Consider the following 144179-nt stretch of genomic DNA (forward strand, 5'->3'; position numbering starts at 1 on the left):
ATTGTATAAAAATCTGCAGTCTGCTCTCATTAAGTCATAGTATTTTTTTTTTTTTTAATGAGAGAAGGGAAAGCAGAGGACAAGGGGCAAGTGAGGAAGATGGAGTAAAACCTGGTCCTGATGCTTTTCAACGTTGCTCTACTTGATGATTCTGAATTTTGTTGTAGTTGCTTTAAATTCAAAGAAAGCAGTGACAACAATTCACCTACAAGTTTTTAAATTTAGCTTTACAAACATTGTTTCCATAGGCCATCTTTCTGGAAATGAGAATAACTCTATAATGCAGATTAAGCAGAAGTATTTTGCAGTCTCTCCCAGTGACCATTCCTTGGCTAGCTAACAGACCAGCCATTCAGAAGCAATTTTCTTCAGGCTGAAATTATGTGCTGACCGTAGCAGATCACTTCCCATAATAACCCTTCCCCCACCCAATGCTAAATACAATCTGTCTCCTACTCACTGTAATAACGTGCAAATGACTGTAATTTTGCAGACAAGAAACAGCCCAAAGTGAAACGTGTCTAAACAGAGGTCGATTTGAAAAATCAGGGCTATTACCTAAATCTGTAAAATACATATTGTAATAAAACCAGCAACAGCAATCTTCAATAAGTAGTTTTTTCTTTTTCTTTTTTTAATGTAGCTTGTGTTTTGATCTTCTTTATGCACCCGGTTTCCAATGGCATAAAAGAAAAATCCTTTTTCAGAAATGGTTTTATTACATTCGATGTAAATTGCCTTACTTTGCTAAGGGATCCTCAGACCTTGCTAGGGCATCAGTTCAGATGTAGCAACACACACCGCACCACAAGAGTCGGGGCCACGCAGGGGTACGATTTCAGACACTTAACACTGACCTACATTACAGTCCTCTCAATGCAAGCCGTGTACAAATGTTTTCCTTTAAAAGGCTGTGCTGTTTTGCAATGTTTTGCTAGGTTCTCTAGAATTGAAAGGCATGAAAGGGACACAATCTGTTGCTTTCCTTTTGATTATTTTAAGGTGTAAGATTGAGAGAAGGAATAAGAAGCACCACCTTCTTTGACTCCTTCAAGCTCCCTCCCTCCCTTCTTCTTTTCTTTCTTTTTCTCTCTCCCTTTCTTCCTTCCTTCCTCCTCTCCTCCCCATCCCTCCTTCCCTCCCTCCCTCCTTTCTTTCTTCCTTTCTTCCTTTCTTTCTTTCGCTGGGGATAAAACCCAAAACCTTGCGCTCTACCAATGAGCCATTCCCATTCCTATATTTCTCTAGTATTAAAATTAGTCATAGCCGGGCATGGTGGCTGATGGTTGTAATCCCAGTGCTTGGGAAACTGAGACAGGAGGATCCTACAGGTTCGAAACCAGCCTCAGCTACTTAGTGAGGCTTTCAGCAACTTAGTGAGACCCTGTTTCCAAATAAAGTAAAAAATAGGTCTGCGAGTATAGCTCAGAGGTAGAAAAGCCTCTGGGTTCCACCCCCAGTACGAGACACACAGAAAATTAGTCATAATCTTAAGTTTATTCAAGCAATATTTGTTTTATATCATTTCAACATTTTTTTGTTGTTTTTGTTGTTACTGGGGATGGAATCCAGAGACATTTGACTTCTGAGCTACATCTCTAGCTCTATTTTTATTATTTATTTTTATGTGGATCATATTGAAAATGACACACATTCAGACTGTGCTTGGTGCCTTCTCCCCACCACTTTCCCCCCCCCCAAACAATGAGTGTCCAGGTTGACCATGCTACATTCATACTTTTACATATATTTGGATGTAGCTCCTCCATTAATCAACCTCAGCCTTCTTTGTCTCCTACCCTTCCATTTCAGCTTTGCTGAGGTTATTTTTTTATTTTGAAACAAGATCTCACTAGTTTTGGAGGGCCTTACTAAATAGCTGAGGCTGTCTGTGAACCTGTGATTCTTCTGTTTCGGCCTCCCAAGTACTGGGTTCACAAGTGTGTGCCACCATAACTGGCTGTCTTCTCAACTTGTTAAAGCCAAATATATTATAAAGATCTATTAGCTGGGGATGGTGGTGCATGCTTATAATCTGTGTACTTGGAAGGCTGAGATAGGAGGATCACAGGTCAAGGTCAGACTCAGCAACTTAGTGAGACCCTGTTTCCAAAAAATAAATAAATAAATAAATAAAAATAGGGGTGTGGATGGAGCATGGAGGTAGAATTCCCTTGAGTTCAATCCCCAGTAACTCCCCATAAAGCTATTAATATAGTCAATATTCTTACTCTTTCTCTAAGATTGTGGGTCCCTTTGTTATAGTCTGGAATTTAAATTGAAGGTAAATTAGCAAGGCATAAAAATGGCCTGAAAAGTTAATAAAGCAGTGTTACATAGTGTATGTAAATACCTATATTCACAAGATGTATATAAGAAATGTCTAAGTCTTTTATGGCAAGTACACCTTTAGCTTCTTTCTTCTCTTACACCCTTATCACAATAAGGACCCATAATGGCGTAGAAGGCAGGATCCTCTCTCTCACCTGCACACTATTTGTTTGTTTGTTTGTTTTTGCAGTACCGGGTATGGAATCCAGGGCCATTCTACCTCTGAGCTACACCCCCAGCCCTATTTTTTTATTCTTTATTTTGAAACAGGCTCTCGCTGAGTTGCAAAGGGCCTTACTAAGTAGTAGCTGAGGCTGTTCATGAACTGCGATCCTCCTGTCTCAACCTTCCAAATGCTGGGATTAAAGGATGTACCGCCACGCCCAGCTTGTACACTGTTTTTTGATGATTTTTCTTGGTGTAGTGATATTTCAGAATAATGCACAACATTAAATGTTTGACTAAAAACACTATTCCTCAGCCGGGCATGGTGGTACATACTTGCAATCCCAGCATTTGAGAGGCAGAGACCAGAGGATTGTGGTTCCTAGACAGCCTTACCTATTTAGCAAGGCCCTCTGCAAATTAGTGAGACCCTGTTTCAAAATAAAGAACAAAAAATAGGAGTGGGGAATGGGGGTATAGCTCAGAGTAAAATGCCCCTGGGTTCCAACGCCAGTACTGCAAAAACAAAAATACAAAAACACTACTCCTTTCTTAATTTTTTCCATTGCTGAGTATTGAGCCCAGGGGCATTCTACCTCCATGCTACACTCCTTACCCTCTGGTCTCTCTGAATTGCAGAGGGTCTAAGTTGCTGAGGCTAGGAGTGAACCTGCAATCCTTCTGTTTCATCTCCCAAGTACTGGGATTACAAGTTTGTGCCACCAAGCCCGGTTTACTCATTTTTTCGATGACAGTTATCCAGAGGTGAATATTGCTAAGGTAAGTAAGCCACAGAAAGTTAAATTGGATTTACTATGCAGGTGTGAAGGCCAGAGTTTTTCTAAAAGCTCTTTAGTAAACAGGAAGCTAAGGTATTACACCGTAGGGGGGGGTGGGAATGTAACTCAGAGGTGGAGTGCTTGCCTACCCTGTGGGAGGCTGTGGTTTAATTCCTAGTATTGCAGAAGGAAAGGGAGAGAGGAAGGAAGGAGAGAGAGAAGGAAGGAAGGAAGGGAGGGAGGGAGGAAGAAAAGGAGAAAGGAAAGGTATGACTTGTCGGTTAAAAAAAAAAAAAGACCTGTTAATGTTTGTGTGGTGTTTAATAAATCACCAACTCTATTCCCTGTAAAGGAGGACAGGTCACCTGCCCACTGCCTCAGGCAGACCAGTGCTTAACAACTCCAGACAGATAAAGATCTTTCTTTATAATCTTCTTGAGTAGCCTGTACATTTTTCATTATGTCTAAATTAAGTTCCATTTCCTAAAAATAAAACTCATTTCCACATAGAATTTATTTTTAAAAATTTTTTTCTATTTGTTCCTCCTTGATCTTAAGTACATCCCAAGTGTCGATGACGTTGGCATAGATTTAGAAAGTTCAGGTCCAGGTATAGGCTTGCATTTACATAAACAAAAACTCCTTGGACATGGTGGTGCACACAGCAATCTCAGTGCCTAAGGAGGCAGGAGGATCATACGTTGAAGGCCAGTTTGGGCTATTTAGTGAGACCCTGTTTAAAAAAAAAAAAAAAAAAGCCAAAGTGCTGGGAATGTAGCTCACTGGTACTGCATCTGAGTTTGATCCCCTTTATGGGAAAAAATAATCTTAAATAATTTCTGATCTTTAATAACATTCCCCAAACTAGGTGTGGAAGCTCACAGCTGTAATCCTAGCACTTGGGAGGCTGAGTCAGGTGGAACACAGGTTTAAGGACAGTCTCAGCAAGTAGTAAAATCCTCAGCAATTTAGAGACACTCTGTTTCAAACTTAAAAAAAAATGGGTTGGGGTGTAGCTTGAAAATTTTTGTCTTTATAAATGAAGTTGAACTTCCCAATTGTGTGAAGGGAGAGACTATGATTTTCAAAGCTGGTAGTTAATTGTCTTGGTTTCCGGTGTAGAATAGCTGATAGTTCTTTGCCTGCCTCTTGATTGGCCCCTTTTGTCAAACAAATAACAGTACCAACAAAAACACACAAAGCCAGCATGACAACACTGATCTATTCAAAAGTTCTCTGGAAGAATTTGGGAAGCGGGTGGTGGGATAGGGTATAAAAGTCGTGTGGTGATGTTGGAATGGACAGAAATGCTTTATAAAAATGGTTTGTGTTAAATGTGGGTCAACTTGGGCATAAACCTTCATCTTTGGCAAGTGGTGTTTATCAAAAAGGCCTAAGATTGCCAGGCGTGGTGGCCCATGTTTGTAATCCCAGCATTCGGGCAGCTGAGACAGGAGGACCACAGTTCGAGGATAGCCTCAGCTACTTAGTGTGGCCCTTTGCAACTCAGTGAGACCCTATTTCAAAATAAACATTAAAAACTGGGGCTGGGGGTTAGGATGCCCCTGGGCTTCATCTCCAGTACAAAAAACAAAAAAACTTAAGGTTTAGGGTTAGGTGTTATAGTTAAGATTAGTTTATATTATTAAGAATCGACCAACTGACCTTTTTCAATCTCTCTCTCTCCTCTCTCTCTCTCTCTCTCTCTCTCTCTCTCTCTCTCTCTCTCTCTCTCTCTCTCTCTCCCTCCCTCCCTCCCTCCCTCCCTCCCTCCCTCCCTCTCTCTGCTAGGTATTGAACCCAGGGGCATTCTGCCTCTGAGCTATACATACCTCCAGCCCTATTTTTATTGATTTATTTATTTTGCTTTGGAAACAGCATCTCCCTGAGTTGCTGAGCTCCTTGCTAAATTGATGAGGCTGGCTTTGGACTTGCAATCCTCCTGTCTCAAGTACTGAGATTACAGAAGTGCCCTACCATGCCCTGCTAGGTCTCAGTTTTAAAGTCCTCTTTGTAGTCCTGCTCTTTTGAAGATTAAACATTGATTTTTTTTTTTTCAAACTAATGTAACATGTGGGGCAACCAACCTTCAGACTTCCAAAAGTCAAAATGGAGTAGCCCAGAAACACAGGAAGTACTTGGCACCAAGTGTATGGTTTGCAAGAGTTCCACAGACACGCGAGATCGGCCATGCAGGCGGCATAAGTCTTTATTAGATCAGCCCATTAGTCCCAGGCAGCTCCCTCCCCCACCCCCGTGTCGCGGGTGCGGGGTGGGGGTGAGGGGGGATGTGTGGAAGAGAGCCTTCCACGAGTGCAGAAATCTCTGTCCCACTCGCTTCTTTTTCGAGCTCGCTGCGTTCCCCTTTTTATCAAAGGGGAGTGGCTTTCCGTGGGAACATCCTGGGTCTCGCAGGATAGGTGGGTCAGCCCCGCCCCTGTCCAATATGGGGAGGGTCCAGAACCTAACAGTACTCAAGAGTCATCTGGTCCTCTGAGAAACCACTCTGCTAAAAGATGAAAAATTGAGAATCATCATATGATAATATGGGCCAATACACAAATGTAAAATTCATACATGAAAAAATATAAAACAAGCTGGGTGTGGTGGCACATGCCTGTAAACTCAGTATTTGGGAGGCTGAGACAGGAGTATTGCAGGCTCAAGGACAGCCTCAGCAATTAATGAGTCTCTTATCAACCTGGGAAAACCCTGTTTCAAATAAAAAATAAACATAAATAAAATAGTTTGGAGCCAGGCGTGGTGGCGCACGCTTGTAATCCCAGCATTCCGGAAGCTGAGACAGGAGGATCGCTGTTCGGGAACAGCCTAAGCTACTTAGTGAGGCCCTCTGCAACTCACCGTGAGACCCGGTTTCAAAATAAAGAATAAAAAATAGGGCAGGGGCTGTAGCTCAGAGGTAGCCTGTCCCTGGGTTCCATTCCCAGACCCATTAAATAAATAAATAAATAAATGAATAAAATAGTTTGGGTGTGGTGGAGCATGCTTGAAATCCCAGTACTTGGGAATCTGAGACAGGAGGATCACTGTTTGTGGACAGCCTTAGCTCCACAACTTAGTAAGGACCTCACACAACTTAATGAGGCCCTCCTCTGCACTTAGTGACACCCTGTTTCAAAATAAAGAATAAAAAATAGGGCTCTGGGGTAGCTTGGAGGTAGAATATCCCTGGGTTCAATCCCTAGTACCACCCAAAGTAAAATAAAATAATATAATATACGGCTGGCAATGTAGCTCAATGATAGAATGCCCCTGTGTTCAATTTCTAGTAACACAAACACACACACACACACACACACACACACACACACACACACTATATTATGTGTAATAAACCTCAAAGCTAAAAATGGAGGATAAGTAGTGGTTATTATTTATTTTGTAGTACTAGGGATTGAACTCAGCATTGTACCTCTGGGGTACATTCCTGTCCTTCTCATTTTTTATTTTGAAACAGGGTCTCGCTAAATTGCTGTGGCTGTCCTGGAACCTGCAATCCTTCTGCCTAGGTAACAGGCATGTGCCACCACACTTAGCTATAAGTGATATTAGACATCTAATTTGTCCCATGTTGTTTGTTAATGCACTGCTTTGATTTGAGTAAAAATGGATTTAGGGAGATCTGAAGACTATTATAGATTGCATTCCTCTGGTTTATACACCCCAATAAAGGGTGGAAAGTGCTTGTTTATTACTCTTTGTACCATCAAATCTAGTTTATCTAGGCTAGTGAAACAACGAATTGGCAATTTTTTTTATGGACTAAATATATTAAAAGCTCAAACATGAGTCAATAGCCATTACTTAAAACATGTGACATAAATATATGTATTGATCCACAAAGTCATCACTGAATATTTACATCGTATGCAATCTTCTCCTGCTACTAATTCATTTTATGTGTCCATTCGTCTCAGTTCAGACACCTTCTTAGAGTGGAAAGCCAATAGTTCTGGATCCTCAAACCTTGGGACCATGATGCTCTCCATTAAATTCACAGCACCCATTGGCCTTAAAGTTTTCAAATGTTAGTTCTTGAGTGCTATAATGGAAAATAACAATAAAAATAAAAGTAAAAGATGCTGTAAAGGCTACATGTATATACATACATACGTATACATTAGTTTAAGTATTTAGCAGTTAGTTCATATTAACCTCTCCTGCTGTGACACGAAAGTTCTCTTAATTTGGTTGCGTGTGTTCTACAATAATTCCTAAAATTCTTGTTCTTGTGGTTTGCAGATGTAGCATTCAGAGAATTAACACACTTCCTCCTAAGTTAGGGTTAACGATTTGGGAGAAGAGGAATTCTGATAATCCCAACAGTTTAAAAATGCGGACTGGGACTGTTTCAGGGGTTAATCTTTCCGGTATATTTTATCTCCCACAAATCGATAAAAAAAAAAGATGAGGCTGGCCTGAGGTGTTAATATGGTCGGCGGTGGCCTTGTCGTATTTCTTATTTTTATTTTTTTGAGCTGCATCAAGCCAGGCGGAAGGGCTTGTATCCTAATTTAAGCGAAGAACCGTTCTCTTAGCGTTGGCTAAATGGTTGCCGGCCTTCACACTTCCATGGTTGTAAACCAGAACACTGGAAACAAAAGGGTTACCCCCCACCTCCCCAGCCTTTACCCCCAGATCGATTTTTCTTATTTAATCAGCGAGCAAAAAGAGTCACAGGATTTTTTTTTTTTTTTCCAGGAAGAGCAAAGTGGTGGGGGAGGGTGGAAAGCCTGAAGCTGCAATACAGAAAAATCGTTCCCGGGTGTCGGGCTGCGGAGTCCTCGGAGCACGCAGAGGAAGCCAGCACTAGCAGAACGCAGTCAATTTCCACGCAGCCAGCCTCCCCTTTCTCCTCGCTCGGCGCTGGCGGCTCCTTCGGCTTCCCTCTGCCACCGAGCGATCACATACATTATTTCCCCCAAGATAACACAATCAAACTTGTATTTACCGACATCCGCTCTTCGCAGCCTGTTTGAGATTTGTTTTAATAAATAAGTGTTTTATGTGAATGATGTAGTAATTGAAACGGGCGCACCATTTTTCCCCCCTTCTTACTGCAGGAGGTTCCTCAACCCCAATCTGGTTGGAAAATAAAACGCTTTGTCTCCACAACCACCCCCCACCGCACCCCCACCCGGGCTCAGTGTGTGTTTTATACGTGTGTATATCTCAACCCCCTACTGTAGCCAAGAGAAAGCAGCTAGCCAATGAGAGGGCCCAGTTTCATAAAAGCTGCTCTCTGATTGGCCCGATGCGAAAGGGCATTGGGAACAAAGAAAAGTCCCTTTCAGGTACCGAGGCTGAGAGCTTCTTTTGCCTCACTCCCCCCGTGCGTGCGTTGTGTTTCAGTCCTGATTTCAGTGTTGCAGAACAAGCTTGTGGTGTGTGTGCACCAGGGGGATTTTTCTTTTCTTTTTTAATCTTAATTTTTGCTTTGAGAAAAAAATACACAGGACGGTCTGTGACATTTGATGGTCCATCTTCTTTAATAAAAAAAAAATTGTTGAAGAGATACAATTTCCAAAATAAAGCGGCTGCAACCAAACACATTCAATGCAGTTAGAAGGAAAAGGTCAACTCGATCCAATACAGACCGTAAGTACGGTTGCGTGGTGTGTCTCTCTAGAGCACTGAGCGGGGACTTCATGCAGGGGAATGTACGAGTTTTATGCATTGAAAATGAGGAACTAGTTACAGGGTTTGGCTTTTGCGTTTAGTACGACCCAAGAAGGGTGAGTTCTATTCAGTGGAGGGTGAAGCATTGTAACTCCTTCACACAAATCGAGCTTGACTGGGCGCTCGGGGTAACTTAAGAGTAAATTACCTTTTGGGCTCTAACCCAAAGGAGAATAAAAGTGTCACAGCTACAGATCCCGGTCCGCAGTGTCAGGACTCCAGCGCACCTTACCTCCTCTTCTCTCCTCGCCTCTCCTCGCCGGGCAGACCCCCTCCCAAGCCGAGCCTGGGAATTGGGGCAGGGGAAGATCTTTGTCGCCTGTCACATCCAGTGTCTAACAATTTAATATTAAGCAAGGGGATACTCACCCATTACATATAATGGTTATAGCTACTATTTTCCACCCTTTTGGAAAAGCAAGCAGCAAAACCACCATTGGGGGGGGGGGAAGCCCCACCCAACCCAAACAAATCCACACGTAATAACAATGGTGCGCTTATTACAGGACCCAGTTTAGGAGGCAGCAAAATGTTTTTCTTTGTGCAATCCGTGACTTGGGGGGGGGTCCCTAAAATCCAAATAGTTCGGAGGTGCTCTTCCCCTCCCCCAGACGCGCGCGTCCTCGGCCCCTTGGGAGAGCCGACAAATTGGAGTTAAGTTGAGGAAAGGTTTATAAGGTGTTTCTTTAAAACATCTGCTTTGCTCTTGTGCTCAGTACATTTCACTCCTTCCGAACTTCCGAGAGCCTAGATCTCCGAGAAATGTTTCACATTCATAACTTATAGCTTCGCCCACTGCGGGTGGGGCGGCGGCGGGGCAGCGGGTGCGGGGGGAGGGGAGAGACCTTCAGCTTTTTTTTTTTAAAGACCAGATCAGTATTTTCTTGATACGCTTGTCACCATTTTTGTTCTCACGACAACCAATTGAGCCCTTGATCCTCACGTGATGTGAAAGGCTCGCTCTGTAACCAAATCGCTGCTTTTAGATGGTTGGTTCTTGGTGGCTCGCCCTTCCCCCTCTCCGGGCCCCGACATTTCCAGCAAAGCGACTCTCCACTTCCAATCCATCAACAATTCATTACTGCTTTTAGCTTCCAAACGCCAGCTAATTAAAAATACTAAGCCAAGCTCCGAGGCCATCTGACTAAACACAGGAGGGGGTGGGCGAGAGGTGGAGGAGGAGGAGAGAAAAAAAAAATAAATAGAAAGGAGACGCACCGTTTGCTGCGTGTCTAAGAGGGGAAAATTGTCCGGAAAAAGGTCGTCCTTTTTTTTTTTTTTAAATCTTTTTGTTCTTTACTCTAATTATCGAATTACCACATGACTGATTGGCTTGAAGGACACAGGATTTACTCCCCTCCTCCCTTTCGGGGTCTGTACTAGGAACTCAGTTCCTTTTTCTTAAAACAACATAAAACAGGAAAACATCACATCCTTCAGGCTTCCCAGTCTGAGCCCATTTTGAACGCCGTTATTCTCCCCACTCCACCGCCCCCCCGCCCGCCCCGAGCGAATGCTGTTATAACTGGTTTATCAGCTCACTGCATCGTCTGCTCCCTCCTCCTCCACACCTTTCCTTTTCTCCTCTGGCCAGGCTTCTCATCCCACCCTTCCTTCCTCCTCCTCTTCCTCCTCCCATCGTCCTTCTCCCCCCTCCTGGTCTCTTAAGTTAGTTGGAGCAATCAAATCTGTCAGGACGGGCGGAAAAATGCCACTTCCCGACTAACAGGCGGAATCCAGCCCAGATTTTCAGTCCTTTCTTCTTATTCTTTCTTCCCTTTCACTAATTTATCCCGATGTTAGCACATTCTGTCTTGTTACTAGCGGACGCCTGTAGGTTTGCTACACGGGATCATTACTTACCGATCACGGTGACTCTGAAGTCTGGAACTGAAGGCGGAATGAGAAGTTGGAAAAACTTTTTTCTCTAAGCTAGCTCTCTGTCTCTCTTTTAAAACCCTATTATTCTCGATGCTTGTTAAGAGGAAAAAAAACCTTTGGTGCTTCTGTTGTGAATGTGAAACATTATCTTCCAGCTGTACAGTGACACATTTTTTTAAGGAGAAAAGGACTCCTGATCCGTTTGCCAAAAGGGGGGCGGGGAGGTGGAATAATGTTATCGGGTGATTATTCTGGCTGAGATGTGTTATTTGGTTTCTTCCTTCTTGATCATTTGGTGTTTAAGTAAAATGAGACACAGGCCGGTTTGCCGAGTGGAGTGGGAAATGCATTTTGATTTGCTGGCCTAATTAAAAATGATAAAGGATTAAAGGTAAGCAATGTCTGCGTGTGCGTGTGTGTGTGTGTGTGTGAATGTATATTTTTTTTTTCTTGGCAATCAACTGTTAAAAAGGGGCCGATCCCTTTAAAAACCGTTTTAACTGCTCTTTGTCAAACACACACTCATTTGCGGTCATCGAGGCCACCTTGGCGCAGATCACTTAAAGTGTATGTCTTAATCAGTTTCCCTGTACAGTCAGTAGCACCATATTTAACAGGCTGAGCAATTCTGTGACCTAGGGAAATGGTAGAATTGTTTAGGTGCATTTTTTTTCTCTGAAAAGGCAGATTATTAACCTTTTATATAACACTGTCTTTTATAGAGATAGATGATCTTAAAGATGTGTGTGCATATTTTTTTAAAAAAACTGTATGAACTGGTGGGAAAGAGAGGATTGGAGGGTGGTATGTATGTGTGTGGGGGGGATTGTTCGTTGTTTTTCCTGTTCCTTACTGGGAACAAAAACCAGATTGCCCAGACAATTTGTAAAAAGAAGTACTAAAAATAGAAATAAGGAAAATGTAGCAACATCCTCAGAAAACTTGTCTCAGAGAACTTCTAGGGTCTGGTCTTTTAAATTGCAAGAGCGAGGGCATGTTCAGGGCTGTTTAATGCCATTTCCTCTTGTCTGAGTGTTCAAGCTTGTATTTCTGGGGCTTGAGATATCACATGTGCCAGACAAAAATCCTAAACTTAAAAGAAACCCACAAAAAAACCTTTCTGGACTTGAATCAGATCCTGAAGATATTTTAATGCTTTTAAAAAAAGTGATTATCCTTGTGTTGTGGATAAAGGGATTTTCCTTTTAGCTACTGTAAAATGCTTACTGTCATGGGTATGTTTTTGGGGTTGGTTATTTTCCTTTAAGTCTGATATTGGACTGTGGAGACAATACACGAGGCACTTTACTCTCTACCCTTCCCCGAGCCCCTTACTGATTCCCCAGTATTAATCGTATTTTTTATTCTGGTAACACCCAGACAAGAAATATTCGACTTTTCCCCCTTCACAGGAAAAGGTGGACCTGGACTGAAGGGTGTAAAATCCCTGGACACATTCGTGGGGCAGGAAAAGAAGAGGAAGACTGGAGGATTTTTTTTTTTCTTTTTCTTTTAAGAGAAAGCCCAGCGGAGCTAAACGAATGTCCCCCCATCTCCAAAGGAAAGTTCATCGGATTTTTATTCTAGAGAGCCCATCTTCAGGATGTCAGTGAACATTTCTACTGCAGGAAAAGGTGTGGATCCAAATACAGTTGATACTTATGACAGTGGCGATGATTGGGAAATCGGGGTTGGAAATTTAATAATCGACTTGGACGCTGATTTGGAGAAGGACAGACAGAAATTTGAGATGAATAATTCCACCAACAGTGCGAGTGGCTGCAACTCTAAGGATTGTGGAGGTCCGGCCTCCAGCGGGGCCGGTGCGACGGCAGCCTTAGCCGAGGGCCTAAAATTTGCTTCTGTTCAGCCCCCTGCTTCCCAGGGGAATTCACACAAAGAGACCAGCAAATCAAAAGTGAAAAGGACTAAAACTTCTAAGGATGCTAATAAATCCCTGCCTTCTGCCGCCTTGTATGGGATTCCCGAGATCAGCAGCACGGGCAAGAGGCAGGAAGTCCAAGGGCGCCCTGGAGAGGCAACTGGCATGAATTCAGCGCTGGGTCAAAGTGTGAGCGGCGGCGGCGGCGGCGGCCCGGGCAGCCACGGCGCGGGCCCCGGCTCCTCGGCGGCCGCGGGGGCCGGCGCCTGCGGGAAGAGCAAAGACGAGAAGCCAGGTAAAAGCCAGAGCAGCCGCGGCGCCAAGCGGGAGAAGGATGCGGGGAAGTCCAGGAAGGACAAGCACGACCTGCTGCAGGGCCACCAGAACGGCGGTGGCGGCCAGGCGCCCCCCGGGGGGCACCTCTATGGCTTTGGGGCCAAGAGCAATGGGGGCGGCGCGAGCCCCTTCCACTGCGGGGGCGCTGGGAGTGGCAGCGTCGCCGCTGCGGGGGAAGTTAGCAAAAGTGCCCCGGATTCAGGGCTCATGGGAAACTCTATGTTGGTAAAGAAGGAAGAGGAGGAGGAGGAGAGCCACAGGCGAATCAAGAAACTGAAAACCGAGAAGGTAGGATAAAGTCGCCTTCCTGCAGTCACTCCCCTCTGTGTGCGTTTGTGTGGGGGGCGTGTGGGGGGCCTCTGTGTGCCTCGCACTTCGTGCTTTCTGGTTCTTTGTGACACTTCTGTGATACAGTCCTTCACGTTAAATTCTGATGAGGGGGCGCTTGCGGGGTGCAGCGTGGGGCTCTGCTGCTGCTGCTGCGGCTGCTGCTCTGTGCTGGTGTGTGGGTGCCGGTGGGAGGGTCCGAGCGTTCCCAGAGCCCTTCGCCCTGCGCGTGGGCTCCGGGCCAGTCAGCTAGTTGTGGTGTGCTTTTCATGGAAAACCTTCTTCATGCACCCGCTTGCCTTTGCCCCGGTCTGTCTCCTCCGCTCTCATTTACAGGGTCCCTATCATTGGCGTTACTGTGTCCTTAGATGCAGGTCAAGTTCTCTTCCGTGGAGAGGAAGATAGAGGGTTCCAGTTCCCACTCCCACTCACTGTTGTGTTACTTTCTCCAAGATAGTCCCATTAAAGGACATCCCTGGATAGGTTCCCGCTATTGGTCCTGGATGGAACTCCAGGTTTGATGCAGTGGGACCTTGGCTTCATCAAAGTGATGATGGACAAATCGGGATGGTTTTGGTGGCTGCCTTTCCCCCTTGTTCAGTTTTCAGCTAGAGATCTTAATGTTATCACCTGGGTACCTGGAGTCAGTGGGGAGCTGGAAAGTGGTTAGCAGAGTTGAATAGACCTGGACAGATGTTCCTGAAACGTGAAAGCCTGTGAGGTAGTCAGGAAGGGTGATCCTGCATGAGGGAATGGCGTGTCGCACTTGAACCATGTGGAAAGTTGGTTTAGACCATGTGGACCCTTCCTCCCATCTCTGACACTGTCTCAAGGCCTGTAGCTAGACACTGCCTGGGAATAACTGCCCCCAGCAGTTTTGCTGCTTAGGGATGCAGGCCGGTGTCTTGCTGGTCTGGGATATGATGGTTGTACATTGAGTGATGTCTACCCGTGTCCACAGGGCAGGTTGGGAGCTAATTGGGGCGTGAGTGATCTTTCTATAAAATTAATCTTCGGATTAATTCTACAGGTTGTGTCTTGTAGAGGCAATGTTTCATCATGTGGCTCATGGCATGGCTGTTTGAAAATATGCTTATTAAATGATTTGATTTTTGCTCTTTTTTTTACTTGCTCTGAAATTTGGAGTATATGCCTTTGGATAATTCCTTCTTTGTAAGATTATTCATGATTCTCTCTCCAACACTTTTTATTTGTGTGTGTTCAAGATTTCAACGGGAGCATGGGAGTAGAGTTTTTGATTTTAGAAGTTGACGAAAATATATTAAGGTGTAGATAAAAATGCCAAGCTTGCAAAGGACCCCGAACGCTTCTTTTATTCATATTCTCTTGGTTAGACAGTATTTTTCTATTGATGAATTTAAATTAACTTTAAAAAATCCCAGCTTTTGATTCTTCTGATGAAATGTGTAGTTTCCCATAATGTCCACTCCAGGCGTTTTGCAATGTTCTTACTACTTAGTACAGTAGGGCATTTACTTTTGTTGCCAATCGTCTTCAAATTGCAGTTCTAATCTGCTTTAACTATCTAGATGAATTGCCCTAATCCCGTGCTCACAATGGCTGTGGTTAAGGCGTTCGAGGCATTTGATTGGATTCACTGGCTGCTTGGAATGTGGGAGGTACTGCCCTTTTGCATTCCCCTTAGCCTTTTAATCTTCCAGCCAAATGTTCACATTCAACAATTTTGTTTAGCTGGCAATCGGAACATTTCAGGATCTCAAAGGCTGCTGTCATGGCAACTGAGATTAGAGCCCTGGTGTAGGTTCTTCAGTTTTTGTGTTCTTTTCACTTTCCAGTCACAGAGGAAACTGGATGAAGGTCGGAAGAATTAAATTACCCATATACATCTTCAGTCTGAGCAATAGAAATGTGGCCATATGAATTACATAAATGAATAGCAAACAAGTCCTGGTGTGCCTGGGTGGGGGAGGGGAGCGAGCACATTGCCTGTGGAGCCTCTCCTGGCCCTGGATGGGGAGGGAGCTGCACCGCCAAGCTTAGCCACTGGAGTTGGCACCGAGGGCACCTGCGATGGCCTGGCGGGGCTTGGATCCTGCAGCCTTGGGCATTCTAGTCTGTCTAGCTGGGGTGTTGGCTCAGGGTATCAAGATTCCTTAAGCCGTTTTATTTCCACCCCCTCCTGCCTCACCTTCTCAGAATGACTGGAGGAAGCATCCGTCCTTGGCACACAGAGGTGGCACCCCACAGCATGGATGCCACCCAGGGAAGCAACTCTAATTTCACTAACTCATGGTTGTGTCAAATTTGGAAAATGCTTCCTAATGAAATGATACCTATTTAGGAAGGAGGCTGAGTAGGGCAGGGTCTCACAAAATGTTGCAACTCAGGCATCTTGGAGGAAAGTGGTTTCTTTTGGTTTTTACATCTGTACAATGTTTTAATTTTAGCATGATTTGATTATCTGGGTTTGGATAGAGTAAGAGCCTTAAGAATGAAGATGATAATTAGCTTTCAGCCATCAGATGAGGGGCCACTTGTGAAGGCCAAAGGAAGAGCCTAGGTGTGTGTGTGTGTGTGTGTGTTTTATTTTTATTTTTTCCTGTTTGGAAGGTTCCCAGGAATTTCATAAGACTTGCTATCACTGGTTAATTTTCACAGCATGCTTAAATGTCTATTTTTGGTGTGTTTATTCAGTTTCTTCACCATACAGAGTCATGTAAAACATGATAAATTGGACCTGGGAAACCTAATTAAATCAATGAGTGTTCTACTCCTTTATGTGAAAACCACAAGAATGTTGTAAAAGTCGCCACTCCCTTAATACGTGAACAAAATCAAAACATGCCATAATTCTAAGATGTTTGAGCGAGACTTCTATAGCCCATTTTGTGGTTAAGCCACCAGTGACAAGTCTGAAGATGTAGATTTGACGGGTTGGCTGCTGGTTGTTAAAACCTGCCTTGCCCCTCCCCCTCCGTTGTCTTCTTTATGTTGAAGCTCTTCTTTTTGTATCCTCTTTAATGGTCTTATAGTTTGGCTTATCAGAGAGAGAGAGAGAGGCATTCGCTAGGTTAAATAGTTATAGAGAGTACTCGATGGATATGGGTCTATCTGATTGCTAGAAAATTTGAAAATATATAGGAAAAATTTTAAAAGCAGCTGATACTTTAATAGAAATGGAAGACACAGGAGGTCACGTAGTTGGGTCTTAGGGTTCTATATGGTACATATTTCGAGAAGAGAATTATTTCTGTAATACCATCTTGCTTCCATTAAGATGATCCTTGTCATCTTAAAGGTGGTGTCTACAAATGGACCTGTCTATAAAAGAAATCATTCATTTTATTTTATCCTCCTGCAGAAGCCTTTTTACACCTCACTCGGGAATTCTGGCACATTTTCTAAGTGAGTGTGAGCAGTTTAAGAACATATTTTGATTAATGAGTTTTGTGGATGATGTGCTTTTTTTCTTCTTCTTCAAATATAGTGCCCCCTATGAATTCTGCTTAGAGAGTGTACTTTATGTGTGGTGAAACAAAAGGGCAGGAAGGTTAGTTGCTATAATTAAAGAACAAAGTCCATTGTTGTTGGACAGCAAACTGTTTTGAAAACTACATAAGGTATTTGGCTGTTAAAAAACGTTGGTAACTAGAGTTGGTTCCCCGTCACCTTTGACCCAGCCTCTTACTTTTCTATAGGCTTCCTCAGAGGGTGACAGGACTTTCTGAGGTGGGTGCAGAGGGGCTGCCCCTTTCCCAAGGAAGACTCTGAAAACCTATGTAGATTTGAGTATTTGTGTGATCAGGCCCATCACCGAATTCCGAGTTTAGTATTTGAAATCTGTTGGGGTTCTTGGAGAAATATGCACAACCGCTCAAGATTGAGCTAAAAGAGATAATGTTTAGCAACTTCTAATAACTTTGCTAACAGTCTGTAAAACAAAAGGGAGGGGGAATTGATTGTCCAAATGTCATGAGGTTAAGAATACTCTTCAAGTGCAATTGCTTGGCTGCAAGATGGTTTTAATTAGAGTGTTATAAGGACTTATTTTTCCTAAGCAGCATTTTATAGTTAGTAAATGAAATATATGCCGAAAGTGCTAAGCAGAAATCTCCCTAACCACAGAGGTGTTCAATAACCAGATTCAAACAACATGGAAAGTACCATCTGTTCTTCGTTTCCAGCATGAAAAACAGGGATTGAATGGCTGAGATTTGCTCCACTTTTGACAGTGTGTGTCTGTGGTGTGTGTGTGTGTGTGTGTGTGTGTGTGTGTGTGTGTGTGTGTGTTTTAATTTTAAAAAGTTCACCTGGTACTTCATAGAAACTTGAAATTGCAGTAATATGAGCAACACTATGAAAACACATGTTCCTACATTTATTTTAACCAGTTCCACTTTTATTTAAAAGATTTCCAGAAGCTCAGCCATTGAGCACTTTATAGTGGTTATTCAATTCCTGCAGGCACTCACAATGAGGGGGTCAGTTCTTCAAAGATCTGACTAGTTAGTACCTGAATTATTCTGTCAAATTTCTCCGGGGAAAAAAAGGGAGGGCTCCCACGGGCTAACCCTGGTCAGCATTTATCCTTAATCTAATTGTATGATGGTGCTCTGGACTGGTATTTATGACAGACAGACTGTGCTCTTGTTCCGAGTTGTAGCTTAGGATTGTTGATAGCGAGGAAAATATACTTTAAGGATAACTTTTGAGTTCTTGACTTTTAAAAAAGGGGCTCAGATTCTTGATTCTGGGTTTAGTAAGAGCCCTGGGTAAAACATTATCCGGCCTTTGTTTGAGGTCTTTTATTGAAGCTAATGACTGGGCTTGTGCCTCCCTGAGATAAATGACATTATCTCTGAGTGGGCTGACAGGAAACAGACATGTTAATGGTGAAGCTGCGGGGAGGATCTGCTCGGGTTCCGACAAAAGAGTGGAGAAGGGACCCCTGGTTGTGGTCATTAACACGTAATGCATTCTTGCTCTTCCTAAGAGGCCCTTGATAATTGGAAAGCTATTTTAGCCACAAGCACTTAAATAATAAATCTACGACTCCTAGTTCCTTTGCATTCTGAAAAGTAGCAAAGTAATGCGTTTTCGTTAACAAGTGTGTGATATGGTTTTTTTTTTTTTTTTTTTTAGCATGGTGGTGGTTCTAGGCTGTGTGGTAATGATATTTGGAAGAGCTGCAGGTTGAACTGTTCTTATCAGACAGGCTCTTTTAACATTGCGCAGCCATCCCTCTGGTTTAATAGAGTGAAAAAGTGTCTTCAAATCTTAAGGCATTTTTATACTTGAGGATATCTTTTGGGAGGGGGATAAAAATCTTTTTTTTTTTTTTTTTACAAGCTGGGAAAAAGATTTTGCTCAGTGATTTGAATGTGATGAAACCTGCCTTTTGAAGTGTATGTTTAAAAAAAAAAGTCATGGGTATAATTGAGTTTCAATGCAGTTTAAACTCTGCTTCGTGAACGAAGATAATTGCCATGTTGAACACACTCTAGAGGTGTAGGAGAGGTGGAAGGATCATGTTATTCTATTCTTTAATATTAAGCACGGGAAGTTTTTCATAGTAATTATTGTAGCACAACATAGTTTTGATTGCCAGCACTCTGAACCTGCCAGCGATCTGAACATCAAGGGTTTTGCTTGAATACTAAATAGTTTATTCCTTACTTGTACAGCATTCTTGTGTAATGTGGAAGCCAGAACTAAGGAAATACTGGGCTATTCTTGTTTGCCGTATCATGGTGGAAATTAACCTTCTTCCCCAGGATTGTTTTCAATAAATGATAATAATACCCACCTAAGAGTATAGCACAAGAGAACAGGTGAGATTTCATCTCAGTAATGACGTAGGTTGGCATTACAGAGTAAGAAGGAGTCATATTGGTGCCCTGAAATTGGCATTCCATAGGTACGTACACGTACAATATTCACATGTACGTACCTATGAAATAAGTAGTTGGATATAAACATATTGAATTATGGTGGCCTCCTCCTCCTCCTTCTGATTGAACCCAGGGCATTCTACCTCTGAGCTATAACCCCACCCCTTTTTATTCTTTATTTTGTAAGAGGGTCTCACTAAATTCCCGAGGCTGTCCTTGAACCTGTGGTCCTACTGTCTTAGCCTTGGATTAAGGCGCGCACCAGCTCAGTCAGCTATGACTTCATTCTTAAAACAAAAACAAAATGAGAGGCCATGGTTGACTTTACTTTTTACTTAGCAGCACGGGTGTAATTCAGGGGCCTTTCCTCCCAAGCCCAGGGCTCCTCCCTGCTGAAGTTTGACTCCTATCTACTTACTTCTTGTTGCAAATTTTTAAATTTAAGCTGGTTTGTACACCTGAAACAAAACCATTGCAACTAATTTAGAGATGGTTAAACTGTTCAATCTTGGTTTTGACTTCGAATATTCAAGATGGTGAGGCTGACACTTCCTAAGACCTCATGCTGAGTATTTGCTGTATATTGCTTAGAAACACCTTTGGGGATGGAGTAGAAGAGATTATGGGTTTTGCCTGAAAAACTGAAATGATCATAAAACAAATACATTTTGGTAGCTTGGTGGGACCTTCTGTGATACGTAGGATATTGTTGTTGTTTTTACCCCCAGCATAGCTAAGTGAAATTTGAAAGTACACATTACAGTGTAACAGAGAACTCAAAGGGGAGGATGTTTCAGTCCAAACAACTAGGCTTGAAATGATGAGCAAATGCTACTACTGCTGAGTTTCCAAAGCCACTGCCCTCCCCCACACCCTCCCCCACACCCTCCCCCACAGCCCCCACACCCTCCTTTTGATTATTATTCACTATCCCACTCAGGCACTGAGCTTTTTCCCTCCTGGGAAACCTCTTTGTCAGCTAACACCTTGAGAAGACTGTGCCTACAGGGACATTTAGTCATATTCCAATAATGCCATATGGATGCAGCTTTTACAGTTTAAGAGTAAATAAAAATACATTGATTATATTTTGTGTTGTACGTAATGATTTTAGAAAGCAGATATTTAGGTTGTGGAATTGGCTCATTATGTTAACCAGAGAGCAGATGGCATGGTGCCACAGACGTATAATTTTACTTAAAGGGACTTTTAAGGTTTTGATGTGTTTTCTTTCTCCCTTATTTCCCTGATGGCTTCTTTTTTATTGAAGGGTAACTTAAGGAGACCTGGTAGCAATTTTACTGCTTTCCCCTGACAGTTTGAAATAATAGCTCCGTCTTTGGTTGCAGTGATCTTCTACCAGTCAGCTTGATTCTGGTTTTTGTCATGTGGCAGTGAATTTAAAAAAAAGTGTTTGTAGTGTGTTTTAAGAAATGGACTCTTTTATATGCTTCAATTAGCAACAGACGACAAAGTTCCAGTTGGTCACACTTTCATAAACTCCTAGAAGTCACTGTTCATCCTTTTGATTAAAGCCAACTCCTGGTTTGGCTTCTCAGGCAAGCACATCTGGCCCCTGGCTGAGGACACCTTTTTGTGTCCTTAGCCACTGGAGGTTCAGAGGTCATGACTGAGTTGTTCCTAGTTAGGTCAGCAAGCTTTCCCTGTGTCAGAAGGCTGTATTTTTTTTTTTTTTTTATTACAACACTCACCATAGCCTTTGAATTCAGTTGGCAGTTGGTGTTAAGGTACCAATCAATGGTTTCTGTGCCTAGATTTTTAGTTTAACCCATTTTCCACCTAAAACATCACCAGAATGAGTTGGAAAGCATCTTTTAAAACTTTTCTTTTTTTTTCAAAACGTGCATAGCCAGACCAGATTACTTTTGGATTTCCTGTCACCTCCTTGGCTGATTTTATGGGTGGCTCATGTTAAAAACAATAATGTTTGAATTGGAAGGATGGAGACCTCGGGTTTTCTTTCTTCAGAGAGAACTGTTTATTTGTGTGTGGTTTACCACAGTACATGGATAATGCTATCAAATCTGTGCTTTATTATAGGCTTATGACTAGCACAGCAGCATTTGGTTATGTGTTCCTGAGTTTTATTTCTTTGCCAATTCTTTTGTGATGGAAATAAAATCAGAATTGAATCTGTAGCAAAAGAGAAAATAGGTACAACAAATATAAGCTGTCCTCAGAGCCTATTCAAAAGTAAGCGGTGGTGATTCTTAAAAAATCCAAATAAGTGAAATATAGAGAAAAGTAGTTTAATTTTAAGTTTCGTGAAGCTGTGTGGGGGCTGAGAACACTTTGACCAACAACCTACTTGTTGCCCCAACAAGTAGGCTTTATCCCGTCGTATTGTTCAGGGTCTTAAAGGAGCGATTGAAAAGCGAATCGCATCCCCAAATCTTGAAGCCGCTCTGAAGGTGGGATCCGGGTGAAGTAACCGCGTTCGCCTCTGCGTCCCAACGGGGGCCGCTCGATAAAAGGGCGCTGGCGCCTTCCCGCATCCTGCTCCGTTTGGGCAATTGTCTCCATTTACATCCCTCGCCCAAACCCTTCACCAGCCTTTCCCATGATGCCGCAGCAGATGCCACACACTGAAGTTGAAAGCGAGCAGCTGTTTCCATTACTCCATTGCTGTATTAGCCTCCACAATCTGCCTGCCTTCCCTCCCCTCCCCCGCCTTGCAGATAAAGGCGCTTCCTCCGGCTTGGACCTCGGCCTCCCCCAGCTCATCGGCGCGCGGGTCGGCCGGCGGCCGCAGCGGGCTTTCTGGGGAGGGCGCGCGTATTGTTTTGGCTGCTGCAGATGGAGGGCGGGCGGGGGCGTGGCCGCGGGCGGCGGGGCCGGCTGCGCGCTCCCGCGGCCGGGGGCGCGCCCCGCTCCGCCCGGGACCCGTTTACGGCCCCGTGCGCTGTAAATCTGCCAGCTATTCACGACGCCTTCACCTCTTTCTTCATTTGCTCCAGCTTCTAGTTTGACAACGTTCCCCTGAGGCGGAATTCTAATCTGCTTCCAATTAGTTGCAAAATGTGACTGAAATTTCCACATTATGACTGCTGTTTTACTTGCACGCACACATCTAGAAACAAATTAATGCTCTTGAATATTTATTTTTTGAGCCCTTGAATTTACTTTAAGAGGAAGAGTTTCCAACTGTTTGGAATTTGACTTCCAGGATTTGCATCCCCCCCCCCTTGCGAGTCTCATACATATATTAAAACAAAACAGAACAACGATGGTTGTTGGGGTCCCCCTCATCCCTTAATGAGCCTTTGCCATCTTTTCAAGACTTCCTCAAATGCACTGCATATGTTTAAGTTTTGCAAATAAATTTTGTCGTATTTCTAAAATAAACCAAACAAGGATGTTTGGCTAAGGAGGGGCCCCTGCAGTGTTTTTACTAGAACAGAAATACATACAAATTTACTTCTAAATATAGCCCAAGTGTGTTTGGCCATAACACAGAGACTTTTGTTCTACACTTTCAAGTTCTTTTGTTTGATATCCCAAAGCTGTAGATCCAAAGAGATGAACTGGCTGATTAGCTGGTTTGACAAATACAAGACTTGTCACTATAGACACAAAAGGTGTACTGTGAGTCTGCCGTAGGTCCTAGAGGGCACCCTCTGTTGCAGCTCTTGGAGGCTTGGATTGCAGGGGGTAGTCAGTCCTGAGACTTTAGTCCCCTCTTCCCTTTCATGATCCACGGTGTTGAGAGTGGGCTAGGCTCTGCGTTTTGGGGTGGTCTTAACTTTGAAGATCATTGCTCTAGCTCTACTTTTTTCCTTTTCATTGATTAAAGAAATATTTTTACAAAGATGTTCATTCACCTGGTTATATACAGATCTTACAGTTGTTAAAATTTAGGTTGTTGAAAAAGTCAGGTTAAGACAACCGTTTCCTTATTTGCCTTGAAAACTACTTTTCCAAGTACTGTACTTAAGAATTTTAGGACAGGACGGTGGATCTCTAGCTTGGTATTTGAGGGAAGGTAATGCTCTTAAGTTAAAGAATGCAGTGAAATTTACTGGTGCGTTTTATAGTAGAGTTCAGTCCTCAAGCATCTTGGCAGATTGATATCAACAGTAATAATGGACTTTAAAGAGGTGTGAAGGATTTTATTGAATGTAAAGTGGTTGTGTTGGCCACCTCCCTCTGTTACTTAGTTTCTGAGTAACACTCTCACATGTAAATGAATGCGTTCATTGTTTTTTCCAACATCCATGTCACAATCATAAAAACCCTATATGGATTCATTCTTTTTTTACTGCATTTGAATATGCTATTTTCAATCTCTGTAATCTTGAGGTGGGGCATTTATTTCACTGTGTTCAAACAAAACTCATTTTACGTTAAATTTTTATATGTAGAAAATATACATTAAATGATTTTATAAGACCTTATTTTTAGTTGTTTTTGTGCAGAATTGCACACAAGAAGTAGAAATCTCTTCCTTTCTTCTTACTCAATGACTGGTAGTAGAAAGAAACAAAACAAAACAAAAACAAAACCCCAGCCAGATTGAAATCCTAAAAAATTTTTAAATGTAGGCCTTTCAGATTGTACAGACCTCCTAGGTTTAAAAAAAAAAAAAATCCCATAGTGGCCCCATAGTGAAATACTCACAATGGGCATGATTGTGGTAGCCTCTCAAGTCCTGAGGTTCACTAATTACCCTTTAATGAGGTCAGTCTGCCCCAGCTTTTTCCCTACCTTGGGAGGAAAAGCACACAAGACAGTTGGAGTTCAAGTGGATCTTGCTATATTTGCAACTTAGCATAACTGCTTTGAAGGCCCCCAGGGCGCTTAATTGGGGCCTGGCATTTCTGTTTGGGGGGAGACTACACACAGCTCTTCATTGTGCATGAGGAAGCCACTGTACATCTTGGAAGCATTACATGCTTTTGTTGATGGTGCATAGTTTTATAAACTCCAAATGAGCTTATTGCCTTTTAACCATTGGGAGAGCTAAATAATGGGAGAACCTAGAAGTCTCTGGGTTGGGCAGCCGCCAAGCCGTTAAGAAGAAGAAAAAGAAAAAAAAAAAAAGACGAATGAATGGTTTAATTGTAGAGCAAACCATTTGTTTACAGATTACGACTTACCCGGTCACTAAATCCTATGGTCTAAGAGGTCAAAGAATGAGGCTGTAAGGTGCAGCAATTGAATGCTCAGTGTTATGTTTTGTGATCACGCTCAGCTGTTTTTACTCTCTCTCTCTTTTTTTCCCCTGACAAAGGAGGCAAAAAAAAGGATGAATTGTTTAATGGTGAGAACTGCCTGGCCAAGTGCATTTTTAAAGCTGTAAAGAATAATAAAGGGAGAGACCAGGAGGCACGTTGTTACTTTTTAGCTTCCTGCTCAGCAAGCTGAAGTCTTTGGTTCTTCTAGCTGAGAGGGACTAGATTGTTGGCTGAATCTTCCTGTTTGTTGGAATAAGGGGGAAATGGTGGTGGTGCCTGCCATGGAGGTCTAAAGAGTAGAAGAAAGGTGTGTGGGAAAGCGGGTGGTCGGGGAGGGCCTTCGTTGCAGCAACCCTGGACAGTGCCTTCTCCTCAATAGTAGGGACCTTTCGCAGAAAGTCCCCCTATTAGTGGCCCTGTGTCTGAATAGAAGGGGACTCTCCAGCAGTGGCAGTGAAGTGGTCTAGCAATTTGGGAGGGGAGAGACGGTTGCCTGGCAGCCGAATTTCTGCAAGAGCTTTTTAAAGAATCCTTTTTCTTTTCTTTTTTTTTTTTAGGACTAGATTATCTTTAACAGTAAAAGACCAAAAATCATGGCATCTGTCCCGCAGTAGCTGTGGTTCACCTTATGAATAAATGGGTTTATGGAAATCCAGTAAGGTGTTTCTCTGCAAGTGTCATTCCAAACATTCCTCAGCTCGCAGCTTTTATTCTTACATTAATCTTGGGAGTGGCACCCCTTTTCTCAAATGCTTTTACCATTTCTGGTAACCCAGAATACCATTATTGTTACATGAAGTCTGTGTGTTATTTGACCATGAACAACAAGCCCACTGCTTCACTAAGTCATTTGTTGATTACTTGATGTATATTTGATCAGTTGAACTTTTAATGTCTTTTGGCTCCAGGTGAACTTGTTTTTTTTTTTTTTTCCTTGAATTTCTGCTATTACGTTAGTATAGTGATCCTTTAAAAATGGAACATTATTGAGTCCAAGTGATGGCTGCTAGCTTCATTTTACAGATCTATTTCTTGTGGGTTTTTTGTTTGGCAGGGTGGTGAGCAATAGAGCAAAGAAGGTGTAAAAGATTAGGTCGAAGTGGTTTCAGTCCTGTCAAACTATTAGTGCCTTTTTAATGTGCCATCATTCACTTCTGACACTTTTCTGTTACTATTTTCTGTATTAAGGAGGAGTCCGGGTTTTACTTTTGTAAGCATCCAGTATAATTTTTAAAAACTTGGCACTGCCATCATTGCTTAGTAGGCTAAATTTTGTGTAAACAGGTTTTTCATGGCAAAAAAATATTTTTACCACTTAGTGGTAAAACTCTACAAGTGCTCACCTAAATTTAATTTCTTTTTCTTTTTTTTTCTTTGTTTTTTTTTTTTTTGCAGTACTGGGGATGGAACCCAGGGGCATTCTGCCTTTGAGCTTCACCCCCAGCCCTAATTTTTATTCTTTATCTTGAAGCAGGGTCTCATTGAGTTGCAAAGAGCCTACCTAGCTAAGTAGCTGAAGCTGGCTGTGAACCTGGATCCTCCTGTCTCAGTCTCCCAAATGCTGGGATTACAAGAGTGAGCCACCACGCCCAGCTAAATTTAATTTCTCTGCTGGTTTGGTTGGTTTTCTTAGCAAAACATAAGTGCAAGAATGAAAATTATGGCTCTGGTGAATATTAATGGCAGCCTAGAGGCTGTGTGAGCTTGAGATCTCTATGGTCTTAATTCTTCCTGGAAAGAAAGCTTTTACCAAATGGTCAGGGCCTCCACAATATGATGCTTTTGAGGATTTAAAAAAAGCACCACCTCAACTTAACTATCTATTTTGGGAAGCTTCATTTAGTGTACACATGCAGTATAAGAATGGAGAATAGGTGCTCAGCTTTCTGCCTTTCAAAACTTAAGAGTTTCCTCCTATCTCTTGCTTTTTAATGTTTTTAATATACTAATTTAAGTGCTTCTTTTTCTTTACCATATAAAATGTGAACGGAAAAATGCTACCTAAGATGCGCCAGAAAATGATTTTTTTTTTTTTCCTGCGGGTCTGGGGATGGAACCCAGGGGCATTTGACCTCCGAGCTACACCCCCTGCCCTATTTTCTTATTCTTTATTTTGAAACTGGGTCTCACTGAGCTGCAGAGGGCCTAAGTAGCTGAGGCTGTCCGCAAACCACAATCCTCCGGTCTCAGCCTCCTGAATGCTGGGATTACAAGTGTGCGCCACCACACCTGGCAAAAAATGGTTTTTATAAACCTAATTACACCAAAGTCTGATACTTTCAATTTTAGTTCAGGTTAAAGGCTCAAAGCCTCCTTTGAAAAACTGGTCCATGCATCCATAAGCCTGCCATAAATTCACGCACATTATTTCCTTGTAAAAACCAGTGTTTCCCATCTACCTGGAGTTGGTACAGCTGCAGAGTTACTTCCAGCAGATAATCCTGTCTGGTTTTGGAATAATGGAAGTTTTGATTGGATGACAACACAAGATCCCTTGCCTTGTTGGATTTCAGCTGATTATATGATATTTTTAAGAAGTCAAATTTTCTTTTTCTAACACTAACAGTAAACTCTGAAGACTTTTGAACTTGAAAGAATCTAGGAAATGCCCAGTGTCTTCATATTTTTACCAGCGTTCAGTACCTGAATACAGATTGCTTTAAACTGCTTTGGAATTCACCGAGCAACTTGCCAGCATGTACCAGTGGTAGGAAAAAGTTAAATGGTGACGAGAAAATAGGTTCTATCTTTCTTCTGTAACGTAAGTTTTAAAAGGGCTTTGGAGAATTTCTGTGTGAACTTGCTGCCATTCACTTCTGTTTCGAAGGCACAGTACCAACAGGACCAATAACTCCGTGCAGTGAGGTAGGGTTGTCACCGCGTTATCTGAGCCTCGATGTGCGTGCATAATTGGAGAGAGAGTGTTTTGCTGTGGTAGATGTGGTTTAAATCCTAGCGCTGAGCATAGCATTTAGTTTCTCAGCTTACCCACAAAATCTGTGACTAATTTAGTGAATGTGAAGATTTTTGTCCAGATGGTTAGGTTTAATTGTAAAAACTGGAAAGATTTCAAAGTACCCTTTGGGGGAGTGCGGGAAACAAGTAAACAACAAAAAGGATTGAAAAGTAACCATAAATCACTAAATATAGCATGTATGTATATTTTATATTTATAAACACACATAGTCGTGTACATTTAAACACACACACACACACACACACACACACACACACACGCTGAAGGAAAAGCTTAAAAGAATTGATTTTAGCAGCCTGAAAATATAGGATCTAGGAGTGATTTACTCTGATTCCTAGTAAGTGTTTGGCTTTTCCTGGACTCAGAGCAAGCTTCCCCTCGAGGGTGGTAAGGTCCCACTTTCTGCTCATGGGCCATTTTTGGTTAAGGGCATTGGTAGTTACCTTACCAAGCATTAGGGCAAATCCTGCTCTGTAGTGCTGAACTAAGTCCAGAGTCCATAAATTAGCTTTGAAGTTGGTTGATTAATAGGGTTCTATAGTGAACATTATTTGTGTAACCTGGAATTATAAAAAGAGAAAGAATCTGGGTGTGGTGGCACACACCTGTAATCCCAGTCTTAAGAGGATGAGAAAGAAAGATCACAGGTTCAAGGAGAGCTTTAACAAGTAGTGAGACTCTCATCAACCTAGTGGGACCCTGTTTTCAAATAAAAATAAAATTGGGCTAGGGGTTCAATCTCGAATACCCAAACAAATAATAATAATAAAAAAAGAAGAGTAATATGTCTTTGGGAAGTAGTAGGACAGAGGTGAGACGGGGCTCTTGATAATGTCTGCTCTGTTTGAGTGAAGTAGAGGGGGGTGATGGCATTGTGCTTTACAGTGGATACACAGGAACAGAAATGTACTACCCAAATGTGTCTAAATCAACAAATATTATCATATTTAGAAAGCCTAGAGAAGTGAGCTGAATTTACGTGTTCTGCTTACACCAGTTGCTTTACTATTTCATTATAGAATCCTTAGCACTGAAATGGTCCAAGGAACAAGCTAGAGGTTGTCTTGCCTGGTAAGGAAGATGAGCAGAAGGCCAGAGGTGTTGGGATGGTGATTTTCAGGTTATGAAAAGCCTGTGTCAGAGAGGCCAAGAAAAGTTGCTTCCTGTTGGAGGAGTGAGGATGGGTCTCCCCATCCTTTCCAGCAGTGAGGGAGAGCTAGGTAAACAAAAAGTTAGCCACCCCAGAGCAGAAGCCATCTGGGCTTTGGTCCCCTGATAAAGTTCCTTTTTCAGATAACTTTCTATGTACTTTCTCTTGTGTTCTTATTTGATTAGAGCCTAATTTTTCTCTGCTTATCAATAACTTTGCCCTCTTTGCAATCCATTGAGTGACTGTGAAGATGGTTTAATGGTGGTGCCACTACCAAATGTAGGGACTGTTTGATAGGAAGAGGCGGGGTGGGGGCTTCCCTGAGGTCTGGGTCACACTTCAGAGCAGTCATCATTTCTACGAACTTAGAAAGCTGCTTTGGAGACAGCTTCTGTAGAGGTTTCTGTTTTCTTTCTTTTTTCCCTTTTCTTTTTTCTTTTCTTTCTTTCCTCTTTTTCTTCTTTTTTTTTTGGGGGGGGGGTTAGAAGATTGAACCAAGAAGTCAGTCTACCATTGAGCTGAATACTCTGAGCCCATTTAATTTTTTTTGTTTTGAAACAAAGTCTTCCCAAGTTGCTGAGTACACCAACATGCCTGGCTGTAGGGGTTTCTTAAGAAACTTGGAGCTGTCAATAAGGGTGTACATAATGAAGTTGAAGCAGGATCTGACATAGTTGTTTTTTTTTTTTTCCTTTTTCTGAAATTTTTAAGGTACTTTTATAACTGATATAAGGAGTAAGATTCATGTAGGGACCTAATGAACAAATGAGAGCCTGAGGATTGATACTGATAAGTTTTGCTATGAGTCAGACTTGTCCGGATAAATATTACATATATTTAATTTTTCATACCTGTGAATACATTTTTTAAATGATTTTTGGTACATTATAATCATATACACAAAGTGAGCTTCATTGTTACAAATATGTACATGCACAAAACATAATTTAGTCAATTTTATTTCCCAGGACCTCCCCTCTGCTAATATACTTTTGCATATATGTCCATCTGTAAATCAGAGTGACTAGCTGGGTGTGGTGGTGTACACCTGTAAGCCCAGTTCTTAGGAGGCTGAGAGAGAAAGATCTCGTGTTTGAGGCTAGCCTCAGTAAATTAGACCCTATTTAAAAAAATAGAGCTGGGGGTGTGTGTAGATAGGAGGTAGAATGCCTCTAGTTCAACCTCAAGCACCCCAAAAAAGAAAAAAATGAAAAGACAAAAAGTTGTATTGTCTAGGAATTTCTGCTCTACCTGATGAAATTGATTTGAGCAATAGAAATAATGCACAGTTATGCACACTTATGAAGTCACAAAGTTAGGAAAAAGATGCTGTGAGGGCAGCTGTATAAGATTAAGGCTGCTGGAGCCCGGGGTGGTGGCACAGGCTTGTAATCCCTGCACTTGGGAGGCGGAGACAGGAGGATCTCGCGGGTTTGAAGCCAGCCCTGCTGGCTTAAGAGACCCTGTTTCCAAATGGGGAAAAAAAAAATTATATATATATATAATAGGTCTGGGAGTGTAGCCTGGAGGTAGAAGGGCTTCCAGGAACCCCAGTACCACCAAAAAAAAAAAAAAAAAAATTAAGGCTGCTGGAACCCAAGGACCCAAACAAATCAGACAGATTATGAGTGTGATAAACTCACTACCATTTGTGTAAGCAGTGGTACTTTTAATTTCTTCTGAAGGCTTAATTTGGGGAAGGAGAAGGTTTTAGGGTTGACATAGTGTATATAGGCACTGTTGTGTATTTTTCTGTTACACATCCTGAAACATCTTAGGACAGAGGGAGAAGGTGGCTCATTGGAAAAATGGAGTAGATTTGCCTACTGTTGTGAGCCTCTTCTGTCGATAGTGTTTCTTTAAGATTTTTAATGCTAGGAACTGCATCTAAGGGACGAGGATGAAGCATAGGGGCTGATGTAGCGAGGGTTTTGAAGCTCTATTACAGGGTAGAGGGCTGTGTCAAGTATACGCTTGAGATGGGAGAGAAAGCGCAAACTCAGCAGAAAGAGCCGCGTCAGCAGATTCTGCAACTGATGCTGAATGGAGATGGGAACCAAAGCCTGGAATTCTGATTGATTGGACGTTTGCACATTTTTTCTGGACCTGCTTCCTGGTCTTTTTCTTGGCTGACTGCACATGCTGTTAAATCCACTCAGATAACACACATGGAATGTGTTTTGCACAGACCGTGTCCAGACTAGATTGGGAGTTGGGCACAGGCCTGCTCATGCAAGGCCTTGTAGGCCATGGTAAAGGAGTTTGGATTTTAGTTTGAAAACGAGAAAGCTTTTCAGAATTTTGGGCAAGGGAATAACATAATTTACTTGCCCTACCCCCCAAAAAAGGCTCAGTGTATGTGTGTGTGTGTGTGTGTGTGTGTGTGTTTACTGGGGACTGAACCCAGGTGCATTCTACCCCTGAGGTACATCCCCAGCCTTTTTTATCTCACTAATTTGCTGAGACCTGTGATCCTCCAGTTTTAGCCTCTCAAGTACAGGGATTACAGATGCGGTGAGTGACTGAAGAGCTGAAGGCAGCATCTGGAGAGTTGACTATAGAGACAAAAAGAAGAACAATAGTGTCAGTTGCAAAACTTCTTCATTGAGCCCCACAGGAGACAACAGACCTCTTTCATAGTCATGGAGGTGGTAGGGGTAGGACGCAGATATGGAATCATGAAGGAATGAGAGTTAAGGATAGCACCTGGATTTGAGGGAGGGGTTGGTGGAATCAAGAGGTCTGATTCAGCTGGGTGTGATGGTGCACACCTGTAATTCCCACTGCTCAGGAGGCTGAGGCAGAGGTACCACTTCGAGGCCATCCTGGGCAATTTAGTGGGAACCTGTTTTCAAAATAAAATCTTAAAAAGACTGGAGATGTAGCTCAGTGGTGGAGTGCTCCTGGGTTGGATCCCCATTACCCCCCCAATAAAAATTTATCATCACTTTTGATATAGGCAGTGACCACCAAGTGATGTTCATTCAGGTGGATGGCTGGGAACGGAGGCACTGAAGAGAAGAAATGGGCATTATAGCTTAGCTTTAAAGTTGTTTGGCTGGAGGGGCTGGAGGGGCTGGAGGGGCTGGAGGAGAAATATACATTTCTTCATTCCTTGCCTTCTTCTCCAACAGTTTAGAGAACTTTTGACTTTTTTTTGGTTTCTTCAGAAATATTAGAAAAGGGAAGGTTTCAATGCAATTCTGAATGTATTTTTCTATTTATTTTTAAAATTTCTTCCTTCAGACAGTAAGTCATTTTTGAAATGTCTATTATATGTGAAGCACAGTCTGGGTCCTGGGAGTACGATAGTGAACAAACCAAGTGTCTGCTCTTGGGAACCTTGTATTTTAGTTTATTCTGGTCAAATAAATGCATTTTGGCTGGTGATGTGTGCCCTAGGGGAGAATCAAGTCTGAGAAGGCGGTGGAGTGAAGGGGGGAGAGGAGAGTTTACCTTTGTTTATACTTCATTAGGGACCTAAGTACAGTGAGGAGGAGCCGGTTGGCCCCCTGTGGTGGGAACTTTCTAGACTTAGAGAACAGCCCGGCTGTGTGAACCTCCAGCTAGGGGTGTGTTTGGTGTGCTTGGATGGAGAAGACTGTGAGGAGATGAAGTTCCAGAAGGAAGTGAAGGCCAGGACCGACCTAGTAAGCCCTGGCAGGGAGGGAGGGGCTGGCTGTGGCCTCCCCCAGGAACCAGCCCTGAGCGGACACTCCATTCCTTATGTCTGGTTCATTCTCCTGGTTTCTGAGCTGCTAAGAGAGATGAGGGGTTATCTTGTGTGAATTTTATCAGTTGATTTCATATGCAGGATTGTAAATATTGAGATTTTTCTCCTTTTTTTCTTTAAATAGTGGGCAAAATAGTTCCTTTCTCAGAAGACATTAATTAGAAGAGATTATTAAATTTTCCAGGGGAATTTTTTCTGGGTCACAGTAGTTGTATGTGCCCCCCGCCCCGAATCATTACCAAATTTACAAACAACAGAAACAGAAAACGATTAAGTAATAATATAAATAGAAAGGCCAGTGTTTTTTGTCTTGCTTTTTTTGGTGTTTTTTTTTTTTTTTTTTTTTGGTGGTACTAGGGGTGGAACCCAGAGGCTTTCTACCTCTGGGCTATACTCCCAGACCTTTTTTTAAAAAAATATTTTATTTGGAAACAGGGTCTCACTAAGTTGCTGAGAGCCTCACTAAGTAGCAGAGGCTGGCTTTGAACCTGTACAATCCTCCTGCCTGCCAAGCACGGGGATTACAAGCATGCGCTACCAAGCCTGGCCTCCCAGACCTTTTTTATATTTTATTTGGAAACAGGGTCTCACTAAGTTGCTGAAGCTGGCTTCCAACCCATGGGATCCTCCTGTCTCAGCCTCCCAAGCGCGGGGATTACAAGCGTGGGCCACCACGCCCGGCACTTGTCTTGCTTTCTGAAAGGACTCCTTTCTTACTCTCTGAGGGTCCCCCCCCCCTCCCGGGTCTGGATATGGAACCCAGGAGCATTCGACCTCCGAGCTACACCCTCTGCCCTATTTTTTACTCTTTATTTTGAAACTGGGTCTCACTGAGTTGCAGAGGCCCTCACTAAGTAGCTGAGGCTGTCCCAGAACCGCGATGCTCCGATCTTAAACTCTTGAATACTGGGATTACAAGCGTGCGCCACCACGCCCGGCTGTCTGAGGGTTTAATAATAGTCCGCACTTTACAGACTGGTCTAGTGCACTGAGAAACCAGCTGCACTTATTAAAATACTTTTTAAAATTCCCCTCCCCTCTTTTTGGAACTAGGGATTGAACCCAGGGGCACTCTACCTCTGAGCTACACCCCCAGCTTTTTTTTTTTTTTGAAACAGGGTCTTGCTAAAGTGATGAGGCAAATTGATGAGGCTGCTCTCAAGCCTGTGATCTTTCTTTCTGACTCAATCTCTCAAGCACTGGGATTACAGGCACACCATGCCTGGCTTTAAAAATACTTTTTAACTGGCTTTTTTTTTAAATTAAAAAACAGTAAATGGATCTGTAAAAGTTTAAGCTTGGGGATGGAACCCAGAGGCTTTCTACCTTTGGGCTACACTCCCAGACCTATTTTGTATTTTATTTGGAAACAGGGTGTCACTGAGTTGCTGAGAGCCTCACTAAGTAGCTGAGGCTGGCTTTTAACCTGCGATGTGATCCTCCTGTCTCAGTCTCCCAAGTACTGGGATTACAAGCGTGCGCCACCACGCCCAGCGAAGTTTAAGCTATTTTAAAATGTTAAATAATGAGTAGAAGGTTTTACTTCCTGTTAGATGCCCTCTCCCCCAGCCTGCTTCTTGAGCCAATTTTAACATTTTTCTGTGTCCTTCCTGAAAGAGTCTCCACCTGGTCAAACGTGTGTATATATATATATATATATATATATATATATATATATATATATATATTCTCTCCTATACAAAATAGGGCACATTAATACATTTTGCTCCACTTTGCTCTTTTCACTTAACTCTATATCCTGATATATTCTTTTTTTTTTTTACCTTTGATTTCACAGTTTATCTTTACATTGTTTCCAGTATTTTTCAGTTATAAAAAAAATCCTAGTAAACATCTTTGCACTTGTGCATTTCAGAGTTTCATCTTTGACTTGATTGCATCGGTTTGCATACTCACTGACACTAGGGTATGAAATGGCTTCATTTCTATAATTACAACACTGGATTATAATTTTCTAGCTTTGAATATAATCTGATAATTTATTTATTTATTTATATTTTTGTGGTAATGGGGATGGAACCCAGAAGCATTCTATGTCTGAACTACATCCCCAGCTCTATTTTTTTTTTTTTTTTTTGGTGGTACTGGGGGTGGAACCCAGAGGCTTTCTACCTCCAGGCTACACTCCCAGACCTTTTTTATATTTTATTTGGAAAAAGGGTCTCACTAGGTTGCTGAGAGCCTCACTAAGTAGCTGAGGCTGGCTTCAAACCCGTGTGATCCTCATTTCTCCGGCTCTCAAGAGCTGGGATTACAAGTGTGCGTCACCACGCCTGGCCCCAGCTCTATTTTTTATTCTTTATTTTGAAACAGGTTTTCACTGAGCTGTAAAGGGCCTCACTAAGTAGCTGAGGCTGTCCTTGAAACACTATCCTCCTGTGTCAGCCTCCTCAGTGCTGGGATTACATGTATGCACCACTGCACCCGGCTTAATTTATTATTTTGATTTGTACTTTGCATGTACACAAGTCTTTTATCTCTTTATCATTCGATATATTGGTAATCTATAAACTGACCACTTTTCTATCAAGTTGTTAGCTATTTCTTGCTGATTTGAAAGTATTTTAGTGTATATTATTTAAATACTTTAATGCTTTGCAAACATTTTCATGTACTTTTCAATTTCTGTTTTTCTTTTTTTTTTTTTCTTTTGTGGTACTGAGGATTGAACTCAGGGGCATTCTACCTCTGAGCTACACTCTCAGTCCTTTTTATTTTTGTATTTTATTTTTGTATTATTTGTTTATTTATTTATTTTGGTGGTACTGGGGTTCCTGGGAAACCCTTCTACCTCTGGGCTACACTCCCAGATATCTATTTTCTTAATGTTTTTATTTGGAAACAGGGTCTCTTAAGCCAGCGAGGCTGGCTTCGAACCTGTGCGATCCTCCTGTCTCTGCCTCCCAAGTGCTGGGATTACAAGCGTGCACCACCATGCCCACCTTTATTTATTTATTTATTATTTTTTATTTTTGGTGGTACTGGGGTTCCTGGAAGCCCTTCTACCTCTGGGCTACACTCCCAGACCTATTTTATATTTTGAAACAGGGTTTCATAAGCCAGCGTGGGTAGCTTCGAACCTGTGCGATCCTCCCGTCTCTGCCTCCCAAGTGCGGGGATTACAAGCGTGCGCCACCATGCCCGGATATTTTTGTATTTTAAAGCAGGACTTTGCTGAATTGCTGAGGCAGGTCTTGAACCTGTGATCCTCCTGTCTCAGCCTCCAAGTTACTGGGATAACAGAATGCACTACCCCACCTGTCTGGAAATCCTTTATCCCACTCTTTATTTGTCTCTTGTTTCTGTTTATGCTAGTCCCCTTCCTTCTCTAGGGAAACATCCTAAATTGTATAGTAAGGTTTATAATTCAGGTCGTTTTATGGCTGCTAGGTTTGTACTGATTTAGGGAGACTTTTTCTAAGTCTGAGATTATTGAACATTTTTTCTTCTGCTTTTTATGATACTTAAACTCCCTCTTAGGTCTTTTAGCTAGAAGGTATAATATACCTCATTGGCTTTAAGGGCCATATTCTCATCTGTATAATTTTTGATCCAGGATCCAAAATTCTTGATACCTTAATATTGTTTTTTGATCAGAGCTGTGATTCTGAATTATCTAAAGAGGGCTTAACTTTTTTCATTTCTTCAAATACCTTGTCCCAGGTCCCCAGCCCTTTTCTCATATTCTTGCTTTCTCCTGTGTATTTAGAAAAAGCTTCAGACATCTCGTATAAAGATCCTCTCCTTTCTCATAGGATACATGTTAGGAATGGTTATTAGATTTTTTAAAAGGTGGTTCGATGTAGAAAAATCACCATAATATCGCTTTAAAGATGACTTCATTAAGGTGCTTTACAGGTGGTTAATTAGTGTCCTTGGTCAAATGGGAGGCAGAGCAGGAGCGACTAATGATTTGCAGCTCCAGCCACAGGAATATTTATGCCCAGTAAATACACTTCCTAGTGTTTTCTAGAATCCTAGGGCAGAACTATCCCTGCACAAATGAACTACTTAAGTAGTAAAGATGAGCAATGGCTTTGCTTAGTTGGCCATTTTGGTTGGGTAGCGTGGAGATAATTGCTGTGGAGGCAGGAGGGAATGTTTGGGGAGACATAAAACGTGCAGCTCTCAGTGTCGTGCTGTAGGTCTGATCTGTGGAGGTCGTCTCTTCGGGTCAGCTGGGCTTTGACTTATTTTATGATCCTGGGCAACAGCCACTGTTTATGGGCCTTGTGTTCTTCTTGGACTGTGTTTTTTGAGTGTCCTCCCAGTTCTAAAAGAGTTTCAATTTCCCCTATTCTTACATATTACACAGAAGACAGCTGTCTTTTATCTGCACCTTTCCCTTTTTTGTGAATGTGTGTTTCCTCTTCCAGCTGGAGACCCCTGAGGACCTAGATACCATCTTACTTATTTTTATTTCAGTCAATATTTGTTGAACTGCATGCTTTTTTAGTGAGGTTACAGAGTAGAGGGGGTCTTAAGGCTGCTTTCACTGGGTGCACATCTTTTGTCTGTCTTCAGGTAGAGGTAGCAATCAAAAACACTGCTGGAAATTCTATGGATTTCCTTCCGTCTCACACTTATGTGGCATTTTAAGAAGTATCATCATCTGGCTAATTACATCATGCATGCCTTCTCTGGTTTGGTAGAGCATGCCTGTTGAATTTTAAAGAATAAGTATAAAGCCAGCTGTGGTTGCTCATGCCTTTAATCACAGTCCTTGGGAGGCCTAGACAGAAGACTCTGAGGGTTGAGTCCAGCTTCAGCAATTTCGTGAGACCCTCAGCAATTTAGCCAAACCCTGTTCTAGCAAAAAGCAAAAAATAAACAAATAAAAAAAGAAGTGAGCTCGGGGTATAGCTTGGAGGTAGTAGAATGTTTCTGGGCTCAGTCTTCAGTACCAAGGGAAGGAAGAGAAAGAGAGAGAGAGAGAGAGAGAGATGATTTCCCCAGAAGGGTTATGTGGTGTCAGAATAACAGATTGCAGTGGCATCCAGTGTGTTGGGCAAAGTTTTGTCTGATGATTTTTTTGTTACCCACAAAACCCTCTAGGCTAAACTGAAAAGCTACCTTCAAAAAAGGGGAAAAAATGTCATAATTGAAAAGTAAGAAAGAAGTGTTTAGAGGGAGGAAGGTTTATACCAAGTCAACAATTTAATTTGCAAATAAAAACATTTAAAAAAGCCAGCCCAGAAATCTTGGAGTATTGATAAGATCTTAGAAGCTCAGGCATGAATTTGGCCCCTTTCTCTTTGTTGAAATTCATTTGAGACCTCAAAGCACAGCCCATTTGTGTGTGTGTGTGTGTGTGTGTGTGTGTGTGTGTGTGTGTGTTGGGGACACTGGGGACTGAACCCAGGGGCATTCTACCTCTGGCCCACACCCCTAGCCCTTTATTTTTATTTTTTTATTTGAGACAGGAGCTCACTGGATTGCTGAAAGTCTCACAAAGTTGCTGAGGTTGTCCTCGAATCTGTGATCTTCCTCTTTCAGCCTCCCAAGTCCTGGGATTACAGGTGTGCACCACCACGCCCAGCTAAGCACAGCACATTCTGAAGACTTTAGTGTATAATCATCGATTATGGTCATATCATTAATAGCCGCAACTGTTCTTAAAGAGCAATGCTTGGAGTTTTACCCTGAAGTTGTCCATTTAATTCAACATATTATTAAAGTCTGCTTTTTTGAAAAAAAAAATACACTTGTCACTATGCATTCAGTAGATGGAAAGTCTGTGTGTTTATTGTGAAAGGTTCTTACTTGACTGCGTGCTGGTGCTGTTGTGTTAGATAACCATGGCACGATTGTGGTTTTTATGGGGCCTCTACTGAGTTGTATGTCTTTCTTAACATTAAGAGAAAAATTTTTTTCTGGAGTAGTGGTAGAGAGAAGAAACCTCTTAATCAAATACATTATAAAAGATGATGGATGATGTCCATTAATGAGAAATCTAACATCTTTTGGAATGAGCTCTAATACAGCATCAGCAAAGCCTGGGAATAGTTTCTTATTTGACATCTCTTTCCCATCTAAGCTCCCCAGATAAATTATTTACTTAGAAGGCTATTTCCTTTCTAATATAAAAAATACAATCAATAATGTCTAATCTTGGTACAACATTTAGCTGACCATGGGATGTTGTTTTAATTCAATAGCACCTTAAGTTATGTGTGAATACTTCCTGTTGGTTTTTATGACAGCCTTCAAAGGGCATACCAGACCATATTATTGCCCTGGTTTACAGGCAGAGAAACTGAGGGCTAGAATGAGTGCCAGGGCCTTCAGTTCAGCAAATGTTTATTGGGATGCACTGTAATAAAAAAAAAACAAAAAACAAAAACTTAACTCTTGCCCTTGAATTTACACTGGATCAGTTCTTTCCTGATTTTTGTAGGTTAGGATTTTACTGAGCACCTATGGGCCCTTTCTCTGGGAATTAAAAAAGGAAAGATTAAAAAAAAAAAAAGCAGCAGAAGAGAGGAAAAGTGCACAAACACATGAACCTTTGCTTCTGTAATTACAGGGCTTCTCGAGCTCCATAGTCTTTGAACTCCAGGTACAAAAATCTTTGATTTAACAATCGCTTGTCAACAAGCTCTTGAATTAAGTGACTTGCTCAGGGGCCAAACAGCCTCACTACTGAGAAGCAACAGGAATCCCATGCTTCTTCTTTCTCTCCTAATGTTTTCCCAGCACCCATGCCTATTTGGAAATGATGAACAACGAGCGAAATAATAGGAAAACACTCTGTAAATATGGAATGTTTTACAAACATAAATGCAAACAAATCTGTAAGTGGCGGGGAAACCCAGGCCACACATTTTGTAGCGGCTTATGTGCGTTTATTAGGGATTCCGCTAGAACCCCACTGAACGCTTAGTTGCCAGCTGTTTGCTTTAATCTGATCGTTTACAAAAATATAGCAATCGTCACTGGTCTATATGTTAAGTACTATTGTAATTGAAACTAATGCTGTGCCTGTGGCCTCTGTTTTCGCAAATGCTCCCTGGAATGGGATGTGGGAACTGGCTTAATTCTAATTGTAGAAATACCAGTGGAATTGATATCTGTCTTCTGGATATAGAAGAAACTTAAGTACTTAGCACACATTTTGAATTTTGTTCTACAATGGAAAGAACTATGTTCGTTTGAAGAAACTCATTAATATGCAGGTTAGTACTATTTCTCTTAATTAAATTTCGGTGGATGTGGAAGTATTAGAAATGGAATACCTATGAGATTTTTTTTAACAAATTTTCTGATTTTGAGAGTAGAGAAAAAGTCAGTGGTTATTTCTACTGTGCATGCTAATTCAAAAATAATTCAGTAATGACTTCATTTGTGTCATTTGGTATTACAAAAAAAAAAAGGACATGGAGAAGGCTTGCCTGTCTTTATTCACCAAATAACAGTTTTGCAGACCCTTACAAGTTCCCATATGTTAGTGAAAAACATTTTCCAAGGAATTGGCAGCATTGCACTTTGTAGCTGATGCCAGCTCCTTCCTTGGGCCAATTCAACAAGGAAGAGAGAGAGAAAAAAGCCTTGTTTTAGTGGCTGAATTACTCTGACAAGCTTTCACATTGCCCCTCCTCTTATTAATATTCTTTTTGATGTGCGCTTGTAAAACAGAGGATTGGCTGTTAATCTCCAAGATCTCAAGGGCTTTTGGCAGTGGCCCATAATTGATGTGTTCACATGACTGTTGTCTGACTACTAATGATTAGACAGCAGTGTTATCTACCAGCTAAATCAGTGTTGCTTATAAATCACACTTGATAAACTGCAGTTTCATTTCTTCAAAGAGTCCGTATATGTCTACATACTTTGATAGAACTGCCAGAGGCATTTCATGATTCTATGACAGCTTAGATTAGGTTTATTTTTTATTTCTCTTTGACAAAATATTAGACTCTCCAACGCATGTGAAGGAGAATTTGTTCTGTTCCCCTAACAAGGCGCTTGGGACCATAGGCAGGGAAAGATTACCTGTTCTCAGTGGGAGCATGGGGTGGGATGGCGGTTCTAGCTTTGCCTTCGCTAGGTACCCCAAGGTGAATGCAGTGGAATGGTCGTACTGGGGCCATTCCACTCTGAAAGGAGAAGAGCAGATCCACCAGGGAGAAAGTTCTCAGAATGCGGGCCTGTGCTCGGATTGTGACATGGCCGGGAGGGCCACCTAGAACTGTGAGCTTGCACTGACTGTCCAGTCAGTGTCGCTGAGCCCTTGCCTCAAGGTATGCCTTCCTTTTGTAGAGGGGCAAGAGAAAGCAAGAAGGTTTTTCAAGAAGAGGTAACAGCCCCAGAAATAGTATCTGTTGTCTTCCTTCATTGCTCGTATGGGGATACTTGGCTGGTCGCAGATAGCTACACCCAGGGTTCCACATCTGTCCAGAACTCTGCACACTGCACACCTTAAACCATGTTGCCTATTGCATAGACACAGAATGCCCTGACTGGGAACTTCTGCTAAATCTTAGGTCTTATGGATTTAAAAGCCATAAATTCCTCTGCCTCTGAGTTAATCTGCACTGTCTATCAAAGTAAAAAACAAAAGGACTAAATTTTACACACACACACACACACACACACACACACACACACACACACACACACAACACACACGATTGAACCCAGAGGTGCTCCGCTACTGAGCTGTACTCCTGGCCCTTCTTATTTTTTATTATTTTTATTTTATTTATTTATTTATTGGTGGTACTGGGGGTGGAACCCAGAGGTTTTCTACCTCTGAGCTATACTCTCAGCCCTATTTTATATTTTATTTGGAAACAGGGTCTCAGTAAGTTGCTGAGAGCCTCACTAAGTAGCTGAGGCTGGCTTTGAACCTGTGCGATCCTCCTGTCTCAGCCTCCTAAGTGCTGGGATTACAAGCGTGCGCCACCACGCCTGGCTACTTTTATTTTTAGATAGGATCTGCTAAGTTGCCCGGGCTGGCCTGGAACTTGGGCTCCTCCTGCCTCAGACCCATGAGTGGTTGGAATTACAGGCATGCACCACTTTTCTTGGCAAAAGCACTAAATTTCTAAGGTCATTTTTTCTTGCTTTGTAATTTTGCATATCATTAGGCCTATCATTAGGCTCTGTTCTAAAGCTCCTCAGAGCCTTTTTGCTAAGGATAGTTAATCCTCTCTTAAATTTTGAGACCAAATGTCTTTAGATTTCAAAAAAAATAGTTAATTGAGAACTATTTTTAAAAACTAATTTTTACTGGCTTTAAAAAATTGTATTTCTAGCCAGGCATGGTGGTGAACAGTAGTAATCTCAATACTTGGGAGGCTGAGACAGGAGTATCACAGGTTCAAGGCTAGCCTCAGCTACTTAGTGAGGCTCTCAGAAACTTAGTGAGACCCTGTTTCAAAATAAAGAATAACAAGGCTGGGCGTGGTGGTGCACGCTTGTAATCCCAGCGCTTGGGAGGCGGAGACAGGAGGATCGCGCTGGCTTAGGAGACCCTGTTTCCAAATAAAAAAGTATAAAAAATAGGTCTGGGAGTGTAGCCCGGAGGTAGAAGGGCTTCCAGGAACCCCAGTACCACCAAAATAAAAAAAAAATTAAAAAAAAAAGAATAACAAAATAGGGCTGAGGTGAATTTCTTTCCTCCCTCCCTCCCTCCCTCCCTCCCTCCCTCCCTCCCTCCCTCCCCCCCTCCCTTCCTTTCTTCTTTCTTTCTTGTACTGGGGATGAAACCTAGGGGCATTCTATCTCCAAACTATACCCTCCAGCCTTATTTTTTGTTTTTTTTTTGAAACAGGGTTTCATTAAGTTGTGGAGGGCCTCACTAGCTGAGGTTGTCTGCGAACTGTGATCTTCCTCTCTCAGCCTCCCAAATGCTGGAACTGCAAGTGTGTGCCACCACGCTCGGCTCCCAATTTTATTTCTTATTTGGAAACAAGATCTCATTAGTTTGCTTAAAGCTTCACTAAGTTACAGAGGCTGTGATCCTCTTGTCCCAGCCTCCCAAGTACTGGGATTATAGGTGTGCACTTTCCTTCCTTCCTTCCTTCCTTCCTTCCTTCCTTCCTTCCTTCCTTCCTCTCTCTCTCTTTCATTCTTTTTCTTTCTTTCTTTTTTTTTTTTTTTTTTTTTTTGCAGTACTGAGGATGTAACCCAGGAGCATTTTACCTCCAAGCTACACCCCCAGTCCTAATTTTTATTCTTTATTTTGAAACAGGGTCTTACAAAGTTGCAGAGGGCCTCACTAAGTAGCTGAGGCTGGCTATGAACCATGATCCTCCTATCTCAGCCAAAAATAAAAAATTGTATTTCTTTAAAGAAAGCTTTGTATAATTTTAAGTTATGTCAGAGGCTAAATGTTTTTATCAAAATTCACAAATTTTTATTCAAAGTTATGTTCTGTGACAAAATTTGGGAGAGGAGTTTTTGCTAATAAATTGGGACAGTTAATAGAGCTCTTGAATATAAAAATATGGGAAAAGGCACTCCAGGCCAAAGCCGCTTGAAATAAATTTTATGCACCCCCCCCTCTCACTGCACCCAAACAAAAAACCACAGAGGAGTTCTTTTGTCTTCTAGGTGCTAGGTTAACTCCTTAGCTGTTTGAGAGTGGCTTTGGCATGAACTCTCCTTTTCCCTAGTAAATCTTAGGGCATTAAATAAAATAAGAATTAACATCAAGGAATAAATGTTTATTGATAAGTATAAACATTGATTAACAAAGGTGCTTAGCCAAGCTGCTTATGTCACAATGACTTGTGGTTGAAGTTAATACATTTTTATTATGCAAAAACAGTTTAAAAATAAGTTACTTTGGTTATGGTTGTTAGATTTTAATATACTGGAAAAATACCCATGATTAACTTACAGAAGATAGTCCTTCAGTTATTTAAATAGATGCTTCATTTAGTTTTGATACATAAAGCAACTATATTAGAGTTTCTAATGTAGCCATAAAGTAAAAAATACATAAAAAGGGTTGGAGTATGGTTTTCATTACATAAAATATGTATGCATATGTAAGGGCTGGATGGTAATATTAAAATAATAGTAATGTTTTAAAAGATTTTATACTATTTTAAAATAATTGTTTTTTTTATAAAGTAGTATATGTATTATACATCTGTGAATTTTATGAAACCCATTACCATTATGGTAAAAATAAACCTGCATTTTTTAATTTTAAAAGATACAAGTTCTTGACTGATTATTTAAATCATGACTTAAATCAAGTTGATTTAAATTTAGCTTAGTCTAATGCTAGAATCATTTGCAGGTGTCTATTGATTAACTGAAAATTATTGTAACATTAAGGGAAAGTATAATAGAAAATACATTTTAATGTAGATATAGGAAGCTCTGTTGCCTACTGGGTGTTAATAGTTTGATATTAACATAAAATATCTTCTCCATCACCTGCATTTTTGGGATTATGTTATGTGAAAGGTCTTATTCGTTGGATAAGAAATTGTGGAGAGGAGGAAGGAGAAGCAGGGTGGGATACTGGGGGAAATACACCAAGTGATGTGTGCATGTAAGAACGTATCGCTAGGACGTATCATTGCAGTGTACCAATGAAAGTATATAAAGAAAAGAAATCTTGGAGAATTTATAGTATGCTCTATAAAAGTTGTGGCTATGTATTCATCTGGGGGCTTTTTTTTTTTTTTTTTTTTGTATGAGGGATTAAACACAGAGGCACTCTACCTCTGAGCTATATCCCCAAGCCCTTTCTTAGTTTTTATTTTGACAGGGTCTCCCTAAATTTCAGAAGCTGGCCTCAAACCTGTCATCCTTCTGTCTCCGCCTCCCAAGTACCGGGATTCCAGGCCCTTGCCACCAATGCCCCGCTATAGCTAACCTCCTATGGTTCTGTGTGAGCGAGATTTAGGGCAGGCGTTTTTGCTAAGTGTGAGAAACTGGGTGTATCGCCCTCCCCCATTAGTCTTAATCATTTCCTATACCAACCAAAATCTGTTCTGAACTAAAATACGTATGTAAAAATACATAAATATTTTTAAATATGGATGCTAAGAACATGTGATCCTGCCTGCCCCCTGTACTGGCCTTTATTCCTTTGCAGCTCTATAAAAAGTAGCCTAGTAACTGCGCAAGAATGGGTGGATAGGAACGTGCATTTTTATTTACATATGTGCATTCTTTCGAGACTATTTTCATAGAGTTCATTTCACTCGAGTCTTATGGTGCTCTTATAAAACTGCTGAGGCAAGCATTTTTAATGTCATTTTATGGATGATGAGACTGGAGGAGCCTGATCTCATTCTTAGATTAGGATTCCTCCTTGAACATAGTTTCTGGAAGAAAAAAAGCAAACAAAGTAACAAGCAAAGTAATCCTAGTACTTGGGAGACTGAGACTGGAGGATCCTAGGGGGCCAGGCTCAGCTACTTCTTGAGGCCCTCTGCAACTTAGTGAGACCTTGTTTCAAAATAAAGAATAAAAAAATAGGGTTGGGGTGTATTTCAGAGGCAGAATGCCCCTGGGTTCCATCCCCCAGTACTGCAAAAACAAACAAAACAAAAACCCCAAATAGATCCTATCTCAATATAAAATAGGGCTGGAGGCGAAGTTCTAAAATATCTGGGGATGAATTTTTAATTGAGTATTTACAGTTATTTAGAATCAACTTTATATTAACATAATGATAATTATGTCAACATAATAAGCCTTCTGTTCTTGTGTGTGCGTGTGTGTGACTGAGGATTAAACTCAGGAGCCTTCTATCTTCAAGTTACATCCCCAGCCCTATTTTATTCTTTTATTTTTTGAAATGGGTCTCACTAAGTTGCAGAGGGCCTCATAAGTTTCTGGGGCTGGCAGTGAATCTGAACCTCCTTGTCTCAGCCTCCCAAGTACTGGGATTAAAGCATGTTCCACTGCACCTGGCTTTATGTATAACTCTCACTAAGTTGAGGAGTCTCACTACTTGCTGAGGCTGGCTTCGAACCTGTGGTCCTCCTATGTCAGCCTCCCAAGTACTGTGTGTGCCACTGTGTCCTATTTATTCTTTAAGGTAGGGTCTCACTAAGTTGCTGAGACTGACTGTGAACCTTTAATACTCCTTTGTCAGCCTGCCCATTTTGGGATTGTAGCCATGGGTACCATGCTTGGCCAGGTTTTTTGTTTGGTTTTTGTTTTTGTTTTTGCGGTACTGGGGTTGGAACCCAGAGGCATTCTACCTCTGAGCTATGCCCCCAGCTCTATTTTTTATTTTTTTATTTTGAAACAGGATCTCACTGAGTTGCAAAGGGCCTCACTAAGTAGCTGAGGCTGTCCATGAACCGCGATCCTCCCATCTCAGCCTCCCAAATGCTGGGATTACAAGTGTGTGCCACCACACCTGGCTTGGCCAGGTGGTTTTTATATGTTGGTTTCGCTGTACAGCAACTTAAGTCTTGTAAATGTGTGCTCTTGAGAGCCGGGCGTGGTGGCGCACACTTGTAATCCCAGCATTCGGGAGGCTGAGACGGGAGGATCCTGGTTTGCAGACAGCCTCAGCTACTTAGTGAGGTCTTCTACAACTTAGTGAGACCCTGTTACAAAATAAAGAATAAAAACAGGGTAGAGGTTGAATGCCCCTGGGTTCTTTCCTTGGTACTGTAGGGGGGGAAACTGTGCTATTGAGATTGGTGCCTTAGCTGTTCCTGGGAAGAAGGGCAGGACCAGGTGGGGTAATTTGGAAAAGCTTTTTCACCATACCCACTGGTCTTGATTCAGCCCCCTGAGGTGAAGCCCCCAGCCCCATCTTAGAGCCCCACTCCTTTGGCTCTGGTTACTCCACTCTCCTCCTCCTCCCTTTCTCTCCATCAGGGTCTACAGGCTTCTGTGCCCTTCCCTTAACATTTTCCTTTTCCTTAAAAGCACCACTGCATCCACTCCACTGGCTTCATTACTTATTCTATGAAAGAGACTCTACTCTAGATCATTCCCTGGAGTTCTAGATAGTTCTTTTTATCTGCCTGGTAGATATTGCCCCACAGGATCCCAGGGGATATCACTGCCCAAGAAATGGAGACCCGGGACTCCTCTGAGAGTTTACTTCCCCATCTACTTCCTGAGTCCCACCTCCTGTCCCATCCCCACCATGGCTGCCATATTTTCCTTGAAGTTCTGTCATGGCTTCCCTAACTGTCTCCCTCCCTCTAGTCTTGCCTTTCCTCATCTGCTTTCCAGCAGGTTCCAGTGAGCTTTTTACCAGAGGAACAGCCCCTGCTTTGGAATCCTCAGTGCTGTCTTCTAATTTCACAGTAACCCCCACATTCTTAGCTTGGCCCGGGCTCTTTATGAGCTGGTCCTTCCTCCTCAGCTCTCCTGTTCCTCCTGGCCCCAAAGCTGCCAGTTCCTAACTCAGTATGGCATCCAGAGTGGCCTCTGGGAGGCCGGCACCTCCCAGGCCTTCACCAGGCCAAGGTCTCCCCTCCCTGTGATCCACTTGCTGCCCCCCAACCCCCGCTGTCCCACAATGCCCTGGGCCTAACTGACCAAACCAGCCCTGGCCGCACTCTGCTCTGCTCTGCAGTCACCATGCGCCTCCCTCGCCAGACCCGGGCTCCCAGAGGGCACCTGGGGCAGTGCTGGGCACAGAGAGGCATCGGAGGAAGTTTGTTGGATGAGAGAATGACTTCTCCAAGAGTGAGGCGGCTCTAAGCAGCTCCCTTCTGAAGGGGAGGGCACGGACAGGGTCAATACATGGCCCCTCACACAAGCTAGGCCCTGAGGCCACCTTTGGCCTGTGCATGAGGGGGTGAAACAATAGTTTAAAATGTGCCTTCTTCCACAGCATTGGTGTTTGGTTACTTTTAGTCTAAAGTGGAATGGCTTAGCATGTTTTTATTTAAAAGATTAACACTGAATCTGGGCGTGGTGGCGCACGCTTGTAATCCCAACACTTGGGAGGCTGAGACAGGAGAATCGCACAGGTTCGAAGCCAGCCTCAGCTACTTAGTGAGGCTCTCAGCAACTTAGTGAGACCGTTTCCAAATAAAATATAAAAAATAGGTCTGGAAGTATAGCCCAGAGGTAGAAACCCCCTGAGTTTCACCTCCAGTACCACCAGAAAGAAAGAAAAAAAAAGATTAACATTGAGGTAACAGAAGGCTAAAGGAAAAGTGATTCCCTTCTCCCTGTTTTTATATGGATACAATATCTGAAAGGCCACAAGGTACCTTTGGAGAGAGGTTCTCTCAGGACAGTAATATACTGGCTTTAAATATCTGCTCTGAAGCAGTGTGTGTGTGTATGTATGTATGTATGTATGTATGTATGTATGTGTAGAGCTATTCTGTTTTTTGTAGTGCTGGGGATCAAACCCAGGGCCTCTTGTATGCTAGGCAACCACTGCACTGTGCTCCCTCCCCAGCACCAAGAAGAAATTTTAAGTTTTGGTTATGGCATAGAACTTGGTGGAGGGCATGGCCGGCTGTGCTGGGTTAGCCCTTGGCATTTTGTTTTTGCTCCTGACCTTGGGCGGTAACTCCAATTTTCGTTTCCTTCGTTCAGAAAATCAGATGAGAAAAACCCACCTCTGCTTTTTCTACAAAGCTTAGTAAGGATTAAAGTAGCTCTAAAGTCTACTTGATAATAAATATTATGTATGTATGAAAATACTGACTATATATGTGTATGGAGGTGTGTATGAAAATAGGGATGTAGAGGCTTTATGACTTTATCTAAACAGTGGAAAGCTTTACCCACTTTTATTCAGTAGTTAAAATTTCAAAACATTTCCTAATTTATTGGAACGGATCAGTATTTTGGATCGGCATTTGGGAGGTAGGAAAAGAAGAAGGTCACGACATACATGCTGAGCTGTTTGATGAATGCGTGTTGAAATTTTGTGAGCAGTGGTAACATTTTTCTGGGAGCAAGCTGAATGATATAAGGATAGTATCCTGGGCAGGGAGTCAAAATCTTGCCTTCTGTGGTGCTTTGGAAAAACAGGTTCTGACACTTTCCAAGACACCACCTACACAGTGTGACTCAGACAAGCTCTCGTCGTTCAATTTGTTATGAGCAGCATGTCTTATGTTTATAATTCAGAGGTCTAAAGTTCTAGCTGCAATCTCAAGTGATATTCCCTTGTAATAAGATAAAAGATTTGCTGCTGGTTGAGAAGAATAGGAAGAGGTGATTCTTCTTTGACAGCCCCCCACTCCGTTCTCACTTCCCTCCTTTAAGTCATGGCTGCATCCAGAAAGGTGAGGGTAAGACAACTCCAGTCCTTCCCTGATTTTATTCTGACTTCAAGGAGAAATTAGGAACCCCACAAAGATAGGCAGTATACTTATCAATATTCATATCTACTAAGGCACATTCATTGTTCACATGATTTGAAATTGATTTGTTGGCTACTATGGGTGCACTCCTATTAAACACCATTTGGAGTTAACCACTCAGCTCTCTTTTAAAAGTCTCCCTCTTTTCTGGGTGTGGTGGCACAATCTTGTAATACCAGTACTTGGGAGGCCGAGACAGGAGAATTGCAGGTTCACAGACAGCTTCAGCAACCTACTGAGACTCTACTTCAAAATGAAAAATAAAATAGGGATGGGGGTATAGCTATGAGGTAGAAAGCCCCTAGGTTCAATCCCCAGCATCACACACACACACACACACACACACACAAAGTGTCCCACTCTAAGGGACTGGGAACAAGATCTAATAGACAGAAATGGAACTTGTGTGGAACTTTTTAGGAAATCAGCTCTGTACAAACAAAGCAACCAGTGAAAAAGATTAATCTAAGAACATGGGCTTTTCTAGTACCTGCATGAGGCTCTCTTTTCTTTGTGGCTTATTTTTATGTTTTAATGTCTTTGGAAATAAGAGGAAATCAGAGAGCTCTTTTGGACAAGATACAAAAACACCGATCATTTACCGCTACTATTTAAAGCACACAGAGTTCTCTGAGCAGTGGAAGGTGTCAGCGGCACTTTTAGACAGATTAAGTATCTGTGGATCAGCAGTGGGACAGGATCCTTTCAGAGAACACGGAGGAGGAGGCCAAGTGGGTGACACCTCGTGTTCTCTGGTGGGAGAGTTTGCCAGGCCCCGTCCCTGTGTCTGTGTCACTTCCACCAGCACCACTTTGTACATGAGCCCTGCCCGGTGAGGGCCTTCCAGGGGAGATGCAGTTTGGCTTCAAAACAAAAAATATGAGGCAGTGAGGGGAGTAGTTTTAACTATACTGTGTCCTTGTGTTCCTGGCACCTTCTATTGTGCTTTGTGAACTGTCAAGGCTAGAGGATGAAGTTAAAAAATAACCACTACTTGTTGAAAGCATATTTTACACATGCGGCTGGCCATATGTGCTTGTGCTTTGTGACCTGGGCATAGGGGTGACCAGTAATGATCAGTGACACCCTTTCCCCCACACAGCACTGTGGAGATCCTGGATTGTTGGCATTCTGTGATTTTGGTGTGTCCAGAGTTCAGACTAGACATGGAAGCCTCCATCTTGGCTCTGTGGGTCCAGAGCCCTGGTCATGCCCTTCAGGTCAGTTACAGATTCTGATTAACACAGTAACGGCTAAGCCTTGGTGACTTTTTATTTAGGGCAACGTTGGTCTTCACACTTGGTAATTTAAAAAAATAGAAGTGGTGATGTAATTTCCAGTTAGTGTATGTAATTGTAACTTTTAGAATTGGATGAGTTTGAAATGACAGCAACAACAAAACAACCCTGAGCTTTGGTTTCAGTAGGGTATTTACTGGAGGTTTCTGAAGGGATTGCAGTATTTGCTTGGAAGCTTTGAGATGCATTGTTTCAAACTGTGGACAATAAAAGTGTGTCCAGATATGTGGCTTCTGAAATATAGAAGAGGATCAAGAAATACTCTTAGAGAAAGTTTTCTTTTCATCTTGAGTCTGAGTTTACATTTAGAAGAATTTACTTTTGATGTCAGACCAGCGTGAGTTCCAGGTCTGGCTTGGCCACCATCCTAAGTCGCCTTTCAAGCTTCTTAACTTTTCCCAAGTTTCCTTTTCCTCATCTGTCAGATACTTCTCTCCGCAATCCTGTGAAGACAGAGAGAGAATGCACAGTATAATCCCACGTACACTATGATGCATGTTCAGTTATAATCCCCCCATGTGATTTGTATTCGATAGCAGCCATTGATGTTGTAACACAGACCTTGGAATCAGAAGGCTTTGGCTTTGAATTTCAGTCCCTTAGATAAGTTACCCATACTCTTAGATCAGTTTTTGCCCGTGCAAAGTGGGGATAGTGGAGAGGTAAAGAAAATAGTCTGGTGCCTTAGGCCAATAATTTGACCCTATTGCATGCTCATTAAAGTTGGGCATAAATCACTCTCATAGAATTCTGAGAAATCTCTCATTTTCAAATATAGGGATGACCAGTTCTAAGATTTAATATCAATAGCTGTTTTAGCTTTATTAGGGATGGAAATTTAGACTTGATTAATTTTGGAGTAAGGATCAGTGCCTAATTTAAGCAGACTTTTCCACAACCTCTGGGATTATAAAGTGGTGACATCAGGCTGATGCTGAGTGGGAGTCTTCAGCAATTGTTCACCTGTAAGGAGTGGCGATCCCCTGACGGTAGTGTACTGTCTAGTGCTTTTTATATTGAGGTGACTGTGGGCAGTTGCATGAAATAGCCAAATACCAGGATTCGGAGAATACATGAGCATTAAGTAGTTGTGCCCCAGCGTGCTCATAGACTGTAAAAATACTGGCTCTGAGCAAAATAAAACATCATTTTCCCCTCTAGTTGTTGGCAATGTGAGAATCCCAAGACTGAGGGGTTAATAGCAGGGTGGGTGTGGAGATTTGTGTCACCAGATGGAAGAATCCCAGGGCAAGCTCTTCCCTGCAGGGCTCAGCCCTGGCCCAGGCCAAAGGAGGGAATCCATGTTTCCTTGGAGGCTGGCTGGCCACAGTGCCAGGCCCCCTTCTCCCTCTACCTTGAGGCACTGGCCCTGTGCAGTGGAGCACCCATGAGTTGCCACTGGGTGCAGCAGGAGTGTCCACTCCCCAGCCTGAAGACCCCCACCTCACTTGCTGTCAGTCTCCTGGTACTGAAAACCACCTCTGGCTGTCACAGTCAAATGAAACACTGCCACCGCCAACACTCCAGCTTTGGAGCCTGCCTTGCTCATCAGCACTCAGGAAGCTCTTGAAATAGGTGAACTGGGAAAATATTGCCAGGACCTCTGCAGATTTCCCCCTAGCCCTCTGATTGCACACACTGAGTGCCACTCTCTGTATAAATAACCTTCTCTCCCCACCTCCCTCCACCCTCCCTTCTCCCCCTCCCATGCTCTTAGGCTCTCTGGCGTGATAAATAGCCAGGCTACTGCTCAGCGTGCGCCAACACCTGGGAATAATCATGCAAAAATAACAGTGAGAGACTGCCGCGCGTCTGTTCTTGACATTAACTTTCCTCGGTTTGACAGGCTGCCACCACCAGCTGTTAGACTTATGGGTCTTTTTTTATTTTTTTATTTTTTTGCCCTATTGGAGGAAGCTGCTTTCCTCTTTTGGGCTGTAATAGGTTATAGCAGTGTCCCATCAAGAGGACAGAAAATAGGTTTGATGAAGGAACCATTGCTAAAAATGACCAGTTCTTTATTCTGACCTTTTGGTCTAGTTATAACTAATATTATGCCGATAATCTCCCAATGATTTTTAAATAAGGAATATCTGATCAAGAACTATATCAGGGTCTCTCTCCCCTTCCCCATAATCGCCTCTCTTGAATTGCTTTCCAGTGTAGCAGATCCTAACATTTGGCCCTATGGGACCAAACCACCTATTGATTTCTTTTTAGTTCAGTTCTCAAATATGTTTGTAATAATGATATAATATTTACAATAGCAATAGTTTCTACTTATCCCCTGCTGCTGTGTACAGGCCCTGAGCTGAGGTTATTTGTATGATCTCATGTAGTCGTCGCATTAGCTAGTTGCTATTTTCCATTTTATAGATGAAGACAGAGTCCCAGAGAGCTCAACTGTCCTGCCTGAGGTTATGTAGCTAACGGTCAGGGTGGGATTCTAACTCCAGAGACCAATGTCTGCACCTCTTGGACTTTACCAATTCCTCGCTTTTTGCACTCAGGCTACTGTGGACAGTCCCTTTGATGTGATCTCACAATGACAATTGTAGTTATGATCTGTTTCTATGGTTATTTGCTCAGTGTGACAGTCTTGCCCACTAAGCAGTCAGGGCAGGGGACCCGGTCAGTTCTAGCAGATTGTGTAGCGCCTGGCACCCAGGCAGGTGTGCAGTAATTATTTATTAGGTGAATGTGTGATTGAGCTTAGGTATGCAGGAGTAGACTTTTGGGGTGGCAGTATGGAAGAGAGGTGCAATTAAAGATTAGTAGAAGGAGATTTTATAGTAGTTTAGGACTCATCAGGACCTCCGTGGAGATCCCATCATTGCTATAAAACTATAAAATGGGGGTGGATTAAGCTGGTTGACTGCTGCCAGATGCCAGTATATGAAAGAAGCAGTATTTCCCCAGGCTGAGCTTCTCTGGGTTAAGCCCCTTTTTCTTATACTTTTAACACACTTTAACCACACTTAACCATGCATTTGGAGGGGATTATAGATTTATGTGAAATATAGAAGGATATAAAAAGGAGCTTTGTAAGGTTGTATGCAGGACTAGGGAAATGTAATATCAGACCCGGGACCTGTTTTTTGTTTTTTTTTTTAAAAAAAAAAAAAACCAGTGTTTACTGAGCTATGTACTGTGCTGAGCATTCTCTTTGCATGAATTAACTTACTGAGTCTTTGCTGTAACCCGGTGAGGGGAACTGTTGTTATTACTTCCATTTCTGAGATCCATACAGTGAACCTTCTGTAACTTGTACACAGAGTAAGCACTGGTTAGGGCCAGGATTTGAACCTCTGCCTTCCCTCTCAGAGAACACTAGGTTGACCACTCGGTAGGCTGCTTTATCACCAGGAAGAGCCCGGTGAAAAATTGCTACCACTCTGTTGTAATGAGCTTCATGGGTTGAAGACATTATGATTCAGTGTATGGATCAGTGACCTGAGAAATTGGAGTGATCTTTGTGTAAAGTAAAAATAACTATTGAATGTCCTTTAAAATCTTGCTTTACATTATATGGTACACCTGGCTTCACAGGCTCTGGTGGCACCGTGAGATGCACACAAGCACTGAGCCCTTTTGGGGGCATATCTTCTATTGGAGGTATTACCTGGCAGAAAGAACTGGCCGTATTGCTGGGCATGGTACCCTGTTTCAAACTAAAAAATAGGGCTAGGGGTGTAGCTCGGAGGCACAGTACCCCTGGGCTCCATCCCTGGTACCGCAAAAAAAAAAAAAAAAAAAAAAAAAAAAAAAGAATTGGCTGTATTCCTTGATTTTTTTCCCCCTTCCTCTCTCTTTTGTCTCCTAGTGTTGAACTCTTATAAATTTTCTACTTGTGGTTTGCTATTCTTCTATGCTCACCTGGGCTTCCATTAACGATGGCTTATTGCCCTTGCACAAATATGGGCTGCAGTTTTCTTTAGAATGAATAGGTTGGGCTAGGTGGCCTTCTACGCAGAAGTAGAACTAGATCAGGGAAACTCAAGTGGCCTGCCCTGGGAAGGCCAACGTGAGGAATCTGGGCCAGTGTAGCACATATCCAATTTATTTTAAGAAAAAATGGAAATTCAGATTCTTCTCGAATGTGTTAACAATTGGTTAAAAAACAAAACAAAACACCCCTCCCCCCCAAAAAAACCTGGAATTTTTAAAAAGCATCAGACCTGCCAAATGAAACACCTCCAGGAGTAGCTCACCCCTCCCCCTCCCGTCTGGTGACCACTGGGGAGGAGAAAGCTGCCCAGGACCACGGGTGGTCTCTGCACCACTCTCTCCCCAGGTCTTGACTCTGTGGGAGAAGGTGATGGGAGGAGAGGGCAGGGTTCGCTTCTTCCACTCACTCAGTGCCAGTGGAAAGAGCAGTTTTGAGCTACCATGAGGCGGTAAAGAGAGCTCTTAGTGTAGAAAAAACCAAAGAGAAATTTGCTATGTATATCAAGGTGTGAACCTTCAAACTATATTACGTATCAATTTTAAGAATTTTAGACTGTTAACACACTGAGATGCATTCTGTCTCTGAGCTCTACCCCCAGGCCTATTTTTTTATCCTTTATTTTTGAAACAGGGTCTCACTAAGTTGTGGAGGGCTTCACCAACTAGCTGAGGCTGGCCGTGATTCTGTAGTTTTCCTGTCTCAGCCTCCCCATTCCTAGTTGAGCTTTCTCATTTTAAAACATGCTGGATGCCGGGCGTGGTGGCACACCAGGCTTGTAATCCCAGCCCTTGGGAGGCTGAGACGGGAGGATCGCACAGGTTCAAAGCCAGTCTCAGCTACTCAGTGAGGCTCTCAGCAACTTGGTGAGACCCTGTTTCCGAATAAATTATAAAGTAGGTCTGGGAGTATAGCCTGGAGGTAGAAAGCCCCCGGGTTCCACCAAAAAAAACAAAACAAAACAAAAAACAAAAACAAAAAACATGCCAGACAGGGTTTCAATTTCCTGTCTATAATATCATTAACTAAAATTTTATTAGTACATTTAAATTGTGTTAATGAAAATAAGCACTGTTAACTTGTTTGCATGCTTACCTCTGGCTTTTTTCTCAAACTACCCAGATTCTTAAGAAATTTGACCTGCTGGGGATGTGGTTCATTGGTACAGTGTATACTTAGCATTGAGGGGGGGGGGCTGGGTTTAATCCCAGCACCACCAACAAATCACCCCCTCAAAAAAAAAAAAAAAAAAGAAAATTTGATCCTTGGAATTAGACAAATATCACAAATAGTATGAGGTTGTATATTTGTATGCACATATAGGTAGAGTAATATTGAAATAGGGATTTGGTCTGGAAACTGTTGTGATAAGATTTATCATCAATATTAGAAGGCTGAAATATATATTTTTCAGTTGAGGCTAATGGGCCTCAGAGGACTTAAGTGACTCCAAGGCCACAAACTAATTAGTGTCAGAGCCGGGGCCCAAATTCTAGTGTCGGCATGTTCTGCTCCTCCCCGTGTCCTCATCTTCAAAACCGAGAACAGATGCTTTCACACATTCTTCACCTCTTCAAATTTATTCCATTTTTTTGGCATCCCACTGAAACTATATTTATTCTCTTGGTATTAATGCAGGGTGTTGAACTAGCCATATAAAGGATATTCTAAGAATATTACTTCATTTTGTCCATTTTACGTATGTGTATAAATATATATAAAACATCAGTTGCAGTCAATTTACAACTAAGTGTACAAATTAAGTTGTTGGGAAACATGAAAAAAAGTGCAGCCGAACCTGGCATAATTTCTTTTGTTGTTGTTGTTGTTGTTCTGAAGTGATTCTAATTTCACACAACTTTTTCCATTGTAACAAAGACTAGAAGGTAGCATTGGATTTTCCCCCTGCTTACATCTTCTCCCTCCCGTTCTTCATTTGTCATGCTCTTTTTAAAACAGGAGCTATCAATGTGAACTTTGATCCACATTAAGCTGCATCTACACAAAAGCATAAATCACTGTGTCTGGGGTTTGGGGCTACTAAATGCTTTTCTCTCTTGGACTCCATGATCAAGAATGCAGAACAATAAAAAAGCATGGGGCAAAAGAAGTTTTATGGCAGCTCTGAGAGCAGGAAATTAAGTTTCTTTAACATGCAGATGGGTTGAAGGACTGTTCTGTTGCTTCTTGGATCACTCAGGCAAGTGAAAGTCAGTTTATCATTTTAGTAAATGCAAATGGTAGACGTGATTCCTACAGGCCTTTGAACTAGGAGCCCACACAGCTGACCGCTTCAGCTGTTTAACTAGTAGAGCACTTCATTCCGACTCTTTTGGAATATACTCTTTGTTTTGTTTTATTACTTTCTTCAAACAACAAAGACTGTATAGTATTATATCTGTAGCCAGCCAGCTACAAAAGGACAGCTAGGGATATATGAACAACAGATCAGATGGGATTTTACTGCAATAACCTTCTGTGTGTTCTCTTAACATTTACGATTTGTAGTGTACCTGATAATACATACATGCAAGGTGTCATCTTTTATATGCAGGCTCTGTCGCCGTGCAGCCATAGGATGTAGGTGATCTGGAGTCCTCTACAGATGTGCTTTGTGTGCTTTTCTACAACTGGCAACCTGTCAGCAAGGTCAAAGCTATTCTGTAGTGGCCCTAAACAGTTGTTAAGCAGGCCAGATGAATCAGTAGGTTGGTTGGGGATCTGCCTATTTAGTACATGCATAGGCTTTGCTTTCATCCTGGCCAGACTTCTAAACTTGTGAAGAAGTCCTTTGCAGCCCCCTTGTACTTGGCCGTCATTTCTATTTCCTGTATTCAGAGAGAGGGCTGCTGAGCCTTGGTCACACTCATCAGGGATTTTGACAAGTTGGATTACTAAAGGATTTGTGTTATAGAGAAACTCATGCTCTGTTGAGGTTGGGCAAACACTTTTATTTCTCCTCTTATATGAATTCTGCTAAAGTTTGCAGTAGAACACTTAATTAGGAGTTGATACTTAATACATGCTAATAATGTCCAATTTATGTGTTTCAGAGTATATAATCAAGTTTATATATTTTATATATTCAGAGCGAGTTAATATATTTAGTAGTGACTTAATTCATTATGGTTTGTAAAGTACTTTGAAGACAATTTAGTCCACCTCCTGTGCTTAAATGTCTAATGATGTAGATATTATTATTTATTGGTATTTATTGGAATAGGTTATAATTTAGAAAACAAGATATCAGTACAAGTGGGAAATAGTCTTAATTTTGCAGAGCATTTTTCATTCACATCTACGGAGACTATTAAGGTTGTCCATTGATGAATTTAGAAGAACGTTGAAAGCCTGCCTGTAATTCAGGAAGCTAATACTCTTATATTTACCTTGTTTGGCATGGAAAAATAAAATGCTCATTTCTATTCTGCTTTATATTTCGGCATCATTAAGGCACTCAAAGCATATTATAATTGCAAATGGAACTTGGAATGATGATGTATTCTAGAAGCGATGTAAACAGATTGCATTAAAAAGAACTCGCGGATTGCAGCACCACTGCAGTAAGCCTGTCTGTCTTTCAGGTTGACCCCCTGTTTACAGTGCCAGCGCCACCACCACCGATTTCCAGCAGTCTCACGCCTCAGATTCTACCTTCCTACTTTCCCCCATCTTCATCCAATATTGCAGCACCAGTTGAACAGCTTTTGGTTCGGACTCGTTCCGTGGGTGTCAATACCTGTGAAGTTGGAGTAGTGACAGAGCCAGAGTGTCTTGGGCCCTGTGAACCTGGGACCAGTGTGAATTTGGAAGGGATCGTGTGGCATGAAACTGAAGAAGGTAAATACAATTTATTTTTATTTATTTTCCTATGCCCTCTCCCCTGCAGTGTATTTCCGTGCCTCTGTGAGGGGAATTTGTTTTGCGGTATTCAGAGAGGAAAGAAGGGTTTTGAGGCTCTCTGAACTTTGTTGAAATAAGAACTGTGTCTGTCTTCTTGTTTGTGGATTCTCTTACATTTAGGACGAGTTGGGTTCCTAAAAGTAGCTCTCCACTTTAGGTGCTAAGATGGAAGGACAGTGAGAAGCAAGGTCAGGATTAACTTTCTCCTAAAGGGCACCGTGGAAATGAGGAAGGCAGATAGATGTCAAGTTCACCTGATTCTTGGTGTGCCAACCAGTCTGTCTTATTAACATGGTGGTTTTTGTGTTGTGGAGTCTTATGTTTTTCTTCTGAATGAAGCAAAGGCTTGCACATAGCAGGGACCATTGTCATAATGAGGTCGTAGCTGGTTGCTGCTCCGAGCTAATGGAGCCCAGGTCACACAGGCTGAAGCCTTAGCTGAGCCATCATCTCGTCCATGGCCAGGGACATAGGACCTTTCCTGCCCGTGAACTCAGCAAGCCATTTGGCAACTGCAGCCCATTAGTCATGAGGGAAACAAGGTGCAAAGAGAAATAGATCAATCTATCATCACTATTGGGAATATAAATCAGAGCGTGTGCCACACTGGGATCCACATCAGGGCTGGCCACGTCTCACAGCACATGGTCCGCAGGTATAGGGTGTTTCAGGTGGCCTGTGCTATTACCAAGCCAACAGACACTGAAAACCAGCGACTGAGGGTTGAGAGCTGCCTGGCTCCCTTCTGAATGAGCAAGGCAGGAGAGCTTAAGAAAGAAGCATGCCCCAGGGTACAGTGAGGGAAAGGAAAGTGGAAAACTAGAGAAGGAAAATGAAAAGCTTTGGGGGGGGGGATTTCTTCTCTCCTCTTACTAGACTGGTTAAGGAGAAAGGAGATGATAGTTGCTAAGCATCATTGTCATTTGTGAGAAGTGTAAAGACAAGAATGAGAGTATCAGGAAGGGTGGGCGTGAGAGTCACAATCACTGGTTCTGAGCCAAGGAGGCAGTGAGGACAGAAGGTAAAATACATGCAGAGCTGAGTGCATGGGAATGAATGGGAGGTGGGCAGGTAACTGCTGGCCATGAAGTAGCTCAAGCTGTTTCAAGTCAGAAAAACAAAATAGATAAATCGTTGAATTTTGCTTATTCCTTTTTGTATGCCATTGTATAGTATGTTTCTTAATTAGGTAAAAAAAATTTGTAGGTAATGCAAGTAAAAGAGAAAAAGGCTTAATTATACCAGAAAAGGAAATGAAAATAGTAGCTGTGGTATGCTCTCTTGTTTGCTTAAATGGATATGAGCGTTCAAATTTACTTTTGGCTTTAGAATTTTTTTAAAAGAGATTTTCATTTTCTCCCTCTTTGTATTTTTAGTTGGGGTTTTTTAGACATTCTGGGAAGCAATTTAAAACAATGCTGTGAAACCAAATTAGGAGGTTGATGTAAGAGTAACCAGAATTAAAGTTTTTTAAAAAATTTCTTACTGCTTGTCTATTTAAGGCACCCCACCCCCAGTGCAAGAATAAGCTTTTATCTTGTTGCCTCTCTTCGGGTGTGCACAGCTTTCCTTCCCTTACATTCTCCTTAAAGCAAATGTGCTGGAGAACAGTTTCAGACTGAATAACCTCAGTGAGGAAGGTTTAGATGCAGATTTTCAGAACAGAAAAAAAAATTGAAACAAAAAGGAGTTAACTTCATAAACTTGAAATCAGATTTCTCATGCCTGGATCATGTGCTCATCAGAGTGAAATGCTGCCTTCCTGTTTCTCAGCTGTGACTTAGCACTGGTCAGTTCTTTGCTTGGTATGATTTTGTGTACTTAAGTTGGGGCAGGACTGAGTTTCTGCCCAGTGTGAGCTCACTGGGCGGTAGATGTAAAATTAGCTTCAGATTTTTGGGGGGACAGTTTGGATTAGTTTTCAGTTTGCTTAAAAGCCTGCTTAATTTTGGCTGTTAAACTTAGCTTTTAATAAAAGATAGGATTATTTAGGAAAACAAACTCACAAATAACCTGTGTTTAAATTGAAACTATAGCAGTACACGAGTTGAAGTGGGATTCTGATACTCTGGTCATATGCTTAGAGTGTTAAGCTATTATTATTATTGCCTGATAATTATATAAAGCTTCACCATTTCCACCCTGGCCTCAGAAAAGTCAGTCTCCTGATTCTGAAGCACCTGCTTTTACATGATGTCATCCATCTGTCTCTGTGGATGTCTCTGTTCATTCATAGGCCAGACGCGGAGCTTCAGAGGGCTGTCAGGCACAGTGGTAGAAGCCTGAGCAGCTTCACATTTTCTAGGAGTGGGGATGTATGGATGTTCCCTGCAGTGACACGAAGGAGCTGTTGATGTTAATAAGTTACCTTGCTGAATGAAACCAAACTGACCGCCACAGAATTTAAAAACTTGTCTTCGTAAAGGGCCAGGTTATTGTTTAACGTGCAGCCACTTTCAGGAGCATTCCATGTTTATTTTTTCTCAGCACAGTGTGTTTAAAGCCTTTGTACCAGTTTAAAAACAAAACACATTTGGCCACTAATTTTTCCCATTTGGGAAAAGCAAAGAGACAAGCACAAACACATTTGAAGCCATCATTTGACAGAGTCAAAAGAGATGGTTTTGGGGAAAGGTAGGGGGAATAAGATGCAATAGTTTTGTGTTTTGTAAACAAAGAGCTTGGAGTGGAGCTTTTAAAACTGTCAGGTGTCTTTGACTAATGTTCTGTAGACTGAGTTAAATCTGTTTACCGGTATTTTTATATTGAGGGTATTGTATAGCTGGTAGTGTTTTTCACAAGCCCAATTTGTTATGTATATTCACGTATATGTGCACATAATTTTAAGAGCCTAGACTTTTAAGAGTTCATATAAAGTCTTAGGGAGAATATTGAATATTCTTGTGGTTTCTCTGGGTGGTGATGGTGAAAAATAAAAGAAGAATTTGAAATACCCATTTAATACTTAAATGTTTCTTGTGATTGGAGTTCTTCATTCGAGGAGGGTTATTTTCGACACAGTATTTCTGCCAGTACATGAAGTCCTAGTTGTCTAAGAACTGAGTCCTGCTCAGATATAAAGTGTTAACAGTGAAATTCCCTCTAGGAAAAAGTTAGTGGTTCCAGAGCATGCTTAATAGGGGAAGAAGCCATTACTGCATTGGGCATTTGGTTATTCAGCTCCAGCCTTTCTTCTTCAAGACGCATCCGTGGGAGCAGTGATGTATTGTACCAAATTACTCACAGATGTGGGAAAGAATTTCCTCAGCATTTCATTCCTCACATTTGGGACACACATGCCTATGTAAAATTATTTGTTTGACAATCTTTCTCTTTTTTGAGAAAGAGAAAAAAGGAAAAAAAAAAAAAAACCCAACATAGTATATACAACACTATGTATAAATACACGTGTTGAACTTGGCTTTTTAGCTCTCATGAATGTGTTTTCTTTTTGCATTTTATTCAATCTTTTTACTAAATCTTTTTTTTTTTTGCCAGACCGAAGAACATACTTGGTTTCTTGTGTCCACGGTCTATCGTATGACTGTCATTTATTACTGCTCTAAGGCTCTGTCATGCCTGTCCCCAATAGTCTCTAAATGATTAAGCAAAGCCACTGCAGAAAAGGAAGTGAGAGAAAGAAAACCGGTGTCTGCCACTGGTGGCTTCTCAGAGCTTTATGGGTCATGGGATGCTAGTTCTCAAGGCTGTGCCTTGTAATCACTGGGGAGCTTTTAAAACGTGCCCATGTCCAGGTGCCATCCCCAGCATCTGACTGGGTAGGCGGTTAGGTCTGGTTTGGTTACCTGGCCTTGGTATTTTACCCCAGCTTCCCAAAGTGATTCTAATGTGCAGATGAGGTGGAGAGCTATTATCTCAGCTCTAATCTGAGCCCTCTGCAAGTTCCTCAACCTTTTCCCTTTTAAAAAGGTCACATGTATTGTTTCCTCACATTTCCAAGTATAAAATGGACAGCGGTACCTGCTTTGTGTACTTCATAGAGGAGTTAGTGCCTGTTAAGATGCTGACATGTGGCAGGAGAGCATAATTGTTTAGTCACTAATCAGAGAGACAGCCTCACCTTGAACCTCTGTGATGTTCAAGGTCATCACAAAGGATTTGAACAACAGTTGGTACCACTCTTCCCAGATTACCAATATGATGGGGTTGGACCTTACTGTGGATTTCTCAAATGAGCCAGACATAATAGCTTTTTTTTTTTCCCCCTGTGTGGTCTGTACTGAATTATTTTTTAAATAGTTTGGAAATCCATTGTAGTAAGGAAAGTGATTAATGTCACCAATAAAGAATCATATTCAGAAAATTAGAGGGAGTTTTTAGAGGGGGCATTCATTGGTCAATTCAAATGGCAGCTTAGGACAGTGAATGTGATATTAATTTGAAGATTCAACACCAGGCGTGAGATTCTTTAAAAGAGCTTTTCAGGGCCCAAAGTGGTGGTACACGCCTTAATCCCAGTACTTGAAAGACTGAGGCAGGAGAATTACATGTTCAAAGCCAGCCTGCGCAATCTAGTGAGACCATAGTAACTTAGCAAGACCCTGTTTCTAAAAAAATAAAATAAAATAAGGCTTGGAAGTAGAATACCACTGAGTTCAATCCCTAGTACCACTACTAGGGAAAAAAAAAGTTCTTCACCTGATGTTTGTGTTTTTCTTCCAAATAAAGAAAAGTGATTTGGGGATTAATGTTTTAAAGGTAATTAACTGGAGAAATAAGCAATTCTTTTCTGAACTACTAAAGATGTTATTAAAATTTTCTGCTTCACTTGTGTCTGCAAAGTCATAAATGTGCGGAATAAGGGGTTACAAGGTGATTCATTAAAAGGCAGGCACTCCTATGTAATTGAGAATAAAATCTAACACATGGTGTTGTTATTCCTCTTCTGTAGTATTTATTCACAGTCTATTTCTTCAAATAGGGCATTTCTTTTATAATTCTGATTACTTCGATCAGAGATTAAACAATCCAGGCTGATTTTGTATTTTCAGTAACTGTGAAGTTGATGCAATCATACTTATTATTGTTTATTGAGGCGTATTTCTGTGAGTTTTATAAATTCATCTTTGACTTTACAAGTGGAGTAAGATGAACACTTAAATATCGCGTATTTCACTACCCCTTGCTCAGTGGTAATTATAACAGCACAATCACTCTAAGGTGACTAATGGTTGATACTCTTGGTCATTGTTAACTAGAGGTGAATTAGCCTCCTCCACACGTGCTAGTTTGTTCAGATGAGTATAGTTTAATCACTGGTAATAAGAAGGGTCCAGCCTTGGCCATTCTCACCAGAACCCCATGGAGGTTTGTCTTTTTGTGCTTTGTTTTTGGTTCTGAGGATTGAACTTGGGAGTATTGTACCTCTGAACTATACTTCAGCCCTATTTTATTTTTTTAAATTTGAAACAAGGGCTCACACTAAGTTGTGTAGGTTCTCAGTACCTTGCTGAGGCTGGCCTTATTAAACCTGTGATCCTCCTGTCTCAACCTTCCAAGTACTGGGATTACAAATGTGTGCCACCAAACCTGGCTTCCACAGAAGTTTTGCGGGCTCAAAAGTTCTACTGGTTAGTGCCATTCTGAGCATCAGCCATGAACTTTTCCCTTACCTTCCTGGGCCATCTGGCAGTGGAGGTTGCTAAGGAGAGAGTGAATGATTTCTTGAGCTCCACTGACACTGCCGGCAGAGCAGCCCAGAGGTGGCTGTGTTTTTTGCAAGGGCACACGTGCTGCCCAGTTCCCCAGCAGAAAAAATAGGCCAAGTTGAAGATGGAATCTGTGTGCTTGCTGGACTAGACACCATCTTAGTTATCTCTGATTATTCTGACTACAGTGGTGATTTTTTTTTTTTTTTGGTCTTACGATAGGGTATCTGCTGTTGCCCAGGATGGCCTTAAACTCCTGCTGCCTCAGCCTTTTTGAGAGTGTAGGCTCCTGACAGTGCCAGCTAAAAATTTTTAAGTAAAAAATGCAATCGGTTTCAGATTATCTAATAAATAGCAACTAAACTCATTGAAAGTATTTTCTTTTTAAGATTAATGAAACTAATGTAACCAGCTTCACAGAAATTAAAACTGGAGGGTAGGTCTTCACATGGGTGTGCAGTGCACACTTAAAGATTTATTGAATGTAGGGAAGAAAAAGGAACAGAGGGGCTTCCTGGGTTTGTGACATTCCCCTGGTTTGTTTTGCTTTACTCCTGGCCCTAGTTGTTTTATGTTTTCCTGATGAGGTAATGTGACCCCAATGTGGATATGATGAGTGATGGTGTGCTTCGCTGGAAATCAGCAGCATGCACAGCCAGTCGCTTTAGCTCTCGCCAGTGTGAAAAATGAACTGCTATTAAAAGGGATTCAGCTTACTGTTTTTAGGCCAAACATCTAGCTTCTACTTCACTCGTATGTGTATTTTGGCGGTGACATTAGGTGTTAAGTAATGGAGCAGTAAGATTTAAATTCACCTCATGAAGGTATTTTGTTACCCTCTTTTATTGGTTGATATTGTAGCTAAACTTATTTATTCAGTTAGTTATTTTTGTGGTACGGATATTGAACCCAGGGCTTTGTGTATGCTAAGAAGTGCTGTATCGCCGAGCTATCTGTGTGTGTGTGTGTATTACGGATTGAACCCAGGGGCATTCTACCTCCAAGCTGCACTCCCAGCCTTATTTTATTTTTTATTTTGAAGATCTTGCTAAGTTACTGACCCTCTCACTACGTTGCTAAGGTGGCCTTCAACCTAAAATCCTCCTGTCTCAGCCTCTCAAGTACTGCAGTTATAGGCATGTACTACCCCTGGTTTCTGAACCCTTTTTTTTAAAAAAAAAACAAATTATTTTGAGGCAAATTCTCACCAGGTTTCCCAGATTGGCCTTGAATTTGTGATCCTCCTGTCTCAGCCTTCCAAGTCACTGGGATTACAGGCATGTGCCATGACACTTGACAATAAACTTATATATAAACATAAACTATAAAACATTAAAAAGTTAAGCTTTTTGTAGGACTTGGTTATGGTAAGAGATTAAAATGGTATAAGATGTATATGAGTGTGTGTATGTGTGTGTGTGTGTGTGTGTGTGTGTTATTATCCTGTTTATTTATTTTTTCCTTATACAGAGGAATTATGTAAGGAACTCTTGAATCTTAATATTATAGGAACTTTGAACTAAAGATATATTTCTAATTACAAAATAGAAATGGTCTCATTCATTGCAATATCTGTTGGCTCATCTAGGCATATTGATCAAAGTATTTAATTGATTTTTACACAATTCTTATAGCAGCATTATTGAGATATAATTCACATAGCATACAATCTGCCCATTTAAAGCACACAATTCATTGGTTCTCAGTACATTCGGAGCTATGCGACCATCATTGCAATTAATTTCAGACCATTTTCATAATGCTGAAAGAAACCCTGTCCTTGCCACTTATGACACTCCTCCCTTTCATTGACTTTTGCATCTTTCTGCTGGGTTCTTTGTTGTTTTTAATGTGCAAACACATATATTTTATGAATAAGACAGAGAGTTGGTTTACTGAGCTCTTCTTACTCTGGGCCAGACATTGTGCTGGGCATGCTTAAGAGGTAATGGTTTCCTTTAGCCTCAAAACAAAGTCCTTATCCATATTTTAGTAAGGGAGACTTAGGAAGAGTCCCCTGTGCTAGGCAGCACTACTGGCCACTGGGGAGTCTGAATGTGAACTCCCTGCAGGTGGCCTTGCAGAGCTCTGGTTCCTCGCATTATGCTGTGCTCTGGATTTCTGTATACCATTGATTGGAACTTCTCGCATATTTCTCAAAGTGTTCTGGAAAGAGGAAGTAAAATGTGATGTAATAACTAGAGTTTTTATTTGAAGCATGGAATGACAAGAATTTCTGTGTAGCTGAAGCATCTGGACTTGAATCAGCCTCAGCTGGGTTGCTGTATACAAACCATCCTTTCAGCCCACTGTGCCTTGAGCTTCTCCAGTGCTCGGTCCCATCTGTTCTGTTGACTGTTGGGCGCCCGGTGCCCGGCACAGAGTAAGCGCACTGTATGCACTTGCTGGCTGGTGAATAAATTCATGGCATGAAGTGATAAGGCTTCATACCTTTTAAGGTTTGAGTAGTGTAGCTTTCTAGTCAGGGATATGTTACTTGTAGGTTAAGTTTGGCATAGACAATTGAAAATAGTTCCCAAGATCTAGTTTGTCACTGATTTTTTTTATTTATACATTATAAAATTGGATTATATTTTATTATATTTCAGTTTTCAACCATCTTTATGTTACACTAATCAGAACAAAAAGAGAGAAATAAACTATTTGTCATACCTTTTTTGTTGTCATTTGTATCCTCAATATGATTTTTCTTTTCTAATTATAAAAGGAACAAATGACCATTTTAGAGCAAAGAAAAAATGTACAGGAAAAATTTATAATTTAGGCGACCAATTAATATGTTAGTTCACTTTATTAGTTTATTTACTTACTTATTTATTTATTTATTTATTTATTTATTTATTTATTTTTGGGATACGGGGATGGAATCCAGGGGCATTGTACCTCTGAGCTACACCCTCAAGTCCTATTTTTTTAGTATTTTTTTTATTTTGAAACAAGGTCACACTGAATTGCGAAGGGCCTTGCTAAGTAGCTGAGGCTGTCTGCAAACCATGATCCTCTGGTCTCCGCCTCCTGAATGCTGGGATTACAAGCGTGCGCCACCACGCCCAGCCATAGGTTTTTAAATAATTTTAACTATAGGTACAGTATTGTACAGCAGGTAACTAGAACACAATAATTGTGCATAACTGACGGTATCTAGCATACTGTCCTCAAGTTTCACACATGGCAGCTTTAACTTCTTTTCTAATGTCTGGATGTATCACAGTTTACTCATTCCCCTACTGAAGGACATCATGGTAGCTTCCACATTTGGCAGTTATGAACAAAGCTGATAGGAGCATCCATGTGCAGGTTTGTGTGTGGATATAAGTTTTCAATTCCTTTGACTAAATGCCAGCAAGTGTAATTGTTGGATCATATGGTAAGAGTTTTGTTTTCTTAAAAAAAAAAAAAAAAAAAAAAGCCAAACTGTTTTCTGAAGGGCCTGTAGCATTTTGCATTCCCAACCAGTAATGCATGAGAGTTCCTTTTCCACTTTCTCCACAGTCTTTGGTGTTAACAGTGTTCTGGATTTTGACTATATGTAGCGTTGTCTTGTTATTGTTTTAATGTGAATTTTCTGATGACATGATGTGTTACCTCTTCTTATATACTATTTGCCATGTATACCTTCTTTGGTGAATTGTCTGTTAAAAACTTTGGCCCGTTTTTAATAGGGTTGTTTATTTTCTTGTTGTTGAGTTTTAAGAGGTCTTCGTGTGTTTTAGGTAAGTGTTTCATGGGTTAGTCCTTCACATGTTTTCTTGAAGTCCATGACTTGTCTGCTTGTCTGGGTTCTCTTGACAGTGGTGTTTTTTGTCCTCCTCCTCCCCTCCCCCTGTTCCTTCTTCCTCCCCTCCTCCCTTCTTCTCCTCCCATCAGTTGTGCCTTTGGTGTTGTATCTAAACTCATCCTCAGGACGAAGTTCATCTAGATGTTCTTAAATGCACCTTCTAGTTTTAAAGTTTTATATTTTACATTTTGGGCTGATTCATCTTTAATTAACTTTATGAAGGCTGTAAGGTTTGTGCCTAAATTATTTTTTTTAATATGTGCATGTACAGTTGTTCTAGCTTATTAGTTAAAGACTCTTTCCATTCTATCGCCTTTACTCCTTTGTCCAAGGTCAGTTAACTGTATTTATGAGTTTGTCTATAAGCTCCATATGTTTCCCTTGATCTCCTTGTCTCTTTTGTGAGTCCCATACCGCTTTGATTACTGTACCTTTAAAGCAAGCCTTGAAGTCAAGTAGTGTTAACCCTCTAACTCTATTCTTCAATATTGTGTTGGCTGTTTTGCCTCTTTTGCATATTCATATAATCTTTAGAATCAGCTTGCCAATATCTATTAAGTAACTTCCTGGGAATTTGATTAAGAGTGCCTTGAATCGATAGGTCAAATTGGGGAAAACTGACATCTTGGCAGTAGTCTTGCTATGAACATGCAATATTTCTGCTGCTTTTTAGTTCTTTGATTTCTTTTTTCTTTTTTTTGTTTTGGCAGTACTGGGGTTGGAACCCAGGGGCATTCTATCTCCGAGCTTCACACCCTGCCCTGTTTTTTATTTTTTTATTTTGAAACAGGGTCTCACTGAGTTGCAAAGGGCCTAAGTAGCTGAGACTGTTTGTGAACCACGATCCTCCTGTCTCAGCCTCCCAGATGCTGGGATGACAAGCGTGCGCCACCACACTCGGCTCCTAGTTCTTTTATTTCTTTCATGAGAGTTTTGTGGTCTTCCTTGTATAAATATTGTACATATTTTTGTTACACTTTTTCCTAAGTAATTCAAGTTTTGGGGTGCTAATGTAAAATGGTAATTGTGTTTTTTAATTTTAAATTCACTTATTCATTACCAGTATCTAGGAAAGTAACTGACTTTTGTATATTAATGTTATATCTTGTACTTTACCATAAATCACTTATTTATCCTAAGTAGTTCCTTCCTTCCCACCCCCATCTCCATACTTGCGATCAAACCCAGAACCCAGGGCCTTTCACCTGATAGACAAGTGCTCTACCACTGAGCCACATCCCTAGCCCTTTTTATGTTTTAGAGACAGGGTCTTGCTAAATTACCCACGTTGGCCTCATATTTATGATCTTCCATAGCCTCCCAGGTAGCTAAGATTAAAGGTCTGAGCCATCATGCCTAGGTCATTTCTGATATTATTAAAACACTTTCTAAAAAGCCTTTTTTGATGTGATATATTCCATGGAATGGATACACCAAAGCTTAATTTAAATTTCTCTAATTATGGGTATTTACACTGCTTTCAACTTCTCAGATAAATGTAAGTAGTATTGCTTATTAAATCTTTGTGCATGAAGATTGTTTTATGAATTTGGAATTATAATGCTGATATCAGTTTTCAAAAAGTTGAATTGCTGAGTCAGTGGAAACAAACATTTTTAATGTACCAGAACATGTATTGCTTGACTATTTTCCCAAAGAGTTGTCTTGGATGAGAGTGCTTGTCTCCCTCTAACTTTAGACCCACCGACATTTTGATGAAAAAGGAGATACGGTTTTAAGTCATATTCATAGCAATTTAGTGAGACCCTGTTTCAAATTAAGAATAAAAAGAAAAAATAGAGCAGGAGGTGTAGCTCAGAGGTCGAATGCTTCTGGGTTCCATCCCCAGACCTGCAAAAAAAAGGGAATGAGACTTCCCCTCTGATGACACATACCACAATTGTTCAGCAAGAGAAAGCCAGTGTACGCAAGATGGTCTACTTCTCCTTGTGTCTAGAATAGTATTTGCAGCCTCCCTACTTCTCAAATGAAGGAATTAAAAGAAAATTTTGAATGTGAGGAATTCATACACCCAGGGGAGAAAATGAATCTGTCAAGCATCTATTCTGAAGTAGGCAGAATCGGAGCCACTTATTTTTGTCTCTGCAAACATCTTTCTTTGGGGTTTTGCTCTGTCAGATTAAGGCAGGATGCCAGGGCAGATTTTTTTTATAAAAACCCTGTTGTGCTGGGCGTGGTGGCACATGCTTGTAATCCCAGTATTTGGGAGGCTGAGACCTGGAGGATCACGGTTCGCGGACAGCCTCAGCTACTTAGTGAGGCCCTCTGCAACTCAGTTGTGAGACCTGGTTTCAAAATAAAGAATAAAAAACAGGGCAGGGGTTGTAGCTCTGAAGTCAAATGCCCCTGGGTTCCATCCCCAGACCCACATAAATAAATAAATAAATAAATAAATAAATAAATAAAATAATAAAAACCCTGTTGCACCTCCTGCTTGATATATGCAAGCAGTGTGTCTTATTTGTCCCTGGAGCACCCAAGCCCTGCCTTGTCACCCTGCTTTCATTGTTTCTTCTCACGTTCTCTCTTCCCTGGCCAGGAGGAAGAACTATGGAGGTAGTTTTTTCAATTACTGTCCCCCAAAGCATTCCTGTATGCCCTTCTCCGGCCTTTTTACTCTCAAATAAGTTTGGCTGATACTTTCTGGGAAAGTATAGTATTTCCATGGAAAATATTCCATGGACTGGATGCACCAAAGCCCAATTTAAATTCCTTTAATTATGGATATTTACATTGCTTTCAACTTCTTAGATAAATGTAAGTAATATTGCATATAAAAGTTGCTTTCAGCAAGGAAAGTTGGGGGAATTGGGCTCCTGGGCATAGTGGCAGTGTAGCAGCAAGGTGTGACATAATCCAGTCCGGAGACTCGAGAGGAGCAGGTAAAAGTACAGTGAGGTAGGCAAGATCCTTATTACTCATTTGGTAATTTCTTAAAATTCAACAGTAAATGGAGCAATTATATGCATAGCACACTCTTACGTGTTTCATGATTAAGCCTTCTGACTCAGGATGTATCGAGACCCCTTCCTAATATTTCAGTCCCTGCTCTATGTGACACATGACACACTTGGCCTGTGTCTGAACCATTAAAACACTTTTGTTTGAGGAACTTTATGTGTTGCTCTGTCAACACCTTCTACTTAAGGTTTTCTCATTTATGTGGGAGACTTCCATAATTAAACCTGCTATTCTTACAGAAAACTTTAGGTACAATCTGAACCAAGTAACTGTAGGCAGGGTGATTTTTTTCTGAATTTCTAATTCTTATCTAAAGCGATTAGGCTTTCCTAGTTTTGAGTATGTGGCTATATATGTGGATGAATATAACTAGTTATTTAAAATATGCTAAAAAGCAAATAAACATTTGTCTGTCAGTGTGAGGTTTTGACTGAAATGTGGGAACTCAATCCGCTTACAGAGTGCAATTTTTTAAAATTTAATATTCAGCAAATATTTTTTACAAAAATACTCCATATGTTTTCAGCTGTGTATTTTATAGCAAGCAAGTTAAAAAAAAAAAAAAAAGGCCTACTTCCTGAGCCTCAGGGACATTGCCACAGGGTCTCCTGGCCCAGTGGTCAGCCATGAATCCCTCTAGCTCTTCAGGTACTCACGTGTACATCTGCACAGTTTGTATGTTGTCATGTAGATTTAGTTTTTCTGCTCACACTGACAGACAACTCTTGAAGTAACTCAAGTTACAAGACTGGACTAGGAACATTGAATATGCCTTACTTCTCTTGGCAGTGATGGCATAGGCCGCTCATTCCTAGACCCAACAAAGGCTGCTTTCCACCTCTTTCCTTAGCTTCCATGAGGAGACCTTGTTGCTTTTATCAGTATGAAAAGCCAGCCAGTTCCAAACAGCTCTTTCTTACCAATATCTCTCATGCTCACATGTATGTACAATTATTTCTTGTTCAAGCATCTGGAGGTGAAGACTGCAAGCAGGGCAGAACTGTAATTGGGATTGGGCATCTTGATTTGTTACTACTCTCTGTGCCTGAAACAGAGCTGGCTGCATGTGAGAGGTGCATTGTCTTCAATGAATCTTTGAATCCTCAAGGGCAGACAAGTTAAGAGGACATAGCCTGGAACTGGGGTCATCTTCATTACAAAGTTCTAGAGCCTTGTTGAGCTGGTCTCTTCTGTAGATCCCTGTCTGGCAGGGTGACTGAAAAACCTTCACCAGGTTTTTTTTTTTTTTTTTTAAGCTAAGGTCTGAGTTGATAGTTGGACAAATAACCTAATGGGATTCAGGGAATATATGATAGGTTTTCAAAGAGGCAGAATGCAGTGAGCCACTTAACATTATATTGAGTGCACATTAATCTTCAATGATTCAGGAGGGGAGTGTATTACCTCAGAATCCCCAGTCAGTTACTAGAGAATCCCTGAAGTGTACACCTTCTAGGATATCTCACTTTATATCTGGCTTTTGAATTAAATGTCTTCTTAAAATAAATATCGTCAGCTGTAGAGTCCCCCTGAGCTTGCAGTTTCTTGCAAGTAGCACATTTTCAAGTATGGAACTTCAACAAAGCACATCATATGTTGAATGTAACTCTTAAATATTTGAGGCTGCGATTTAGCATCCTTATTTTCTTATAGTAAGGAAAGTAAGGTATGGGGAATTTATGACTGTGAAGCAGTCATAATGACAGAGTCCAAAGGAGAATTAAAAGCCACTGAGTTCCATAATATTAATGACAGCTGGGAGGGGATTTTTGTCTTGCCCACATATACCTACCTTAGAGTTTCAGTGTCAGGCAGGCTGGACCAGGCTGGTCTCCTCCTCCAGAGAATCAGGCCTGGCAGCGAAGCCATATCCCCTGGAGTTTTCCAGGACATGGGCCTCCTTTTCCCCACTGTGTAAAGTAGGAGAGGGGTGGTGGGAGTACATGATCGTTTGAAGGTACCTGAAGTTTAGGTAGCAAAGGAGTATAAGATCATAAATTCTTCATGGCAGGATCGTTTTCAGACTTAAAGGATCCTGAACAAAATTCTTAGCAAATAGCTGTGCTGGTTTTATTCATAACAACTCACTGGGTTAGTGCCAAGTCCTGTGGAACAAGAAGATGCAACTTGAATCTCCAAAAGGAGACTGACTTCTAGGACTCTGTTTACTCAAGTTTCCTTATGGAGCTTTTAGCACTTGTGCAAGTAGAGGGGGTTCCATCTTATTTTAGGCTCCGGTTCCCTCCAAGGAAGAATGAGCCCATTAACCACATTATCTGATAAGAGAGGAGAGTCATAGTTTCCTTACATGTCTTCCATCCCCTGGTTTAATGCACCAGCACAGGTGCCAGCTGCTCCTTGTGTGACTTGTGTATACTCTGGACTCCTTAAAATGCCCCCAAACCACTGTGAAATAGAGGACTTACTGTATGTGTGAACGTTAACACATAAGTGCAGTTTAATTTTCTTTTTAACTTCTATTCAAATTACAAATGTATACAGTTTAAAAGGCCACAGAGTTCTACAAGGTCTATACTAAAAATGTAGTAGTTTTATATTCCACCTTTCTCTCGATTTCTACTCCCAAGGCACTTAACTATAAACTCTTTTAGCTGTCATTTTCCTCTCTTTTTAAATGCATCTTTATATGAATATTTATTTATTTATTTATTTATTTATTTATTTATTTTAGTGTTAGGTATTTTGCAGTACTTCTTATTTTGGCAGAAAGTGATTTAGTTCTCTTACCTCCCACCACACAAATATATTTTATTGCCACCCAGACTCTTAAAGTTATGAGTTACAGGCTCTCTCTTACTGCGTAACAAATTATTCTAAAATATAGTGCCTTGCCTTAAAACAACAAACGCTTCTCATGTCCCAGTTTCATTGATGGGGGATCTGGAAGCAACTTCCCTGATGCATCTGGCTCAGGTTGTCTTGTGAGGTTCCAGTCAAGCTGTGGGCGGTGCTGCTTTCCACAAGAGGGCTTGGCTGGAGCTCATGGACTCACTTCTAAGCCCACTCCCATGGCTGTCGCAGGCTTAATTTCTCACGGGCTGCTTGGCTGAGGGCCTTGACTCCTAGCGAGGCCAACCTGGGCCTCTTCATAGAACTGTGCACAACACGGCAGCCTGCTTCTCCAGCAAGATCCAAAAGAGAGAACCCAAATGGAATCCATTGTTTCTGTATAACTTAATGTGAAGAATGATAGCCCTTTAGCTGAGCCTATTTGAAGTAAGTCCAGTCCAGGGACATTGGGCACCAATCTTTGATGCTGCCTACCATGAATATTTTTTCCTTAGGTAAAATTTCAGTTTTTATATTTTTATGACCGATTAGATTATTAACAGCATAGCCCTGTAGTATGATTGATTACCTTTCTTTTCTCATCCAACTTTCTCCCTGGAGTTAATATTTGACTTATTTTTTTGTTTGCTTAGTATTCTTTGTGCCCATTACTAATTTGCTCTGAACTATGAAGCCAGAATTATAAATTGCATTTTAGTAAGTTGAAATACATCAAGCATTCTATATATTTTATCTATTGGAGTAGCTGCTCAGAGTCTTCAGACATCTTCCAATCTGGGCTGATTACTTAGTCATTATTCATAGGTATAAAAATTTGAGATCCTAGCCGAGCATGGTGGCGCACGCTTGTAATCCCTGTGCTTGGGAGGCAGAGACAGGAGGATCGCGCAAGTTCGAAGCCAGCCTCGCTGGCTTAAGAGACCCTGTTTCCAAATAAAATATAAAATAGGTCTGGGAGTGTAGCCCGGAGGTAGAAGGGTTCCATCCCCAGTACCAGCAAAAAAAAAAAAAAAAAAAAAAAAAAAAAAATTGAGATCTTGCATCTGATATTGAGTACACTACTTCTTGATACATGTATTCTTTTATCTTGGTCTCGCCCTTCATTCTGGTGGACCACCTCTTCCAGTAGCTTCCTAAGAAAGAGCTCATGGGAAGTAAAATTTTTGAAATCATAAGTGCCTCGGAATGTTTTTCTTCTACCTCACACTTGATTCATAACATGGTTAGATGAGGAATTGCTTGAAAATAATTTCTTCAGGCCTTTGAAGGTGATGTCTTCCTGCTTTGAGATCCCCAGTGTTGTCATTGAGAAGTTCAATCATGTCCTCCGATTTGAGATCTTGTGTTTGATGCTTGTTGCCCTCTCCTCTGAGCTATCATCTCTTCTTTGTCTCCAGCATCCTGACATATCTCAGTGACATTTTTGGCATGAATCTTTTTAAAATCGGCTGTGCTAAGCTTAGCCCTGTCATTGGAAACTGAAGTCCTTCAGCTTTAGACATTTTGTAGATTTCTTTGGAAATGATTTGATTTATATTCTATGTACTCTCTTTTTAGAATTCCCTTTATTTAGAACCCCTAGTATCGCCAGGTGCTGTAGTGCAAGCCTGTAATCCCAGCTATCAGGAGGTTGAGGCAGGAAAATCTCAAGTTTAAGGCTGTCTTGGTAACTTAGTGAGACCCTACTGTGTCTTCCTAATAAAAAAAGGCTGGGGGTGTAGCTCAGTGGCAGAGCACCCCTGGATTCAATTCTCAGAACCTCAAAAAAAGAAAAAGAAAAAAAATTCTTCTGCACCAACATTTTTTTCTGATCTTTTCTCTTTTAAAACTCTGGTTTATAGATATTTATATGTTTTCTGGCTTCAGGAAACTTTTTTTAGGGGGGTGACTGGGGATGGAACCCCAGTAACTGTCTCAATAGATGAAGAGAAAGGAGGTCAACACAACCTATGACTTTGTCCTTCAACCCAGAGAGCCATGATCTCAGAAATATAGTTCTTAGCCAGGCATGGGCGTGCATGCCTATAATCCCCACACTTGGGAGACTGAAACAGGAGGATTGCAAGTTTGAGGCTAGCCTTAGAAACCTAGCGATGTCTTCAGCAACTTAGACCTGGTTTAAAAATAAAAAGGGCTAGGGTTCTAGCTCAGAAGTAGAACATCCCTGGGTTCAATTCCCTGCACCACAAAAACAAAACAAAAACACAACGTCCTCCTTGTGCCTCCCCTCACCCCCATTTCACTCACGCCAGGGCAGGCGATGGTGCTGAGAGGGTGCTTGTGCAGGGTCAGTAAGGTGACAGGCACGAAGCTGAAGGAAATGTTTTTATATCCTTAAAAGTGTTATTTTGGAGGCGCAGAGTTTGTAATGTTGTAGTGAAAAGAAGCTGCCTTTCAGAAGGCCAGCTCAGTGCAGGCAAAGCTGCTAATTTGTTTTCAGCTTCAGGGAGATGAAAAGTGTCTGCCTCCTTGGCAGCAGCTCACAGTGGAATTGTTTTCTTGCTCCTTCGTCTGTGTCTGCTGCTCAGCAATGGGACAGGCTGGGGTGTTTACTCAACTGGCAGCACCAAGTTCTTCCTTTGCAGACAGACTTGGAGATGTGTTGCTTGGGACTTTTCTGACTTAATGGTGTACTCCTGGGGAAACACACCCAGCTGAGGCAACCACAGACCTGCCCCCGGGGAAGGAGGTCACCTACCTGCCAGGAAGGGAAGCCACAGAGGGAAAGTTGTTGGCCCTCAGCCCCTGCAGAGCTGTCATCAGCTCTCCCAGACGTAGATAGCAAACAAAGCAAACACGCACCGGCTAAGTCCACCTGCACAAAATACTAGTCAGGCGCAAATGCTTGGCAGGTCAGTCCAGCCAGGCACAGGGAACAGCCATGGCAGCCAGGGGGAGGGGGAGAGGGGGAGAGGGGTGGGGGATGGCAGTTCAAAAGGTCCCTTCCTGGCCTCCAGTTAAGTCCCAAGCCTGTGTTGACTACACCTTCAGAAACCCACCAGTGGCACTTAGAGACTCTAATAGGTTAGTAATGTTTGTTGCATTCTTGGTCCGACTTTCGTTATTATGTAGATTTTCATAGTTAATTAAATTTATTTTAGGCTATTACAGTTCACTGGGATTTTTTCCTCCCAAAGTGACGGCCTTTGGGTACTAAGAGTTGAAGTTTAAAAATTTCTTGGTAATGCTCAGTCAACATCTAGGAATTGCTTCATTTTGCCAGCTTTCCTTTTTTGGCAATGGAAAATGCATGAATAATGCCTCCTTTGAAGGTCTGAAGCACACAATAAGCTAAGAACTCTCTAATTGAACTTTACAGGCTGAAGGGGTTGACTTATGGGCAGCATTTGAACAAACTTCTAGTCACTATAATTTAGGAATGGTTGACTGCCAAAAGTCATGTAAGGCTTTATTTGATCCATTTATGAATTAAAAGCCTGCAGTAAATTAATTACCACATATTGGGGCTAATAAAATTGAGCAGGAAGAGAATGCCTTTGGGTTCATGCAGGAGAAATCAGGACGTGGTGCCGCTTCCTGGTCTCTGAGTGCTTCCTGGCCCGGGGCCTGCCTTCCGCGGTGCCGGCAAGGATGCTGCTCGTGCTCCGTGTCCACGGAAGAGGTATTGGAGCCAGCTCTTGGCTCTGCGACTGCTGGAAGCCTTTGCTTTATTGATCATAATAAGCTGTTCTGTCTTATTAAAGTTGCATCATGGAGTCTGGTTTTTAGGAGCCCTATTGAGAATTAGTTGCAGAAGAAGTGATTTGCTTGTATTTTCCGACAGTTAACAGGCCAAGCAGATGGGATAGCAGACCTGAAATAGTTGAGTTGGCTGCCTGCCACTGTTCTATGAATTTTGATTTGCACGGATATATAATAGTTTTATTTTCCCTTTTTTGGAAGTACTTGTCTATGAGCTTTGGGAAAATTAATCCCTGGTTTCCTGTCAAATACACCCTTGTAAGTGAATGTTACTGCATGCCCCTCCAGGACCCTGCACTGTGTCATGTGTCAATTAGCGCAGGCCACCGTGGATGCCCTGTCCTGTCAAAGAGGGAGCATGTACTTCAGTTTCTCATGGCCTTTCAGGGAAAACTGTTTCCATTCACAGTTTACTCTGCATTTTAGCGGGGGTTTCCCTTTCAAAGGTGGGATTACTTTTCTTCACACTATGCTCACCAAAACATTGAATGCAAGAAAAAATGTAAAACAAGCTTAAAAAAGGAATTATATGCAATTGTGAAATAAACAGGAATGGCATTTAGGTGACAGTCTGATTTTTTTTTTTTCCTAAGTAATTTTCAAAACTTGTTCTGTTAAACACTGAATATAGCTGAGTATGGTGGTGTACACTTGTAACCCCAGTACTTGGGAGGCTGGGATAGGAGAATGGCAGGTTCAAGGATGGCCAGCAAATACTGAGGCTCTCATCAACCTAGCGAGACCCTGTTTTCAAATAAAAATAAAATAGGGCTGGAGATGTAGCTCAGAGATAAAATGCCTCTGAGTTCAATTGCCAGCACCAAACACACACACACACACACACACACACACACACACACACACTGAATATGTACAAAATAATATTTTAAAACACATGCATAAGGTGTAAAAAACAACATGAAGACAAACATATATTTTTTTTACCACCAAGATTAAAGAATAGATAATTTCACTTTCAGGACCGTGGAGGTTCTTTGGTGACCCTTCTTCAACTCTGCTCTACTTCTTGTTCTCCCTGTGTAACCGACTATCATGGGTTTTGTACTTTAAAGTCCTAAATGATGTATTGCTCAGTATTTCTTTTTTCCTTTTTTCTTTTTGGTATTGGGGATTGAACCTACCAGGGGCATTCTACCTCAGAGCTACAACCCTGGCCCTACTCTTTACTTTGCAACAGGGTTTTATTAGTTGCCGAGGCTGGCCTAGAACCTGTGAGTCTCCTATCCCAGCCTTCCAAGTACTAGGACTCTCAAGTGCTGGAATTATAAGCATTTGCCACCACATCCAGTTGATTTTTCACATTTTTGAACTTTACGTAAATAGGCTCGTACACAGTGTCTTTTTTTTTTTTTTTCAACTTGTGTTTTTTACTCAGCATTAAGTTGGAGTTCATTGTCACAATGGTATGAGATTGTTTGAATCGTCATTATTATTTATCCAATCTTATGCCCGTGGGTTTTGAGATTGTTGGCAGTCTTCTGGTTTCTAAGCCAGTTTTTCCCCAAATCAATCTACTTTAAACAGGGCACTGATTTTTTTCCTCAGGGTTGGTTGTGCTTAGAGAATATATCACAAAATATTTCAAGTATTAGAGATTGTGAAATGACCATTTATTACACACTTCAAAGAAAAAGCCCACATTTACACAGCACTAGAAAGGAATAGTAGCTTTGTTTTTAGCCCTTAAGAGCCCTTCAGATAAAAGTTATTGTTGCTGCAAAAATGCATTTCATTAATATTTGTTAAAACCACAGCTTGAAATTCAAGTCAAGTGGAATTTTATGATCCAAAAGATTAAAAAGAAGAAGACAACCTCTAGCAGGAAGGGCCTCTTCCTCTTTTTCTCTGTCCTGCTTCTTCCTCTTTTTCTTGGGTTCACGGAACCATGGAACATTGATTGTCTCTGGAGTTCTGGTTTCTTCTCTTCAGTGGCATTCACTAAAGGCCTTTGATGGCATCTATTTGACTTTTTTATACAGTTGAGAGCACACTAGCTTCTCAGTAAATATGTGCCACTTTTCAAGTGTGTCTTCTAAGACTAGCCGTGCTGACTGAGTAGAGGGCTGTGTCTGGACTTCTGTGGCCTCATCCCTCAGTGGCCGTGGTCCTCCGCATGGCCCACTGTCTCTCAGGTCTTTGCTCAGATACTACCTCCCCAGAAAGGCATTCCTCGACTGCCATTCCCAGATTCAGTTCTGTCCTGTAACTCCCTAAACCCTTATTTTGCTTTATGTTTTCAAGGACTTAGTACCTACAGTTACAGCTGCTCTCTGAGTTAGTACTGTTTTGTCTCACGGGGACATGGAGTCAGTTTTGTTCATTATTGTATTTCTTGACCTTTCAGGGAGCAGTGCATGAATGTGGGTTTAGGAAATTAATTTTTCCTAAATAACAGATAGATGTAGGGTATTTCTAAGTAAATGATGGCTGTAGTCTTACGGAATGAATTTTGGTAGAAACGAGACTTCTAAGCAAGGCCTCATTTTTCTCATTGGTAAAATGAAGTTAAAAATGTGGCGAGTGCAAAATGTTAAAAGATTAAAAATGGATTTGGAAAAAAATATGGAAAGGTTGTTACTATTACATATGCTACTGGCATGTGAACTGCCAGTAGCAATACTAGGCCTAAGGCTGTTGAAGGGAACTTGGATTGAAGTGTTTTAGATTTTCCTGTAGGAAAACAAGTCTTCAAAGATGAAAGCGGTGGTCAGATTGGAAGGCTCTCAAGAGTCTTTTTTTTTTTCCTTTTATTCTTTCAAACCCTTTACTGTAAGTCAGCTTCATAAATTTTCATTGAGAACCTGCACTATTGAAGATGATTTGTACATCTAGCCCACATGAACTAGAAATGTTAAGAACATGGTAGTTTTCTTCACAACACTGCAGATATTCAGAATTCCATAAATTCCATTATGTTTGCTGATATAATGATTTGTAATATTCTGCTTTCTTTCATCTAAGCATATATATGATTTATCTGACCAGACGAGTATATAGTCTATTTTAGAGGAAGGACCATTTTAGCTTTTTAATTTATTATATTTGACAGACACGAGTTATGTGCTTTGCAGAGAAAGGGTGTTTGGATAAAAGCTTATTGCTTAAATACTTTTATTAGCCTTAGACCCCACTAGACCCATTCTTCTCAATCCAGACTGTGCATTAAAGTCATTTTAGGAATTGAGAAGATGATGCCATGAGTCCAGCTTCAAGGCTAATATTTTCATTTAGTTAGTTTAAGATGGAGTCTAGGTATCTTTAGTCTGTAACTCCTACATGTTATTCTGATGAGCAGCTGGGGCTGAGAACTGCTAACCCAGAATAGGGCATTAGTTCATAAACATGGCTGTCCACTGGGCAGAATCATCTAGAAAATTAAAACATACCGTTACCTGAGTCTCATTCTCACAGGTGAGTTGAGTTGGGCACCAGGATCTTCCAAAGACCGCCCAGGTGATCCCAATGTGTAGCAGTTTCACGAGGCACTGCACTCAGCCGTGGCCTCCATGGACCCAGTGCCAGATGCAGGTAGTTAGCTTTTACCTAATGTGGTGATAGCCTTCACCTGTGATGCTTGCTCAGAGAATTGGGCCCTGCTGCTCAGACTCCTGGGCCCTGCTGCTGGAGGGCTCCGCATCTACAGAGGAATGAAATGGTTAGGGACTGCCAGGCTCCACAGGGTGGTGGTGTTTTGGTAATGAAAGTTGGGGGAAATCTTACCCAGTAAATATTCTGCTTACTATATTATGGTTGTAAGCAAATTTTCTATAATTTATCTGGCTTGCCTCGGAGTAGAGAAACCTGCTTTGCAGGCACATGCTACCTTTTGAATAATTAAAACAAGAGACTTTCATATTAGGAAAAATGAATAAAGGCAGCAAAAGGTGTCAATTATGCCATTTCAGGGAACAATTATAATTGCTTTCTTTCTGTAGTTAAATGATCATAAACTACATGCTGTGTAAATCCTTGAAATAAACAGCCCATTTAGAGATAAGCATTTGATCATAGGAATATGGCAGATTCTTAACTGTATTACAAAGAATAAAGACATCACAGGTAATTAAAAGCCAGAACTGATGAAACGACTCTTGTCGTACTTGAGGGTTGTCTCTCCCTCCTTCCCTCTTTCTCTTGAGTCTCTGAATTTGGAGCTGTTGTCTGGCTTGTGTCCCACCCTCTTTCATGTTCATTATTTGTGTATTGTGGCTATACCCACGTATTAGCATTATAGTAAAGAAGAAACAGCCGGGCGTGGTGGCGCACGCTTGTAATCCCCGCGCTTGGGAGGAGGAGACAGGAGGATCGCGCAGGTTCGAAGCCAGCCGCGCACGCTGGCTTAGGAGACCCTGTTTCCAAATAAAAATGTAAAAATAGGTCTGGGAGTGTAGCCCGGAGGTAGAAGGCCTTCCAGGAACCCCAGTACCACCACCAAAAAAAAAAAAAAAAAGAAACAAACAAAAACCAGAGTGAAAAGCAAGAGCATTCACTAGAACTGATCAGATTCTATGATGTTCCTAGCATTGTGTATGAAAGAAAGAGAACATCCAAGAGATCTTTTGTGGTCAAAGGACATATATATACATATATATATATATATATATATATATATATATATATATATTTACTGTGTCTTAAGAACATATACCAATTGGTTAATTAATTACACAGTGAGATTGCAAAATTTATTTTCATCTCTGGGTATCATACTGTCTAGTGTTTCTAATAAATTTTAAGAGATTTCCAATCATTTATAGAAGAAAGTTCTTTGGTGTGAGTTAAGAGATTGAGTTTAATAATAACAAGCATTCCAGGCTTAGTGACAAATCTATTTAGAAGAGGCACAAACTAGGCTCAGATTGATGATGAGGGTACAGGGTGTTGGGACTTGTAGATACCCTAGTCAGCCAGGTCCCCTTCATTGGAGTTTGAAGGCTCCAGGAATTTATTAATTGTTTGGATTCAGCTCTGAGGTCCCCTTCTCCCACCTGGTCCTAGGAATGGAACCCAAGGGTGCGCTACCCCTAAGCTCCCATACCCAGCCCATTTTATTTTGAAACAGTCTCACTAAATTGCCCAGGCTGGACTCCAAATTGTGATCACAAGTAGCTGGAAATACAGGAGTGCCCAGCTTAGGCCATGGGGTGATGTGTTGGTTTTTTTCTTGCTGTCAGAGAGTAGCCAGTCCATTGCCAGTCCCTTTTCTTGACTATTTTTCTCGTAGAGACTCACCTTAATTTAGTGGGACCTTACTGTTGTCACCACACACAGACTACAAGACTATGATAAATGACTTGGGTTCACACTTCTTTCCAGGGAGAGAATTTTTATAGACATATTTGTTTTCTCTAGTCTTCCTCTGAACAATGTTAAGATCGGAGATTTTTGCCTTTCAGCATTGGAGACCTAACATCAAAAGGCTGTTTCTTCAAAGAACTCCATGTTGCTATTTAAATGGTAATTGCCTTCCCCCCTGGTTTAGCTCTGGGCTTGGTAAATATAATAGGAGCAATACTTTTTTTTTATTGTTGATACCATTAGATGAGTATCTGAGCCCAAAACACCTAAATTTGGATTAGGAGAATAGTTGAACCCCCAGACTGAAGACCTGGTCCAGTGTTACTTGGGAAACATTTTAAACTATGTTCCAGTGATATAAAGTGAATGGCCCTTTTGCTTTTTGTAGTTGGTCATTAACTTTGCACACATTTTTCATTTTGGGTCTGGAGGCAGTTTTCCCAGTCAACATAGCCTACTGATTAAACTGAGGACATAGATTGTTAGTTCTTTAGAGATTTATCATTTTCATGGAGGAAAGAAGTGGGTTCACACTTCTTTCCAGTGAGAGAAGTTTTAGGAGACATTGGTTTTCTCTAGTCTTCTTCTGAACAATGTTAAGATCTGAGATTTTTCAGATGAAAACCAGTAGGCTTCACATTGGAATCACATTTTTTCTTTTTTTTAAGTGGCCTGGATCCCAGATCAACTGAGAATCACAATGATTAGGGATAAAGTCATAACAAAGGTACTGAAAAAATTTTTGCTTATAACCATAGTATGCAACAGGATTGGGAACCACTGACTTTCAAACCAATTCTGCATTTTATTTTCCAAGAAAGAGTTAGATCACGTTATTTAACTAGGTGCCTATGAATATTTTATGTTGTATTTCTCAGTAGAGTTTTTAGGGGAAAGAACGTGTCTTTTGGTTTTTTAATGATTTTTACCTCATTTCATTACATGATGCTTTCTTTGTAGAATTGGATTTCTAAGAGAACCATCAGCTCTCCTGCGTACTGCATGGTAGAAAGCCCAAGGACAGTACGATATGATACGCTATTTCTTATCCACAAAAATGAACTCAACTTCTATATCCACATAAGATATTTTTGGTTCATATAAATTTGACTTTTGAGGTAGTGTGTGGGTGGAGACATTTAAAAGAGAAGGTTGGAAATGGAATCTCTCGTACTCGCACTGTGCTGTAGGAGTTATTAGGAACTTAATGTGGAATAGGATTTGTTTTTGTGGTTTTACATGACCTTCTGGATATGGCAAGTTATTTAAAACCCCAGGTGGCGAGGTGAGTATTGGCACGTCACCTATCTTGGAGTTAGACATACAGATAGAAAGAAGACCTTTCTGGTTTTTTTTTTTTTTTTACATTGTACATCTCTATTTCCTGACCATTCTGTTAGAGCTTTCTTTGAATATTTTATTATCTCCTTGGTTTATAATCAAGACCACCCACCTGATTTTAGCCTGCTGACTTTTTTTCTGCCTTTTTATTCCCTCAAGCCCACAGTGCATGTGTATTCATGTTTTTGCTTTCCATTCACGGAGATCTCCAGCTGGGAAAATATAGTGTGTACAATACTCTCTGCCTTCAGCTGACATTGCTCATAAATTGCAACAGAAACACTGCTATCAGCAGCTTAATAGCAGGTAGAATACAGCTCTACATATCAAGTCTCAGCAGGATACAGAAACTATGGTTACCAAATTTCCAAAGGAGCATGGGAGGGGGTAGAAAGTTTTCTATCTAAGAATAACTGAAACAACATTGAAAATTGATTCACTGAAAGCAACCTCTTGAAAAGGCCTCACAAGGGCTGACTCAGTGGTGGCTCTGCTGTCACTTTTTGCTGAATTGTCATTTTTGAAGATCTCACAAGAGGTTTTTGTGGTGGATCTGGGTAGAAAAAGCAAGGTGCGGCTCACACCAGTAATCCCAGTACTTGGGAGGCTGAGACAGGAGGATCACAGGTTCACGGCCAGCCTCAGCAAGTTAGGCCCTGCTTCTAAATAAAAAGGGCTCTGGGCTACGGACTAGGACTACGGACTACGGGGTGGAGCTCAGAGGTAGATGGTCCCTGGGTTCAATCCCTAGTGCCCCCCCCCAAAAAAAAAAGAAAGAAAGAAAGAAAAGAAAAAAAGAAAAGGCATGCTCCTTCACTTTTCCTTTTCCTCTTTCTCTTTTTTCATCTATTCTTTTATTTTTTTAATTAATTTGTGGGGAGGGTACTGGGAGTTTAACCCAGGGGCTTTCTACCTCCATTTATACCCCCAGCCTATTTTAATTTTTATTTTGAAACAAGGTCTTGCTAAGTCGTGGAGGGCCTTACTAAATTGCCAAGGCTGGCTTTAAACCCAAAAGGTTTAAAAAGGTCTCAGCCTCCCAAGAGTTGCAACCACATTCCTCTTCTATCCTTTTAGAAAAAAAGAAAGAAAGAAAGAAAGAAAGAAAGAAAGAAAGAAAGAAAGAAAGGCCTTTGATAAACTTAATGATTACCTGATTATCCAGAGGGTGACTAGGTGGAGTTAGAAGTGACTGCTGGGCACTTACCTTCACCCGCGGCACCCACAGAGTTATGGTTAGGACGGGGAGGAGCTGGCCTTGACCCTAGTTTTGTCTCTGAGTTACATTTTCTTTATGTTGCAGCATGACCTGTCCAGTTATTTGTATTCTGGTAAAAGAACACTCAATTACATAGCCTATCAAGTTGTATTTTAGGCTCTAATGTAAGAATACTCTGTAATTCCTTTCTATAAAGGGGGAGGGGGCTGATAGCCACTGTAGTATGAGAATTTTTAGCACAGCACATCGTTTTATCTTAATAAGCAAGATTATATTAATATTTTGAAACGTCCCAAATTCCCCTCCATGGAGAAAGAATTGCCAGGCTCCATCATCCTTGAGTAGCCTCAGCAGAATTCTGCCTCTTGCCAGAAGAGATTAGTGTGGATGGTGAAATAATTCTTTCTTTAAACCAAGTAAAGCTGTGTATTAATACTCCTGTCAAAAGGCTCAGGCAGATAAAGAGTTCTCAGCCTCATTCCAGGTTCCTCAGTGACTTTTTTCAAAGGAATAGCAAACTATATCCTATCCCCACCTGCAGCCTTGTCCCCCGGAAAATTGGAAGTAATTCATCAAAATCATGACTCCCTGTTTCTTTCCTGGAAAAAATTTAACATAGATTATGAATATCTTATTTTATATGTTGTGCAAAGTCTGTCGGCTTAGTGGCTCTGATAAGAGTCACCTTAGATCTTTGTGGTCGAGCTAGTAGTAGTTAGGGTTTTTTGTTTTGTTTTGGTGTGGTACTGGAGATTGAACTAGGAGGTGTCTCCCTCCGAGCTCTGATCCCAGAAAATCTTCATTTTTGTTCTGAAACAAGGACTCACTATGTTTCCGAGGCTGGTCTGAAACCTGTGATCCTCCTGCCCCAGCCTCCCAAATTACTACAATCACAGGTGTGTACCGCCATGCTCGGTTCTGAAATGGAGATAAGATGTTACCCTGTCACTGGTGGTTATGAGGATTGAGTTCATGTATGTAAGACACCTCGAATCGGGCCCAACACAGAGTGAGCACTCTGTGTTCTTGTTATGTTAAACAAAGGTGTATTTCCCAGCGTTGTGCTATTAGTTCTCGTCAGAATGAAAGGTGCTTTCATTAGCCTGCCAGCATGCTGGCTATGATTTGGGATTTCAACCTAGAAGAATCCTGGACTAGTAGGTCTCATTACAGTGATTAACATTGGCGCTAATACTGCCACGGATGTTCTTCCAGCAAAGGTGACCCTGGGGATGGATATCGCCAGCACTGCAGGGAACCTGGGCCGTTCCCAGGAGCCCAGTTTCACTGATTGTCTGATGCTGCTTTCCTCTGGGGTCAGACGGAATCTAAACTACAAGAAAACGTGTAGTTGGGAACAGCGCTTTATGTGCAATTGCTTTGTGAAACATATTTATTGCTTCTCCCATCCTTCCTGCCGCCCCAACTTTCAAACCCATACCAATAAATTTCTTTTATTTATTTATTTGTGTGTGTGTGTGTGTGTGTGTGTGTGTGTGTGTGTGATGACTGGAGTTGTGAGTACAGACTAAATAGAAGTTATCCCAAATATCTCGTGAGCTCAGCGATCAGGCAGTTTATTTACTTTGGATTGGATTGCTAATTTGCATTAAGTCAGTGAGAATTGTGCATCTCTGTTCTCTCCTGCACCAAAGGAAAACCTTTGTGTCTATTCTGACCACATTTACCCCATATACTGATTATTAGCATTTACACTGTTGCTGTTACTATAGCCATGATTTTTTTTATTAGAGTGCTAATTTTTATTAATTTGGTTAATATTTTCTGTTTTATTTTGTAGAATACATGCCTGCATGCTAGGGTTTTTGTATATTTACCGTTTCTATTTTAAAATATGTCTCTATAGCTGGGCGTGGTGGCGCATGCTTGTAATCCCCGTCCTTGGGAGGCGGAGACAGGAGGATCACGCAGGTTCGAAGCCAGCCACACTGGCTTACGAGACTCTGTTTCAAACACACACACACACACACACACACACACACACACACACACACATATGTATATGTATATATATATCTGGGAGTGTAGCCCAGAGGTAGAAGGGTTTCCAGGAACCCCAGTAACACACACACACACACACACACACACACACACACACACACACTATAAACCTAACTTGCATTTTGATCATTTGAGTTATGAAGAGACTAGTCAAAGTGAGTTACCAATCTATCTTCTGGGGGGAAAAAAAAAGTTTAATGTGCCTTTATTATATAGGATGAAGGCAAGAATATTAGTTATTTTCTTTTCTTGTTCTTCCCTTGTTATTTAGACCCAGGTATGTTAAAAAAAAAAAAGGCTAGATATGTGATTCCTAATAGCTTACTGACTTGAGATTAAAAGGAACAAAAACTACTGTATTTATACTGTTTGGAAAGTAGGAGATATCCTAAAGCATATTATTGGAAAAGAAAGTTATCATTCTGCATTTCAGTTGGCACCAAGAAAGTGCCTATTAGAGTTCACAGCCGCTTGCTGAGGACAAGCGATGCGATGCGTGTACCACAAGGGCCACACAGGAAAGCTTCACCTGGAGTTCCCTACTGTGAAAGATCATGAATGTGTGACCTGGGATTTACACTGCCAGCAATAAGTTAAATAACATTGTCTCTCCCTGAAACCCTCTTCTGATGATCACACATGCAGATTGAAAACCACTGTTTTAAGATTTACATTTAGCAAATAAAATTTACGTTCCCTGAAAGGCAAAGAAGCTGTCGTTTATGCTTCCTACCCTTCACTGTCCGTTTCCCTTTGGTACACACAAGCAGCCTAGTACGCACAAATGTACATGTGCATTATGGAGAGAGAGCTTTCTGCTCTGTCGACTTTGTTTTATAAAGGCTCTGTTTTCTTTATTGCCTTTATCTATTACATCTGTAAAATTTATTTAAGCAATGACAAATCTCTCTTTGGGGCCCAGAGTCTGGGAGAATAACCACTGGCAGGCTATTGGGAGGAGATTTGTTGGATATGACTGTTCATTAAATTGCAAGGAGCAGTGGAGGAGGCCAACGGTCTGGATCTGCCGTGGCTGGGTGGGTTATGGTCTGTGTTTAGAGCTTCTGCATCAGGTGAGTGACAAATGTACCTCATCAATTGCTTTTCTAATAGTTCAATAAAAGTGGATGGCTTTTCAAATCCCAGAGGAAGGTTCCCAGTTTGGTTATTACTTATTCTACAAAAATTTCTGTTTAAAAAAAGGGAAGATACATAGAGCCATACTCTTTATGCCTACATTGTTATCTGATTTTTTTTGTTGTTGTTGTTGTTTAACTCAGGACATTCTGCCTATTTATTTATTTATTTATTTATTTATTTTGCGGTACTGGAGGTGGAAGCTAGGGGCATTCTACCTCTGAGCTACAACCCCAGCTCTATATTTTATTCTTTATTTTGAAACAGGGTCTCACTGAGTTGCAAAGGGCCTCACTAAGTAGCTGAGGCTGTCTGTGAACTGTGATCCTCGTGTCTCAGCCTCCCAAATGTTGGGATTACAAGCATGTGCCACCATGCCCGGCTCTGTCTGTCTGTCTGTCTGTCTGTCTGTCTGTCTATCTATCTATCTGTCATCTATCTATTTATATTGAAACAGACCCTTCCTAAATTATTGACTCCCTAAGTTGCCAAGACAGGCCCCAAACTTGTAATCCTCCTCTCTCAGCCTTCCAAGTACTGGATTGCAGGGGTGGGCCACCATGGCCTGTTAATCCTCTCAGTTTGTTACCCAATTCCTTAAGTGGAACAAATCAACTGAAATGGGCTCCTTCACTTAGGAGATGTCACAATGAGCTGACAGTTTTCAGGTCTGCAGTTCTCACTTTCATCTTTTAGTGTGAGTACATCTTTATAATACAGGACTCTTTCATACTTTCTTTCATTTTAGTATTTTATTTCTCTTTGTTGTTGCTGCTGGTCACCTAATCTTTGCCAAACATTTGAAAAGACATGGTGCCCAGTCAACCATCTTGAAGTGTGTGGCCGTGGAAAGCTAAGCGGTCACTGTGGAGCCTCACCCGAATCTTGATTCAGGATAGTGCTGTGAGTAAAAGATGGGTTGGAGCTGGGATTTATGAGTCAAAATGGGAACCTCTGATGACCAGTGAGTTGGGAGTGAATAAGGAGAAGGAACAGCTTGGGGCTGTGAATTGTGACTCCTTTGAAACAATAAGGTCACAAGAAGTTAGAATTCTAGTCTCCAGTGAGTTCTAGAATCATTCATTAGTTTTACATTATAGATGTCCTCTAAGCAGTTAAACATAAATATGGAAGGATTTCAAGGTTCCCTGTTTTTCCCAGAGTATGGTTTTCTACGACAAGATACATTATGTGAGAGAAGAGTGGCAGCTCAGTAAAGTAACATCACAACTAACCATTTTCTTGCTGATGGATATTTAACAACTGGCTCTGGGACCAGAGCTTTGGAGGGAGAACCCTCAGCTGTAGTGTTTTCTGTTTGCTGTGTGTACATCTCCACTGTGGTCAGCCTCAAGCATCCCTGAAGGTAGAGTTGGGGGGAGATGCATGTGTCTGCAGCACATGTCTTGGGCTTGCCAGCGGTGGTCATGGAGACAGCCTTAATTTCCCCTGTGGGTCCCATTCATGCATGTGTAGTTCTTCCATGAAATTGAGTTACTTATAAACTTATGTTTATGAGGACTTACATGACACATGTAGAAGAGGAACAGAAGTTAGACTGCTTATGTTCAAATCTCTGGCTTTTTAACCCAAGGCAGTTGGTTTAACTAAGCATTCTAAGAATTATTTTTGGTTCATCAGTAAAATAGCAAAAATTGAAGGACCTCATACATAGGCTCTGGGTAATAAATGAGAACAATTAATCATTTAAAAACACTAATTCTTGTGACCTGCCACACAACAACACTCTCCATCACTGTTCCTTGTATTTATTTTCCATCTTTACCCCCTGGGGACAGTAACACAGATGTTAATTACCTGGTGTATAAAATAATGCTATTTTATTAGTTTTGAGTTGCCTCCTTGAAGCTTTAGGGGAGGCCCCAAATTCAAATCTGTGAAGATTCAGTAAGCAAATCACGAGTTCAGTTTGTCCATAGGTTCATAAACATTTTACCATCACGGATTCAGTTTGTCTGTAGGTTCATAGACATTTTACCAACATCTCTTTTGTCCCTGTCTTAGACTGTTTTCTGTTACTCTGTGACAGAATATTGGAGGTTGGGTAATTTATGATGAATAGAAATTTATTTTTTCACAATTCTGGATGATAGAAAGCCTAAGATCAAAGAGGTCTCTTCCCTCCTTCCTTCTATTTCTACTGTGTGTGTGTGTGTGGTGGGGGGGGGAGGGGAGGGAGAGAGAGAGATTGTGGTACATGGGATTGAACCCAGGAGTATCCTACCTTCGAACTACACTTTCAGTCATTTTCATTTTTTGTTTTGAAACAGCATCTTGCTAGGTTACTGAGAGTCTGGCTAAATTGCTGAAGCTGGCCTCAAACCTGCAACCCTCCTGCCACATCCTCCCTCCCAAGTACTTGGATTTTAGGCTTGCAACACCAAACCCACCTTAGTAAGGACCTTCTTGCCATGTTCTCACATAGAGAAAGGACAAAAATGGGATTCAATCCCATCAAGCCCTTTCATGGCACATCCAGTCTCACTCCAGGCAGCTCTTAAAGTCACCTCCACTTAGTATTGTCACATTGGCAACACCTGAATTTTGGAGGGGACATATTCAAACAATAGCATCACCCTTGCGGTTTCCATCTTTATTAACTCAAGTCCTAGCTCCTCGATTCAACCAACCGCAGATCAAAAATATTTGAAAAAGAAGTCTGTCTGATCACATATAACTTTTTTTCTTATTTTCCAAACAACACCTATGTACATAGTATTCACGTTGTATTAGGTAGAAGAAATGAGAGGATATGGGTATGTTTTATGCAGATATGTGCCTCTTTATATGATGGATTTGAGCACCCACAGATTTTTGCTATCTACAAAGAGACAAGGTGTTGATCCTGAAACCAATTCTTTATGGATACCAAGGTACAATTGTACAGTTTGTCTTTATATGGTAGCTAAGCCAGGGGCATTCTACCTCTGAGCTACACCTCCAGCCCTATCTTTTATTCTTTATTTGGAAACAGAATCTCAGTGAGTTGCAGAAAGGGTCTCACTGAGTTGCAGACAACTGAAGCTGTCCTTGAACCGTGATCTTCCTGTCTCAGCCTCCCAAATGCTGGAATTATAAGCGTGTGCCACCACACCCGGCTTAGTTTTGTTTTAAATGTGTCACAAAATATTTTTTTTTACCTTGGTAGCCCATGGTATTTATAGGTTTATTTATTTATTTATTTATTTATTTATTTATTTATTTATTTATTTATTTTGGTGGTACTGGGGGTGGAACCCAGAGGCTTTCTACCTCTGGTCTACAGTCCCAGACCCATTTTATATTTTATTTGGAAACAGGGTCTCACTAGGTTGCTGAGAGCCTCACTAAGTAGCTGAGGCTGGCTTTGAACCTGCGCGATCCTCCTGTCTCAGCCTCCCAAGCGCGGGGATTACAAGCGTGCACCACCACGCCCGGCTTGTATTTATAGGTTTAATCTGTTATGATTATCCATTCTTAGTGGTTTGAAAAGAAAGGTTCTTTAAACAACATTATGCTATAGACACACAGCTATGGTTTGTTTTTTATACTTTCATTGGTTCAGTGTAATTATACATCATAGTGAGATTCAAAGTGATACGCACATACCTGCACATCTCATTTAGTTATGACTGTGACTTAAAGGGAAGAGATTCATTACAAAGTTTGGGTTTTCTTGGTATCATTCTTTTTTTTTTTTTTTTTTCAGGTCTGGGGATGGAACTCAGGGGCATTCGACCTCTGAGCTACACTCCCTGACCTATTTTTTATTCTTTATTTTGAAACCGGGTCTCACTGAGTTGCAGAGGGCCTCACTAAGAAGCTGAGGCTGTCCACAAACCGCGATCCTCTGGTCTCAGACTCCCGAATGCTGAGATTACAAGCGTGGACCACCACGCCCAGCTTGGTATCATTCTTTTTAATACTAAAGTTGAGTGGCAGTAGAAAATGTAATCCACTGCACCAAGACACTTTATCTGGACAGAAAGCACCATGGGTCTTTTTTTTTTTTATTTCTCTCCCTCTTTCTCTGTACTCTGGATTGAACCCAAGGGCATTTTACCTCTGAGCTACACTCCCAACCCCATTTTTATTTTGAAACAGAATCTTGCTAAGTTGCTGAGGCTGACCTCAAACTTTGATCCTTCTCTCTCACCCTCTCAAGTGCTGGGATTATGGGCATGAGCCACCATGTCCCTTGAAAGCAGCATTCTCTTAACTAGCATTTTTTTCTGAAAGCTTATCACATTTAGTATTACTGTCACCTTTCGAGGAGTCAGCATATTGTCAGGCAAACAAATGGAGCAGAACATAAGTGGCAAGAGAAAAACGGCTTTCTACTCACTGGTTTGGGAAAGGTGCACTAATTCAGACATACTCATACCTATATGGGTTATGGTACATGAAAAAGCATAATCCTTTGGCTAAATATTGAAAGGTTTTGTGGCAGAAAATTTCTCAGTCAAAAGCTATGCTTTGCTGGGCTTGGTGGTGACTCTTGTAATCACAACATTTGGGAGGCTAAGACAGAATCAAGGTGAGGCCGTTTGCAACACAGTGAGACCCTGTTTCAAAATAAAAGAATAGAAAATAGGTCTGGGAGTGTAGCTCAGAGGTAGAATGCTCCTGGGTTCCATCCCCAGTACAGGGGGAAAAAAAAGCCATGCTTTAAGCTGGGTGTAGTGGTGCCCGCCTTGAATCCCAGTACCTTACAGGCTGAGACAGGAGAATTGCAGGCTCAAAGCCAGACTCAGTAACTTAGTAAGACGCTCTTTTAAAATAAAAATAAAATAGCTCAGAGATAGAACTCTTTTGGGTTCATTCCGCAGTACCATGCGCGGGGGAGGGGGAGAGGCGTGTGCACACACCCCTTCACCTTAAGGTTTTGAGAGTTTTTTGTTTGTTTTTGTACTCAAGAACTTTGATTTTCAAAATGTCACCATGTGGTTTCCCCCCTCAAGTTCTAACCTGCCATTTGCCACTGTCTCCAAGGGGTTTTAGTGCAGTGTAGCAGGCCGGGTGTGCTGGGCCCACTGGTGCTTGCCTTCCACCAGCCTTTGGCTTCTCCCACACTTTCCCTGGAGAGCTCACTCGGGTAAGAGATACTGGTTTGCCTGTTTTTGTTTTTGATTTTTTAAATATTTCTTTCAAAGAAAAGCAGAAAGCCTTTGGTCCGATAATTCTGCCACCCCTTTTGAGTGCCGCATTCTTCAAAGGCAGCCCGAGTGGAACCTTGTGCTCTTCGCCCCAAGGCCACACGGTCTGTTGCTGGCTGCTCACAAACACAGCTACCAGTTTCAAGTGGAAAAGATCTTGAGTTATTTTAAGCAAAGGACATCAGTAGGAAATAATAGGTTTATACCTCATTCATCTATCAGGTAGTTTCCTGCCTCATGTTCTAATCCCCAAAGCTATTTGCCATGACAAAAAAAAAAACTATTTATTTATTGCTTCATGTGCCAACTCCCCAGTGTTAGCATTGTCCAGCCAAACATTCTATGTTTGCAGTGTATTAGATTTAGCAATTCAGGGACTGTGGTGGATACAAGTCAGATTTTTGTCCAGTATGTGTGTGTACATGTTAGTGTGTCTCTGTGTTTTAACTCTTGAGAGAAGTGTAAGGCAACCTGGAAAGATGTTGAAATGTTTAGTCCGGTCTTCTTTTATTAAAGAGAGGTGTATAAAACATACTCTGATGATGAGCAGCAATTAACAGTGCATTACTTTCTGGAAAAGACTTAAAGTCGGCTGCCCTGCAGGTCAGAGTCAATAAAGACTGAGTTACTAACAATAGCCTTTCTCTCTTGCTGAAGCCTTGGACTTAACCCTAACTTCATCAGACCAGAGAAGAGAATAATGTGGACAATAGAAGTCTTGAGGTTGACTTGGGTTTAATGCGCAGAGGCAGTAAAAGCTGTCAGAGGGCTTGATTGATTGGCTCACCCGCCTTGGTCCTCAGCACACAGCACTAATGTTTCTGCTCTTTTGAGAGGGCTGATGTGCCACCTGGGGTCAGAACTTATCAGCCTGTGGGGCTAATGTTTCAGTGGAGGCCAAAGTGCAGTCAATAATTTATACGGAAATTTGTGCTTAGATTCGCAAGTAAAGCAGGTTTTGACTTGAATTCCTCTATCCGTCCAAGAAAGAAGCCAACCTCAGATCCTCCTGCTAAGGTCATAATACTCGTGACAAGCTTTACTTAAAGAAAAGGATTAAAGTCATGATGGGATATTTACTTTGCCGTTAAGTGAGCCAAATTTTAGCAGTTTCAGAATTGATCAGAAACATGATTTTGAATTTATTAAAAAACGAAATCCTCTCTAGAATGATAACCAGGTCAGGTGAAATCTGAGTGACTTCGGAAACAATTACTCAGTGGTGGTGGGTGAGGCGCGTCAGCTTACAGGCTCTGAAATTGGGGCTCATTGTACTGACATTGCAGAGAAATGCTAGGTAGTATCAAAGATTGGAAGAGATAGAAATGTCCAGAGGAATTTGATCTCTGCTGGATGCCTTGAATACTTCATCTGGTTTGCCGAGAAACAGAACCAAAGCCAGCTTAGATGGCTATGGGTGTGTGTGGAACGTCCTGTCTATATAAACTCGTGCATTTATACACATACACACTGTGTGTAGAAACAGACTGTAAAGTAGTGACCGGAGCAGAGCTGGCCAATCAGTAACCAGCTAAGTTTTGTTCTGCTCCAGCAAAATGACGACTTTGCTCCAGTAAGTGCTAACAAAGGCCCTTTTACCTTCCCTCTGCTCTAGGAGAGCACTATTAGTCACACTTCATTAGGCTTGTTTACAGAAAAGAGCTGGTCTCTAAGCACGTTATTGAAATACTTGTAACTCTGGTGAGCTTTTTCTCTTCCCTGAAAGATAAGAACTCTGCAACGTGGAATGGGGGAGGGCGGGAAGTGTCCACTGACCATTGTCAAGAAAGCTGGCCTGTTGGGATGAGAATTGGAGAGATGGGTCCACATTTAGCTCACCCGGTCTAGCTGCGCCCAGTGCCCTGCTGCATTGGCTCACCTCTGTTGTTACCGAATCAGGGAGCTTTAATTTTGTCTTTTGTAATCTAGACAAATGTCAGGTGCCAGTGAGCTGTTCCCGAAAACCGGAAATGAGGTTTCATTACCCTTAAGTAGTCCAGAGAGGGGGCCTCAGTGACTTCCAGCTGCACTTCCAAGTTAACTTTTACTCTTGAGTGTCAGGTGAGGGTGGTTCAAATAATGGATGAGTTTGTTAGGAAATGCAGCTTCCTATTGGTTGAAATTAGTGGTGGGTATAGAAACAAGAAACAAAGTCCTTGATGTTAGACTTTGCTTCCAGCCTGGTCACCGAGAATACAAGCTAGTTAGTACGGATGCGTCTCCTGGAAGGAATGCAGGACGACTTGCTGTTGGTTCACACCCCCCACCCCCACCCCCTTTTGCGGTATTGGGGACATTCTACCTCTGAGCTATACCCTCAGTCCTATTTTTCCCCCTTATTTTGAGACGGGGTCTCAGTTAGTTGCAGAGGACCTCAGTAAGTAGCTGAGGCTGGCCGTGAACCTGTGATCCTCCTGTCTCAGCCACTCAAATGCTGGGATTACAAGCATGGGCCAAACACGCCCAGCTTGTTGGCTGCATTTCTGCGTGTGGCATTTGTAGTATTTTGGTATCTCTCGCCATTCTTCAGCTTGCAGTTTAAGTTTCGGGAAAGTTTATAAGGTGAGGAAAGCAAAGCACTTTGTGCCCACGCCCATGTTGAATGCCTTGTATGAATCACACCATATTAATCATACTGCCCCTGTTTTATAGATGAGGAGCTGAGGTTCAGGTCAGTTCATGGTGGAGCAGCTACACAGACACATCTGCTCAGAGTGTCCCGTGTATCATCACTATTGTGTTGCTTCCTTCCTGGTCTTCAAAATTGACTGCAGACTAGACTGAGAGCTAGTTGCTCCAGCTTTCCTGTGTTCGGAACCTGAGCCATATCATGTATATGAACTGCTGGTGCTGCTTGTAGGCGCGAACAGGAGACGCACCCCGACATCAGCCTCACTCACCCTACTTTCCTCATTCGAGAGGGTACTGTGTGGTTTCTCTGACACTCACATTCCTTGTCTGCTTTCTAGAGTGGCCAAAATGAACTTTCTGTGGACACAGTCTACTTCTTTGTGTTTCTGTGCCCATACGCCTGCAGATCCCTGCCCGTCTCCCTCCCTCCCTCCCTCCCTCCTCTCTCTCTCTCTTCTCTTCTCTTTTCTTCTCCTCTCTCTCTGCTCTCTCTCCTCTCTCTCTTTCTCTCTTCTTCTTCTTCTTCTCTCTCTCTCTCTCTCTCTCTCTCTCTCTCACACACACACACACACACACACACACACACACACACACACACGTATGTTAAGAAGCCATTTCTGCTGCTGCTGTAAATTGCTTTTTTAAATTTCGGTGAGTAGAATAACAGCAGAGTGATCAGCTCCAGTAAATGTTGTTGGCCTGTGTAAAGAATGGCTCCTTCAGAGGTTTTATGATTTGCAGAGGACACAGCTGGTGGCCAGCAGAGCTGCGGGAACTTGTGCTCTCCTGGGCCCGGTGAACTAGAGATGAAAAGGCCCCAGAGCTGGCACAAAAGCAAATAAGCGCTCTGACTTTAAATAAAGCATCATAATTTATAGGAAGCCTGGCTCTTCAATCCCAGTGAGATCCACGGATCAGTAGCAGTTTTTTGATGTGGAGAATAATTGTCAATTGGTTCCCACTGTCTCCTTAGAGCTCAAGGACTGGGGATGGTAAAAATTACTTTAAAACACAGTCCTGTACTCTAGAGTTGTGCTACACATATTTCGACAAGCATCTGAATAGCATTTAAAGCTGAAATTCTGCTAATCACCTACAACCTAGATGTACAGACCTAGGAGAGAGAATGGATTTTGAGAAAGACCGGGTGATTAGAGGTGTTGGGAGAGGCGAAGGCAGAGACAGTATCCCTACCTTCTCTTCTCCTTGCTGCCCTTCCCCCAAAGCATTGAGGCTTTTCATTCTTACATTTCATTTCCTCCGCATCTTCCAGTTTCATTCATCTCAGATAATTACTTTGCCTTCCCGGGCTGCTCTCTCCCCTACTCAGAGTTGGGGGTGGAGGGCGCTGAGCAGGAGGTGCAACTGCTGTCTGATCCAGAAAATGGGAAAGTGGCAGATACCCATTATGGCTTCCGATTCACAGCATTTTAACCCTTTCTCCTTTTATCTCTGGTGGACTCTCCCTTGGGGGGTGAGGCGCAGAGGAGTTTCTGCCTTGAGGAGAGTTTGGTTTTGTCTGATTTTGCTCTTCTTTTTACCCGCTTTTCCAGCTGCAGTAATGGCATTGGAACGCTTGCGGATAGGGGTTGCTAGCTGAAAAGAGCCTGTAATTAATGTGAAGTGCAGGAAATGTGGGGCGATGATTTGAAAGGCTGCATACTTTCAGTTGCTTATCTTTGGTGACATGTGAGTCTGGAAGTGTGAGTGAATAGAGGCTGTTTCCCTCCCCACTCAGTGAGACCCTGGCCGTGTGCTCTGTGTCAGAGCCACTTGTACCTAGCTATGTCCTAAAATACCATGTGTGTCTGTGTGTGTAAAAGCATGCTGCCCACATAATACCAGGGATTGAACTCAGGAGCATTCTACCTCCTAGGTACACCCCCCAGCCCTATTTAGTTTATTAAATTGATGAGAGTCTCAATCCTTGCAGAGGCTATCCTCCAACCTTCGATTCCTCAGTCTCAGCCTCCCAAGTACTGGGGTTACACGCATGCACCACCATTCTTGGCTTTATTTTTAATTTTTATTTTTTGTGGTACTGAATTTGGAACCCAGGAGCATTCTACCTCCAAGTTATACCCCCAGCCCAATTTTTTATTCTTTGTTTGGAAACAGGGTCTTATTAAGTTGCAAAGGGCCTCACTAAGTAGCTGAGACTGTTCTGGAAATGTGATCCTCCTGTCTCAGCCTCCCAAATGCTGGGATAACCATCATGCGCCACCATGCCTGGCTTCCTGGCTTTTTTTTTTTTTTTTTTTTGAAACAGGGTTTCTCTAGGTTGCTGAGGCTGTCCTCAAAACTGCAGTCCTCCTGTCTCAGCATCCAAGTACTGTGACTATAAGAGCGTGCAACTGTGGCCAGCCACAATATCAAGTCTTAACAAGGAATGACTGCTAGTAGTTTATAGTAAGGACTGGATCATTTTTCTGGCTCCTAATAAACCAAATTATGCAAATACTTATAAAATACTTTCCCAAAACTTTTTAATGTTTTTACTTAAAGGAAGAAAAACGATGAACTGATAATAAAGGCTGTAAGAAAGGATTGGGGGAGGGAAATTCATTCTGTTAACAACTGACCTTGAATTTATGTCTTCCAAAGAAGAAAGAAAAGCAGAAGGAATAAGAAATCATTGTATTCCTTTAATGAGAATCCTGTTTGTTTTTTTTAAAGAGAAACAAAACAAAACAAAAAGAGGTTGTGCAGAATCTGTTGGTCATCATCTCAATTTCAGATAAACCAGTGGGTGCCTAGAAACTTCAAGTCCAGAACTTGGCATTGGGAACCGGGGCTGTGCTGTTGCTTGTCTCCACGCTGCCAAGCCTCACAGGAGGCAGTTACTGGAAAGTTTATTCAAAGGCAAGAAATGAAACCGCTTTGAACAGTTGTATACTTTATACCTACATGCTTAAATTGCTTGATGTCCATCTCAGAAGACCATGTACTTTTGGCCTTTCCATCCTACAGCGTGCGGATGGAGCCTTGATGGACACAGCCTAAAAACTATCCCCTTGGGTGTGCAAGTGGTTGCTTTTTTAAAATATCCTTTTTTTTTTTTTTTTGTATTTTGTATTGGGGATCGAACCCAAGAGGGACCTACCACTGAGGTACATCCCCAGCCCTTTTTATTTTGAATGAAACAGGTGCCAAGTTGCTAAGGTTGGCCTTAAACTTGGGATTCTTCTGCCTCAGCCTCCCAAGTAGCTGGGGATTCCAGACCTGCACCCCTGTGCTCAGGCAGGGAGTGACTTTAGATGCTGCTATCTTAGGTGTCTCTGGCTAACTGCCCTTGTAGAAACAAGCTCAGACGACTTGCCTTCCTCCCCCCTTTCAGCATTGTTACTTCCAACTTATTCTCCTGCCCATCCCAAAGCAGGAACTCTGGACACCTCAGCAGAAACTATTAAATAATCATGTCCCCAAGCAACCAGGGGCACCTATTGTGAAAGGTGCTGTACCTACATAAGCATTCTAAAGCCAGCCTCAAGGGCAGTGTTACTCTGGATACATATGTCTGCGTGACTTAGAAGCAAAGGTTTTTGGTACTGATTATGTTTAAAACTTATCTAAAGGTGTGTGTGTGTGTGTGTGTGTGTGTGTGTGTGTGTGTGTGTGTGTGTGTTTCATAATGTTCTTTGTTACCTACAGTGTCTATAATAACACCTGCAGTGATTTGTAATTAGGAGACTTGCTTACTAGAACAAGGTTCTGGTTATTTGAAAGAAGTAAAGCATCTCTTTTTGCAGTAAACATTCATTGATCTCTAGTGACCTGTTTTGATTCAGTATTTTTAAACTGATTGCTTGGGCCATCACAGTTTTTGTCAAGGCTTAAAACTTGCATGGTATTTTGTCAGTGAAAATACTGTCCCCATCTTCATGTGGGCGTGGGCTCCTATGCAGATATATGAGAGAGCATTTTAGTGTCCCCAGTGGTGCTACACAAAAGCCTCATCTCTGCTCCCTCCTCTTACCCACTAGACTTCTTAAAAGGCCATTGTATTTTCTAGAAGTGGGAAAGGATAACGTTACTAGGGAAGCAAGCAAAAGAAAAGCAGCAAGAGCTTCTTTTAGCTGACCAGTCAACTGGATATTGACCACCTGTCTTCATGGGAAAGAAATAGATGGCAGTGAATAAGCGAGAGTCTAGTTTTCCAAGAAGCTCAATGATTTTCCCAAATCAATACAGCTCATCAGGCCTCAGAACAAAGGCTGCGGGGAGGTGACAGTGATGGAAGTGGCTCTGTGTTCTTTTGTGTATTAAACCATAAGGCCCGTGGGGAAACAAGATTTCTTTGGCTGTGTTTCCCCCCACCCCCAACTCCTTTTTCAGGGCGTATTCAGTGTATATGGGGAGGGAAATCCTTTCAGATTTTAAAAGATTTCCATACATTGTATACCAATCTCAAATGCACTTATGTCTTTCAAGACCTAAGTTTAGTCAAGAATGAATACCATCTTTTAAAATGCAGATCAGAATAGCATTTTGCCATTGCTTTTTGGTATTAAGGTTTTTTCCCCTTCCTTTTTATTTACGTATTATGGCATTTTTATGAACCTAAAAACACATCTCAGTGTTCAGATTAACCTCTGGCCAAAAAAAAAAAAAAAAAATCTCAACTATATTCTCATAAATAAACCCTGTTCCTCATGTCCTAAAAACAGCACTGGACCCTAATCCTAATGCTGCTCTGTCATCTGAGAGGTTACAATTAATGGAGATAGAGTGATGCCAGTATATCCCAGCCGCCGACAGAGAAGGTCTATCCATACCCTCAATTTTTAGCCCTTCAGTGCTTTAATCGTTGAGCTCACTGCACTTTCATAAAGTAGTATATTAACACCAGAGCAGTGTGTCTGGGGCTTTATGGCTGGGGTGGCAGCACACCAGGCCATGAAGTGTTTCATTACACTTCCCTTTGTCTGTGCTGCCCTATCTCCCAAGCCCCGTTGCCATACACTATTTGTTCAGATAAAGCCCAATGTTCAGGGTGACTAATCGCAGCACTGTGTTCCAGATGGTTTGATTACAGGATGTGGCTAAAGTGACTCTTCAAACATTCAGCCCAGCAGTACGGCTCTTTAAAAAAAAACTGTGTTTTATGTTCATGTGACAACACTTACTTTTCTTGTCCCAGTGCTCCATATATACTTGGCATGGGTCATAGGAAAGTCCCCTCTGCTCTTTGGCTGGCAACCTGGCATTTGTGAGCAACCTTAGTTGTACATTTTGAATTTTCCCAAATAATTATAAACTCCGCTTTGTCCTCTGAAAAAGGATCTTAGCTGAAGGTGAAAAGCTCTCTGAAAGAACAATGAATAGAGGGGAGCATATCAGATTTAGCTTGGGAAAAGCGGAGCACTGACTACAACAGGACGGAGACGACAGAATATCAGGGGAGGGTGTTCAGAACACAGAAGGGTGGTAAACCACGCGTATGCAACAGGCACATGGGGCAAGAATGTAGGGCAACATGATATCTGAAATACACGAGCTCTGTCCTGGACTCATGAAACAGCACAGTGTGGCATTTTTATGATCACTAACATTTCACTACAAAGAATATATACAAGGAAAGAAACGTGCAAACTTTGAGAAGGATTATGGCATGAATGGGTTACAATTTGGTGTTATTAGAATGAGGTTTTTGTTTTCTGCCTGAGTGCACACCAAGTCCATCCAGATGTGGTAGTCAGAGTAAGAGTTCAAAAGCACTTCTGTCTGATTCCAGATTCAGCATTTGCAATGCTTGGCAAAGACTTCTGTCCCAGGGATGAGGCATTTTAGAGACTCTGAGACAGTCTTTAAACTGTAATATAAACAGAGTTATGCTGATCCACAGGGAAATCAGGCATTTGCCCAGTTCTACGGGAAACAGCTTCACAAATACCAGAAATAATAATTCATAAGCTACATTTCTAACAATTTTGGAGTAAAATCTCTCCACAGAGAACGTTTGTCATCTATAAGCTAGTGAGAGATTGTGCTTATTGAAAAAGTATGGTAATCATGAAAAGAAGCCATTGCCTAGGCTTCAGACGAGATTCCACCGAATTCCCAAGCGTTCCTCAGCTCGCAGTGTGTGCGGGCCCTGTGCTCCTGAGGCTGTGGACGTGGACATTCCCGTTGGTTTTAAGGAGGGTCCTGTAGTTGGAAGAGAGGCTTTCTGCCCAAGAGGGGAGTAAGGTGTAAAGGGGCTGTGTGCCAGGGGAGGTTACTGCCTCGACTGTGTTCAAACACGGTGCGAGTTGACTTGTTGCTCACCCGATAGACTGAGTGGAGGAATCCTGGTGAGTGGAGGTTCTCCTTGGGAACGCAGAGGTAGGAGGTTCCGCCGCCTTCTCCCGGCCTTCACAGTTTCCTTCACTGTACAGTGCAGTTACATGGCCACTGGTGGGGAAGTTAAGAAAGTGTCCAGCTGTGACCTCATAACATGGCGGGGAAGTATGGATTCTGGTGAGTGTCGCATCAGTAGGAAAACTGTGTCCTGGAGTCCAGGTGGGGACCCGTAAGAGAATGGGGTGATATTTGTAGGGATGGGCATGTCATGCATGTGGCTAGGGAGAGGAGTCACGTAAGAGTTAACATTGGAATTTGTCTCTGTTTCGTCCTAATTGATTAAGAACTTTAACTTTCCTTGGGGATTTGGACTACGGCATCTTATTTCAGGTTTCTTTCAGGGGAGCTAAATGTAACCTGAAGAATGGCTATAGAAACTTGTCTAGGTTGGAGGGACAAAGAGAGATGATAAACCAGAGGTGAGGGAATGCCAGTGGTTTGTTACTTGCCTGTCAGGTGCTGTCAGGTGCTGGACGGGTGGGCGATGTCTGCAGGGTCTCAGAAGACATAGCCAGGACCAAGGTGTTCAAAGGCAGATTTTCGTGTCACACAAGAAACAACTTTTTAACAACATGGCTGAAAAATAACTAGGGAGTCCTGGGTGGTTTCTGGTGAAATCCTCTATCAGAGATGAGGCCAGAGGAAGAGGGGGCGTACACAAGAGGGGAGGGCTTTGTGCCACACCGGGCCTCCTCGCCCCACAGCCATGGCGTCCTTGTGACTTTGGCCCGTAGTGGCTCTCTTAGCCACTTATTTTTATGGCCTTTAGGTTTCTCTTAGTTCTGACTTCATGGAACCTCCATATTACTGGTTCAGGCACCCGGCGTAAATCCCATCAGGTTCCCTCTGCTTCAGGTGCCATCACAGTTCCAGGCTGAAGCAGAGGGCCAGAGTTAGGATTACTGGTCTGAGACCTTGGTTACCTAAGGCTTCCCTGGGAACAGGAACTGGAGGCAGGGCATGCACCCTGCAACTTCACATCTAGAGTCCAGACCGACGTGGCGGGACAAAAGGCCTACTCTATCAATGTGGCAGTTATGAACAACTCTTCTTCCACTGTTGAATTACAGTGTGTGTCCTTGTTGGTTCTAAGATTGCAAACTCTTAAAGTACAGATTTTGGACAGGGTTCTAGCCAAAATGTCTTGATTCAATAGCACCAAATAGGTACGTAATGTATACCCCGTAGTCTCAGTAAATGCTCAGTGAGCCTATCTCTCTGGGAACTCTTTAGAGAGGAAATAGAACATTGGAATTGGAATCCTTAAGAGGTCTCAAAGGCTTTTTTTTTTTGTTTCTGTTTTTTGTTTGTTTTATTTTTTGCTTGTCGAACTAAGGGGCTCAGGTTATACAATAAATATATTGTTTATATTACGGTTAGATATCCTATAGTAAGATGTTTGGGAGGCCAGCATCTTAGATTCTATATCAATATCTGAGACAAAGTGTCAATAATACAAAGAAGAAGACCTGTGGTGAGAATAATCTCAAACCATCCCTGTTAGGCTTCTGCCCTATCCTCAGTTTTCCTAGTAATAAGTTTTAGGTATTTTTCAAATATAAATACAGAATGTTACAAGGCAAACATTTAGCTCTTTGAGAAAGACTGTGCTACATACAGTCCTGGTGGTGAGGGAGAGGGTAATAAACCCAGTGGCATAGACTTGAGAATATAAAAATGAAATGGACTTCCATAACATCCCCAGCACCTAGCTCATAGGTTAGACCTCTGAAAAAATAAACGTGCCTTGAAAGAAAATATTTAATCTTTTGGAACTAAATGTACACATATTTCTATTTATAGGTGAGAAATATAACCTTACTTCCAGATTTATAAAATTCAGTTTTGTACTTTTGTAATTTTCACTGTGAACATTTATGCCTTCAGTAAGTAGCCTGCTTTATATGGCCATGCGTGACAAAGTGTTCAAGATTTGATATTTCAGTGAAATGATAAACCATTTACATGTTTTTAGAGCTTAAACACCACCTTTAAACTTGGCCCTTCATAATGGGATGTTTTATAAACATAGAACTTCTTACAAAGAAACAGTATACTGTTTATGCAGAAGTACAGTTTATATAAAGAACATTTCTTAAGCCTTCATTTCAGCTTAGAACAGCAGATTTGGTATGTAAACATGCGTGTGTATACATTCACATGTGAATTCTAGGCAGATTTAAATACTCAGTGGCATTGTGAACTTGTACATATAAAGAAAGATAGACCTGGGTCTATGTATCCAATTAGCAGTGCTTAGTGAAAACTGTTCAAAATCTCCCCAGGAGTGAAGCATTTGTTACAAGCATTTGTAATACAGTGCTTTAAAAAAAAAAGGAACTAAATATTATTTAGGCCCTTTGAAGTTGAAAGTGGGCTTTTCTTTAACAGGATGTTTTCTCACTGGGTACAAACCACAACAGCAGCATCGCTGGTGCTTAGATAAGAAGTCCGCCCTGTTGGCTTCTAGAGAGTAGCAGATGTAGAACTTGCAACTGCAGTTCAGCCTTGGTGACAATTTCAACCTGTTGCCCCAGATAACCAGTGATGGACTGCTTGCTTTAGACGCCTATCTGGCCCGACATTTTCCCTCATTCGGTTTAGAGACCCAAGATCCATCGGTTCTGAGTGGGTTGGCAAGTGGTGTGGAGCCGTGCGGCGTGGGGGGGGGGACCCGGCACCCTCACCGGGACCGCGGCTTAGAGCTCACGGGCCTCGTTAGTGCCAAGAGCCCGGGTGCGGAGGAGGGGCTGCAGCCCGGCGCCGCCCAGGACCCGCGGCCCCTCTCCGCTCCCAGCCCGCCGCCTCCCGGCTCGGCCGGCCGCCCTCGGCCCAGCCAATCAGACGCGAGCATTCGCAGCGGGCGCTGGCCAATCGGCGGCCAGCGTTTGCTGGAAACGCGAAACCCTTAGGGGAAAAGCAATAACAAAAGCCTTTCACTGCAGACAAATGTTAAGTGTCTGTGCAGACTTTTCCTGTTTTTAATTTTATTACTGCAAGAATGGAGGGTTTGTTGTTTCTTTCATGTTTCCTTTCAAGCAATTTTAATTATACATTTGTGCTACATCAGGGACTTTGGAACACGATTCAGCTATTGCATCTAAAGCGAAAATGCAGTAACCTTCTGGCAATACAGATATATTCCTGCACTGTAAATATAGCTGACATGCTAAAGAATTTTAAGCAGCTGCAAAGGTCTTTGACACCACGCACAGTGCCCCAGAGAGCAAATGATGAGAAAAGCAGCTCCGTCTCCCCTTCGCCGCTCCCGCCCTCCCCTTCCTGAAGGGGTGTGCACATGAAGAATCCTTTCCTCCGATTGTTCTGCCTTGTGCAGATTTTGACCAAATGCCTAATTACCACCGATTCTCATCGCAATATGAATTTTTATACTCAGCGGTTTAAAAAAATGCCCTAAGGGAATTACAAAGGAATCGGCCATGATTTGCGGGAATGCCTGCCTCGCTTCACCCTCGCTCGCCGGTCTTCCCCTGCCAGACTATGGCTACAATAGGCTGAATTTACAGCGAGTGAATTCAGCTGTCACATTAAGTAATAGCAACATAGACCATATGGGGAACGATTTTTAAATCTCCTTTGGAGACTTTTGAGAGAAAATCTTCCTTCACTACTTGAGTCCCAACCCTTCAAATATTTTACCTGCTGTTAAAAGGTTCCCAAAGAAATGAGCTTTACCTTGCGAGATTTTTCTTTACCATAACGGAATTCAGTTCAGGTTTTCTGTAAAATTCAAAATGGCACTGGTAACACAAGTGAGCAAACCAGCTAGAAACAGACTTTAAGTAATGTCCTCCGGGTGTTTCCAAAAAAAAAGAATGGGACGGGGTGGGGGTGGAGGTAAGGCGCAGAAAGAAAACAAAGGTTTTCTTAAATATTTAATTTATTTACCTTAGTATTTTATTTATGTCTCAAAAATCTAGGTCCTTTAAAAATCTGCCTTAAAGGAATGACTTAAAAAGAAAAATGGCACTTGTCCTCTAGAGAAATAAAGAGGCTGCTAAATTTTGGTTCCCTGTGACATTTGGTATACTGAGTGCACTTAAGTTTAGTAATTCACAGATGCAGTGCTAAATTAAATTGTCTGTCTGCAAAGCAGTGGGGAAAAGCAGAATGGCTTGCAGGAAATGAGTGTGTTGGTTTTGGGATTTCTTTTCTAATCCTCTGTGGCAAATGCTTACCAAAGTTGATTCTAAAGATAACCCCAAGAGCAAATCAATTGTGCACATTTATTTTCTTAAAAGGGCTATTTTAGGAATCTTTAATATGAAACACGACCAAATAGTGAAACAGAAAGCACAACGAGGCTGCTTATTGTCTCACAAAGTCAGGGGGGGGCGATTAGGAAGGAGGATTCATAGCTCATTGTCTGCTGTCTGGACTCTGAGTTCCCAGTTTCCTCTCTGTACCTATTTTTATGCATATGCATGATTTTTTTTCTTAGTAAAATATCACCATTATTTTATATCGTTGAGTTGGAAACAAAATGGATCATTTCAGTCACCTTCTGCTTTAAGCACTGGTAACTGGCGCTTAGTTTATGTTGGCTGCTTGCCAAACGAAAGCAATTATGTGTAATAATAGAAAAATTAAGAGGTGAGTGTTGCTGTTTTACAGCAGGACATGGCAAAAACCATTTCCTTCTGTCAGCAGTATCTTGATTACACTCTCACACACAGTCTCACCCTTTTGTACGACATGCACACACACACACACACACACACACACACACACACACAATTTCCTGTGGGTTTTAACTTGAGGTCACTGAAACCAGAAAGAGGAAGAATGCAAACCACAGCTCTTGAAAGCAAATGAGAATAGAACTTTGCTGGTAAAAATAAGAGCAATAAATGAAGTGGAAATAAAGTAATCAGTGTTAAATGTGATCCCTTTCATCCCTTCCTCCCTGCAGGTGTCCTAGTGGTCAATGTCACGTGGAGGAACAAAACTTACGTGGGGACCCTGCTGGACTGTACAAAGCACGACTGGGCCCCTCCCAGGTACGCACCGCTACCTTTTATTGCACTTTCTTCCTGTTATTCCCCATCCTTTCTTTGCAAGTAAACTATAGAAAGAGATTAATTATACATTAAGAAGTCTGCCTGTAATTGAAACCAGGCAGAAGAGGGTTGAGCACAGTAAAATGCACATGCTGGCTTTCTTTTCTATCAAGAGATCTCTACTCCCCAGCCCTTCTCTCTCAAATTCTTTGTTTTCATTTTTCCCCAAAGTGGGAATCTGAACTCCATTGGAAGCCAGCTACTTGAGCTGTTTCTCTTTGATTTTCGGAGGAAGAGTATCAGCCATCGGTAGCCTGTTCTTTTGTGGGTGTTGAAGTTGTCATTGGGGGATTCGGGAGTCTTTCCTGGGCCGGGGCCGGTGCTCACTCGACCAAGGCGTTGACGCCTCTTCTTTGCTGTCTTGTGTATCATGTGATTTCACCTGGCTCTCTTGGAGATGCTCATTTTGATGACTGTTCTCACTTCCTAGGTTTTGTGAGTCACCGACCAGTGACCTGGAGATGAGAGGGGGCCGAGGCAGAGGGAAGAGAGCGAGGTCTGCTGCCGCCGCTGCTCCGGGCTCCGAGGCCAGCTTCACAGAGTCCCGAGGGCTGCAGAGCAAGAACAGAGGGGGTGCCAACGGGAAAGGAAGGAGGGGCAGTCTCAATGCCAGCGGACGAAGGACGCCCCCAAATTGTGCCGCCGAGGAAATCAAAGCCAGTCCTTCCTCCACCAACAAAAGGAAAAATAAGCCCCCGATGGAGCTGGACCTGCACTCCAGCTCCGAGGACAGCAAGCCAGGGAAGCGAGTCCGCACGAATTCCAGAAGCACGCCCACCACCCCGCAGGGGAAGCCAGAGACAGCTTTTGTGGACCAAGGCTGCTCTTCTCCTGTGTTGATCGATTGTCCTCACCCAAATTGCAACAAAAAGTACAAGCACATTAATGGCCTGAGGTACCACCAGGCCCATGCACACTTGGACCCAGAAAACAAGCTGGAGTTTGAGCCTGACAGCGAGGACAAGATCTCAGACTGTGAGGAAGCCTTGAGTAACGTGGCCCTCGAGTGCAGCGAGGCCGGCACAGGCGTGTCTGCTTACGACCAGGTGAAGGCCCCCACGTCTCCTGGTGCCGGGAACACCCCCGGAACCCCTAAGGGAAAGCGAGAGCTGATGAGCAACGGCCCAGGGTCTATTCTTGGTTCAAAAGCTGGAAAGAATTCTGGGAAAAAGAAGGGCCTTAACAATGAACTGAATAACCTTCCGGTCATCTCCAACATGGCGGCCACATCAGACAGCTGCTCAGCGGGGGATGGCAGCTTGGCTGCTGAAATGCCCAAACTAGAAGCAGAAGGACTGATCGACAAGAAAAGTTTGGGTGACAAAGAAAAAGGCAGAAAAGCTAACAATTGCAAAATGGACAAAAACCTCTCAAAACTGAAAAGTGCCAGGCCCATCGCCCCCGCCCCGGCCCCCACACCCCCACAGCTAATTGCTATCCCAACTGCAGCCTTTACGACCACCACCACGGGGACGATACCTGGACTGCCCTCCCTCACGACAACTGTCGTCCAGGCCACGCCAAAGAGCCCTCCACTAAAGCCCATCCAGCCAAAGCCCACAATTATGGGGGAGCCCATCACCGTGAACCCAGCTCTGGTGTCACTCAAAGACAAAAAGAAAAAGGAGAAGCGAAAGCTAAAAGACAAAGAAGGGAAAGAGGCAGGAAGCCCGAAGATGGACGCCAAGCTGGGGAAACTAGAGGACTCCAAGGGGGCTGGCAAAGATTTATCCGGGCATTTTTTAAAGGACCATCTGAACAAGAATGAAGGGCTGGCTAATGGGCTCTCGGAGTCTCAGGAGAGCCGCATGGCCAGTATCAAAGCCGAGGCCGACAAGGTTTACACGTTCACGGACAATGCTCCCAGCCCCTCTATAGGGAGTGCCTCGAGGATGGAGTGCAGCACCCTGGTGAACGGGCAGGCGCCCATGGCGCCCCTGCATGTGTTGACCCAGAACGGGGCTGAGGGCTCGGCGGCAAAGACCAGCAGCCCGGCCTACTCAGACATATCCGACGCTGCCGACGATGGTGGGTCGGACAGCAGGTCCGAGGGCATGCGGTCAAAGGCCAGTTCCCCATCAGATATCATGTCTAGTAAGGATGGTGTTGTCAAAGGGCACTCGTCAACTACAGCACAGTCATCTCAACTGAAGGAGTCCCACTCTCCCTATTACCACGGCTACGATCCTTATTATTCTCCAAGTTACATGCACCCGGGACAGGTCAGTGCCCCTGCAGTTGGGAACAGTGGAAGCTCACAGGCAATGAAGATCAAGAAGGAGTCCGAGGAAGATGCAGAGAAGAAGGACAAGTCAGAGCAGTTAGATTCTAAGAAAGTGGACCATAATTCTGCACCCCTACAGCCTCAGCACCAGTCAGTAATCACACAGAGACACCCTGCCCTGGCTCAGTCGCTTTATTACGGCCAATATGCCTATGGGCTCTATATGGACCAGAAGTCGCTGATGGCCACCAGCCCTGCCTATAGACAGCAGTATGAGAAGTACTATGAGGACCAGAGACTGGCAGAGCAGAAAATGGTGCAGGCTGGGAGAGGAGACTGTGAAAGGAAATCCGAGCTCCCCTTGAAAGAGCTGGGCAAGGAGGACAGTAAGCAGAAAAACATGCCATCAGCCACAGTCTCAAAAGCTCCTTCTACTCCGGAGCCTAACAAAAACCATTCTAAGCTAGGGCCGTCAGTGCCTAATAAAACTGAGGAGACAGGTAAATCGCAGCTTCTCTCCAATCACCAGCAGCAGCTGCAGGCCGACAGCTTCAAAGCTAAGCAGATGGAAAACCACCAGCTTATTAAAGAGGCTGTAGAAATGAAGTCTGTCATGGACTCTATGAAGCAGACAGGTGTAGACCCAACCTCGAGATTTAAACAAGTAAGAGTGTGGAGCGTGGCCCCAAAGAGGCAGAGAGCAGTGTGCGACGTGCACATGGCTGGGCTTGGTCTGGTTAGACTTCTTAGGCAGGAGAGAAGCCAACATGAGCATTATTTTCTTCTTGAAAAATGCCTTAAAAGAGTCTCAGGACTTGTGGTGTAGCTCTAACTTTACATTGCTGTTTCTTGTTCTGTAGTAGAAAGAGCAAACTCTGGACATGCCCTTTGCCCACGCGTGTTCTGTGCTCTCATCTAATTCTGTAACTCTGACAAGGTACCTTAATTTCTGAGTCCAAAGTAAGGACATTCCACTCACTACAGGACTGCTAAATCTCCTTCAGACTCTCATTCTAAGTATTGTCACTAAAGTATTTGTTCTTTTATGTTTCCATATTTCAGTAGCATCTTCTAGGAGTAGTAAAACCTAGCACTTAAATGTACATTTCCCATTCATCTTTTAATACAGTTTAGGGTCTTTTACACAGGGTCTGAGATGCCTAGATTTCTGCTTTATACTCTGTGTTAAGTGCTCAAGGCAGAGCTTAACGCTGAGCCTTTGTGGGGCACATGGTGTTTGGGTGATGGGCCTTATCAGTCACCCCAGAGAATGGTCAGCCAGCCCAGAAACACCTGAAGACCTGTCACCGTGAAACCGCACATGTGCCAGCACTTACTGCCATGGATCAGACGTCTTGTCTCACTACAGCCCAGGAGCATTAGTTCTGGTATTTCCCAGCACCACACCCTACACCCTTCCACACTGAGGTAGCTCCTGGTGAATCAGAAAGAGAAGCCTCTCCCTACACTCATTTCTGCCCATAATTGAGATCTGAGCTCTCTTTGAATGCTTACTTAGGACCTGGCTATGCCTTAGGCCGTGAAGGGGATGTGAGTCACAAAGACCACTTAGGATCCTCAGTTCTCCCTCTTCCAGAGGGCTAAATCAGGCGGATGCTTCTCAGGGCCACATTAGAACAAGACAGTGTGGCGGTTTCTAGATGGCTTTATTTTATAATAGAGAAGCCATAATGTGTGCTGTGAAATTTTGTTTTGATTAAGATGTTAGCACTTAAGGAGAAGTGAGCCGATACATTAAGCCTCACCTGTAGTAGATGAAAAAGTGTATTAGAAGAGCAAAGATTTTTCCTTCTAAATGATGTTAGTAGCTAGAGTAATTACTTAAATTTACTATTATTAGCTCAAGTTGGAGTTTTAAAAATCCTTTTTACCTGTGTGAGATATTCAAAGAAGAATGGGGTGTATTAAATATGTCTGAATATATTATTTAATGTTGAGAAATTAAGGGCCCATCTCTGAATTCCAGCAGACCTAAGTTTAAAGCCCAGCCCAGCAACTGGGCAGCACTTGATGTTGCTTGAATTTTAAAAATTTGGGGTTTGTCTTCAGTGCAAGGGGTCAGTAATAACCCCAGACATTGTTTCCTTATGAGAAGAGAAATAACACAGCAGCTAGCACATGCATATATGTTAATTTAGTGTGAGAAGTAATAGTGCTCTCAGGATGGGTTCTCTTAAAAGTAGAAATTTTAAGACAAGTCTCTCTCTTTTCTTAAATCAGGATCCAGATTCAAGGACATGGCATCATTATGTATATCAACCAAAATATCTGGATCAGCAAAAGTCAGAAGAACTTGAGAGAGAGAAGAAATTAAAAGAGGATAGTCCAAGGAAAACTCCTAACAAAGAGAGCGGTGCACCCAGCCTCCCCGTATCACTAACAAGCATTAAAGAGGAGCCCAAAGAGGCTAAGCGTCCTGATTCTCAGTCAATGGAGGAGAACAAGCTGAAAAACGATGACCGAAAGACTCCTGTGAATTGGAAGGACTCCCGGGGGACAAGAGTGGCTGTGTCCTCGCCCATGAGTCAGCATCAGTCATACATACAGTACTTGCATGCTTATCCTTACCCACAGATGTATGACCCCAGCCACCCTGCATACCGGGCTGTTTCTCCCGTCCTAATGCACAGTTACCCTGGTACGTGTTGCGGGTTTTAACTCTCTTGGAGGGAAGAGGCTGTGTTCAAATATTAGCTATTAAAAACTCAAGATAAATTAGAAGCTTCAAGAATGACATTTGTTTTGCTTGTTTTTATGCTGCTTAAAGTTCCAAAGATGAAACTGATTAATATTGTTGTTTTTTTTTAAAATGAAATGTCAAGAGTCCTCAGCTATAGCTTCTCTAGTCTCTGATGGTCTGTTATAGACTTTCGACTGACGGATACTTTATTGCCTATGAAAATATTCTAAGCACTTACTGTCATAATCATTATAGTTACTATTCCTTTCACTTAAGCAGACACATAAATGCATGAAGTGGTTGTAAGCTCACTTTTGTTTATAACCTCTGTTCATCAGGATGAATTAACTGGAGAGGAAAATCAGGGACCCTAGATACAGTTTAACAGTGATGTAGCTCATTCTTAATGTAACCCCTTCTTTCTATAACTCAGGTTCTTCTCCCAAATACATATAATTCAATTTCTTTAAAAAGATGAAGCCTATACCTTGACATGGCGTTTGTTGTTTATCTGCAGGGGCCTATCTCTCTCCAGGATTTCATTATCCTGTTTATGGGAAGATGTCAGGGAGAGAAGAGGCAGAGAAAGTCAATACCAGCCCCAGCATCAACACGAAAACAACCACTGACTCTAAAGCACTGGACTTGCTCCAGCAGCATGCCAGCCAGTACCGCAGCAAGTCCCCCGCCGTAAGCTCCTTCTGTTGCTATTTAAGAGGACTGTGTTTTGGGGAAAAGGGGACAAGCTAGAGAACAGTCTTGAAATAGACGTGGTTTTGGACCCTGGCTGTGATTTCAGGACGCTGTTGTAGTATATAAAGAATAGAGTGTTCAAAAGTAAGAGGCCTCCACATACAAGAGACAAGCATTGTTACAGCATGCAGGGTGGTCGCAAGCTTTTCTGTTGCAAGACATCCGATGTCTTGCTTACACAGGAGGATACCTGTTAGTTGGGAATTTAAATTCTTAAGAACCGACTTTTGGTGCAAAGTATTGTTGATAAAGCATTAAGAAATAAAGTAACAGAGGTCTCTATTTTGTTGTAACTAAATAGTTCAGAGGCCACAAACCAGGGGCATGTTGGGCAAATTGAGCTTTGAAAAATCTTTTCTTTGGGGACATCTTTCAGAAATCAGAGTTTCCTCGCACAAACTCAGATGCCCTCTTGCTGTTAAGACAACAGTAGAAAAATCTGGTGTAAAATCACACGGGGAGAAGTAGCCCCATCTAAGTTCTTTTCCCACTCAACGTATATAAATGAAACCTACCCATCTACATCCCTCATCTCTTATGAGCCTGCTCCTACGGAGACTTGAGTTCTCAACTCCTTCTGTCGATCCTTAGTATCTACATGGCGATGTGCCTGGTGGAAGACTCATTATGTGCAGTGCTGATGGTCCACGATAGGCAGTAACGTGTTAATTTTATGCAGGCACAGATTTGAGTCTTGCACACCTCGAGGCTCATGTGCGAGCATGAGTCCCTGGCTAAGGAGCAGGGCTTCATCGGCTGGGCCTTTGTGACCTGGACTCATCATCATGTCCCTAATACCCCTGGTGAAGTAGCAGTGCAGATGTCTTGGTGAAAGAGGCGTCCCCAAAAGGCAACTATTAGTACTACTCATTGTTTAAAGAGAAACTAAAGAATGGATCTGGTGGGTCTCGGTTAGAAAATCAAAGTTTAAAATACAGTAGCTGCAATGTGAATGAGTCTACTGGACACTATTACAGGGAGATTACATAAGTGATTTGTGAATCTTTTTCTGTGACTCCTCCTCCTAGTACAAAGAGTGTACCCCCCTCTACCCCCACCCAAGTGAGAAAGAAACTTTAAAAAAAAGGGTATTTAGCTGGGCGTGGTGGCGCACGCTTGTAATCCCAGCGTTCGGGAGGCTGAGACCGGAGGATCGCGGGTTGCAGACAGTCTCAGCTACTTAGTGAGGCCCTCTGCAACTCAGTGAGACCCGGTTTCAAAATAAAGAATAAAAAATAGGGCAGGGGGTATAGCTCGAAGATCGAATGCCCCTGGGTTCCATCCCAGACCTGCAAAAAAAAAAAAAAAGGGTATTTAAGTTCTAAAAGGTAGAAATGTATAGTAAATCCATAGTCTCTAACCAAACTATGACTCGGGAGAACTGGAGTTTCTTTATGAGTCTTCAGGAATCAAGAGATGCTAGAAGGTGGGAGTAGAATGTTGGTTTCCTGTAGACAGTCTCTCATAATCTGCAGAATGGTGTCAAAACACCCAGGAATACAAAAATCCATAAATGCTCAAGTCACTTGTATGAAACGGTGTAGTATTTGCATATAACCTATGCACATCCTCCTGTATACTTTAAATCATCTCTGGATTATCTGCAAAATCTAATACAACGCAAATGTTAAAGCAGTTATTATAACTTCTAGGGGAAAATGTCAAAAAAGTCTGTATGTTCAATACAGTGAATTTTTAAAAACTGTGAATATGGAGGACAGACTCTACTGTATAATAACATCATGTGATATTGGGATATGTGTTTTTAGTGGGACCAAATGGGCTGGGTGTGAGGGTGCACACCTGGAGTCCTAGTCCTTGGTAGACTGAAACAGGAGGATTGCAGGTTGGAAGACAGACTCAGCAAATAGTGACACTCTCATCAATCTAGTGAGATCCTGCTTCAAAAAAAAAAAAAAAAAATAAGGCTGGGGACATGGCTCAGAGGTAAAATGAATGTGTAATTAGAAAATTTGACCTTAAAGGAATCTAAACCACTTCTTTTCTTTGATCCATATGTAAAACTTGTTTGTGGGAAAATAGGTAGATTGTATGGCAGAAATTATGGGTGAATATAGAGAGAAGTCTTATAGTTTCAGTCACTTCAGGAAAGTAGTGCTGCCACTTGGCTTACTTTGGGTGGTACAATTCATTCTCTCTCTCTCTCTCTCTCTCTCTCTCTCTCTCTCTCTCTCTCTCTGTTCTTCAGTTTTTATTTGTGTGTGTGTGTGTGTGTGTGTGTGTGTGTGTGTGTGTGTGCGCACGCGTGTGCCCGCATACACGTGTGGAAATACATTACTAGGGATTGAACCTCAGGGGCTTTTTTTTTTTTTGGTGGTCCTGGGGTTCCTGGAAACCCTTCTCCGGGCTACTACACTCCCAGACCTATTTTATATTTTTATTTGGAAACAGGGTCTCTTAAGCCAGCGCGGCTGGCTTCAAACCAGCGCGATCCTCCTGTCTCCGCCTCCCCAGCGCGGGGATTACAAGTGTGCGCCACCACGCCCGGCGAACCCCAGGGGCTTTTTAACTCTGAGCTAAACCCTAACCCTTTTTATTTATTTTGAAACAGGGTCTTGCTAAACTACAGCTGCCTTGGAAGAACACTTTATCGTAGTCTTAATTCTAGTGGAAACTAATGTGTGCCCTTTGAAAATATCTTGTTAATATGGTATATTAAGTATCCATAGCTGTATTTTTTAATCATTAATACTATTGTGGAAAAGGTAATGGTGCCTTAGTACTCTTTCTAGAAGTTGTATTTCAAAACATGAAGTGGGGAAATTCCTCTTTTCTTTTTCAGCCGGTGGAAAAGGCTACAGCTGAGCGGGAACGGGAGGCGGAGAGGGAACGAGATCGCCACTCCCCCTTTGGCCAGCGGCACCTGCACACGCATCACCACACCCACGTTGGCATGGGTTATCCACTAATCCCTGGTCAATACGACCCCTTTCAAGGTCAGCAGCTTCATCATTATTGTGTCTTTTTTCATTGTGCTTTGGAAAACAGTTCCTAAAGCTGCCTGTCACCGCTTTAAAATAAAAATATTGGCCTTTGCATCTGCATTAGCCGTGAGGATTTCTAGCGCTCATTTCCTACGGACACAGCCGAGGCGATTCCCACATCTTTGTATTCAGTTGAGACGCGAAGTAGCTACCAGTTAATAATTGTCAGTGGTCGATGTTATCAGGGGCTTACTGTTATCGTGCAGACGGAGGGTGGCTGGCTAGTGTCCGGGGCACTGAATATAACAATCAGAAGATCAGATAACTACTTCAGGAAAATTGTAGAGAAAATGAGGAATAGTTGGGGGCTTTGGTGAATTTTTTGTCCTGATATCTCTAGGCCTCTTAAGTTGCTCTTTTCCCATGCAAGTAATAGGAGTGAGGTAGCAGAGTTTAACACTCAATCGTGGAATCTTTTCACGGCTTCTCCCCACGGTGAGGGTAGAGGAAAAGAAACCTTTTAAAAAGCCGTAGGATTGCCTTGAGGGAGCCATCCATATGTGATGTGTTTGTTGAGCAGGTATCATTTGTGCCATCTCGGTCAGCTCATGCTGCGGGTGGGTGGTAGGTGGCACGGTCTTTACCAGCAGATCCTCTTGCGGAGGGCCTTGCCCACTGTCTGGGTGGCTGAGAGCAGGCCGGTTTCTGGTGGGCGGGGCGCTCTGCTGGCTTGGAGGCGCCTGCCATTTCACTGAGGGCCACGTGATCTCTCCTATGGCAGGAGCCGGCGTCATGTGTCTGCTCTCATAAGGACACCCGTCCTGTCATATCAGGGTGAATCCCTTGCAACATTTTGCTTCAGTTACTTTTATCCTGTTTTTGTTTTTTGTTTTTCACTTTTTTTTTTTTTGCGGTACTAGAGATAGCACCCAGGGGCATTCTACCTCTGAGCTATACCCCCAGCCCTATTTTTTATTCTTTACTTTGAAACAGGGTCTCACTGATTTGCAGAGGGCCTCACTAAGTAGCTGAGGCTGTCCGCGAACCGCGATCCTCCGCTCTCAGCCTCCCGAATGCTGGGATTACAAGCATGCGCCACCACACCCAGCTCCTAACCGTGCTGTCTTAAATTACCCCTGGGAAGAGAAAATATGTCCAAATAAAGGACACAGAAAGAGAGAGTCATCTATAGGTTACTCTCTTTACTATAGAGTCTAAAGAGTTTTTGTTTGTTTTTTGTTTGGGTCCTCGGGATGGAACCCAGGTATTCTACCTCCAAGCTATGCCCCCAGTCTGATTTTATTTCTTTATTTGAAAACCGCATCTTACTAGGTTTCTGAGAGCCTTGATACATTGCTGAGGCTGGCTTTGAACCTCTGCCATCCTTCTGTCTCAGTTTCCCAAGTACTGGGATTACAAGTGTGTGCCACCACGCCCAGCAAGAATTCTTTATTATAAGGCAACTTAATAGCATTTGCAGCTATAATCTCTGCTACTTTTTTTTTATAGATTATGACTATTTCTAAATTTGATTTACTGACTCCATGTACTTTATAGAATTATGTGAAATAACTGGGAACAATATTAAAGTGATAGAAGTTATCATAAAATATTTTATATGTACTATATATAAATGTATGAAATATATACAAATGTACAATATATCTAAACGTACAAAATGTATATGGGTACATACACATAAAAGGATCATATATTATCTATTTTGTGTGCATGTATATATTTATACGGATAGATAGTAGCATATCGCTTTTATAATTTACTGTGCTTTTGATTTCTGTTGTTGTCTGGTACCTATTATTTGTCTTGAGATTCCTATTCAGGAAGGTGCAAACCATTTAGCACCTTCTAGGGCCGGAGAAATGGAATGCTAGATCCTCTCTGAATAGCCATTAAGAAAATCAGAGTATTCAGTAAAGGGATAGATTTTGGTTAGACCAAAAGATCTGTACTCTGTCTTTCTATGCTGTATGAAAAATTCCATGGGTGTGTTTAGCAAAGGACAAATTGCTGCTACTGGGTCTACAGCCTTTGCCCCTGGGCTTGTATCTGCTTTTATCTTTCTAAATGTCATGGAGACCCCACAATTTTTCCCCAGCAGGCTTGACCTCTGCTGCCCTCGTTGCCTCTCAGCAGGTGGCTGCCCAGGCATCTGCATCAGGAATGTTTCCTGCACAAAGACGGTAAATATCCTCCACATTTTCAATTAGTTTTCTGGACAGAGCCATCTAAATGATTTTGAGGAAGCAAGTATAGGCTTTTTAGGTGAAGAACTTAGCCCTCGGGTTTTCTGTCATTGTAATGAATATGCTTATTATGACAGTATGCTTCATGTGCAATTTAAGAGTCCATGAACAACATTGTATAAATGCAATGTAGATTGTTAACAAACTGATTGATTGGTTTTATTTTTGTTGTTTTATGGTACTAAGGATGGAACCCAGGGGACATGCTACCTCTGAGCTATGTGCCTGGCCCTTTTTATTTTTTTAATTTTGAAACAGGGTCTTGCTGAGTTGCTGAGGTTGGCTTTATACCTGTGATCCTCCTGCTCAGCTCTAAGTACTGGGATTACAGGAGTGTACCACCATGCCAGGCTCTGAATGGTTTTTTAGGCAGTTGAAATTTCCTTAGATTATCCTCACAGCTTTGATAAAATAATTGACCATGATTCTCTTTGTTTTATTATATATTAAAATATAATTGGGAATGGAGAAATGTAGTATAATGCTAAAGGTAATATAAGTTCTATGATATTTTTAATTACCCCTCAGGTTGTCTTAAGAAGGAAGAGAGTTTAAAGGAACTTAATTATTAATATAAAATTAACATTTTCTAAAAAATGTATATTATTATGTTTTGTTTTTTCACCTTCTCTTGGCTTAAATTCCATGAATGGAATGGAACCAAAATAAGAGCCTCAGTGTTGACAGGCTCTCAGTGTCCTCTGTTGATAGAACACTATGCTAAGGTGTGCTTTTCTTTTGCAGAGAATAACCGGATTGGAAGTGTACGGTGTCATGTGACTGGATCACATGGGGAAGCGCTTTATACAGACATCAGTTCCATGGTGTTAATTTGAAATGCCTTAATGGCAGGCAAAAACCAGTCATTTCATTTTTGTAAATTACAGATTTTATCACAGAGTAACAAATGTTGCTGTAATTAAACTTCTGTTTTATATATATATACGTATACATATCTGTATATATACATATATATATATATTATATATATTCTTTACTTTTTGTATCAGTAACCAGGCTCGCACACACAGGGTCTGCTGCCAAGTTGCAAACCACTCAGTAAAGGAAATAAAAAATGTATTTGTCATGTTGAAAAAGTGTTAGCCACAAAAGGCTGCTTACTTTCTTTTCCCTTTTCTTTCAAATTGTAAATAAATAATGTTATGTATCAGCGTGCCTGAACCTCGCATATCTTTCATATATTTCCCATAAGCCCCTCAGAAAGGCGAACTGTGATGATGACACTTCGGTACAATTGAGATGTCTAATTGGTGGCTCCTGTTAAGACGCATCAGTGTAAAATGTTCCCGTAGTCACTGTTTGTACTTGTGTATTGTGGAGGAATACTTTTGGAAGGCATGGGGTTGCCAGTACCACAAAAACTGTGTTGTATATAATGTAAAGATTAAAATGGGGAAATAATGAGCATCTGTGAATAACGAGGTGTCATTTTTTGATAATCTTGAATGGCAAGTAACCCAATAGCCTGCGTACCAGAGACATCTGTGATTGTTCTATTACTTGAATAGTCCTACAGTCTTTTTTTTTTTTTTAATGTTTACAATTATCCAGTTTTAGAAGAGAGACTTTAACGCCATTGCCTGGTTACCTGTTTTATGCTGTAATCTAGTTTATTTTATGTAAAATGTATATTGAATGCTTTCCTTTTTTATACCTGCCTTAAATAATTTGGCAATCAGAATTAAAAAGTTTTTTTTTTTATAATGGCTTCTTGTCTGTCTCATGTTTTTTCTAGTTGGCTGGTAGTGATTCTAACTTTCAAAGAAGTTTCTTAATACTATAAGTGCATAATATACAATACACATATGTTAACTTTTCTTATAGGACATACTGGTATAATAAGCAAACTATATTTAACTCAGCAAGTATATACATACTTAACAGTCACTACAACTTGGTAGACAGGTTTCTGTAGCAGAGTTGATATTCCAAAGATATACATCTTGTGACTCATAGACAGTAGATAAAACATGTAAAAAATCAGTCAGCTAGTTTGTCACTAAATTGATTTGCTGGAATGTTTTGTGCCAAATTGTAACTACTTCCTCCTCCTTTCCTCTCTCATCCCCTCCCTCCCTCCCTTCCTTTCTTCCATGCCACAGATAGCTATTGAGTACTTTCTGTATCCTAGGCACTATACAGGGTACTGGGATGTATTACATTGAACAAAGCAACAGAAATTCCTGGCCATGTAGAGCGTGCATGTTCTAGTGGGTGGGCCAAACATATAATAAAATACATAAGTATTATTCAAAGGGCATTAGGCAGTTGATAGATGCTGTGAAGAAACCAGAAGGATGTGAGGGGTCATAGTGAGTAAGTGTGGAAGCTGGGATAGGTAAATAGAGTAGTCTGGCAAGGCTTCACTAAAGAGAAGCACAAGTAGGTCCTTGCACATTTCTGGGGGAAAGCGCTGCAGTGAGATGGGAAGCAAGTGCAGAAGTCCTTTAGTGGGAGAGTGCACTGTCTGCTCTGGACTGGTTGATTTCACTCATTTGTTCTAGCTGCAGTTTTTATGATTTTACTGTAATCGCTAATGACAGTTCTACTGCTTGATTTACTAAACGTTTGTTTGGATATGATTTAGTTAGTTATTCTTTAAAGGCCTTTGCTTCACAAGTGAATAGACTTTTGCAATTGAAAATAAATGATTCCTCTGCTTTTCAAAGGCCACCTTGGAGTGTTGACATTTAAGTCTAGTTCTCCTGCTTCATAGATTTCAGTAGAAGGATTTTTTCTCCTGATTTTTAATTTATTTTTCTTTAGAGTTTCAGCTGTGTCATCATGTACTTAAAAGCAAACAAACAAACAAACAAACAAACAAACATTGTTTATTTCCTGGCGTGGTGGTGCATGCCTGTAATCCCAGTACTAAGGAGGCTGAGACAGGAAGTTGACAGGTTCTCAAACAGTCTCAGAAACTTAGGCCCTCAGCAACTTAGTGAGACCCACAGCAACTTAGGGAGGCCCTGCTTGAAAATGAGAAATAAAGTAGGGCTGGGTGTGTAGCTCAGAGGTAAAATGCCCTTGGGTCTAATTCCTAGTAATACCACAAACAAAAATGAACAAGCAGAAAACATTGTTTATGGTATTTATTTCTACACATAAAAGTACTTCATGTATTTTCACATCTTTTAAGCCATTTATCTTTTCATTGCTTAAAATATTCTTGAAGACTTGAGGCCATTTGTCTTATATAGTTGAACAAGTATGTCTCCTCTCTTCAGAGTACCATTCATAGCGTCTGTTAATTGCCTTTAGGTTGTTCCAGTTTCTGACTGACCGCTTAGCTGTTGAAATACAGGAACAGAATTAAGGTCAATTTACATCTTCAACAGCTAAATTACCGTCCTGTTGGAAGCTAAGCGATGCTGTGGATTTCTGATAATTCCCCTGCTTTTAGTAATACATAGTTTTAAGATTGTACATAATGTATACAGGAGCCAGGCTTACCTTTCGGCAGTAAAATGACTGGGTTTATTACAGAGGAGGCTTTTAATCACTCCTACTTAGGTGGTTAAATAGATAAGGTTATAAATAGGTGCATTAGACCATGCTTAACTCTGCTACTGATAAATGCAGAGAAATACATGACCAAAGGCACACTGTGATCTGAATAGTTTCCCTCTAGGCTTTTACTGGAACATTATTCATGACTGGTTTACATTAATCACTAAATGAAGTTTTGTTTCCTCTTCTTACTGTTACAGTGTTATCTTTGCAGATGACAACGTGAATCACCAAAGGCCAGAACTTGTTTATAGTATGTGTGCCATTTCTCGGGCTGAGTCAGTACCAAATGGTAAATTGAAGATTCCCAAAAGACAAGCATACTTGGCTCCATTATATTACTATGATGAATCTGCCATTAATACGCTTCTAATTGTTTTACTTTTATAGACATAAAATCAGTCCCCTTAGTGACTAATAATAGGGTTTATTGATTTTACTAAACATTATTCATTGCAAGCCTGCACATATCAGCTTGTCCTGAACATATGCAAGAAGCCTGCAGTGCTGACACTGCAAATTAACTTCATGGAGAAATGAGAGTGAAGAGTTGTTTACAGCTGTGGTCCCACTGAACACAGAATATTAAAAACAACATAATAGGCTCCATATAGAACCATTTATTCCTAGATTAGGGTCTCAGATGGCTTTTTCATTGGAACTTGGCATTGATGCACGGCCCAGGTCATTAACACTTCCAGAGTAAAAAGGCCGGCCTGATACATCCCCACTGGCTGTGACCCTGATTCAGTGTGGTTTCAGCCCAAGAGTCTGTGAGTAACCAGAATGAATAGCTCTGATTGATACAGGAGAAAACAGCAGTTTAAATGATAATTACTGGTCATTTCATTCCCTCTGACTCTGAAAAGAGACAAGACAGGCAAAGCCATTTATGATTGTTTTTGTCACTAACCACAGTCATCCAGTTCCTGCTTCCTGCAGTAGTCTGAATCATAAATGCTGTTTACTTTCAGTTGACTTTAGGAGAGAAAACAAAGCAAAGATGCAGTCGACTACCAGCAGGGCCTCAGCCATAGATTTTTCTTTACTTTTCTTTAACAAAATCCCTCTTTAAAGGGACTGGTTCTCAGCCTCAACACTCTTGAGGCTTAGTACCAGACGATTCTTTGTTTGGGGTGGGGGGCTGGCCTCTGCATTGTGAAAATGTTTAATAGACCCATGCCTCCACCCCAGAAATACCAGCAGCAACCTCCCCAATAAGTTATGACAACCAGCTGGTTGTAGGAAATTTATAATTCCTGCCTTACCCCTGACCCATAGGTAGACTTCTGACTACTGTTGTTCTTTTTGGTCTTGGGAGATAAAGCCTTTTGATGTCTCCTGGTAACTCTGTAAAAATGTAATGAGGATGCTCCTATGACCAACATGGATAAGGTTGGACTAGGTATCCATTTTCTTCTTCCTTTTGGCAGTATTGAGAATTGAACCCAGTGGTGTTCTACCACTAAGCAACATCCCCAGCCCTTTTTATTCTTTATTTTCAGACAGGCCCTCACTAAGTTTCCCGGATTAGCCTTGAATTTACAGTTCTCAACAATTTGGGATTAGAGGCGTGCAACACCATGTCCAACTAGATTTTCAGCTTCTAAGAGAGGATTAGGCGATTCTGGTTTTAACACAATAATTAGTAGTTTTATAAGTTGAATATATATTCAATTTAAAGCTCATATATCTGGGGACTGAATTCAGTTCACAGACATAAATTTGCAATACTATTTTGCATTAGCCCCCACGTGGAAAAATGAGTAACTCTTCAGTGAGCCCTTGGGATTGAACTTGGATTTCTTCCCACAGGGAGAGCCATTCATTTCATGTACAGGAAGACATTTTGAGTGATTCTTAGACACACTATATATTTCTGTGAAGATTCTCTTTTTCACTTAGGGATTTGAAAATAAAATGGAAAGGAGCATGGCAAAATCTGAGCTATGGAGAAAATAAAGGTCTTGGGCCACTGGGAGCACAAGGTGCTACTGTGCAGGTTGAGGGTCCAGGTTTACGGTCTGATCAGACTATGGCCTGACACCTGCCCACGTGTCGTCACGCAATGGCGTGTAGTGAGGTGGGACCAGGCTCCTGCCTGAGTCCCTAGTAATCCCGGCACTGGCTCTCCAGGTGAGTGGGAATGAGCCCTTAAAACTTCCCAGCGCAACTCTTCAGGTGGCCTCTGGAAACAAAGCTGGCATGGGAAGGAAGCCTGCTTACCACCCCGGCAAGAAACTAAGCTCTAGAGAACAGGTGCACGACTCTGTAGTTTTCAACAGCATCAACCCCCCTCCTTATTTTCAAGAAAGGAGACTTTTTACCTTACACATTTGAAAAGAATCGTTATTTCTTTAGTCAGAAAAGTTGGGAAGCCAGAATCATTACGTATTGATCCATCTTTCTACTGAGTGATGGAAGTGCTTTCCTCTTTTGCTTCATATCATCATCCTGTCTTGTTTGATTCGCCTTCCTCTTACAAAGATCCTTGATTAGATTTGGATTAATCCAGCTAATCCGGGGTAATCACCCTCTCTCAAGGTTGCCCGATCAATGATCTTAATTCCCTTTCTGCCATGTCACCCAACATATTCACAGATTCTGAGAGTTAGGGTGTGGGCATTTTTGAGAGCCATTATCCTCCTATTACGCCAACAATTCTTTCGCCTAGTGTTACATATACTTAGATATACAATGTACCCTAAAGAACTCATCTATTAATTTTCAGGGCTGATATGGGTTATTCATGAAGGTTGCAATCCCACTTTACATGAAGGTTGTAAAATAGATTTATCTGGGTGGGGACCCGGGCCAGTAGGTTATGGCTGGAGAGGATAGGTCCCCGGGGGTGGGGCTGGCTTTGAGGATTATATATGCTTCCTCCTCCCCACACTCCACCTTGCTTCTGGCCTCCAGATGTGAGGTGCACAACCCTTGAGCTTTCCCTCTCTCCCTCTCCTCCTCCTGCCACCATGCCCTGAAATCTGTGATCTCTGGCTTCACATGGACTGAACCCAGTAAGGAAACCTTCTTTCCTCTAAGTTACATAGTCAGTCTTTTAGATTATATCTGTAAGCCGGGCGTGGTGGCACACGCCTGTGATCCCAGCATTCGAGAGGCTGAGATCGGAGGATCACGATTTGCAGCTAGCCTCAGCTACTTAGTGAGGCCCTCCGCAACTTAGTGAGACCCTGTTTCAAAATAAAGAATAAAAAATAGGGTAGGGGGTGTAGCTCAGAGGTATAATGCCCCTGGGTTCCATCCCCAGACCTCCCCCCCCCAAAAAAAAAAAAAGATTATATCTGTAAAAATACTGACCAAAACCCCTAGGTAGTAATAATAAAATAACAGTATAATACTACTACTATATTTTATAAAATAATATACTTACTATAATATTTAATCATCATAATATGTATGGTATTTACTATGCACTAAACTTTGTTCTAAGCATTTCATAAATAACAACTTATTTAATTCTTATAACCAAATTGCTATTCCCATTTTAAAGTTGAAAAAACTGTGGTAGAGTGTTTTAGTCTATACTGTGCTGCTATAACAGGGTACCACAGACTGTAATTTCTCAACCATAAAAGTTAATTTGTCTTATGGTTCTAAAGTCTGGGAAGTCTGAAGTCAAGGAGCTGTATCTGGTGAGGGCCTTCTCGTGGGCAAGGAACAAGACTCATGTTTGTACTAGACCCATCTTGCATTAGGAACCTATTCCTGAGATAACAAGCCCACTCCTGTGATAACAGCATTAACCCATCCAGACGGCAGAGCCCTCATGACCTAATCACCTCTTAAAGGTTCCATCCCTCCACACTGTTGCATTAGGGATTAAACTTTCAACACATGAACTTCAGGGAACACATTAGGCCACAGCACAAAGGCAAATAAGTTTGTCCAAGTTTACACTGTATGTCACAGGGGCAGGACTCATAACTACTGTGCTACACTTACTTGTATATATATATATATATATTTCCCCTGAGTAAAGAACTAGACCTGACTATCTTTCCTTCAGTAAGATTTTTATTTATTTATTTGATACTGGGGGTTGAACCCAGGGGTATTCTACCTCCAAGCTGTACGCCCAGCACTATTTATTTTTATTTTGCAACAGGGCCTTGCTAAATTGCTCAGGCTGGCCCAGAACCTGGCCCAGAATCTACAATCCTCCTGTGTCAGCCTCCCAAGAGCTGGAATTACAGGCGTGAGTCACCATGCACAGCTTTGCTGAAAATATTTATTACTTTAGGGTCAAATGAGGCAAATACAGTCTGTGTCTTCAGTTTTCAATGAGACAAAGTTCCCCTACAGCCCGGGCCAGGCTCCACGCTGGTTATACCCGACCTACACACCCAGGATTCCCAGAGCCAAGATTCTCAGTGCATTCCTGGCAAATGTTGCTGAGAGTTTTACTTTTGTTGTCATTGCTGTTGGTAGCCCTTGCTTTCTTGAATACTTTATGGTTCTGAAAACTCAAGCTCAGAATACCAGGGCTGGGCTTGGTGGGAACTAGTGCTCAGGGCGTCCAAGGCTGATGGGCAAAGGTGGTGCATTGGCCATTGTGTCTGAGACTATCATAAGATCCACCAGAGAGTCGTTCCTATGTTCCCACAAAGGGTCTCAAGTTTGGGCTTTTACTTAACTTTCAATGCTGTCATAGTTTTTGTCCCAGAGGAACTGTAAATAGATTAGAAAAGGAAGAAGTTGTAGCTGCAAACTTATTTATTTATTTATTTATTTATTTATTTATTTATTTATTGTGGTACTGAAGACAGAACCCAGGGGCATTCTACCTCCAAGCTACACCCTCAGCCCTATTTTTTTTTTTATTCTTTATTTTGAAACAGGATCTCACTGAGTTGCAAAGGGCCTAAGTAGCTGAGGCTGTCCACGAAACATGATCCTCCTGTCTCAGCCTCCCAAATGCTGGGGTTTCAAGCGTGCGCCCCCACACCCGGCTAAGCTGCAACTTTAAAGTCACTTTCCATAACCAGACTCTCCTCCAGTGCATTTTATGTGCAGTGAGAGAAGAGGGTAACAAATGAGACATTTATTTGCAAAATATAAACATTTATTTAAACTCTCATTTCTATAATCTTTTATTGGAATTGGTTTTTATTTTAATATAACAGGAGATGCCAGAAATATTTTTTCTAATATAAATAGATTTTTCTTGGCCTCGGAGAAGACTTTGCTCCAAATGGTATATGCTAGGGGAATGATATGCTAACTGATTAAAAATTATTCCTAATAAGGGTAGCAATGGGCAGCGGTTCTAGGCATCCTGGGCCCACTCAACCATTAAAGAGCAATAGGTTGGAAAGAGGTGGTTTCATTTCCCTACCATTCTCCAGAGCAGATGGTCCATCCCATCCCCTCTTTCTAGATCACACCAGAATTTTGAGGGTCCATCTGTAGGGAGGTGCCTGGCAGGAGAGGTGAGTGCCGTCCCTGGGTCAGCAGAAAGACCATTCAGCATGATGATTTTGGAGAGGAAGAGTGTGTCCAGCAAGGTAGCTGTACAGTTAGCTGTTTTCGGCTACATGTCGCAGAAACCATGACTACTACCTTCAACCACACAGAAATATATCTCTCTCAGCACACAAAGCCAGGGACAGGATGAGCTCCAGATGCCACCCTCTGTGCTGATGTCTCTGCTTCTCTGAAATACTCCTCACTTGGTTCTCCTCACCTTCACCTCCAGTTTATGGCCACAGGCATCCCAGAAGACCCATGCAAAGGAGAGGCAGTGTCTTCCTTTGTTTCTCTCATAGAAGGGAAGAAACATTTCTTGGTCATTCCTTCACCCAACTGCACCATATGCTCACTCCTAAGCTGTCACCAGTGAGGAGAGTGTCACGACTCCCTCAGAACACAAAGGACCAGGCTGCACCCTGGGTCATGTGGGAGGCATGGACCATTCCCTAGAACTGTTAGGGCAGAAGATGGGGGAGATGAGTGTTTTGTTGCTTAACTCAAAAAGCTTTCCTGGAGGACAGTGGTTTGATAGATTCTCCTGCAGTCCTTGCTGCTTCTTCTGAGGTGAAAGTCTGTGGTAGTGGCACAGATGTAGGTGTGGCTGTGGGATGGGTAGTTTTTGCACTTGATCAGAACTGAGCCCCTCAGCTGTAACTGATTTTCTCTTAGAGAACTTGGTGATTGGACAGAATTGGGCCCCACTGAACACCCAAAGTAATGGGAGGGGACACGTCAGAATCCCACTGCATCTTCCTCTCTTCTGTGCCACAGCTGTGTAGGACACTACTGGTAAGAGGAAAGACTCCGGTTCCTGCCACTCCCCCAACACACGCACACTCAGAGACTCCTCAGGACTTATATCCTATAAGAAAGATGAGGAATATACCTTCTCCCCAGAGTACTGCCAGTAGCCAGGACTATGGAGAGAAAAGAGACCTTTTTTTATATTATTGTTTTCATTTTATTTTATTTTATTTTTTAATTTATTATTATTGGTGCATTGTAATCATACATCACATTGGAATACAAGACTTGAGAGGATATACAAGCACACGTCATCCAATTAGTCCTCATCCAGTCCCCATCCCATTCCCTCCCCCTCCCTCCATCCCATGCTTGTTTGGTGATTAACTTTGACACATATGTTTATGTACCTCCTGCTTTTTAAAGAGGCTCCATCCTCCCCTATTGCATACCCTCTGAATGGTCACCTTAATTGCTTCACTATAGGGCTCTTTCTATAGCTCGACCACTTCCTGTTGCTCCTTTCCTCCTAGTTATTGCTGATTAGGGGAAGCATCTGGTTTTAATTTTCTGCGATATTTCTCTGTGCATGCCACGTTGCAAATACCGATCCCATTCTTGACGGCCCCTGGCTACCCGGTGGACTGATCCAGACCTTGCTGGCTCAAGCAGCGGCCTTGCCTCATGGGAGGACCTCATTCTGGTCTCACTGGCCCTGACACTGGCCTAACTCCTAGGCAGGCTCCGATCCCGGCCTCGGAGGCCTCAATAGTGGCCTTGCTTCACAGAAGGCTCCGATGCCGGCCGCTGGCCCCAGCACCGGCCTAACCCCTCAGCAGGCTCTGATCCTGGCCTTGGAAGCCCCAGCACCGGCCTTGCCTCACGGCAGGCTCCGATTCCAGCCTCACTGGCCCCAGCACCGTCCTAACCCCTCAGCAGGTTCTGGCCCCAGCCTTGGGGCCCCAGCACTGGCCTTGCCTCACGGCAGGCTCCGATCCCGGCCTTGCTGGCCCCGGCACTGGCCTAACCCCTCAGCAGGCTCCGATCCCGGCCTCTAAGGCCCCACCACCGGACTTGCCTCATGGGAAGCTCCAATTCCGGCCTCACTGGCCCCAGCACCGGCCTAACCCCTTGGCAGGCTCCGATCCCAGCCTCGGAGGCTCCAGTAGTGGCCTTGCCTCACAGCAGGCCCCGATGTCAGCCATTGGCCCCGGCACCGGCCTAACCCCTCAGCAAGCTCCGATCCCAGCCTCAGAGGCCCCAGTAGCGGCCTCGCCTCACGGCAGGCTCCAATCCCAGCCTTGTTGGCCCCAGCACCGGCCTAACCCCTCGGCAGGCTCCAATCCTGGCCTCGAAGGCCCTAGCACCGGCCTTGCCTCATGGCATGATCTGATCCCGGCTTCACTGGCCCCAGCACTGGCCTACCCACTCGGCAGGCTCTGATCCCGGCCTCGGAGGCTCCAGCACCGGCCTTGCCTCACGACAGGCTCTAATCCCAGCTTTGCTGTGTCCGTCGCCGACCTCACCTCTTGGCAGGCTCTAATTTGAGCACCCTCTTCACCCAACCATTTGTTCCACATTCTCGAGGGTGCGTGGTGGTAGCATTCTGCCTCTGGGATCATTACATCAAAGGTTCCAGGTGTAATGCATCAGATCTCTGCCTCCCCTGAGTACTGGCCACTGCCATTGCCATTGCCTCCACCATTTCAAATCTTTCCCAAGCTCTTTTTCCACTCTGAATGTTGTCCAGTCTTCCTAAGCATGCGCAACGGCAGCATTTGACCTTTGGTGTAATTTCTCCAAAAGAAAAATAAGGTTGGTAGGCTCCGATTTCCACTTCTCCTGAATACAAGTCTCCACCGCCAACGTGGAGACCGCTTTCAGCACCGCCTTTCTCCTTGGTCTCCGCTAAAGTCTCTCTCCTTACAGGTGATATCCAAGATTCTTAACAATGTAGAAAAGAAGCAGTCCTCCTTAGCGGGGAATTTTTCCAATAATTCTAGTTCATTTGGATAAGTTTTGTCTGCATCTCCAGTATCCTGGCATCCGCTACCGCCTCCTTGACCCCTCTCCGATATTTTCCTTTCTTCTTTTTCTTTTCCTTTTTTTACAGGGTCCTTTCAGGTGGAAAAGGGGTCGCCTAGGGGTGCCCCACCAGCACCTGCCCACCTGCCCAGGGTCGGGGCCAGAGGCCCAGACCACAGGGTCCTTCCGGGTGGGGAGGGGGTCACCTAGTGGTGCCCTGCCAGCACCTGCCCACCCGCTCAGGGTCGGGGCCAGAGGCCTGGACCACAGGGTCCTTCCGGGTGGGGAGGGGGTCACCTAGGGGTGCCCCGCCAGCGCCTGCCCATCCACCCAGGGTCGGGGCCAGAGGCCCAGACCACAAGGTCCTTCCGGGTGGAAAGGGAGTCGCCTAGGGGTGCCCCGCCAGTGCATACCCACCCTCCCAGGGTCGGGGCCAAGGCCCGTACCACAGGGTCCTTCTGGGTGGGGAGGGGGTCGCCTAGGGGTGCCCCGCCAGCGCCTGCCCACCCGCCCAGGGTTGGGGCCAGAAGACCCCCCTCTTTTTTTTTAAACAAGAGTAGAGAGACATTTAGGAGGGGAGGAATGAGCCAGAATATTAGGGAGATGGAGGGTGTGGGTTAGACCCTGGTATACCAAAAAATGAAAAGAGCAGGGACAAATGAAGGCCAGCAACAGAGGGACAAGCTCATTATATCAGGAACAAGGACGATTCCTTGAGAAGAAAGAAAAGTTGAGTGAAGGCTGAGAGTGAAGAGTCACTAACTTAGGTTTTTCGTTGGAAAACAGCTTGTTCTGGTCTCAGAAAACACAATCCTGCTGTTGCTGGAAGAAGTGTAGCTGAGGAACCCCTGGGCATTTCCAGCTGTGTGGGGAATAGCCCCTTTTTGCCTTTGCCCTCTCTCTACTCCAAGAACAGAGCCAAACTTGTGGCTGGGGAAGAAGATAAAGGTGCTTCTCCACCTTGTCTGGGTTGCGGTGAGCAACAGGACCAGCATTGCTTCTGAGGGGAAGAAGAAAAATCAAATGGTCCCTTGTAGAGGTCCCTGCTTTGGCAAAAGATGAGCTAGTGCCCACCTGGCATGTCAGTACCTAGAACTCCTAGGAGTGGGATTAATTCTTTCAAAACAAGGAACTTTGAAAGTAGATGACCAGGACAGGAGGTCGGCTTCATCTAGCAAATATTTCCCAAGTACCTAAGAGTCAGGTGTTTCCTAGGCGTGGAGAGCCCACATACTGCCCTCTCAGCCCTGAGAGATGGCCTGGGACAGCCCTCCTTTCTTTGGGGAAGCCAGATATCTCTGTGGAGCTGAGCCAGCCAGAACTCTGCATATCCACTCTTGGCTGAGAAGGTCTGATGTAAAGACAAGCACTCACTGTGACTCTGGCAGAAGCTCAGAAACCTAGGAGTCTGAACTGCTCAGCTACAGAAACCCCAGATGCCCATGTGTCTGCTGCCCCAGACCCCACCATCCCCTCCGTGGCAACATACACAGACCAGACATGTTCAATAAAAGATAAATTTTATGAGAACAGTTTGGTGACCAGACTGCCGTCCAGTCAGGCTGCCTCCAGGCTGAGGGATGAAGCAGGGTTGGCATGAGGCTGTCCCCTCTAGGCAGCTCAGGAGGCTTCTGACCTGGCTGCCCCTCAATCTTGGTCATGATTGGCCGTTGGGGAGCCGCAGATGCGCCCAGAGGTAGGAAGGTGTAGTGACTCATTCAGCCCCTCTCCTGGAGTCTGTTAGAAATCATTGTCAAGAAAATTTGCCAAGTCAGAGGCAAAAGAAGATCACAGGGTGGGCAGGGGGGCTATGGAGGCAAGTAAAGCAAGTACACAAAGTACAGTGTGCGTGTGCTTTTGCGTCACTTTGAACTCACTATGGTGTATAATTGCAATGCACCAATAAAAGGAGGGGGAGGGAGAGGGGAGGGATGGGGGGAGGGGAAGGGAGGGGAGAGAACAGCTGAGCTTCCTCCAGTGCCTGCTGGTAATCAGCCAGATGGTTTCCAGCTGTGGCCGTGCGGCTTCAGGGAGCCAATGGGGCTGGTGGACATGCCTCTGAGTGACTGCTGGATGGGTGAGTGGGTGACTTCAGGGTCAGCTAGAGGGATCTCCTTTGTGCTAGCTGGTGCTGGAGGCTGATGACTTGGTACGGAATGTGAGTATGATGCCCTCCGGGAAGGCAAGTGTCTCTAACCTTGCCCCACTTGGTGCGTGGGCTCTGTGGCTCCCTCCGAGAGCTTGGCAGGGTCAGTGTGGGCTTCCCACTGCCAGTGCCACCGTGCTTCCCTCAGGGCCTTTTCAGTTCTAAATTACAGGCACCTATTTGAGTCAGCTGAAGCAAAATCAGTTTAATGCAAGGGCAGAGGTTCTTTGGAAGGTGAGAGTGTCCGAGCTTCAAGGGGATGAACTGGGATTTATGAGCTCAGTAGACACCTGGGCAGCCTGCCTCCCTCTCCTTCTCTTTCTTATTTTTTGGCCCCTCACTCTCCTTCGCTTCCTTCTTTCTCCGCACACTGACTCTTGGTTTAAATTTGCAAATTCCCAGGATAGAGTAAGGAAGTGTCTGTGCTTGGATCCATTCAACAAGAGAGTCCAGGAGGATGAAAGGAGCTTGCTTGGCTTAGGAGGTAGAGGCTGGGGTAAGGAGTGGTGCCAGGTTGCTAAGATGGCCTGTAGGTTGGCCTTTTTTTTTAATCACCCCTATGCCACAAACACCTAAACCCTTTGGAACTTTTATGGCCAACAAACATTTCTGGCCAGAAACAGAAGCTCACTCCATATTGTGCTTCTATTTTTGAAATTTGCAGTATAAACAAATCCAAAGAGAGAGAAAGTAAGTTAACAGCTGCTTAGAAGTGAGCATAGGGGTTAGAGTAGGGTCAGGAGAGATGGGATTCATTGTTTAGGATTGGGTGATGGTATGACTTTTTTTTTTTTTGAGGGGTAAAAATTTTCTAAAATGTGACCATTAGGATGGCTGTATAACCATCTAAATATATTTGAACACATTGTACATTTTAATGGGTGAATTTTTATGATAATTTTATCTCAGCAACACTATAAACAAAAAAACCAGCTTAGTTTATAACATTGCTCATTGACAGCATGTGAGTCAGTCATAATATCCAAGGATAGGAAGGGAATTTGAAGGCCACAGTGATGGGACCTAAAACTCCCCTCAGTCTCTCCAAAGTATCACAGTCTCTTGGCACTACTTCTCTTGGTGTGAGTGTCCCTTCTCCTGCTCTTCATGACAGTCTATTTTACCTTTTTCTGCTCTTAATGGACAGTGGCTTGGGCTGCAGTAGAGTTCCCCCTGGCCCACTTTCCACCACTGAACCCAGAGGCATTCTACCTTCAAGCTACACCCCCATCCTGACTTTACTTTTTATTTGGAAAGAGGGTCTCATTAGGTTAATCCAAGTATCACTACTTGCTGAGGCTGTCCTCGAACCTGCAATCCTCCTGTCTCAACCTTCCAAGTACAGGGATTATAGGCTTACGCCACTAAGCCTAGCTCTAACATCGTTCAACTGACCCGACCTTTCAGTGCACACTCCAAATTTTCATGCCAAGTACCATGAATTTCTGTCCCCAAAATAGCCAAAATGTGGCTGGGCCAGACTTGGGTAAGGTAGGGCAGAATTATATAAAAACAAGGATTGTCAACACTCCTATGACTTGGGAAATTCCTACAACTTAGGAAATTCTGTTCCAGGAATGGGTGTGTAGGGTGGAGACAAAGACCAAATATATATTTTCATTATAGTACAAAAAATAGAAATTTCCTCCTTCTAGGTGCTTCCTGTCCTCTCTGCCCTAGTTTATTTTTATTATTGCTTACCCCTATCTGCCATGTTATATATTTATAGATATTTTATGGATTTCTTCTCTCATTAGAGTGTAAATTCCAGAAGGGCAGGGACTTAACCTCTAAGCCATTGTTAACTCCAGCACTCAGAACAGTGGGAAGCCTAGATGGGCACTCAGTAAACATTGTCAAATGAGCAAGTGAATGGCAGATCAGGGTTCAGTAGTCCTGGACTCTTCTCTTTCTTTAAGAATTTGCCTCTGAGACAGGAGGGCAGCAGTTCACAGCCAGCCTCAGCTACTTAATGAGTGAGGTCCTTGGCAACTCAATGAGACCCTGTTTCAAAGTAAAGAATAAAAAATAGGGCTGGGGGTGTAGCTCGGAGGTAGAATGACCCTGGGTTCCATCCCCAGTACTGCAATAAATAAATAAATAAATAAATAAATAAATAAATAAATAAAATCTGTCTCACAACTACTCTAGTTTTGTCGTTAACATAAATCCCTTACAAAACCTTTTGGTTATGCTAATGAGGTCACACTTGGCAGGTCCCACCCAGATAGTTTCAGGTTGGGGCTGGTCACCAGCCAGGCCAAGAGCTGCAGTGGTTACCGGATGAGCAGTTTTGGGTTTTATTTATATCTCCAAGACTGGGGGCAAGTGACACTGCACAGCTGTCACCAAAGAGTGGTTAAAGTAAGACCTTATGGATATTGAGTGCTTCGTGTCCTCATGTATATTTAGGATATAATGAATATTCAGTACTTTGTACAACTCATGTATATTTAGTGTATCATGAATATTTAGTGTTTTTTGATTCTTCCATTCCTTTCTATCCAAGTTCAACCTATATGCTTTACTTACTGTGTCTGATGCATCTCCTAGGTAAATAATTTAATTACCTATGCTTAACATATCCAATGATTTACATCAGTCTTCTGTTCTACAGCAGAACTGAACATCTTTGATTCAGAAAGTGTTTGTTGCCTGATGTCCAAGAGTTGCTTATGTGTTTGGGTGTGGAAAGTGGATATTAATTAGGATCTTGAAACTCATAAAAACTGTATTTTTACTCTGAAAGAGGTGAAGGAGCTGCCTTTTTGGATGAGCCTGTATCACAACTGTGGAAGATTGTAGGGAATGCGGGAAGTAGGAAAAATGAGAGGAGTAGGTGTGAGCAGCTTCTTTCTTTTCTTCTTTTATTTTCCTTTTTCTGGTACCAGGGATTCAATCCAGGGGCAATCTATCCCTGAACTACACTCCCAGCCTTTTTCTTAGTTTTTATTTTGAAACAGGGTTTCCCTAAGTTAATGAGTCTCACTAAGTTGCTGTGGCTCCAACCTATGATCCTCCTGTCTCAGTCTCCCAGGGAGTTGGATTGCAGGTACGCACCACTACGCCAGGTTCTTTGTAGAATAATGCCTGTAGAAGGTGCTGAGAATGTGAATTGGATGGAGGGTGAGTGGGTAATAGATATTAATTTCACTTAATATTGCTTACCAGCCATTTCAACTTTATCACCACGCTGGTAAGAGGGAAAAAAAAAAAAGTGGGATAAGGAAACCACCCAGGATGTGAAAGGAGGGCTAGGCAGAGAGTAGACAAGGGTCTGTCTAGGGAACAGATGCAGGCAGCTCTCGAAGGAATTTTAATGGGGAAAGTTTACACTCTAGGAGAAGACAAATTAGTACTTTTAAGATCAAGAGATAATATTGCTTGTAACAGCAGTGTTTGCAATGAGCTTGGCCTGTGCCCCTATGAGGTTCTCTTCTAGGTCTTCCTTATATGTTTTACTTTGTCCAATTGAATAGGTTTTGAATGATGAGACTATATAATTGCACCGTTTCCATGATTTAGCTTGGAAAGAATATTGACATATTTTATACTTTGATACAAATATTGTGGTGTTTGTCCATGATGCAAAAAGGCACAGCCATTTGAACTGATGCATAACTCTGAAAGCCAACTCCAACTCTTTTGGAAAAGAATCACTTAAAAAATATTTTCAAAAAAAATATTTTCATGAAAGCTGGGTGTGCTGGTGCATGCTTGTAATCCCAGCATTTGGGAGGAGTAGGATTGTTTTTCCTTCTTCTTGCAATCCTTCTTGTTAGAAAGAATTTGGGAGATTATTCCTTCCTCATATTCCTATAATAGAGAGCTTACAAGTGCATTTTGTTTCAGGTTTCTGAATACATTTCTTAAAGAATATATCATAAAATGTATGAAATAACCAGAGTGTACTATTAATGTTTCTAAGAAGTAAAAATAATGTATAAAATATAGATATAATTTTATCTTTATTTGCAATAAAATATTGTTTGACCAGCGAATGTGATATGTTATTACATTAAGTCTACCTTGAGCCATTGGTTAGCCAAATAGAAACGAACTTGTCTGGAATCCTATATAATTCCTTAAAACAAAATAAATTCCAGATGGAGCAAACCTTTAGTGAAATTTTCAAGAACTGGAAGAAAACATGGGTATATTTTCTTATGTGCTTGGAATTTGACTGGTGATCCTGTGCATGAGAGGCAGAAGCCATACAGGAAAAGATGAATGATTTCATTAAATAAAAACATTAAGTTACTTTTGGGGAATAACACCATAAATAAAGTCAACTAGCAAAATAGCAAACAATAAACTGGGAAAAATATTTGCACAAAGCCCCCCCAAACAACCACTTTAATATAAAACTTGGTCCTCTGTCAGAGGTATATCTGACAATGTTCCTCTGACAAGGGACCAAGTTTTTATATTAAAGTTGGTTGTTTGGGGGGGGGGTGTTGTGTTCTGAGGGGAGAAGAGTACTGGGGATTGAGCCCAGGGGCATTCCACCTCCTAGTACTGGGATTGCAGGCATCCACCACTGTGCCTGCTTTATACTAAAATTGTTTTTAAACTGGGCATGGTGGCTCAAGCCTGTAATTCTAGGTACTCCTCAGGAGGCTGAGGCAGGAGGATTGCCAAGTTTGAAGCCAGCGTGGATAATTTAGCGAGAACCTGTCTCAAAATAAAAATGGTTGGGGTGTTATGTACCTCAGTGGCAGCAAACCTGGGTTTGATTCCTCCAGTACTGCCAACAATAACAAAGAAAGAAAGAAAGAAAGAAAGAAAGAAAGAAAGAAAGAAAGAAAGAAAGAAAGAAAGAAAGAAAGAAAGAAGGAAAAAAGAGAGAAGAAAGAAGAGGAAAAGAAAGAAAAGAAAAGGGCAGTTTGAGTCCTGGAAGACTGAGGATACACAGAGGCGTAAGGTCTTAGCAAGAGGTGATTTTCCCAAGGAGGAGTTGAGGTTCGGTTTGGTTCGGTACCGTCTGGAGAGTCAGACAGGCTTCTGCTCAGCCTCTCAGGACTTCAGGAACAGAGGGAGCAGGACGCAGGCACTGTGAGGGACGCCTCTCAGAGCAGAACAGTCTCTGTGCTTCCACTCCATGTGCACCTATGCATTTCCCTGTCAGTAGAAGCAAGGTTGCATTTTACTACCTTTCATTGGCCTGAAATATCTTTGTCCATTCTTTTAATTTCAAGCTTTCTGAATCGCTTGTTTTGGATGTGTCTTTTTTTTATGTAGAAAAAGACTAGTTTCTCAGAAATCGAATCTGAAAATCCATTTCTTTTAGTAATTTTTGTTCCATTTGTACTTACAGCTCTGAATGATAGTTTGTTTCTGTTCTCTCATATTATTTTGTCTTATGTTTGTTTGTTTTTGTGGGGGGGGTATTGGGGATTGAATCCCAAAGTATTCTACCTCTGAGCTACATGCCCTTTTTATTATTATTTCTTTTGAAACAGCGTCTTGTTTAGTTTGCTGAGAATCTCGCTAAATTCCTGAGGCCGGTCTTAAACCTCCAATCCTCATGTCTCAGCCTCTCAAGTACAGGGATTTCAGGTATGTACCACCATACCTGGCATCTTATGTTTTATTTTTATGCTTAGTTTAACATTATAATTCTAGTTGGAGTTAGGTGAAATCTCAGGGTAGTTTTGATTTGCATCTCTCTGATTGCTAATGATGTTGAGCATTTTTCCATGCATTTATTGGCCATTTGAATTTCTTCTTTCGTGAAGTGTCTATTTAGTTTCCTTGCCCATTTTTTATTGGGTTGTTTTCTTTGTGCTAAGTTTCTTGAGTTCTCTGTATAGTCTAGATATTGGTCCTCTATCAGAGGAGTAGGTAGCTAAATTCTTCTCTCATTCTATTGGCTCTCTGTTCAGGTTCTTGATAGTTTTTTTTTGTTACTTTTTTTTTTTTTTTTTTTTTTTGCTATACAGAACTCTTCAGTTTAAAGCAATACCATATATTGATCTACCTTTTAGTTTCTTGTGCCTTTGTGGTCTTATTGAGAAAATTTTTACCTGTGCCTATGTGTTGCAGTGTTGGACCCATGCCCTCTTCAAGGAGCCTCAAGGTCTGCTGGGGTTCCCGGAAACCCTGTTACCTCCGGGCTACACTCTCAGACCTATTTTATATTTTTATTTGGAAAGAGGGTCTCTTAAGCCAGTGCGGCTGGCTTCAAACCAGCGCGATCCTCATGTCTCCGCCTCCCAAGTGCGGGGATTACAAGCGTGCGCCACCATGCCCGGCTCTTTGATCCATCTTGAATTGATTCTTGTGCAGTGTGAGAAAGTGGGATTTATTTCCATTTTTCTGCATATGGTTAACCAGTTTTGCAAACACCATTTGTTGAATACACTATCTTTCTTCTAGTCTATGTTTTTTGTCCCTTATTCGAAAATAAATTGTCTATAAAGTAGATTTGTTTCTGAGTCTTCTATTCTGCTCCACTGATCTATGTGTTTGTTTTTGTGCCAGTACCATGCTGTTTTTATTACTATGGCTTTGTAGTATAATTTAAAATTGTTATGATGATGATGATGATGATGATGATGATGATGATTATTTCTCCTACATGGTTTTTGTTACTGAGAACTTCTTTGGCTATTCTGGGTTTTTATTGTTCCAAATGAACTTAAGGACTGATTTTTCTGTTATGAGGAATGATCTTGGTAATTTAATGGCCATTGCATTGAATCTGTAGATCACTTTTGGGAGTATGGCCAATTTGATATTTATTCTGCTTATCCATAAACATGGAAGATCTTCTAAGGTCTTCTTCAATTTCTTTTTTGAATGTTTTATAATTTTTTTGTAGAGGTCTTTTAACCTCCTTTGTTTAGTTTATTCCTAAGCATTTTATTTTTTTGTGGGATATCCTGAGTGGAAGTGTTTTCTGGATTTCTTTTTCAGTGGATTTATGGTTGGTATACAGAAAAGCTTCTGATTTTTTAAGATTGATTTTGTATCCAGACACCATGCTGAATTTGTTGATCAGTTCTATAAGCCTTTTGGTTGAGTTTGTTGGGTATTCTAAGGATAGTATCATGTCATCTGCAAATAGTCAAAGTTTTTGAGTTTCTCTTTTCCTATTTGTACTCCTTTGATTTCATTTTCTTGCCTTATTGCTCTGACTAGAGTTTCAAGTATATTCACCTAACTCCAACTAGAATGGCAATCATTCAAAATACAACAACAAATGCTGATGAGGATGTAGAGAAGTAGGAATGCTACTACATTGTTGGTGGGACTGCAAATTCATGCAAACACTTTGGAAAACTCTATGAAGGATCTTCAGAAGAATGGGAATGAACTTACCATATGACCTAGCAATGCCTCTTCTGGGTATCTACCCAAAAGAATGGAGCCCAAACTACCAAACTAATGCATGCACATCTATGTTCATAGCTGCACAATTCACCATAGCCAAACTATGGAACCAGCCAAAATGTCCATCAACAGATGAATGGATTATAAAACTATGGGATATGTACAAAATGGAATTTTACTCAGCCATAAATAAAAACACAATTACATCATTTACAGGGAAATGGATGGAACTGGAGAACATTATACTAAGTGAGATTAGTCAGTCACAAAAATAAGCAATCGGAAGCTCTCCCTAATATGCGAAAGCTAGGGCGAAGATGGGTCATAGGAGGAACTCTAGATGAAGAAGTAGGTACTATAGATAAGCAAATAAAGGGATGAGAAGGAGAGAAGAGGGAAATTTTCTAATGTTCATGATGTACATTAACAAACATATCAAAGTCAATCACTAAGCCAAACATGAGAAGCAGGGAGGGAATGGGGCAGGAATTGGGTAAGGGCTAATTGGGTGATGTGTGCTTGTATGCCTCCACCATCTTGTACCCCATTAAGATGGATGACTACAATGCACCAATAAAAAGTTAATAAAAAAAAGAAAAAAAGGAGAAAAGTCTATCTTCCTGTGGGTATAGAAATTTGGGCAGATTATATATAGAAAAATAAAAGTTATCTTGCCCTTTGAAAGCAAACAACCCCCCCCACCAAAAAAAAATTATGATTCTTTTGGTATTTGGGAAAGCTTGCATTTTTATACAAATATTTTTATTTTTATAGAAACTTTTTTTTTGTAGTACTGGGGATGGAACCCAGGGGCATTGTACCTCTGAGCTATACCCCCAGCGCTATTTTTTAGTCTTTTTGTTTGTTTGATTTGGAAACAGGGTCTCACTGAGTTATGAATGGCCTCACTAAGTAGCTGAGGCCGTCTGTGAACCACAATCCTCCAGTCTCCACCTCCCGAAGTGTGTGCAACCATGCCTGGCTACACAAGCATTTTATGCAACTCTTTTGTATTAAATACATAATTATCTCATACAAAGGCTGCTTTTTACAGAGGCTACCGTCATGTAACAGTCTCAATCCTCTTTATTCTTTACTATAATTAGGAATAGAATTAGTTTATTTTATTATTTTGGTGGTACTGGGGTTCCTGGAATCCCTTCTACCTCCGGGCTTCCCTCCCAGACCTATTTTTATACTATTTTTTTTTTTTTTTTGAAACAGGGTCTCTTAAGCCAGCAAGGCTGGCTTTGAACCTGCGCGATCCTCCCGTCTCCGCCTCCCAAGTGCGGGGATTACAAGCGTGCGCCACCACGCCCGGCAGAATTGGTTTATTTTATCTTCCTTCTCTGTGTACTTTATTTCCTCCAATTTAGTTTTTTGTTTGTTTGGTTTAGTATTGAGGGTTGAACCGAGAGCATTCTACCTCTGAAACATATCCTATCCCTGTTTTATTTTTTATCTTAAAACAGGATGTCGCTAGCTGGGTGTGGTGGCGCACACTTGCAATCCCAGCCCTTGGGAGGCTGAGACAGAAGGATCACACGGGTTCAAAGCCAGCCTCAGCTACTTAGTGAGGCTCTCAGCAACTTAGTGAGACCCTGTTTCCAACTAAAGTATAAAATAGGTTTGGGAGTATAGCCCGGAGGTAGAAAGCCTCTGGGTTCCATCCCTAGTACCACACACAGAAAACAAAAAACCAAAAACAAAACAAAACAAAAAAAACCAAAAACAACAGGATGTTACTAAGTTGCTGAGGCTAACTGTGAACCTTCCCATCTCAGCCTCCCAAGTTTGGACATTACAGATGTGTGCCACTATGTGCATATCAATTTAGTATTATTTTAGTGCTAATTATATTTTTACTTCCACCACTTGATTAGTTAATATTAAATAACATTCTTTTGTCCTCATCTATTTTCTACCTTCTATAGTCTTCACTCATTTGTGCGTGTGTGTGTGTGTGTGTGTGTGTGTGTGTGTGTGTGTGTTATAGCTGGAAATTGAACCCAGGAACATTCTATCTTCAAAGTACACTTCCAGCTATTTAATCTTTATTTAAAAAAAAAAAAAAGGTTTCACTAGGTTGCTGAGAGTCTCACTACTAGCTGAGGTTGTCCTTGAACTTGAGATCCTCCTGTTTCAGACTTTCAAATACTGGGGTTACAGGCATGTGTCACCATGCTCAGGTCTCCTCTCAATTTTTATATAATTGTGTTTTAAGATAAGTTATACAAAATATTTTTCAAACTTAAAACAAAAATCTCATTGGAAATGACTTCATCTTTTAGCCCAGATGTCAGGAATGTTATTTATCTTACAATTCTCTAACTTTATTAGACTACATCTTAGTGTTAGTTGGTCTAATTTGATTTTCTCTGGCACTTGATGTGTCCTTGGAATATGTAGATATGAGTCTTCATTTATTGCAGAAAAATATCACTAATCATTTAAAAAGACCTGCTCTCTTTTATCTTCGTGGATTCTAATTATGTGTACACTGGACATCTTTTAATTTCTGTTTCTATCAGAAAAATTTTGTCTTTTATAACTATTGTTTTCTATAAAATTCTTTATAATTTATTAAATTTATATCTCATTTTGCTGCTTAATTTCTATCTTCAATATTCTTTTTAAGCTTTTTTGAAGTTTCTGATTTCCTCTTTGTTCTTTCCATTAAAAAATAGCTCACTTCTCTAATTCATATCTTGTATTTATTTCCTAAAATTTGCCAATAATATTTTATACTATCTTAGACATTTGATCTTCTCTGTGTTTATGTGTGTGTGTGTGTGTGTGTGTGTGTGTGTGTGTGTGTGTGTGGTACTGAGGTACTAGGATTCTAGTACCTCCTGTCTCAGCCTCCCAAGTACTGAAATTATAAGCATGCATGACCATATCTGGCTTATTAGCAACAGATTTTAAAATACACATAGAAACACATGCACACTCACACCCACCCATAAGAAAAATATTTTCATCCCTGCGCCTGGGAGGCTGAGACAAGAGGATTGCACAGGTTCGAAGCCAGCCTTGCTGGCTTAAGAGACCCTGTTTCCAAATAAAAATATAAAATAGGTCTGGGAGTGTAGCCCGGATGTAGAAGGGTTTCCAGGAACCCCAGTACCACCAAAAAAAGAAAGAAAGAAAAATATTTTCATAGAATGGAATGAAGTTTAGGTCGGGCATGGTGGCGCACGCTTGTAATCCCCGCGCTTGGGAGGCGGAGACAGGAGGATTGCGCAGGTTAGAAGCCAGCTGCACGCTGGCTTAGGAGACCCTGTTTCTAAATAAAAATATAAAATAGGCCTGGGTGTGTAGCCCGGATGTAAAAGGGCTTCCAGGAACCCCAGTACCACCAAAAAAAAAAAAAAAAAGAATGGAATGAAGTTTGTAATTACAATGCTTACTGTACTACTTAAAAAATAATAGAACAATTACCTCCACAAAGGAAAACTGCAAAATAAAAATATAAGAACACAGAGAAATCCAGTAATTCTAGTTATTGGGGGGCTGAGACGGGACTGCAGTTTCACTGCCAGCCTCAACTACGTAGTAAGGAGTGAGGCCCTTTACAACTTAATGAGACCCTGTTTCTGTTTCAAAATAAAGAATAAAAAAATAGGGCTGGGGATGTAGTTCAGAGATAGATGCATTTAGATGCATTTGGTTTCAATCCCTAGTACCACTAAACAAACAAACAAACAAACAAATCAAAGAGGATTGAGGATGTAGTTCATGTAGTAACACACACACACACACACACACACACACACACACACACACATGCACACAACCACAATCTGATGTTAGATTCTGCTGCTTTAATTTTTTTTAGTTGTGCAAATTCTGTTATGCAGGATTGGGTTTGATTTTCCTGGACTACTTATTTATAAGACATTTTTGTTTGAGGAGTTAGGTAGGACAAAATAAAATTCCAGGCCTTGCAATTCAAGATTTTTTTCCCCCTTGCAGCCTGAGAAGCATTTGCTTTAATATGGCACCTCTGTGCTGTGCAGTCAACTTCTTTCTCTTCCCTGAACCGAATAGCAGGATCTTAGGTCTCTTTCTTCTCTACCACATCCTTTCTTTAGTTTTTCCCTTCTTAGTGGACCCCTTGCATTCCAAGTACGTCGGGCTATGTTTTGGGGTCTGTGCTGTTAACACTGTTCCCTTCAGCTGGTTCTGGGATGCTCCTTGCTTCCAGAATACCCTCTTTGGATTCTGCTTAACCTTAGCTTTTGGACATAGCATGATCCCCCCACCCACAAAAAAAAAAAAAAGTTTACAAAGTGTTCTTGGAATCCAAGTTTAATGAGAAAAAAAATGCTCATTCATAGTCTGGTTGGAAAGAAAGAAAGAAAGAAAGGAAGAAAGAACGAAAGAAAGAAAGAAAGAAAGAAAGAAAGAAAGAAAGAAAGAAAGAAAGAAAGAAAGAATATCGCTCCAGAACAGTCTCCATACAGAAAGGTCTTGTCCCATGTTTGTAAGAAAAGATCCTATAATAATAATGAAATTATCCTATAATGAATAATGAAAAAAGAAGAGAGAGAAAGTGAGGCAGAATGAGAGAGAGAGAGAGAGAGAGAGAGAGAGAGAGAGAGAGAGAGAGAGAGAGAGAGAGAATGAATTGGAAGGGAGAAAGGGAGAAGGGAACCTTTTGTTTTTCTTCTTTTTCTTCTCCTCCTTCTTTTTTGCAGTACTAGGGATGCACTACCACTCTTGGCTTAATTTTTTATTTTTATTTTTTATGATACTGAGTCTGGAACCCAGGAGCACTCTATCGTCAAATTATACCACCAGCCTTGTTTTTTATTCTTTATTTGGAAACAGGGTCTCACTAGGTTGCAGAGGACCTCACTAAGTAGCTGAGGCTGTCGCGAACCGTGATCCTTGTCTCAGCCTCCCGAATGCTGGGATTACAAGCATACACCAGTATGTACTTTTTTTTTTTCCTTTTCTTCCTCTTTCTCTTTCTCTTTCTTCTTGGGAGTGGAGGATTTTTCTCTCTTGTGAAGTTAACTTAAAAAAGCTAT

At 42.0% G+C, this 144179-nt stretch overlaps 1 protein-coding gene across 2 annotated transcripts; it reads left to right on the plus strand.

Moving 5' to 3' along the window:
* Window positions 1–8852: 8852 nt before the first annotated feature.
* On the plus strand, window positions 8853–117810 carry ZNF608 (zinc finger protein 608; the record flags this gene model as incomplete). Of its 2 annotated transcripts, none has more annotated exons than XM_080698903.1 (8): window positions 8853–8894; window positions 57453–57708; window positions 106835–106922; window positions 107413–109870; window positions 111448–111865; window positions 112425–112597; window positions 115464–115617; window positions 117725–117810. In XM_080698903.1, the coding sequence occupies 8 exons, from the start codon at window positions 8853–8855 to the stop codon at window positions 117808–117810; spliced, it is 3675 nt and encodes a 1224-aa protein (XP_080555029.1). The 2 variants fall into 2 exon arrangements, with proteins under 2 accessions (XP_080555029.1, XP_080555028.1); XM_080698902.1 differs by lacking the exon at window positions 8853–8894 and adding an exon at window positions 12325–13362.
* Window positions 117811–144179: the final 26369 nt, after the last annotated feature.

The sequence above is a fragment of the Muscardinus avellanarius genome, assembly GCF_963383645.1.
Source record: "Muscardinus avellanarius genome assembly, chromosome: 7".
Taxonomy (NCBI): Eukaryota; Metazoa; Chordata; class Mammalia; order Rodentia; family Gliridae; genus Muscardinus; species Muscardinus avellanarius.